This window comes from Chanos chanos, chromosome 3, assembly GCF_902362185.1.
Source record: "Chanos chanos chromosome 3, fChaCha1.1, whole genome shotgun sequence".
Taxonomy (NCBI): Eukaryota; Metazoa; Chordata; class Actinopteri; order Gonorynchiformes; family Chanidae; genus Chanos; species Chanos chanos.
In genome coordinates this window covers 12,143,475-12,287,653 of record NC_044497.1, presented here as the reverse complement: position 1 = coordinate 12,287,653, position 144,179 = coordinate 12,143,475, and the positions used below count along the sequence as shown (strand labels likewise).

General features: G+C 42.0%; 2 protein-coding genes across 2 annotated transcripts; one reads left to right on the top strand and one right to left on the bottom strand.

The window, feature by feature from the left end:
- Positions 1-1,401: 1,401 nt before the first annotated feature.
- hs6st1b (heparan sulfate 6-O-sulfotransferase 1b) lies at positions 1,402-45,601 on the top strand. The gene is made up of 2 exons (XM_030769441.1): positions 1,402-1,919; positions 44,826-45,601. The coding sequence occupies exons 1-2, from the start codon at positions 1,402-1,404 to the stop codon at positions 45,529-45,531; spliced, it is 1,224 nt and encodes a 407-aa protein (XP_030625301.1). The 3' UTR covers positions 45,532-45,601.
- A 44,546-nt stretch (positions 45,602-90,147) lies between these two features.
- Positions 90,148-140,646, bottom strand: ek1 (eph-like kinase 1). Its single transcript, XM_030770017.1, has 17 exons — positions 140,559-140,646; positions 131,551-131,615; positions 129,263-129,932; positions 114,080-114,235; positions 113,565-113,939; positions 111,556-111,668; positions 110,091-110,253; positions 108,877-108,985; positions 100,834-100,901; positions 100,142-100,267; positions 99,841-100,026; positions 95,189-95,250; positions 94,323-94,532; positions 93,177-93,326; positions 91,798-91,991; positions 90,473-90,610; positions 90,148-90,250 (listed from the first exon to the last, which is right to left on the bottom strand). Exons 1-17 carry the CDS (start codon positions 140,644-140,646, stop codon positions 90,148-90,150), a joined length of 2,976 nt encoding a protein of 991 aa, XP_030625877.1.
- Between the last annotated feature and the right edge of the window lie 3,533 nt (positions 140,647-144,179).

The following is a 144,179-nucleotide window of genomic DNA, read 5'->3' as shown; positions in this document are numbered from 1 at the left end:
CTGCAAGAGAGCAAATCGCATAAGTACGGCAGATAGCTAATGAACGGCCCAGGAACCTGTTCGGTTAGTATTGACATAGTTAGATTTAAATAGGAGCATTGTGGGGGTAGTTTTCGATTTGGACATACGTGAGGAGCACAGTTGTCAAATATAACAAAATGAAATACAGCCACGTATTGAAGCGCATCATCATTTCCATACTACCCACTCGTTCAGGTATCTTTCTGTGTCGCCCTCCTTCAGTCGCTTTAAGTACAGCACGTACCTGAAACCACTCAGTTTACTACACGTTTGATTTTTTGGTTCTCGGTCCTGGTCGTTCGTTAGGCTGAGCTACAGTATCAGCATGTTTGTTTTTACCTGGAGAGGCAAGGAATGACGCTTTCCATCAACGTATTAAGAAGATAATAATATCATTCGTCCGAATCACCGCTTACCGTATTCATGTGAAAATAATAGCTTTCGTTAAAGGTCAGTCAGACTGCATTAGTTTCATAGGTATTCACTTGGTGATGCCAATGTAGCTTTAAGTAATATCACAGAACTTGTAATTATAACGCTGTGTGCATAATTAAATAGTCGACAAAATCAAATCATTTTACATAGCTGTTGCAACGTACCACTAAAGTGAGCATGTGGTTACAGTTCTATGATACAGCACGTTTGTTATTACCAGTTAAATACACTAGCCTATTTGCGTTTCGTACAATAACTGAATTTAATAAATTAATTTAATTCAGTTTAATTAATTTTGATTTTAAAATGTCGCGTTTCCTTATATTAACTACACTTTGAGGCTGCAGAAAGTGGCATACGACGTAGGGTGGACATGGAAGAGAAGAGAGATTTCAAACAGTTTCACTGCGGACGTCGAATACCAACCAAAGAATTTAAATGTTTCAGTCATTAAACTCCCGATTCGTACGTGTGCGCTGTGTGTGTCTATGTGTTTCTGTATGTGTACGCGCGTGTGTGAGAGAGACGTAGAGTGAGTGAGAGAGAGAGAGAGAGAGAAAGAGAGAGAGAGAGAGCGTGTGGGGGAAAGTGGGTGTTGCTACATACTGGTTGTCGAGGTGTAGAATCGTCAGTCAAAACAGGGGGCAGTTTACGCTACGCCGTTCGTCTGAGAGTCAGCAGTTCAACACTGGGAGAGCCATTTGTGGCGAGGTTTGTAAACGTCCCACCACCACCTTTGATCCACGGGGCTGGATTTCCGCCAGATTGAACCGAAATTGCCGTTCGATCGCGTTTGGGATACAATGTATCCAAGTATAAACTCAGCTTGCTCCGCGGTCCTCTGACCGGGACAAGATTTGTACTGTCTATGGAGGGACCAGCAGCACAGAGCTCACCGCTCCGGTACGAAGTACCCCTAACCTGTTATCTGAGAGATGGTAGCAAATGAAGGACACGGGAAGGAACATGGTTGAGAGGACCAGTAAATTTCTGTTGATCATCGTCGGATCAGTCTTCTTCATGCTGATTTTGTACCAGTACGTGGCTCCCGGAGTGATCAACTTCGGGTCTCCACACGGGTACCTCGGCGAGGAGGACATGACAATCTTCCCCACTCCGGATCCCCATTATGTGAAAAAGTACTATTTCCCCATAAAAGACTTGGAACGCACAGTGGATTTCGAGATAAAAGGGGAGGATGTAATTGTATTTCTTCATATTCAGAAGACTGGTGGGACCACTTTTGGTAGGCATTTGGTTCAAAATGTAAGGCTCGAAGTCCCATGTGATTGTAGACCCGGCCAGAAGAAGTGTACTTGCTACCGCCCAAACAGAAAAGAAACCTGGCTGTTCTCAAGGTTCTCTACCGGCTGGAGTTGTGGCTTACATGCGGACTGGACCGAACTCACCAACTGCGTTCCAGGGGTTCTCAATAAAAAGGAAAACAAATTAAAGAAAAAGAGGTAGGTGTGATTTATTTGTTAGTATAATGCTAATTAATTTATTTTTTTTTTTCTATTTGCACTTTCGGCTTTAGGCCGCTTTGAACGACCTTTAAAAGTATTCAGGTACACCTACGTCCCCTTATCGATATGGTGTGTTTTGGATGTATCAGCCTCAGCCGAGATTCAACCTTGGTGCGTCTATGATCAATTGTTGGTGACTCTCATTTCAGTTTTAGTTACTATACCGAAACGTTCAATTACGCCTTGCTCTTAGTAGCAATTTATCACTCGTTTACCCTAGCTGGTCACCAGTTCTCTCGTGAACTGAAAGTGGAACGATCATTGCGGCTGCATCTAGTTCTTGTCAACATCGAAGGAATCCTTGTTTCACTTAAAGTGACAAGACCTGTGCAGAAACTGCACCGTTCTAAGTATTTCAGTCTCTAACGCAGCCTGTTCAGTCTGTAACGACCGCTGGTCTTGCACTAAACGAAACGACTCTGAAATATACGGTTTTCCAGGCTCAGACTGAGTCAGATTTTGTTTTCTGTTTTCATGGGCGCTCTCTATCGAAAATACTTTCTAGTCCCCTGCTATGATCAGTCTTTGCCAAAGAAGTTCATAAATCTCTCTCTCTTAATCTGCGGAAAGTACATTGTGCTCATGCTGTCTTTTACGTCAATCATCGTTTATTACTATGGCAGTTAAGCTGTTTATTTAGGTAAGGATGGGGTCTCCCTGTCCGACTGGTCACGGTCTTGGCTCCGGGATATGGCACCACAGCAAAACCCCCTGATTATTGGATGTATTTTTGATTCAGACACAAGCAAGTTGTACAGTGACATCATTCCTATTGTTATATCTGTGGTTCAACTTCTCATATAGGAGCTCCCAGTCTCTTTCAAAGCTGTTTAAATTATTCCGATTAGGTCCTTCCCATTTTTGATAGAGCTGTCTAATTTTCAGCAAAAAAAAAAAAAAAAAGTCATGAAATGTATGAGAATATTTAAAAGTTTATATGCCTTTTCTGTGGAGGTCTAACTGGTTCATATCATAATAGTAAAAGTAGTGGTGTCAGGCCTGTTACTGAGGTAGTAGTTGTCTTCTCTAAGAGGTGACCTATTATTTTTGTCCTGCTTTACTTTAAATGTAGATGTAATTGCTCTTTTGTTCAAGTGACAGAAATATCATGGGAAAAAAAACAAAGAAATGCATTGAGAGTGAATCAAAGAAAGACAGAGACAGAAAGAGAAAGACAGAGAGGAGCTGGAAGATGCTATTTTGAATTGAACAGAATGGGCACACTCTCCGGGTTGGTCGGCTGCAGGCTATGCTGATGGAAATTGGGCATTTCATGGATGGTTATGTCCAATCACTGATAGAGCAGGGGAGGGTATAAAAACCAGCTCAAGTGGCCTAATGCTATACACTGCTGGCTGAGCGCATCAATTATGTGCTGAAGTAGAGGCCTAATCTTGGATACACTAGCAGAGGAGCCTCCAGTTATTACCAACTTACATCACAGACCCAAGCTTCCACTGACGGCCGCACATCAACAAGTAGAACTCGGACCACAAGAACACGTCATGATACTGCAGTATTTTGCTATCTGTTGATTCCTTACCTTAATTCCTCCTACAGGTTTGGTAAAGGTCTGTCTTATGTGAAGAGCGACAGAGCTGAACCACTGACAATAAATGTTACTTTGCGCTTTTACCCAGTGCTTGAAGAACTGATCACTGTTTGCATGCAATTGGAAAAAAAACGAAAAAAAAAAGAAAGAAAAAGAAGAGAAAAGAAACAAAGAATTCTGTCTCGCATCCATTTTTATCCTCCTGAGGCGCTTTTTCACTCCGGACCATTGTTGTCGCTGGTCTCACTTTGTTTTTGGTTTTCATAATAGTTATGTCTTTATACATCCCGCATGTCTAAATTGTTATCGCTTTCATGGTTATAACATAGACATAATGGCTTTTGTCCATTTGAATCATTGTGTTATTTGTTATTCATTGTAAAAGGCATACGTTCTGTGTTAAAGATACCACAGTCTCTTTGGGTGTTTAATTTTTTACTGATTTTTTTTTTAAGGATTGTTTTAAAAGACCGGATGTTTCTATATCTGTTTATTAAGAATCATGTGAGAGACATATGCAAAATCTCTGCTTTACTTTCATTTTGTGCCAGATTAGATAAAGGACATTGATAAATCCCGAGGACGTTTCTCTCAAAATATTTCCATTTGTCAGAAAATATTATTATGATTTGCTTGTTCAACATAACTTTGTCCTATCTAATCCCCTGTGGGCAGAAGTTGAATGATTGATTTAATTCTGTTTGATTGGTTTGAAGTACGCTGTCCCGTTCGGTTTATTGATGGTCCTGTGACACTGGTGTAATTTAGCTCAGAGTTAGGATGGGTTTAATCTCCTGCTCTTTAATAGGTTTTATGGTGGAGGCAGTAGCTCATTATGATTATCATAAAGTCCACAGTAAAGACTTATTATCTGCATTTCCCCAGGGTAATCCCTCAGTGACAGAGACACGTACATACACACACACACACACATACGCGCACACACACATGAGCACACACACTCACGCACACACACACGTACACACACACACACACACACACACACAAACACACACACACACACACACAATCGCACATGCACACGCACACATGGACACAGGCACACACACACACATGCACGCACGCACATTCCTGTGCAAGAAGGGTTGGGGGCGTGACCCATAGCCTTACTGGCAATATTATGCATCATGGACTTGTCCAAGCTTGTTCACATCAGATTACCAGGAATATTTCAATAAAAAGCATTACAGTACACTTATTGCGCAACAGGAAGTAGCAGCCAAACATTTCTGGATAAATAAGTTCGACATTCTTGTTAGTTTAAGGGACAAACTTGCAGTATGTATTTTTTCCACACCCTCTTTTTTTAGATGTGACACCTCTTTTTTTATTATTTAAGAGCACATTTTTAGTTTCTCCTACAAACACAGCAGTTGACAAATGTACGAGTCATTGGTCCATATTTCCTGACAACATATTGTTTGTACACTCTGCTTAGAATGCTACTTGTCCTTGTAACTGTAAGAGCTTACATGGCAGTGACACACAATGGGATTTATCAACATCAGACCATTGTTATCTGTGAAACACATCATTCACCCTCATTTGGGTCGTATTCAGGTAAACAGACCCACATTTAGCATCCAAAGTCTTTCAGATAACCAAAGAAAGCACCTAATGTACATTTCACTTTGGCACAATGGTAAAACTTGTCTGCGACTACCGGCTCTCAGATATTAAAGTTATTTAAAGACCTTTTATGTCCACTGAACTATTAAGAAGACTTTTGAATGTTAATGGTTCAACATGTTAGCTTGTAATGCAATGTTTTAATTGACTGCAAAGTGGTGGGAGTTGAGAAAATTTCTACAGTGTTGTTCTCCTTTGGGGCATTACATCTTAGCATCTTAGCATCTGTACTGTTCTTCTTGTGTGTTTCTATACAATTCAAAAGTGACTCTAACTTCATTTAAAATGAATACATTTGAGTCCGAATATTGCATCCAAGCCATGTTGACCTGCAAAATTTTGTAGTGAATGACAGGATAACAGCTAAGAGACGACAGTATAGAGATGTATTGAGAGAGCAGTGTGTGTCGCCATAGCACAATGAATGCTGTACAGAAACTGCTGAAAAGCTATTGGATGCGTGTGAATAGCCAGCATGGAAAACTACAGTACATGGCTGTGTATATAATGGAAATGTGAAATATGTAAACTTGAGCGTTCGTATAAACAGATAAAGATCTTTTTAATGGCTTCCTCAGGCCCACTGGTTGAATGGAGGGAATATGAGTAAATGACAGAGACTGGGCTGGAGCTGTAGGTGTTTATCTCTAAAGCCATCCAGTTTAGAAATCACTGAAGGCGATAAAACTACTAAATACTCTAATAGCATTAACCCAGAGTTTATACAGAACTATAATCCTTACAGATAATGAAAACACATTCACTATATATATATATATATATATATATATGAAAATGATAAAACTACCACATGCAGAGATGACTGACTGATACTGAACTAAAATGGCTGACCTACTGACTGAAAGGTCAGATTACATGCCTATCTAAATGTCCACGGAGAGGAGCATGTTCAGTGACAGCGGCGGAGAAGAAACAGACAAATAGCAACAGATTTACATAAGTGAGAATTACTTTGCCTGCATCTTAGTCTTACTGAATGAACCATATTGTATGTTTAAATAGTAGAAGACTAAAAGCTTGGAGTTTGCCTCTGAAAAAGGGGGTTAGGAGAGCACTTGGATCAGGTTTATAAATAGCTTCTCAATGGGAGAATCCACTTTGGCACACTGGTGTAATCCTGTAGAAAGGTGCACCCTGGTGGTAATAATAGCACGGCTGGCTCCACGAGAGGATTTACAGCACAGCCCAGGGACAGGCCAGCCGGCGTGGGCACAGGCCCATCATAAGCCACTAACTGCCTGTCTGTGTGTGTGTTGATAAATGAAAACCAACTTCTCTCCCTGCCCGCTCTCCCCTTTACTGTCTCTCTTCCTCTTTGTCTTTTTCTGTCTCTTGGTGTGTGTGTGTGTGTATGTGAGTGTGTTCTGTTTCAGCTATGCAAGCATGTGAGTGGCTGTGTCATGGGTTTTAAAATACATACTCCATTCCGCCATAGTTGCTTTCTCTCTTCCAGGTGCATAGAGAGTTTCTCTATACCCTTCCCTTTTTTGCAGTGTCACAGTAATCTAATTATGGTGATGTGTGCCCTGTTTAGGCTTTTTCCATGTGTTTTCACTATGGCTTGGCTGACTACAACATTACGGCAGTGGGTTTTCATGAAGGATGAGTTTTGCTGCAGGTAGTCATTACCATAAAACCATTCGTTGGTTCCTCTTCTGATGTACTCATGTTACATTAGAGCAGACACTGTCAGCTGGCCAGTGGGAGTCTGTTCACTTTACTACTTGGGCTTATTTCATTTCCATGTTCCACCTGTCTTCTTTGACAATAGAGAGTGAGCTGCAACTGAAATAGAGCCTTACTGATATAATACCATTGTTGTACCTTTGAAATCACTGCCTAGAGTGCTTTAAAAAAGACATATAGGTTGGATAATGGCCTAATTTGAAAGTATTACACAGGCTTAACTTCGCTTTAGCCAATAAAAAAAGAAAATTGTAATACGGTTGGAAGCCTGGTCTCTCGACGTAATGTAACCACTCTTTGATCCTCTTTTCCTCCAGAAAGCACACTCGCAGGCCTGGCCACAGCATCCTGTGATTCTCTTAAACACTGTAGTCTGTGTGGTTCTGCAGCTTGTGTTACTATAGTTACTCGTCCAAGTTGTCTGTGCTTAGAACATTCAGTACTCAGGTGATTTTGGTTCACAGATATCTGGGTCAGGTGGTCAGGCTAAAGACCAAATCTCTAAGGTGTTTACTCTACCTGTACGCTTACAACGAAAAGTCTTTGGACGCGGCGCGTGCAAAGGCCGTGCTTGAATGAAGCAGGACAGCCTTTGCGTGTTAATCCAGTCAGATTCGCGGGGATTAAAAGGCCGTAGGCCTCAAAGAAGACTATGGGGTTATGCAGATCCGTTTAGTGAAATGTGTCATTTAGAGAACTGTGTCTAGCACCTCGTTCTCATGTGACAGAAGTGTCTTATGGAAGTTTGGGTGCAAGTATGACTAATATTGAGAGAAATATGTCGGAAGGAGGAAATGAATTGTTGTGTATTTTAATTTCATGACAAAAAAAAGGACATTTTCACAGTCAAGTTGGGGTTGCTCCTCCCACCCCACCCCCCAGAGGTAGTGTCCTGTATTTCATGTGCCTGGATTAGGCATTTTTATCAGACATCTATCAAACAAACATGAATCCTGCCCATTGAGTAAGCAGCAACACTGATGCTGTGATCTTGTTTGAGCAGACTGTGGTTTGTCTCAGCAACATGAAAACAACTAGCTAGTGAACACCACAGTAAAAAACAAAGACATTTCCTCTCTTAATTCAACGCTGCACGAAATAGTGAAAATATAGACCGAGAACAACTAAACCTGGGGATTAGAGTGGGCAGAATTACTGCCCACTGACATTTAACTAACACCAAATATTTAATGAGTCTGCTCTTCTCAGAGCAGGTTTAAGGAATGCGACATTGACATTTATCGACACTCTTACACACATCTTTGTGTTTGGCTTGCTGGTAAAGTTGTGTTCGATGAACGGAGCCCGTATACAGTGACTAATGTCTAACTTGTCACTTTGCTCAGACTGCCCTCGTGAACGTGTGAAATTGGTTGTTTTGCAGTCACACCAAATTGATCCCTTGCAAGGACAAATTACAGTGCAATGACTGATAAGCAAGTAGGGGAACTTTAATTAGAACTTGGTGGCATTATGTAAGAATGAAGGACAGCTTTGGATTTATAGTTGGCGTGTATGTGTGTATTCATGTTTATGTGTGTGTGTGTGTGTGTGTGTGTGTGCATGTTCAAATATCCTATATGATGTCATCTTATATCCTTCCCACTAAATACAAACACTATGGTTATCAAAGGTCACCCCCCACTCCAATGGAAGGACTCTTCAACCTATCAGCCAGAGAGCAGAAAAAACAGAACAAACAAAAGGTTAAACAAAAAAAACTGTTTTATTGGGTTTTTAGTGGGCCTATGTGTTTTGGTGGTATTTGGTAGGCGTAGGAATAAGAATCATATGATACATTCTACATGGACAGACTCTATGTTATCTGTGGCTGAGATGATCTGAGGAGGAGAGGAGGTACGGGAGAGGGAGGGAGAGACTGCTTGGCACGTGGTGATGTATTGCATCTGCAGTGGAAAAGAAAAAGAAAGGAGCGTGTGTGTGTGTGTGTGTGTGAGAGAGAGAGAGAGAGAGAGAGAGAGAGAGAGAGAGAGAGAGAGAGAGAGAGAGAGAGAGGGAGAGAGAGACTGACAGAGAGAGAAAGTGAGACGGAGTGATAATGAAAGTTGTTCACTGCTGTGTTTCAGAAAGGTTTCAAATGTTCCATGGATTTCCCTTCTGTCCGGTAGCGTGCCTTTTCTTACGCTTAAGTGACAGATTCCCGGCACGAGGTCACTCTCTTATCATTTCTTTCTTTTTTTTTTTTTTATTTTGGCCGACTTTCATGACGTCTCCATTTCTCAGCTTGTGTAAGGACGTGCTTGGCTGAAACGCTGTGTCTGATTCCAAGCCTCTCTTTGAATTACAGGGCAAGATGTTAGCTTGTCTCTTTGTCCTCCAACACATAACTCATTACATTTTATTCCGAGCTGAGCAAGATTTGCCTTGAGGTAACAGTGCTTTTCCTTGCCTACTATATAACCAGCCATCAGCAGCGTGTTTTAATGAGCCAATCCAACACATCCATCCACTGTAGCCAATCACCTCGCTCTTGGTGAATACTGACCTGCAGCAAGATTCCAGACAAATCTAAAATGCACGATTGCTGAGAGCTGTTAGAATGAGTCGGTAATGAAACGTAATGCCACCAATTTACTGGTGTTTCATAAAACGCTGTTCTCATTTTTTGACATTGTTGCTGTGCAGACGACAGTAGTCAGGGAGAATTTCTAAGCATGAAATGGAGTCTGATGTCATATTAGCAGACAGCTGAATACTCTTGTAATTTTAGCTTGAGGGCACTATACGCTTTGGGGAACCAAGAGTCTTTTAAGGTTGGGTACCTCCCCATAGTGAAATGAACCTCCTCCCAGTTGTCCCAGTTCTAGATTTAGGCACATTAGAAATCTGAACACCCTAAGTAACAAGACAGGAGATGAGACCTAGTTGGTGCTGGTGGGGGGCGGGGGGGGGGGGGGTGTGTGTGTATGAGCGTGTGCGTGTGTGTGTGTTAGTGTGTGTGTGTGGGGGGGGGGGGGGGGGGGGGGGATAGAAGGGAATATATGACGAGATGCAGTGTCGTGGATCTCCTCTATAAAGAGAAACAAGACACTAATGATCATGGAGAGTAAACAGATATTGATATATATATATATATATATATATTCCACAAGAGATATTATTATCTCTTTATGACACTATTTATACCACTGCTGCTGCAGTACACAGAGGGGAAGTGAGGTCACATATGTTGACAGTGCTGGAGGCTAAGTTACACTCCACTGAGTATGTTTTCATTAATGCCATGATAAGGGTCAGCAACAGGCTTATTTTCAGCATAGCTGCATAATACACGGCGGAGCCTGGGTAGAACAGGCCTGGAGCTACGTGTGGGATGTGGTAAACTTAGGTTTTTACCTGAGATCAGACCAGTAATGCAACAAACCCAAACCCTCTGTGTTCTATGGGAGTTTATACGTAATTCTGCAACTTTGCCAAGACCAGACTGTGGCTTGTTCTCTTGATGTGTTTGAGGATTTGGGGAGGATGTTTCACTGAGATAGCCAAACTTGCTCGTAGCAAACGAACGGCAGGTAAGTGCTTGCTTCGCTCTCAGTTAGCTAACCCTTGGAATCAGCAATCTGTGGGAATGATGTGAGTACTGTGGAAGGAGAGAAATTGAGGTCTTAGTTAGAACTGAGATGAGTGATGGAGAGATATATATACTGACAGCGATGGAAAGATAGTAGCTTCACACTGACCTCCAAAAGAGATTCTGAAGAGTAATCGCTGACAAAAGATTAATGGTTTCCTCTTTCTTTTCATCAAAATACACAAAGCCCTGCTCCAGAAATTATTTTAGCACTGAGTAGCTCATCTAGTTGATGAGTGTCACCAACAAATCATAATTTCCAAACTGGCCTGTCACCTCTGCCTAAGTTTATGACTTCCAGTAAATGAGCTGCCCATCAAAAGTGTTTTTTTTTTTGCCTTCTTTAATCCAATATCAAAACCAACAGCGTAAATCATGTTTCATTTTGTTCTCGCCCACATACGCGTCTGGGTGGCTCTCTAATTTTTACATCGTTATCAAATTTAGCCTCAGTTCCGCCAAAACACAAACTGTAAGATACTGAACGACTATGAAGATGCAATGTTGTGTAACTGTTAGGGAGAGGGCATTGGTCGTCTTTTAGTTTAAAACATTTTTCTGATAGAGTCAAAGGAGACCAAATTCTTTGTACCACTTCATTCATGTCTGTGAACCTGGACAATATATTATGTATTCAGACATTGTGTCTTACTTTCACATCCATCTGTCTGTCCTCCTACACAAACAGTTTCTTTATATATATATATATATATATATAAGGCCTTAAAGAGATTCACTGCGCTGTGTGTAAATTCTACACCAGTAATAAACATTTAGCTGTCAGTAGTTTTTGGGCTTGTTTGTTGTGATAGCGTGCACATGAATAAACGAACGCTGGAGGAGTCTGTCAGTCAGAGAAGGATGTCGCTTCTAAAAGTCTCCGAGATGACAAGATATTGCCTCAGCTCCTTCAACTTTCATCCAGACTGTAATTTCCTCCTGAACGCTGAAGGAGCGTCTCTCTCTCTCTCTCTCTCTCTCTCTCTCTCTCTCTCTCTCTCTCTCTCTCTCTCTCTCCCACTTCATCTCTTGCTGTCCTGCATTATTCAGACTTTTTGATTTAAATAACTTTGAACGCCAAACTATGGCGCGTGGCCAGTAGTCTCCAGAGCTGCAATTTGATTCAGTACTTTCTCTTAATGAAACTTTTTTTTTAATAGAATACCATATGGTGCACTCTTCTCACTCTCTCCTTGGCTAACTTCAGAGGGGGCTAGTGATTTTTTTCAACTTTAATGAGGTTGTAGAACAGATAAAGAAGAAAAAGGAGGGCACTATTTTAGCTATTTTATGTTCAGATTCATCTGTGTTGTTGAATCTATTAAGAGATGTTGTCTAGTTTGTTAGGTATTGTTTTTTTTGTTGTTGTTGTTTGTTTTTTTTTTTAAAATAAGCCTCTTTTGTTGAAAGATTGTTTATAGAGGCATATTCACATTGTAAAAGGTTTATTGAATTTGTTAACCCAAACTGAATTGGAGATGAAATGATGTCTAAATGTTTATACTTTTGGCACCCGAAGCAGTTCTCCAATCCGGTGGGCCCCCCGTTTTCTTTTCACACGGTCCGGACTGTTGTTAGCTTCAGGATGCATGGGGGGAAAATCTCTCTCCTTCCATTTGGATCACTTTCAGAACAGCTGTTTCACAGTGCAGAGAAGGCCGTAAACTGCAGTTTTTGTTTGAGATCAAGCTGCTACCAGATCTGCTACTGTGAAGAACAGGCATTGACAAGAGGAATATGTAGGTTGGAAAGTTGCTAATTTGCAGTGTAAAGCTTATGCTACTGGATAGAAGTGGTGATGTTGATTCTAGTTTTGTGCAACTGTGTTGCATAGGTATGCGTGTCCTGGTTTGATGCTGGGCATGTGGAAACAGAGAGAAACTGAGGGTCAGCGTGAGTGTTAAGTGTGTGTGTGTGTGTGTGTGTGTGTGTGTTAGCACAAAGTGTGTATAGCTGGGGAACAGAGATTTACAGGACTTGAGTCCCTGTGGAGAGGCATGTGAACTGCCTGGTCGTTTGACAGGCGTGATAATTGAATTGTGGGAAATGCAAATGCCAGATTGTTGCTATACGTGCTGAAGGATCCATTCTGTCTTCTGATGGGCCAGCATTCTTTCCCATTGATTTATTAATTCATTTTTCCACGGAGAGTACAGACGACAAGACATGCAAGTAAATGAAGATGTGTCCTGACCCCTGAACTGTGCGCAATCCCTCACAGACAAAAAAAAAAAAAAGAAGAAAAAAAATTGCACAGATTATGTGAGACCTCAGTGGTATCTAAACATGCAGTTTCAATAGAAATGGATGCGTCCCTTATTCCCATCTCTCTTTACTTCCTCCTCTCTCTGTCTCTCACTCTTTTTCAGTATCTCAGTCTCTTTTCCCATCGTGGTCCCTGACAGAGGTAACACACATAATGTAACGTGTAATAGAAATCACTATATCTCCATGAATGCCTGAGATGTTATGATTGCTCAGTAACTGCAGTGAACAGTGCGCAGGAAGTTCACTCTGAGGTAAGAGACCCCAACAATAGGGCTGAAACCTTCACCCCTCCCCGCTGCTGTGTTGTTTCGGAACGTTCTGCTTTGAAAGTGTACATGCGATAGGGTGACAGGAAGCTGAATGGAAAAGCCCCGCAGGCAGGGGTGTGATACACGTCTGTCAAAAAAAAAAAGAAGAAAACCTTGCCTCCGTTCTTCAGCACACCGGCTCTGCCTCTCTAATTAATGGCATGCTGAATGCTGAAGGAGCGGTTTGAGGGCATGTTTTTTTTCTTTAAATGATTTATTTATCGCTCTACAATCTCATCGGGGTGGGAATGTTCTGGAGAACAAAGGCGAACGCAGGTGGTTGATCGAGGCATTGTATCTGTTTACTTCTCATTCATAGCACTGAGATATCCTCTGCACAGGGTCACCAGCTCCCCAGACCTTTTCAATTCGCTTTTCACAATGAGCTTCAGTTGAGGAAGTGCTGAATATAGTTTTGTTTTTTTTTTCGTTCCTCTTCTAAAGGCTGTGTTCAAACAAAACGAACACAAGGTTCCAATAAATGGTAGACATGTAGGTCATTATACTGACCAAATGCCTGAAATTCTTCATCTGTGTTGTTGGTAGCTTTAGTGTGTGTGTGTGTGTGTGTTTAGATATGCGTCATGTACACTCTGTAGGTCATGGACTCTCTCTCTCTCTCTCTCTCTCTCTCTCTCTCTCTCTCCTGCTCTGTGTCTAACCCTGTATGTGGCATGTCGCAGGCCAAGCACATCAAAGAGCTGTCTGCTCATCTCTCCTCCAACAGCAGCTCTCTCTAACTGAACATGGCTGAAGGAAAGGAAAGCAGATATGGGTAGTGTTAAGGGGGACCCACCCTTCCCTCAACAAATGTTGTTTGAGTCATTCTAGAGGTCTCCTCACAGGAACTAAACGAGTTTCATATGCACACCCATGCTCTATGTTCTCTATCTTTGTTTTTTTTGGGGTTTTGTTTGTCTTCACCTTCTCCCTAGTTTTTTGTGTCTCTTTCTTTTGTTTTCTAATGCCATTATGCTGAGAGAAAGAGAGCATTTGCATGCCTCTTGTGGCAGTTTGTTCAGTGTAACCTAGTAATTGAGTGTCATGTGGTTCTGTGCTGTAGCTTTTACAATAGTCTTATGACTGATGTTATTTCTCAGACTGAAGGAAGTGCCAATGAATTCCATTAGGCACCGTGGACAGTTAAACAAAAGGCGTGAACAATGCATTAGAAAATATCTCATGTCAGCTTATTTCTCATCTCTCTTTTTCCTGGAGAGACGTACAAAGCGTGTGATCTTTGCAGACATATGGTATGTGTGTCTGGTGTAATGCTAATGTATTGTTTGTAGCAGGTGTTCTATGACCTGGTTGGAAATTTGTTGCTTTTCACACCACACATTCTTTCCCAGAATGACCATCTATCTAAATCTGGTCTCTGTCTGACAGGTGTGCTTTTTCCATACGAGTCTGTGTGTGTGTGTGTGTGTGTGTGTGTGTGTGTGTGTATACAAGCACATATTTCTGTTGGAGGTGTTAAGGTCTGTGACCCTTGTGGCAATGAAACAGCGGAAGAGATTAATGATTTACTGTGGCAGTAATCACCTTATGTGTCGGAGTGCTGTTACCCAGATGTTCCTGCTGCTAAATTACATGTTCTGAGTTCCTCAATGGTTATTTGTGCATGTGCTGGTGCATGTACACAGATGTAAGTGTGTGTGTGTGTGTGTGTGTGTGTGTGTGTGTTTTCGGAGGTGATAGGATTTTAAAAGGTGGGCTGTTTACAGAGAAGTAGGAAACAGGTTATATATGTCTCAGTGTTTGTGTGTGTTATGTGTGTGCACGCACATGTCTGTAAGTGCAAGTGTGCGTGTGTGTGTGTGCGCGCGCGTGTGTGTGTTTCCGCTTATCCAAAGGCGACAGGCAGCTGCACCTCATCGTTATTTACTGGGGTCAGTATACCCTAGTAGCCTTTGAATGATGCCTGTTAACCCTGCTCTGGTGGGTGGTTAATGGAAAGCCCCAGTAGCTACAAAACAAAGTCTTAAGCCAGAAATGCAGAGCCACAGTTCCGGGTAAAAAAGAAACCGCCCGAGTCTGAGTCTGTAAACTGGACTCAAGCTGAGAGAAATCAGTTTGGAGTTAAGAGTCCAGATGTCACATCAGACATGAGAGAGACTCCAGACTATTTTAAAGCGGAGGTTAGTGACACACTCACCTTCCTCATAAATGCCCCTATAGTAAGAGAATTTATGAAGGCCAGTCACTGCCCTTATTAACAGTTCTCTTTTACTTTCCTGTCCTGTACCAAAGGCATTGGTTGGTGGTGTTGGTGGTGGTTGGTTGTGGTTGGTGTGTGGGGGGGTGTGGTCAGGTATAAGTTGACTTTTCTAGGTTTCCTGTACACTGAATCCCATGCAGATCACTGTATTTTCAGCATTTCTAGACATTGTGTCACTGAAATGGCTTTCAAGATTTCTTACTGTCTTCAATACTCTTAGAGGCAATGAGCATTACATAGTTATGAATGGAAGGGACTTGACTTCTTGTTACTCTGTTTGGTACTTCTCTGCTCAGCTGAATTTTGAAAGGACTGCCTACTGCTAATAACAGAGCTCACAGCACTCCGCTTCTACCATTGACATGCTAATGCTGTTCACTCAAGTCCCAACAGTGGATACGAATGTGCTATTTGTGAACCGGAGTCTGGAGAGGATGCTGTATTGATTGTTAATGGCTACTATGTAAAGAAACAACAGGGGACAAACTGGTATGAGCTTATTTTTCAACAGAATTAAAACACAATACAGCCTAAGGGGATCTTCCCCATACTGCTGTGTCTTGTCAATAATAAAACGCCTTGGCTAAAAGCCCCTTTAAATGATAGAAAGTCAACAGAAATCAATTCTCCATCACATGTTAGAGGAAAGCAGTGCTAGGGCTTTGTTTTGGGGATTTTTTTTTTTTTTTTTTGGTTCTGAGGGAGAAGATTTTAGGCCCTGCCCAGCGGAAGACGATTTTTTTCTTTCTTTCTTTTTCTTTTTTTTGGGGGGGGGCGGGGGGGGGGGGGGGGGGGTGTAGGTGCTGTGATGTTTGGCGAGAAAGAGAGGATCTGCTGAGCTAATCTGATGTTTGTGAACAGCAAAGCTCCCACAGATTGGACAAACTAGCTGACTGCTTGCAGCTAGGCTACGCTAATCTGCCTCAGGACTGCTATGGCTGTGTTTCCACCCGCTTCACTTCCACGCAGTGTCAGCAGGATCACAGGCATACAGACAGAACAGCCCTCACCTTAAGTAACCCACATACACAGCTTGCCATGCAAAAGAAAAAAAAAAAAAAACAACCCAAAAAACAGCCATCTCTCTGTGTTAAATGTAAGCTTATTCAGTATGTTAAAGAGGAACTCACTGTTGGTCCTCTCTCTGTTTGCTTTCATGGTTTGTGGGACTGCTTTTCATAGTTGGTTTTTTTAATCATATGTATGGTTGTATGCTTTCCACACAAGAGGGTGTAGTTAACTCTAGCCTTTCGTAGAGCATCTGTTTTGAGGTTTGTGGCGTGTGTCGAGCAGGAAAAAAGATTACAGAGTCCCTAGATTAATAAATAACATAACTCTCTTCCAGATATCCAACATTTTGGTAAGGCAAACCTTAATTACACGTTGAAGAGCCTGGCTGTTTCATTGAGGCAGAACAGAGATGACGGTGACAGGTGGTATGGTAGAAACAGGCCAAAGAAGATCTCTTGAGCTTTATTGTGTTATTTCACTTGCTCTTTAGGACTTGGATTTGGTGCCATCTGCTCCCACTCACTTGAGCCCTTTCCTCCTGACCCCCCCCCCCCCCCTTCTCTTTGCTGGTTCCCTCATCAGTCCTAAAGGTCACAGGTCAGCAGGAACCTGAGTCTGCACGCCGTCCAAAGTGGTTGCCACCGACAACACTGGACTTTAAGATTAAAGGTCAGATGTATAGGGGAGGGGAGTTGCCCCCAGAGGGGAATTGAAAAAAAAAAAAACTCAGCCCACTTTATGGAGCATCAGCTCCTCTCTCATTAGTGTGATTAAATTACCTTTCCAGAAAAGCGAAACATGTGTGGAGCTGGGCATTGTGGTAACACGCTACGGAGCATTGCAGGACATCCAGTAGCGGAGAGAGCAGTTCAGCTTCCAGTAGGAGTAAGCTAAATCATTGATATCTGGTCCTCGGGCTCAGTCAGCTCCGCTTTGGTCTAGTTTCACTGTGGTAAAATATTCATAGTTCTAATTAATGTGCTGCATCTTGCCTGATTTTTTTTTTTTTTCTTGTAGCCAGCATTCAGTGAAGAGCCTTGCCATTTGAGCACCATTAGTTTGATTGATTGTGTCTATGCCTTTGTAAATGGCGTTGTTGGGTTTGTGCCCCTTTTCATAAGCTCTCTTTTTAATCTAGCAGAAAGGTTCAAGTGTTTGGCCATTATTTATCTTAGTGCTAGGTTTGTAGTCGCTATAATAGAGGGAAGCATATGGTCAAATTACTCAGCAACCACTAGTTCTCCACCTGTTTTAAGAATGTATGACTAAAGTGGAATGGCAGAAAGTGGATTAAAGTAAAGGTACTGGACAATGTAAATACATGCTCTGGAAAAAATTGTCTTTGTTTCGACATAGGTATGTAACTGTACTCAACAGAGTCTATGACCACATATCATTGCGTCTTATATTTGACTTGGCAGAACCTCTTAAGACGCCGACAACATTTGTTTCTGATGTGAAAACAGATGTAGGTTACAGTTTTATAATGCTTACAATGAAAATAATGATCATTCTGTCTAGGCTGTGTATAATCCAGCGTTTAGGTCAGGAAAAAAAAAAAAAAACACCAACAAAAAAAGTCTGTATTTGCTGCTTTCTGCTTTTTAGTTTATCCTCTGCAGAATCCCCTTACTGCTATGCTGCACTGCTAATCTGGCCTGGGCGCTTACAGCACAGCTTTAACAAAACTCACCTCCAGTTCCACATATCACCCACTGCTCTTAGCAAGTGCTTATTAGTGCGGTAATAGAGGAATGAAAATGCAGTGTTTGACCTTTATCTGCCTTGTGTATGTCTTCCCATGGCCCAATGTGAAGACAACAGATTGCTAGCTCGTTTCCTTCCGAACGCACAGGCTCGTGTGTCATTATCTGATACCGGATCAGTATGAATCAGCAGGATTATCTTCCTCACTAAATTAAGAAGACTATTCTTTTGCCATTAGTAATAGTGTTACGCTGATCCTGTTTCGGAATTAAGCTGTGGCGTCGATGTTTCCATGTGTTTCTCTTTTCTGTCTTTCTTTTTTTTTTTTTTTTTTGCTTTTGTATTTTAATATTAATAGATTTAAGGGCTCTGTTTTTTTTTCCCCATGCACAATAACCTTTTTTTTTTTTTTTTATGGAAGAAAGACTTCTGGTCAGGCAATGGAATCAGCAGTGACTGAATTGGCTGTTATATTGGGTTTGGGTGCTGAATGCGGGTGGTTGAGTGTATATTGACCGTGATGTGATGGATTTTGCTGTTGACTGTGGGTTTCAGGTGAAATGTAGGATGATCTATTCACCTTAATTGAGTAATGTTGGCAGCTCTCGTGCTTCACTATAGTTTTTTTTTTTTCTCCACTTTATCAGTGAACAAGTGTTTGCTCAAGGCTAAGGACGGTCTCTCCGCCCTTCCGAGAATAAGAGACTAGAGTACTATTCAGTGTTCCCTGTTCCACAGTCAGCCATGCATATTCTATTGGAGCCCTTAGGATTGTACAAAACCAGAAGAACATTTGAGAGAGATGCTGAGTACACACTGACTTACACGGCTCTGCATCAGCATCCTGGCCCAACATACAATCTGATGGGTGTTCAATCTTTAAAGTCCTGTCAACTGCAATGCCGAACGTCATTCAGACACAGAATACGGCTCTTACATTTATGCAATTATACGTGCAGAGGTGGACAAAGTACACAAGTCCATTACTTGAGTCAAAGTATAGATACTCATGGTCAAATATTACTTCAATACAAGTGAAAGTTGTTCAATCAAATTTTTATTCAGTTAAAGTACTGGAATACTTGCTTTTAAAAATACTTAAGTATTCAAAAGTACACTTTCTTTTAATGTCAACACATTGTTGTATTGTTGCCACAATGCATTTACAGAACCTGATGACTCTGAAACAACCCACTGAATGCATTGGCTTGCTTGTAGAACCTGTAGGATAAAAAGCTTGTGGAATATGCTACAAAGCCTATAGAAACACAGTTGAATCGACAAAAGGACAGCCATCGTCATTTTCATTTTTTTAATTTAACATCTCTACTCCCACCCCAACCCATATATTACATATATTTCTGAAAGGACTTGAGTCAGTAACGTTAACTCGGCATTTTCGCTAGCTATTAGTATGCGTCAACAGTGGATTCACACAGGTCCCGGTGTTACGTCCCAACTGGTTTCCAAGCTAACTGGTTCCCGTACGTGTTCACGCACTGTGTTAACAGCAGCAGTTGTGGTCTGCCTCTGTCACCAGATTCGTCACACATTCACAAACATATTACTCACAATTTTCAAGTCGCATCTCATATCTACTGCGGCTAATGTGATAGTATAAGTGAGCCGTGAGCACTACATCACAGCCACCTACGTTAAAAAAGGTAGGGGCGAACACAGCGCGTGAACGCGTAAAAGAACCGGTCAGCTTGAAACCAGTTGAGGAGTTGAAACATAATATCTGTCTCAATACGACATTTTGGTAGGCAAATCCATAAAAATCCAATGCAGCACGCACATTGAATTTGACTGACAGCGTAGGAGTAGTTTACTGTGATTGGTTTTTCTCCTGTGACGAGCACAATATGGCCTATCGCATTTTGGAAAAGAAAATTCGTCCGCTGATTCAAAGCTATGCTTCAAAGTAGTGAGTAACGAGAACCTTCACAGCAATGTAGTGGAGTCAAAAGTACAATATTTGTCTTTCAAATGTAGTGGAGCAAAAGCTATGTTTCCAGAAAAAATGATACTCAAGTAAAGTACAGATACTCGAAAAATGTACTTAAGTATAGTGCTCAAGTAAATTTACTTCGTTACTGTCCACCCCTGGATATGTGTTATTCTTTATTTAAAGAGACTGCCATAACTGTGTTGCTTTTAGCTTTTGCAGAGTTTTGAAAAGACTCTGGTAAACTTGGAGGTCGTTATTATACAAACTAACGTTTTCTCTGTTATCTTTCTTTCCTTTGTTTGCCCACCTTCCTGTCTCTGCTCAAGGTAAGGAACAAACATTTATCTTTTCATTCTACATTTGTAGGCTTAGTTAAGCACTGTTATGTTATGTTGTGGCGTCTGTGTTGACGTGAAGCGTTTGAGAAGCATCTCTGAACACGTTGCCAGTAAACACGGCCCTTGGGAGCCAAGGGCCCCTTCTGCTTCAGTGGGCCAGTCTTGTCACCATATGGGCTCTGAATCAGTGCCTGTTTGTCAGCTAGGCACGTGACTGTCACCAAGGCCTGAAATGAACCAGCGCTCTTTGATGTGGCAAATAGACAGGGAAGGACAAACAAATGGGATGTGTACTGTAGTGGGTGGGATATTAGGGTAAAAAAGGGGGTAACCACCATGGATCAAGATGCAGAGAAAGGATAGGAAGTTTGAAAGGGAGTACAAGGGCTCATGTTTGATTTGACACCGATATGTGATTTCTCTGAAGCTTTGTTACTGTGGTTTTTTTATTGTCTCGCGTATTAGTGCTCATCACCCCTGACGTCTTGTGTTTGCTTAGAATAAATAGAAATACACGCTGACGGTTATTATTTGGATGCTGAAGATAACGTATAAAACTTTGGAATTTTTTGAAGAACTTAACACAAAAAGAGCTTAGACAGACCTCTTCATCATTTGACAGCGAAGTCTTACCACCGTCTGAAAAAACGGTCTCGAGTTTCTGGAGGCAAACTTTTGAATTCTTTTCTAAGTTCACATCATTGACATCTCTTTTCCCCCCACTTTCACAGAAGGATTCAGCCTTTAGCAGAGCACCTGGGGAGCTAAATGTTTTCAATTCTGTGTGTTCCTTTTTTCTTTTTCATTTCTCCTTCCTCTTGAATGACAGGTGGTGGAGGGTTTTTTTTTTAACCTCCCATGGCTCTCTGTAAGTGTGTGCTGTTTACACCACAGCCTCTATGGCACATGTCATCATACATTATACAGCCCTCCTGCTGCGCTCCGCTTTCATCAGCTATTGATGATATTGCGGGTATAGATACAATAACTATGGGCAAAATATCTTTTCTTTTATCATCCCTCGCTGAATTTAAGACACATTAAAAAACCTCTATGTATTGCTCTCTTTGAGCTAGTCTTTTATCTCTGATGATGTTGATTTTACAAAGCACACAGCTAAGGGAAGGTACAGTTTTTCGACTAATGCATTTTTACATGTGGAAAGTATTCTTGGAGACCCGCACAGTGTGTGTGTGTGTACATGTGTGTGTGTACATGTGTGTGTGTACATGTGTGTGTGTGTACATGTGTGTGTGTGTGTGTGTGTGTGCGTGCGCGCGTGTGTATGTGTCTTCTGTATTTGTCATGGTTTGTCAATGTTGTTAAGTGTCTGCTATGAAAGGATTTGAGTTCAGCAGCCTGTAGAATTCCAGATTCCTACAGATGGTAACAAATTACTGACCTTTGTATGACCTTGAGAGGCTGTGTTAGCATGTTTTTGACCTCAGCCAGAGCTTTCCTCTTTGCCTTTTTTCAGTTTCTAGTTATTCTGATGTTTATGTGCTTTCTGTTTACATCTGAAATCCCACTGACAAATAACAATTTCACTGTGAGCTCTCAAGAGCGAGCAGATCCATGGTGACGGGAGGTGTGGAGGGATTTGGCAATGGATAAAGCAGCTGTCTCTATACAAACAAACGACGGCCTCTCCAGGACCAGGCCAAAGACAAGGTAGCCCTTCTTCTCACCAACTTAGGACATCGTCGTCGGCAACTGATGCCCACCAACAACGCCACCGCGGGACGGCTAAACAGGTTTCGCCGGAGTTACTTTTGCTAGTTAGCTTCCTAAACAGTCTCTTGATTTTATGGAGACTGATGCACAAGCCTGTGTCGAAAGAAGAGTGTGACTAACAGGATATTGCAGGAGCCCTGCATCTCACAGTGAAACCCCCAGGGGTAGGGAGCTGTGCACATACATACACACACACACACACACTCTGACATTTGCCTCCCAAACTGAGTGGATGCATTCAGTTGAGGAAAAGAGATTCTCTCTGAGGGGCTTGAGCAGTTTCTGAGAGCTCTCCTCACTCTTAGCATATTTTGGTTAAAGGCTAGTGTCACCTCTATTTAAGGGCTGCTAGACAACCCCTGGCGTCTTCCTTCATCTATAAAAGACTGAGAAGAAAAACAGACTAATGGTGAGTGAACAAGAATCCTGTAGAGAAAGAACAAGCGGGAATGCCGAAGATGAAATTAAGGCTGATACCGTCCGTCGTGTGTTTGATGGGTATGGAGTGTTTGTATGCCCAAAGTGAGGGTAATTCAAGAGAACTGTGGGCAAAGAGCTGTATGGGAAGGAGAGATGCTGTGGTACCTCCAGAATGAATGAAATATTCAGCGCTGGGAATGAAATAGTGATGAACATTGATGGAGAGGAACCCACAAATATTAAACCAGCCACCTTTTTTCTGCATTTTTTTCTTTCTTTCTTTCTTTTCATTTCTTTCTTTCCTCTTCTTCTTTTTTTTCTTTTTTTTTTTTACTGCACAAAAATACAGTCTGCTCTCAAAGCCATTTTTTCCCTCTGAATCCCTGTCTTGAGGTCCAATTATAATTATGTCATTTTGTACTTGTTTCCTGACATTTTTTCGCTCTCTTTCTGCTCTCTGTGCTGTCTATAGAGAGGTAATGCATAATTTGCCTTTCATTTTGACTTTGTTTTAAAGGTTGTACTTTTATCAGCATGGCAAATAGACTTCTTTGTTCCATATCTTTTACCGAGCTGCTGTTAGGTTGTAAGGTACAAACGCCTGAGCGTAGCGCCTGCAAAAAAAGAAAGATAAATAGTGATAAAATTGTCTGCAGCATAATGTAGAACAGTGCCCTGTTTATGGCGAGGGTTACAAAAGAGTAGTTCACCACATTCTGACTCATGTAAATGTGTTCAGAGGTCATTTACAGGAACGCTCTTGTTCAAGGACTCTGACAAATCCAAACGTATATTCTTCTTGTTTTTGTTTTTAAACAAAGATGGACAAAGTCTTATCAAAGGAACCCCAGCTTCCTTTTTTCGGTGCGTGAATATGCAAATTCTAAAAACATCTTTGCATTCCGTCGTTTTCTGTAGATAACCCAACCCACTCCTTCCTGAGATCCGTTCAACGCTCCAGACCCCCCCCCCCCTCTCCCTCTCTCTCTCTCTCTCCCCCTCTCTGTGTCGGTATAAAACTGTAGTCTATCCCACGCTCCCCCTGGCAAAGCTACACCACGGTATAATTATGCAGCGTTTATGTTAATGAGAGCGATGGGGTTTGGCGGAGATGTCCTTGATGGTAAAGCCCGTCTATTAGTTCATGTAACGGAGAGAGGGGAGGAGAGTGGGGCAGGGTGAAGAAGCACCAAGGGAGGGCAGGAACACATGTAAGTAGGGTCTTATTAGCGAATGGGATTTAGATCCACACGCCCAGGAGAGAGGGAAAGTGAGAGGGAGAGAAGGAGGGAGTGGCAGCCAATAGGGAGAAGTCATTACACTACAGGGTTCAGACCCTTTCCCTGCTAGGCCAGTCTCAGAGGAGTCCTTGTACTCTGCCCTGTATTTACAGTAATGGAGATTAGCTCCAGAGCACAGGCTCCATTCCACCCTTTTTGGTGTCCTCTGGCCTCAATTGAGCATTCATCTTGCTCTCGAACATTCACCGCTCAAATCCTCTGCCTCAGCACAGACAGCAGAGCAGAAAGCAGCTCTCCGCGGCTGATTTAAGAGACTACGTGTACTTTGTCACAACTCAATGCTTACCCTCAAAGACACGTTTAGAAGTAGGCCTGTGTTGACATTACTGTTGAAAAACTGTTTAGCTGTACTCCACATTGACCAGAGATAGACGAATGATAGCTCTTCAGACAGAATCGAAAAAAGAGCTGAGAGAAGCAAGAAACTGATGGGAGATTAAAAATGTGTCTCTTAATCTTATTTTTGTTCTCTTTGTCTTCTGTCTAACCACACCATTGATAGAGGTTATGTTAAGTCAAGTTTAAAAGTTTGAGTTTCCGTTGCGGCACAGAGATATGAATCTTCTTCTATCTTCCTGAGTTTTTTTTTTTTTTTTTCCTGTGTAGCTCACTTCAGACTGTCAAACTTTCTCAGTCTGGTTTTCACAGTACAGATGTGTGTCATTAGTACACCATAAAAAAAACCAAACAAACAAGCTAAACATACAAACAAACAAACTGAACACTAGGTTACCTTAAACTTTCAAGGTAATTTATTTGGTAAGTCTTTAGAATGAAGTCAAGCTTTTAAGTTTCTTTTTTTTTAAATGCCAAAAGAATCATCAGTTGCTTTATGATTTAAAGTTGACCATTTTTATTTGTTTGTTTGTTTTTAGACAGTGTTTGTGTGAGAGACTCGTTCTGATTCTGTATTGCTATAGGCTTGTCGGTGACTAGTGAGTGATCAGTGAAGCTGACAGGCGACTCTCACCCAGCCGTTTGCATGCTAGTTTATGAACGCTGCCCCTCCCCTTCTTATGAGCAGTAATCTGTATCACTTTTGAAGCGTAGCCCACTTCCAAACACTAATCAGTCATTTAATTAGATGGGACATCCGTCACTCTAATTGGGAGGCGATCACAGCTTGTCTGAACGGCCAATGTAATGGTTTCCTGCTGAAATCCCACTGAACTGAATGTGAATGCAGGAGCTTCCAACCGCAGGGAATGTTGCACCTCGCTCAGCCAACGAGACAACGGCAAACGCCCTTTTGAAGCTGCCGCCGACACAGGGGCTGAACCTCGTCTGACTCCGTGACCTCTGAGTGCGAGGAAACACTTGTCAATGAGAGTGTCTGGCAAGCCGCCCGCGCTGTAAACGATTCATAAATGTTTGAGTTGCAGCATGCCAAGTGTACACAATGCTGTCTCCTTTTTCTCGGCCTTTAGACCAATCCACACAGAAACACATTACGACTGACACCTACCATGTGCTAAAATACCCCGAAGCCGAAGATTTTGTCTCTTTTTATGATGTACGGCCCGTGGTTTGTCCGTTTTGTGATCAATAAAAAGCCGCGAGCTTGGCCGTCTCTTTACCTCTGCATGAGCTGAAAATGAAAGAGGCGAAGGAGATCTCCTTTAGCATTTTAATTATGAGTGGTGGAACGAAGGCAGAGCTCCCGCAAGACGCGCCTCTCCGGGGGGAACAAAGGCCCTTTATCTGGAGAGGCTATCTGCTCTGAAGCATGACTGTGTCTGCTTAGCCGTCTCCCCCCCCACCCCACCCCACCCCACCCTCACTTACCCTGCCTTACGTCTGTGACACCCCAGACAAACACTAGCTCTGTATCAAAGGCCTCTCTCCACACAGAGCAGACTGGGGTTTTTTTCCCCCTCCTTTTTTTTCTTTTTCTTTTCTTTTTTTTTTTTGCTTTTTTTATAAATCTACTCTAAAAGCTTTGGTGGAGTTTCTGTAGCTATGGAAATCATGTGATGTCTGTGGCGATGGATATCCATGCACAACCCCCCCCCCGGGCACAAATAGGGCAGTTTGGTAATGTGCTTTATGCTGATAGGTTGTGCGGACACGACGATGCAAGAGGGCGAGAGAGAGGGAAAAGGGGAGGTGAGGAGAGCGAGAAAATGTCAGAACAACTGCAGATGTGATTAGTTGAATCTGCTGGTGAAGTCGACGGTGTGAAAGGAGATGATGGGCTCGGCCCTGGCACGTGCCCCGCCCTGAACCGGCGACACGGCCCGGCACATAGCTCTCATTCCCAGCTGTCGTCCCTGCATACGTCTCTCCTCTGGCATGCCGGGAACCCGGTACTCCCAAAACAAGAGACTGGAATAGAGTCTAATCCATTACCGCCCTCGACCCGCCATAAAACCGGGCTTCCGGAGCAAGACCTCAACACAGTAAACATTCATCAGGGGGACTTTTCCTTCACAGGAATGTCACACACTTGACACTTGTGTGTCGCCACAGTGGCGCTACGCTTACCCTCTTAATCTTAGTTCATTGCCTTAGCAACAGCACTTCTTCTCCTTCCCCCCTCTTTACACTCTTTGTCTCCAGTGTCTGCCTCATTCAGTCTGATAGATTTGACACCTTTATTAAGTTACCTTCGTAGCACGGGTTACCGTGGCGCTAGACTCTTGGTGCTTGGGATTAAGCACGAGCTTCAGCTAAATTCCTCGCTAGTTGATTCTAATTATCTGTTAAAGAAGCAGAAAAGCCGTTTTGAGAATGTAAACACGCAAATCGCTTCCTTATAAGCCCCGGTGGAATTGGCAGACTGAAATAAACAGCGCACCATGCGTCTAAGTAAAGCGAGAAGCTCATTCAGCTGAATCTACTCACAATATTGATTTTGAAGATTTCTCCGAGCTGTTGGAATGTGGATAAATTGCTACCCGTCGCCTCTTGATATTGAGTTATTTGTATATAGACATGACTCAACATGCCCAGATGGAGTCAAGTTCTTTATCATCAGTCTAAGATATGCATCCTGGAAGATTATAGATACTTGGTGAAATGCTGGAGATACATGGAGATACTCCACAAAAGAAGGTTGTTTATTTTTTTTTACCAGTTGGCTAGATAACACCAGACAAAATGCAATCTAGAATGTTCCTTAAGTGTCCTCCTCTTAGTCAACCATGACTTTTGACTAAAAATGCCTGGCTAACTGAAAAATCCATGGAGTTCCCACCGCAGCTACCTAAAGGTTAAATGGACAGGTTGTTGACCTGATTTAGAAAAAAAAAAGTTGTTTAGGTCTTACAAACAAGCATACCAGAGGTCTCCTGTAAGTCAGAGTTACTTCTCCACACTCAGTATCACACGTTTGAACTATTCTGTGAGGACTGTGTAGTGTCCAGGTGTTGAACCGCAAAAGACTTGAATGGACTCAAAAGTGCACAACACTCTATTATTCGGCAATATTTACTACTGATCCTCTCATAGCTTCAGTCTCTGTTTACAAGGCTTTATTACAAGGCTTTAGTAATTTAGCATGTGAATGGAGTATGTCTGAGGATTTTAACTGCACTTCGCTTGGCTGAGTTTTCTTTCAATGTGAAGACACTTTGATTTGCATGTTAATATGGTCCCTGCTGTAGCTTCCTTGTGAGACCTGACAATAAGCAGATAGAGCGAAGGGACAGTCTCGCTCTTCTCCGTTACTCTTCTCTCATAGTCCCTTTTTGTTGTTCTCGCTTTCTCCTCTAGTTTCTCTTCCTCTCTTTTGGTCCATTTCTCTTTTTTGCCTCTTTTTTTTTCCTATCTCTCTCTTTTTTATTCTTGCAGAAGATCATGCTGGTGTGATTACTCATGTCCCCTCAGTGGCTGACGCTTTCATAAATTAAAAAAAAAGAAAAGAAAAAAAGACAGTTGGACCATAATTGGTTTGTTAAAGGCCAAAGCGGTCTCTTAGAGGATTGCTATTGAATCAATTTGCGAAAGTAGTCTTACAAATGAACGCCGGCATCTATCAGATCGATACAGAGTGTGGCACTTAGTCACCCCATCTCTCACGGAGGCCCGCACTAGCCCATGACGACCCTTTCTTCAGAACCCCCCCCTCGCGCCTTAACCCCCCTCCCCCCTCAGCCGCTAATCTCTCCCTCACCGCCCCGCTTTTGTTATGCTGTTTTAGCCAATTCTCTCCTTAGGTGGCTTTATCTGTGGCTTTATCTATGGAGTTTCCCTGAGACATTTCTCGCATTCTTGCCTCATTAGAGCCATTTTCATGCCTTATACCATGAGCTCACATGACACTGCTCCAGCCGGGCTGCTTTTCCTCTGAACAGACTCTCATTAAACACACATTAAGACTGCTTACATACTGTAGACAGCAAGTCTCTCTCTTTATTTTCCTCTCAGACTTATTTTGCTGAATTTCACCTGAATCATTTTTTCTTTTCTTTTTTTTCTTTTCTTTTTTTTCTTTTGCTTTCTCTTTCTCACAAACACCTACACACAAACAGTTGAATTAAACATAAGCTAGGGAAGGTAATTGTGTCAAAGCTTCGCAGGGAGGTAAAACTGAAAAAAAAAAAAAAAAGAAAGAAAGAAAGGTCCATTAACATACTAGACGGGGAGAGAGAAGGAGGGATTTTGAGTAAATATCAAAGTGAAGCCTCACATCATCTCATTAACTCACTTTAGCTGAGGTGGCCTGTCAGCCTTGGTTTGGTTTGAACCAGGGAATATGCTGGAACGAAGCTGAAACCAAATCACTTTTCCCTTTGCTACTTTGATCAGTGGGCCTCTTTTCTGTGACATGATGGATGAATAGCAGACGAAACAGACGACTGAAGCATGTGAATAGAGAGCAAATGACAGGTGAAGGACGGTCTCTGCTCAACGCTGGGGGCAGCGAGCGGCACTCTTTGAAGTTTGACTTTTTTTTTTTTCTTTTTTTTTTTAAGTTCAGACTCTGGCGGAGAAAGCATAGCTTCGTGAGTTATTAGAGTCAGATCACATACATGTGTCGAAATACGTCAGATTAGAAAACGTTAGGACGTGTTAATCCACCAAATTCTCCAGATTACAAAATACAATTGGAAGGCTGTAAGAGAAGGGATGGTGAAATCTTGAGGACAGGGGGGGAAGAATGTGTTTCTTTAAGATTGCTAGGCTCTTCAAAAGGAATGTACTCAAAGCCTGAGGCGTACAACGCTTTGACATAGACAGTGAGTTGTTTACACACTTTTTCCCCGATACTTTCATGCTTGTGCTCCAGCTGTGGTGTGTGTCCTCATTGGAAAGTGGGTTTCAGACAAGGGGCCAGGCGAGGATTAGGAAATGGAAGACATTTTTAGGAGACTGCCTTGTCAGAGACGGCTCTTCGTGTTCGTGCGTGCGTGGGTGCGTGTGTGCGCGTGTGTGTTGGAGGGATGTCGCAGACTCTGATGGTGCCATCTGTTTAATCACTAGCTCCATTAAGGGGCATGTCATCTCACCAGGCCTGAATCCCACTGTTTCCATCCTCACTGCTTTATGCCGCTGTGGCTATTTGTGCAGTGCAACAGTGTCAGCTTGGCTCTCTAATCCTTTGCTCTGTTCTTACACTCTGCTCTAATGATTCTGAGTGTCCTTGTCTCCATTCATTTTATGAACAGGCGGCTATGTCGTCTTACCCTTTTTTTTTTTTGCCGTCTATGGACTTAGTCTCTTCGTTTGTTTTAGCTAAAATAGTCCCTTTGTATGTTTCAGCTAAAATAACCTGGGTAATTCCACACATTTCTCTCTCTCTCTCTCTCTCTCTCTCTCTCTCTCTCTCTCTCTCTCCCTCTCTCCCTCTCTCTCCCTCTCCCTCTCTCCCTCTCTCTCCCTCTCTCTCTCTCTCTGGTTTGAGATGAATAATGGCTTGAGTATGGGCAGTAACTTTCAACTAGAGGAGGCCATGGGCTGGAAAGGTTATTACTGCCAGAGAGCAAGGGAAATGCCCTTCTCTGTGATCTGTTTGATTCATTGCTTTCTCTCTCTCTCTCTCTCTCTCTCTCTCTCTCTCTTTCTTTTCTCTCCCCCCCCCCCCCCCCGCCACCTTTTCTCTTTCTCTCTTTGTGTCTTCTGTGAGTGTTTTTTAAAATGAAAGAGTGTCATGTCCAGTGGAGACTCTATCCCTGCGCATTCCCTCACAGCGCACACAAGTCTCTAATGCCTAATGAATAGCTCAGTGCACAAAAAAAAAAAAGAGAGAGAGAGAAAGGAAAAAATAGAATGTGCATTAGTGACAGATGGGAAGGCAGTCATGATTCCGGGTAAATAAATAGATAACAGCTCATTTTAGATGACTAACCTAACGCATTAATCACCATCAAACTCTGATCATTATTTGCTATGAATTTCATTAGGCTAAATCTACTACCTCTGAAAAGGTGTTGTATTGCAGGCCTGCGATGATGTGGAATCAGTTAATGGACGCCCGCTTTATTGCCACCATTAAAAGGGCCGTGCAGATTACTTTTTATGATTATGTGTACAGGAAATTTGTCCTTGGTAACGGGTGTATTGGAAAACAGAGAAGTACATAACATTATTGCTGTTTATTGCTAAAAGCTGTGTATAACTGCGTATTTTGAGTCCTGTTTGCCTGGGGTTGAACCTCTCACTGAGACTGCGTATGCCAGACGCAGTAAAGCCTTTGGCGTAAGATAGCATTTATAGCGTTTGTTTGTTTACTGAGACGCGTGTTTAGATCATGTCCTTCGTCGGTTTGATGGGTAAATCATTTTTTACTCGCTAATTATCGGAGTGAATTTGACCACGTGGTGGGGTTCTCCGTGAAGAAGAAGAAGAGCTGTGTGCGCTTGGGCATCGTTCTTTCTCTTCCTTTTCATTCTTTCTTCTTCTTTTTTTTTTTCTTTTCTTTTACAACACACTCACTTATTTTGATGGATAACAGCGGATTCTGAAAACATCTTTCGGGGAGACAGTGGTCGGCTGCCGTTTCCAAGGTGACTTGATCGTGAAAAATAAGCAAAACGTGCGGCATCAGCCATCAGCCGTCATTCTGTCAGACAAAGGCCCAGTTTGGCTATTGGAGGTGTTCAAGCATGAAAAAGGTCTTTGCCTTTACCTGCATGAGACCGGGAAGCCAAGATCACTCCTCTCTCCGTGTGAGAGGAAGTGTGTTTAAAAAGATGACAACTCTCGCGCGCGTGTGTGTGTGTGTGTGTGTGTGTGTGTGTGTGTGTGTTGCATGTGTGTGTGCGTGTGCACACGCACACGTTATGTGTCGTGACAGTTAAACTGCGGATATTCGACAGGTGCATGCTGGGAGAGCAATGCTCCTGTTATATCGTCAGTCTCAGTACAGGCTGTTGTCAGACAAAGAGAAGTCTGACTGCAGACTTCCTTTGCGATCCATTTTCCAGTTGCGTGATTGTGTGTGAATGAGTGTTGCAGAGCTCCAGACACTAATGAAAAGACTTGGGGTGTTGGGACACTGCAGTGCTGTGGCACAGACTGATGCTCTTATCCCCTTTGCTGACTAACTGAGTGAGGGAAAGCTCCTCCCCACAGCAGCACAAACTGAACAGAGCTCCAGTCGGGTATTGGTGTGTTGATGACTCAACAGTCACTTTCTTTCCCCAATAAAAGTCACATTGCTCTCTCTCTCTCTCTCTCGCTCTCTCTCTCTCTCTCTCTCTCTCTCTCTCACATACCAGCACACGTGCTCACACGTGTAATTGGTGGTATTTAGGCCCACATGAGGTTCTGAGTTGTGGTAGGAGGGTTAAACACTGAGTGAGGCAGTTAAACAGAGAGGTGGTCTCAGTGATGCATGACCTGTTCCCATACACAGCGCTGACATTCTCAGAACTATAACATAACTGTTTTTTTTCCTGGAAATTTGCATGATATTTTTACACATGTAGGCTACGCACGTACACATAGACACACAGACACACACACAAACACACACTGATATACTCAGATACCTGTGCGTATGCACGTTTTTCATGGAATAAAATGAAAATGAAAACATACATATTCACAGGTAAGAGGCAGGGTGCCCTGTGCAAGTCCCTGCTTGATTTAAGCTTATCAGGAGTGTAAATATGTTTGCAGGATTACCTTATCTCACCCTGCCAAGTCAATAGGCAGCTTAATAGACACACAGCTGAGAAATGTGGGAGGCAAGGGAGACTGGCCATTTTAAAGGAGGTATAATGTGTGTGTGTGTGTGTGTGAGTGAGTATGTGTGTGTGTGTGTGTGTGTGTTTGTGTGTGTGTGTGTGTTTGTGTGTGTGTGTGCGTGTGTGTTTGTGTGTGTGCTTTGAGTGTTTTTTAACGTGTATTCATGTTTGTGCAATATGTGTCTCTGTGTATTTTGCAGTATGACATTTGTGCGTGTCACGCTAAATTCATTTGTGTTAATTAGTCATTGTCTGTATGTGCTGTTTGTGTGAGTGTTTGCTTGAGAGTATTTAGGGTTTGTGTTTAGGCATTAATAATGCTTACTTGACCGTAATTGACTCCTTAATTAAATGTGTTGTGATGTAGATTGTCTTTTGCCGGCAGGGCGTGAGAGTTGCCAGTGTTCTGTTTCTGACTCACGCTTGTGTAACTACAGGGTAAAAAACAAGGAGCATACTTCAGCAAATTTAATCTCAGCTGAAATGCCCTTGTTCTCAGCCAGAAGGAACCTTCAGGAACCCAGAGAGCAGTAATGCCAACACACGGGGAAAAGTGTGCGTGTTTGCGTACGAGTGTGTTATGGCATTACGCTGGTGAAAAAAGTGTGTGTCTGTGTGGGAAAATCTGCCCACAATATTACAGACAGAGGGTATATGAGGTCTTGTGTAGGCAATAATAGCTTTTTTTTTTTTTTTTTTTCAGCTTTGGATCAGATAAGACCAAGTGGTGATTTCAGTTTGTGTATCTATCTCCGTCCGTGGCACATGCATCTCTGGCTCCCTGCAGATACGCTCTTATTGATCCTCGGCCCGAAGCTGCCTACTCGTGGTTTGGGCCAAGCCGCTGTGTGCCTCAAGCGAGGACAAACCAACGCGCGGCTAACCAAAGCCAATTACTCTGGGCCTGAATCAACTGCTCTAATGGGCTTTGTTTCAGGCTGACTGAGGCACGGCTGAATGTGAAAATCAAGTTAATTTCCTGATTAGCAGATAACGATCTGAAAACCCAAGAGCTTTGCAGTGGGACAGCCTAATCAGTCCTGTTTTTTTGGCCGCGCTGGCTAGGACAAACACTTTCTCTTTGTACGCGGCCTCAGACCAACGCGTCAATACGCGAAAAATACTTTCATTTAAAGCGCCTCAACTTGTAGCATTTTAGTTTTAACATCTGGCATATTTTTTTGACACAGAAGTTTATGGGTATATCTCTACAGCTCCATTGCACCCACCTCTCCGTCCCTCCTGGCGGCTATGACAGAGATGTAGCGGGGTGTGCGTAACAGGCTGGTTAAGGCTGTGAGGTATGAATGCCCGGAAGACTTACTGTGAAATGTTTACATGCCATGTCACGAATCATTAGTTTAGCAGCGCGTGAAGGCCTTGTTTCTATCACCTGGACCTTTCTCCAAGGCCAGTGTTTTCTCCAAGGATACTTCACCAGCCTCTTATTGTTCCTCCAGAGGTCTGTCTGTCTGTCTTTCTTTCTTTCTTTCTTTCTTTCTTTCTTTCTTCCTTTCTTTTTTTTGTCTCTCGTTCCCTCTGTTTTTTTGTCTCTCTCTCCATCCTCCTGGCTAAATAAGCAAACCCACTCTAACTCTGCACATCTCTGCATCGCTGTGCTAGCGGTGAACGTTGTTTAGAGAGATAAAATGGGTGCCCACTGGTTCCATTAGCGTTTTCCTCACCTCAGTAGTGAGCAAGGAAACAAACAAAGCTCCGGTATAATGAGGAAAAGTCTGAAAGTGATGTCTCCAGTCAGCCTTGCAGCCTCCAATTATCACATGTATGCACAGCCAATGTGTGACAAGCTACCTGTGGTAGAAAAACACAACAATTTTCTCCCTCTCTCTCTCTTCCTCTCTGTTTCTGTCTTGAATGTGTGTGTGTGTGTGTGTGTGTGTGTGTATGTGTGAGGGGTGGGGGGTAAGGATGCAGGTATAAATCATATGCACTCTTTGTCACCTTAAAGTAAAACCTTTAAAAATGCCGTTTTACTTTGAAGGAAGTGAAGGTTTGTGAGAGACAGGGAGAAAGATGTTGCGTTTAGGAGAGCAAAGTGCAGATCGGCTCCCTGCTACGTGTGTCACTCAGCCCAGGAGCCTGAGCCGAACCCAAAAAACGGCCCCCAGTCCCACCCCCCCCCCCAGCCCGGCCCGGCCCTTCACAGCCTCCGGCAAGCAGAACTACGCTCTGACTTCTCTTCCTCTGTCTTCCTCTTGCCGTTCTCTCACTTTGTCTCTGCACAGCCCACCCACTCTCACAGCCATTCAGCCTGACAACACAGGAGCTAAGCCACTGATGGTCTGCCTCAGCCAGGAAAGAGAAACAACTGGCCCGCTTCCAAAAAGCCTGGAAAAAGCGAGAGTGAGAGAGGGGAACGAAAGACTAGGGGGGAAAGGAGGGGGGTGGGGAGGTGGGGGGAGCAGGGGAAATGGCATCTGCTTCTCGCTTCAGTAGTTCTAAAAAACGAGGATGAAGAAAGGCTGGCTGCTATTGACTGTTGCTACACCTGTCGGCACATCACCATGGAAACCTCATTATAGGGCCAATAGGATGAAGGCAGAGGTTGGTTAGAGATGCCAAATGCTAGGCTAAAGACAGTTCAGTCGGGTTTACCAGATAAATCGGGCAGAGTTTCGAAGACACATTGGAATGGAGCCTTTGATTTTGGTGCAACACAATCATTCATTTCAACTCTTCTCCTATAGAAAGCCAAGAGAAGTTTAAATAATAACTCTTCTCAAATTTGATACAAAACTCAAGCCTCTACTTTCCCCAGCATTTAATAATTCAAGTGACTCTATTTATACATAAATGGATTTGATACATAATGGAGCTGGTACAGACCTTTTATCCAGATTAGAGAAATGTTACATTTTGCTGAATATAATACAGAAAGGATGGACCACCAAGGCCCACCGTTGTTTCCCATGCGCTATAATTCCATATGCCACTGGTAGCAGTCTGCCGAGAGCAGGAGTGTATATCAGCACCTTATGAATGTGAAATATCTCCAAAAGGTATTACTGTGCTTAAAACATGCCAATAAAAGTGGGAAGAAAAAGCCTAAAGGGAAAAGAAAGGGACAAGCTATTGTTGTCATTCTCAACCAAGCCTTCATTCTCCAAACATTCCTAACATTCCAGCTCCTAATCGGATCAAAACTTTAAGTGTTTGGATGGTCGGCTCATTTATTATAGTATTATAGTCTTCCAAAACACAGCGTGCATGGTGGTCCGAAGTTTAACACGCGCGCACGCACACACACACACACACACACACACACACACACACATTAGGCTGTGAGGAGAAGGGAGGAATAACGAAAGCTGTGTGTAATCTTTTGGCATTTCTCAAACGCAAGTCTGAAAACCTAACCTTGACTTAAATCAAATTACCTCCTGTGTCCGTCTTCTGTTTCTACACTCTTATCTCCTGCGTGCTAAAATAGAGCCACTGCCAGGTAATTCTTTAAGGTCAGAGGTCAAAATGCCAAGGTCAACAGAGAGAACCTCAGGGGGAGTATTCATATCCTTTATATAAGCCCTTTATTATTGTAGCTCATACTTCTCTCCAGACAGTTTCCACCTGGAGAAGCTTAGTCACAAATAAGCATGAATTTAACCATGAAGCAGTGGACATATGTCAATGATGTCTGTAAGCTTTCTCTACTGAAACAGACAGGAGCACTATGCAGTCCGTCCTGCAGCAGTAAAAACGCTTTAGGAAAACCTGCTTTCTCTCTCCACTCGAGATTCTATCTCTCTCTCTCTCTCTCTCCTTGTGTATATATATATGTGTGTGTGTGTGTGTGTGTGTGTGTGTGTATGTATTAGTCTCTCTGTAGGGAAGCTATGACTCTGGGGGGGAAATTGACAAATCTTTAGGACTGGAAATGATTCTTCAGATAATGACATAGTTTCTATTGCCTAAGGCTGCGTTTGAGCAGGTCACGTCCGTGTAGTGTACTTGCCGGAAGATGTGTCATACTCCAGTTCTCCAGCCCCTGCAGTTATTGGAACACACTGGAAGACAAAAAGGAAAAAAAAAAAAAAAAGCAGAGTGAGTGCAATTGCAGGTAAATGGCTGGTAAGTAGGAGGGAATTGCCTATTGGCAAAGAGGGACTTCGAGCCCGCGGCAGTGTCATCCGCTGAAAGGTTGAAGCTGAAGCACATAAGGACGAATTCAAGCTCTATTCTTGCTGATTGGCAGCTCTTCTGAAGTTAAGAGGGGTTTTAGATTTTGAGCCAGTCCTGGCAGATTGTAGGGTTCCCTGTGTGTAGCACTCAGCTCCCTACCGCGCTTCGCTACGCCCCGCATGGAGCCCGACACCTGCCATAATTAAACACGGCCGCCCACTTTATGACACCGCAGAGACCGGCACCGAATGCCATCGGTGGCTTGATTTAGTGCTCGACGCACACTGGCACACCTGCCGACACTAAAAATGACAGAAACTTCCAGAAACTTATCCCGCTGCATCCTGTGTTGTTATTTATCACTCGCGCTGATGTGGAACACCTGCCAGTATTAAAGATGGCTGCTTTACGAGCCCCTCGGCGGGCCAGTGGGAGGCAAAAAACTTCCTGTCTGGGTTATTTACCACTGCTCCAGCTGTGAGTCCCTTGCCAGATCTAAACATGATTCTGGAAGGTTCTCTCACTCCCTCGTGCAGTCGTATTAACTTGTTTGACAGGTTATGGTGATCTGTTAAGGAAGTCTGTGATGCTGACTGCTCAGATATGATAGTAGAAGTTTCTTTCTTTCTTTCTTTCTTTCTTTCTTTCTTTCTCTCTCTCTCTCTCCCTCTCTCTCTCTCTCTCTGCCTAGTGAGTTTTCTGTATTGGTCCAAATGCAGCACCCTGATTCATTTTTTGAGGGAGAAATTGTACTTTGATGGTACAATAGCGGTTAGATGAAGCCAGACAAATGATGGCTATCTCTCCTCTCAGCTGTGGAATGGATCAGCCATATCATTTAGTCGACTGGGAAACACCAATCCCCTGGGTGTCAAATGTCGCTTTTCCACTACGTGGTACCGGCCCGACTCGACTCAACTCTACTCACCCTTTTCGGTTTTCCATTTGGCACATGTAGTACCTAGTAACTGGTACCCGTTACTATTTTTCATACCTAACCTCCGTCGTGGTTCCAAGTGAGCTGAGGAGGTACCAAAATTTGAAAACACTGCAGACTACTGAGTGGTCAGAGAGAATCGTGCCTTTACACACACACACACACACACATACACACGCACACCTATACATACATACACACACAAAAAGACAGAAGAAAAGCCATCTCTGTTAGTCATTCTCCTCCTCTTTCAGCAGTGTATTCAGTGCCAGGAGAAGAGACCCAGTTGAAATGATTCCTAGCTGAAACAGTCATGGCACCTTTGATAGTTGGCGAAACCTAATTGAAATTCTCTCCCCTATCTCGCTCATGCCTTTTTTCTTTTTTTTCTCTCTCTCTCTTTCTTTTTTTTTTTTTTTTAACTCACTTTTACTGCCTTGGTGCTGACACGGTGAAATTTCCGCCCACCACTATGCTAAGCTACACGCTCGGCACCCACTCGAGACCTGGAGCCATGGAGCAGTGAGGAGAATGTCCCAGTCTGCTCTGTGGGGCTGCGATAAAGGGGTGGTATCGAATAGCCTCAGAACTTTCTCACTCCTGTTCCCAGTTCTCTGACAAGACCCTCACCTAGACGCATGCTATCACATGCTAATGCTAAGTACTGAGATATAAAAACGCTAAGGAATCAGTTCGGTCTGTAAGGGACGTGACTGGTTTTTTTTTTCAGTTTTCATTTTATCAGGTACCTTACTGGCCCTCTGAACTATATTTATTTACCGTTTCCCAAGAGAAGACTGGGTAGGATAGCAGTGTTAACGCAGGGGCATCTGCTCACAGACAGACCTGAGGGATCAATTGTCTCCTGACTGGAGCATTAATTACTCTTGACTTTACCCTGACTCAGTCCTGCAATTTAGAATAATTGTTAGTCCCTGAAAAAGAAACTTCAGAAACTGCAAAGTCGTTAAGTTAACTTTATAGAAACAAATAAAGATTTAGAGGAAGAAGGAGAGAAAGAGAGAGAAGAAGAAGAAATTGAGATCTCAGATGGCAGATTCCAGGCTGCTGAGTTGTTCTCTGCGTGCGTAGGTTGTTAAATGGTCTGCTCTTAATCTGAGGAACGATGTTAAATCTGACGCTTTCCGTTCTGGTAATGTTTTTCCAGAAGAGATGACAGTGCGAACGTTAAGCCTGCTGCTTCTGTAAACAGACACAATAAAACCACATACTTAAAAGATATTTTCCCCTTCTCTCTCTCCTTTTTTCTTTCTTTCTTTCTTTCTTTCTTTCTTTCTCTCTTTCTTTTTTTTTTTTTTTTTTTTTGCATCGCATGCAGAATATCCCTGCTGCGTTCAGCTAAATTCCAGTCATACAATCGCTGGCGCAGCATAGCACTTCAAAATGTCATCGGTTGAGTGGCGATATGATACTGTTGCTCAATGAATCACGAATGGCTTAAGTGTCCACAATCATAGCGTTCCCACTGTGATTATTGCGCGAGGGAGATTGTTGCATGAGAGGTAACAACATGTCGCATTTCCCATTTAAAAAAAAACAAAAACAAAAAAAACACAGGTGAAACATTATGGTGTTCCGTTTTCTGGGTATTGAGTGCGTCGGTACATGAGTATGAGTTTATGCGGATGGCCATATCTCTGGGAACAGCTTCAAGGTGATACACTTGATGATTTCTTTCTTTCTTTCTTCTTCTTCTTTTTTTTTCTTTTGTTTGGGGGGGAAAATGTAAGGTTGTTTGCTAAAGAATAGATTTTCGGGGGTTCCAGCAGCGTAAGCGAGTAGGTTGAGCTGGACCCATTTAGTGTTGGCCGCCTGGTCCTGCAGACAAAAGGCCTCCTTTTCACAGGCTTGCAGCTCCTCGCGGCTAAATGAGGAGCTATAGAAAATGCCTAGCCGGACTCCTCTGTGCGCCTCCCTCAGCCATGAAGCTTCACACTTACTTAACAGGCCCCAGCATCCAGCAGAGAGTGGTGTGTGTGTGTGTGTGTGTGTGTGTGTGTGTGTGTGTGTGTGTGTGTGTGTGAGATAGGAGGAAGCCAGTCGGAGTCTTTTTGTGTCGATCGTTGTGCAGATGAACGAGCTGCAGTGGATTCACATGCGCTTCTTTGAAATGTGACTCTCTTGTGATGTTCAAAGCCAGTTGGGCTGCATTAATATGATTGGGTCATGTGATGTAGCTGCTCTGGCAGGTCTAGGTAAGTCTGTGGAGCTTGGCGGAGTCACTCTGTGGCAGTATAAATAATGCACATTCGCTCCACTTCCCCAGTCTGAACACACCACTGGGAGCAATGGAAAGGAACGTACAAATGACTGGACTAATAGAGATGAATACTGTTCTTGTGTGTTCCTGTATGTGTGTTTGTGTGTGTGTGTGTGTGTGTGTGTGTGTGTGTGCGCGTGCATGTGTGGTTGTGTGTGTGTGTGTTTGTTTTTGCAAGTGTATCTGCTGCTTATAGTGTGGTTATACAGGGAAAAATATAATATTGCTGAAAACACCAAACAGTTTCTGAGTATTTATTAAATGATAGGAATTTGGGAAATGCTTTGCTTTCAGAACAGCTTCACTCCTTCTTTGAATACCGTTATGCCAATCTGAAACCATTTATAGCAGGCAAATTCTCTCCAGAACATTCCATGAAGGCTGAGTGATCTTTAGATTTGGTGACTGAATAGCTGTGGAAGGTGTGTGTTCTTGATGATGAGTTCCTTTTCGACTCAGTGTGTCAACGTGTGTAGACTTGTTATCCGCTGGGAACATAGGAAAGCCTGGGCAACTACCACAAAATGGCTGCTCATACCACCCAGAACCAGAACCTTCTATAACACTTAGGAGGCAGAGTGGGTTAAAGACCCTTTGTCTTTATGGCTGTGTAAAGACTACACATAAACGTGTGTAGGCAAAGGAGAAAGAGCAAAAGCAGATTGTTTTCCTCCACTGACCAGAGGGGCTCCTTTGTACAAATTACAACAGGTTGTGCATTGAATTGGCTTTGGTTACAAGTGATTTTGGACTGGCCTTGGCTGCAAGTGCTTTGTGTGTATCCTTAGTTACGTTTGGCTTCAAAATGATGTCCTAGCAGATGTGACTGTTTTGAGAAGCTCCGAAGGTCCAGTTGCTGTTGAGGATGGATCATGGAGTCCAGTTTTGTGGTCATCTTTTGTGGCCATTGTTTGTTTAAATAAACAATGCTGTCAAATATATGTGTACACCTATCAGTGTACGTGACCTTGTAAATGCCCCTCCTCTCTTAGTCCTCACACTCTTACTCCTCATCCTTTCTTTTCTCTTTGTGTAGAGTATAATGTCATGAGGACATGTCTGTCCTTGGCACAGTGGATTTTAATTTACATATATATATATGTGTGTGTGTGTGTGTGTGTGTGTGTGTGTGTGTGTAAACATTTTGATACATCAGCTGTTAGACTGCAAAATTTGTCAGGGTTCTTTTGTTGCTTCAGAAACAAAAAAGGTGGATTTTTAAAGCTATTTTTTAACCAGAAACATTTTGAAAATTAGTGTTAAAATTAATTTGAAATGTGCAGAATCATCTCTAACTGTGTATCTGTGGTGTGTGTGTGTGTGTGTGTGTGTGTGTGTGTGTGTGTGTATGTGTGTATGTACATGTGTGTGCATGTATGCATGTGTCTCTGAAAGAGAGAGAGAGAGAGAGAGGGGGGTGAGTAACTGAAGGACAGATAGATTCTGTGTGTGTGCTTGCCTGTGTGCCTATACAGCCGTTACATGCATGTGTGAGAGAGAGAGGGAGAGAGAGAGAGAGGGGGGTGAGTAACTGAAGGACAGACAGATTCTGTGTGTGTGCTTGCCTGTGTGCCTATACAGCCGTTACATGCATGTGTGAGAGAGAGGGGGGGGGGGGGGGTGAGTAACTGAAGGACAGACAGATTCTGTGTGTGCGCTTGCCTGCATGCGTACACAGCCGTTACATGCCAGAACTGTCATGGTCTGTAAGTTGTCACAAGCACCACGGTCCCACAGCATTGAGGTGCTGCTGTTTTCTCATCCCTTGTCCCTTTTTTTTCTTGGTGGGTGAAGGGGGCGGGGAGTCGGGGGGTGAATTTGCATTGTGAGCAGGACAGTGTGGCGCTGTGATGGACAGCTTCTCTCTGGGCTGTCAAGCTGAGGCCCAGTCTCTCCCAGTGTGCTGTCTCATGTTCCACTCTGACCCTCTGCTGCAGGTCTACCTCTGCCCAAGCCTCCAGGTCCCTCAAAGGACCCATACCTTAACCTTTAAAAGGTGAAACTTCCTTCTGGGAGAAGCCAAAAAAAAAAGAGAGAGAGAGAGAGACTTACGTCAAGCTTTGAATTTTGGGTTTTTTACTTATTTTCCATGCGTTGAAAACTCACATTTCAGACAGAGTCCAGACGCTTTCGGCAGTCACACAAATACAGTCGCACAGCCGACTCCACAATACACCTGAGTCATTTTTTTTTTTTTCCATTTTCTTTCCTCCCTGTTTTAACTGTTTGCCTGTAATATAAATTGACGTATGAACTGAATTGAACTGTGAACTCAGTAGTGCGACTGCTTCTCGTCAGCTGCGAGCGGGAGAGCTGGCAGTGCGGAGGAGTGCTGGAGCCCTGGAGTGAGGGATCCCAGACGTGCAGTGTGCTTCCAGTCACCTGGACACAGTCGGAGGTTCCTGCCTGGTCCGGCTCTATTAATAAGGCTATAGTCCTGCGCGTTATTGCTATTGACTGACTATGCAGAGAGTGGGCAGGCGGGTAATTACCTGGTTATTGGCTCGAGCAGGATTCTCTAATCTGTTAAGGCGTGTGCATGGTCTTGGAGTTTAATCACCGTGGAAACAGGGGAGTTGGGTTATTAAAAAAAAGAGCCCTTGGAACTGATGAGATGGAAAAAAAAAAGCCCTCAGCACAGAGAGAGAGAGAGAGAGAGAGAGAGAGAGAGAGAGAGAGAGAGAGAGAGAGCGAGAGAGTCAGAGAGTCAGAAATGACCAGATGATCTGTGCGGTGGATGGGTGAAGATACATTTGCAAATTAAATTAGTTGCTAATGAAGTTTAAGCTCATGTCTCTGTGAAGTTCTCGCTTGCTTCTGACGCTTAATCTTGGTTCCAGCTCTCTCTCTCTCTCCGTCTCTGATCAGTACAGCGAGTGTGTGGCCCTCCATCTGCTTCTTTCCTTTTTGTTCAGCACTCTTTACTGCACCTCCTCTCTTCCTTTCTCTGTCATCTTTCACTCCTCACCCTCACTTTCCCCTCTCACTCTTTCTCTCTCTCTCTCTTTCTATTCTCAACCGTCTTTCTCTTCTCAACCATCTTTTTCACAAATAACCTTCACCTTCCAATTTCAGGTTATTGAAATAGTCATGAGTGTGTTATCTAGCCTGAGTCCATGTATGTCAGCTCTGTTTCCGTGCCAACACTGCTGCAATAACAAAAGGGGTCCTCATCACCCCTGTAATTTCCCTCTTTTTCACAGCATCTCTGCCTTTTTGTTTGTTTTGGGCACAGTGCCATCATGTGTTTGCATTTAGTATTGCATTTGCCATTTGAGAGCCTTTAAGTTCAGTTTTGACTTTTGGCTATCCTCACACACTGTGAATAAGCCTGCATGCAGCACCTTAACAACATTTCGTCCGTAATGTACTAGTCAGTACGGACCTGATATGACAGTAGCGATCCAAACTGTGTTTGTACACAAATGTCCGTTCATTGTAAATGCACAAAAGCGTAATTTGAGTTTTGTACACTCAGCTGTGATGGATAGAAGCCAGGCAGGTAGAGAGAGAGAGAGAGAGAGAGAGAGAGAGAGAGACAGAGCTTTGCGACGTGTGGGTTGTCGTTGGGAACGTAGATGGAGACGGTGCGGTATTACACAGCTGTGTGTGTGTGTGTGTGTGTGTGTGTGTGTGTGTGTGTGTGTGCGCGTGCGTGTGTGTTTGCTACCTAGTCTACATCCATCTTTTTGGGTTTGTAAAAGAGCTGGCATGAGGCGGACTCCTGGCAGCCGCTGCGCCCAGTTCCAGAGGCTCATATCTCACCCTGCCAGCTGCTCTAGGGGTGAGCAAACTCTACAGGGAAAGACTTTGGGTTAGAAATCTCCCCACCTGTCGCTCACGGGAACCGGCTCAGTACCTCCACAAACACACACACACACACACACACACACACACACACAAACAGCCCCAATCCTGCTCCGCTGGGTACCCAGCTCAACTTAGCCCAACCCTGTTCTGCCATTCATCAAAAATTCCCCTTTTATCCCTCTGTCCCACTCCGCGTGTCTTTGTTCTGTCCCTCCTCTTTGGTGGAATCACGGGGGTGGGTGGATGGGTGGTAGTGGGGAGGGGGGGGGGGGGTGCTTGACAGGTGGGCCGGCTGATGTATTGGGGTTGTGTTGCTAGGGCGGAGTAGTGAAAACCGAGGAGGAAGTCCCCTCTGAAATAAACACCATCCAAAAGCAGATGCTTTTCCTCCGCCAGACTGACTGGATGGGATGTGACAGAAGACCCCCACTGACATTCCACATCTTGTTGGGTTTTTTTGTTTTGTTTTTTTTGGTCTAGAATTCTCTTCAGGCAGTGCTTGAACTGTAGCCCCTCTGCTTTGAATAGCAAGAGACTGTCTCATGTGTACGATCACCTGACTCCTTATGGTGATAATTTGAGTGGAGCACGGTGGTCCTGTGAGCTAGCCTCTGGAGTTAAGATAGTCCATAGCAGAGACTGTTAATGCATAGTGAAGAATAGCTCTTTGTCTAGGTTAAGATCCACTCTCATGGACTTGGACTTACACTGAATGCTGATATTGAAGATGGCTCTCTCTTTCTTTCCATCCTTGTCTTTATCAGACTGTTTTACCGCCCATTTATACCCCATAAACGCATTTTGTCTCTCCAGGGAGACCTGGAAAGTCCTAGAGCTGTTTTCACACTTGGGAAGAATGCCAATATTTTATTGTGTTACAAAGCCTAGACACAGGCAATTTAATGTGCTGAATGCTCAAACTTTTTGCAAGAATAAGTAAGGGTTTGTGTGTGTGTGTGTGTGTGTGATGAACTAAGATACTCAAGCTCTCCCCTAGAGAAGGAATGTGCTTCATTCGTGTGTGTGTGTGTGTGTGTGTGTGTGTGTGTGCACGCGTGTCTGTCTGGCTCCTGCTCTAACATTCCATGAAGAGGTCAAAGCCCTCAACTCCACTGCAGGACAGGTATATCTAATTACACTCAGACCCAAGAATGTTCCAGCAATTTTGTTTTTTTTTCTTCAGAGATGATGTTTCAAGATGTGCCTCATTCAGACAGTCAAGAGCAGGGTGTGTGAACTGCCTGCTGCTTAACTAGTTATGTGTGCTATCTCCAGGACTAGCAGACCCTCAGCATCAAACAAACAAACAAATGGAAATTTGCTGGTGACAGGCTACATGAGTCTTCTTTTTTGGGGTTGGGTATTTTTTAAATGAAATAAAGTTAATGACTGCATGCTCTGTTGCTCCTTTTTTTATTTAGGAATGACAGATAACTAGTGTTTTTTTTATTTAGGAATGACAGATAACTAGTGTTTTGCTAATTAGTGTCTTCGCCAAGGCTGTGTGTGTTTTTAATTGTCACATGTAGTGCAGAAGTCATTTCTCCAAAGACAAGACTATATAAGCTTTGTGCTCCTTTGTTATTGCCCAAGGGGTTTATCTGCAGAAGCAACTTGGGTGTCATTTCTTTACCCGATCAGTAGTTCTGTTGTCTGGTCGCATCTAAATGAGATGTCTTTTTGTTTTTGTCACAGTTTGTTTTTTGAAGATGACTCTTGTTCTCCGTGTGTGTCCACATCAGTCAATGACAATGTGATTGTGTTTTTTTTCCCTCTCTCATAGGAAATTTTACTACATCACGCTGCTGAGAGACCCGGTGTCCCGTTACTTGAGCGAGTGGAGACACGTCCAGCGCGGTGCAACATGGAAGACGTCGCTCCACATGTGCGACGGGCGTACGCCCACCCCGGAGGAGTTACCGTCCTGCTACGAAGGCAGCGACTGGTCGGGCTGCACTCTGCAGCAGTTCATGGAATGCCCTTATAACCTGGCCAATAACAGACAGGTACGCATGTTGGCTGACCTCAGCCTGGTGGGTTGCTACAACCTCTCCACTTTGCCGGAGAAACGCCGGTCGCAGCTCCTGCTGGAGTCGGCCAAGAAGAACCTGCGCGACATGGCGTTCTTCGGCCTGACGGAGTTCCAGCGCAAGACGCAGTATCTGTTCGAGCGCACTTTCCGACTTCGTTTCATCAGGCCGTTCATGCAGTACAACAGCACGCGGGCAGCCGGCGTGGACCTGGACAACGACACCATCCAACGCATCGAGGAGCTCAACGATCTCGACATGCAGCTTTACGATTACGCGAAAGACCTGTTCCAGCAGCGATACCAGTACACACACATGCTGGACCGCCGTGAACAGAGGCTCCTGCTCAGGGCCAGTGGTCACTTCCACAGCCCACTCAGAGAGGAGGGAGCTGGGGGAGAGGGCACCGCCCGCCTGCCCACTGAGGACTATATAAACCATATTATTAATGGCTGGTAGCCCCTACCATGACTCCAGAGAGAGAGAGAGAAAGAGAGAGAGAGACAGACAGAGAATGAAACAGACTTGTTGAAGAGAGGGAACGGATGAGATGCAGTCTCATTTTGCCACACACTCTCTCAACATTGCGTTGAGGTGGTTGCGAATGTGGAAACCTTATGTGCTTATGACTAAGACAAAAAGGTTGACAGGACTCTAAGTTAAGCAAACCCTCACGATACATCAAGGCATTTCCACCTTCTCCAAAGCCCAGAGAGATGCAAGAATGAAAACTAGAAATGTCTTTAAAAACAATTTGTTTAAAAAAGAAAAAAAGCTATTTGCTTACTTCGCCAAATGTTTTGATGAGTTGTAATGTATTGTTACAATGCTTAGTTTAAAAAAAAATGGCTGATGAAATCAACTAACATATATCAATTCAGGAAGATCAAACAAGTCTCTGAAAAGCTATTAATTCAAAGGCTTTCACGACAAACGGAAGCAGAGTGTTTTATATGTGTACAAATCCTCGATTGTCTTTATTTTATTTTATTTTTAAATAATGTGAAGCTCAGACCGTCACGGTAAACGGAACTTTCCGCATCAAATTCCTGAGAGATTACTAACAGGTGTCGTGAGTACATTTTAGAGATATATCCTAATATATAACACGGACAAACCCTTTTTTTTTTCCATGTGTGCTTTTACCATTTGGTGTGGTGAGTGTGTGAGATAGTCGGTCCCTCTGGATTTGATGTTTCCGTCCCTCGGTTCAGCTGCGGCTTACTTGGCAAACAGCGGTCACACTAATACGCCCTAACACATAATACGTTTGACAAAGATTTATGAAATGGCTGATAAAGAAAGGAAAGGCGCTGACTGTCATTCTTATATCTTTAAGGACTGCTTTGTACTGCCTGTCTGCGTGGAGGTTTGATCTGGGAAGATATGGCAGAAATAAAAGAGCATGAACTGTTTTAAGTTTAAAAGACAAGGAGGATGAGTATGCATGTGGTATGCGTACGTGTGTGTGTGTGTGTGTGTGTATGAGAGAGAGAGAAACAGTTTTAGAGTGTGCGTCTCATGCAATCTGCTGTGTTCCAAACATTTCACATGTTATGATGTGAAGTATATTTTAATTATTCATATGAATTTTCTAGATTTAATGTTTCATTCTGCATTCCAGAGTAACTTTGGGGATACCTAATTCTTGATCAGCAGTTGATAGTTTAAGAAGATACATAAGCTTCATGTGCTCTTAGGTTGTTTTTAATGAAATTGTGCTGAATGTGGATCTCAGCCCAGCACACTGAATTTGTCAAAACGAGCTAAAATAAACTGGCCCTCTTCACTCTCGCAGATAATGAAGGCCTTTCTGTTTGTTGTTCGTGGACATTTCATTGCCCAATTTTTTATGTTTAGTTCTGCCACCAAAATTTGCTAATTTAAAAACAACAACAACTTCTACCACTCCTCCACGAGCCATAATGGGAAAATAGAGCCCTGTTTGAAATCGTATTTACAAATCTGTTTGTGTGAGTTGGAGGAAAGACACACACATGCACACACACACACACACACACACACATATATACAGAGGAATGCAGACATAGTGTATGTTGTCCAGTTAACCTCCATATGAAGGATTTGGTACCACTGTTCATTTGGCCTCTCTGATTGAAGAAAATTCAGAAATGTTGGGAAAGTTGGAATTTGTGGAAAAGTGTGCAATGTGTGTGTGTGTAGGTATGTGTGTGCATACATGCATTTGGGTGTACATTTGTGTGAGAGAGCAGCGTGGAACTTTTTTTTAAGCATCTCCATTTTGTGTTTTTCCCATACTGTACATTGCTGTGAGTATTTCTGTTAAACATGCCCATGGGGAATTAAAATGACCAATAAATAATATTTCTTTTTTATGAAACAGGCTTCATTATTTATTTCACTTCGAAATACGGTTCATGCAATGGAAGATGTGACTGTAAAATTGTGGTTTTTAATTAACTACAAATACACAATTCATATCAAAAGGCAAATTAAATGAATAAGTGATAAAAAGGGGTCTTGCTGAAATACACAATTATAAGAAACAAAGACACACCATGAGACTCATAAAACACACACACTCTTTTATATTCCATATTAAAATGCTTCTGAAAGATAGCAGGATATCTCCAAGGAATGAATGAAAATTTAAATCATGAGTTTTCACCATTACTATCTCAACTACTGTATCCTATTAATGTAACAAGACACAAGTAGTTACAAGGAATAAATTGTTTATATTAGTAGAAAGCAGCCATATGTTGTGTGTCTGGCCTTCTTGTTCTGACTGCTGATTTTCAGCCTCAATTTATATTAATTTCTGATAGAAAGCGGTCAGTATGGTGCAATATCGCTCAAAATAGATTGTTGCTGTGTAATTGCCACAATTTTTGAGTGCCTAGAATGTATTTCCTCAGTATGAAAATGTGGATCTCAGCACTCAGGTACGTGTATACGTAAGCCATGCATTTCAATGATGAATACAGGAGTCATGAATGATTGCACTGAGCTGGTCACCTATCCACTGCCATCGCGATGTCCTTTTGAATTTCCCAAGACTTTGCATACACTTGTTGAGTATAGACTGGGCCCACAAGCCCAATGAAGTCAGGATCCCAAGTTAATGGGAGAGAATGGAACATCAGCTCCTACACTTTGAGGTAGAAAGCAGACAGATGTGACCACTGAGCAGATTTACCTAGACACGTTCACGTTCACGCACAGGGAGTCATCAAGCTTCCCCTCGGTCGTCTGTTTGGGAAAAACAATCATTCCAAGGAGAGGGGAAAATCTGATGAAACTCAGCAGTCACGTCAGGTTTGAGAGTCCAAGAGGTGGAAAGACAGAGAGCGGAGATGACTTTGGCTTCTCCCTGTAGACAGAGCGTGAGAGTGAGAGAGAAAGAAGCAAGGATGGAGAGAGAAACAAACAGATGGCAACAGCTGTGAGGAGGAAACCCCTGACTGAATGCTCTCCCACTTTCCCTCCACATGGGACCAAACGCACCAAGGTCACACTCAGTTAGCCGTCGTCCAATCAGACGCCGCGCAGCTAGCTCGGTCGCTGGAGAAGAGCTGTCATTAGAGCTCAAATGAAGCCTCTTCTGTCGTAGCCAAAGACTTCCCTTTGTCGGTCTTTACGATGTATCTCACAGCTGCCTCAAGCCCTCCATACGAATTTGTCCTTTCTCCGTTTTTGCGTCTACTGGAAAAGATAAATCGGTGAAATTTCTCAGCGAAAACAGTTGTTTTAGGTGTATTGTTTTCACTTTCTCTAACACCTGCTTTTGTATGTCTGAGTGGAAGTGTGTGTCCATAAGGACAGTGCTTCCGTCACTTAGAAATCACCTGTTGTCTCCAGAGTGTTAATTATCTTGCCAGGGGTGTGTTTGAGAGCAGGTTACACTCCCGGGGCTTGGTGCTGTGTCATGACTTGTGTGTTTCCTGTGGATGGCATGTCTGAGACTTTTCCCTTAGTCTCTTGGTACATCATTAATGGCAGGTACTTTGAGAAACTTGACAAAGCTTGATTCTATATTGCTTGTGGTTGCCCTCAGTGAACCCGCGCCATCCGTTTGACCTTTTCCGGCCAGCCTGTGACATTTTGCTGTGAAATGGATAAGCAAAAGATAACTGCGGATGGTACTCTGCTCCTGTTTAGGACCTCACAGCTCCCTGAAGCCCTGAGCGCATCTCTACTCCCCGCATGGAGATAGAAACGTGAGCCTATCCCTACAGGAGCCCCCCCCCCCCCCCCCCCCCCCCACCACCACCACCCCATGCTAGGCCCAACCTCTGAGGGAGTAGAACTCTCCAGTTTCCATAGTGACACAACTGAACAACTGAAGCCCAGTCTTGCTCCGTGTGGAGACCAGCCTGATGAAAAATGAAGAATGATGAGGTTCTGTGCTGATAGTGCTTCACATTGGGACCATACAGTAATCCTTACACTAATCACTGCTTACACCACTGCCAACCAATGCCACTCTCATCAGGAGAATATGGAAAATAGAAGTCTATGTTCATGTTTATAGATCATTTCATTATTTTCAAATGCTTCACAGGGTGTATTCTAGAGTTCTTGTGTAAGCCATTGTTTGCTTTTGCATTGTTCCAAACACAATGGTAAGAGCCCTTTGAATATGTTACCAACATTTCATCCTCAAGAAATTTGGACATTATTTCTGATATAGAAATTGGAATCTAGACAGCAATGCTGTGTATTTCATTTTTAATCTGTTTGATTCATATTCATTTTAAACAGTGATATATAGCAGTTCTGATTAGGTGGTAAGTGTTTTTTGAAGTCTGCCAGAGATCAACAAACATACTTCAATCTTCAGATGTCACCGTTGGTGGAAGAACACAGACACACTCAGCACAAAGACAAAATTTCAGCAGAGAGATCATGTGAAGACTTTTACATATGTGTGTGTGGGTGGGTGTGTATGTGTGGGTGTATGGGTGTGTGTGTGTGTGTGCACTTGCACGCCTCATCCCAAAATCACATTTTCTCCCTCCTGTTTATCAGCCATAGATGTGTATGTATCTCAGGCTAGACATGCCAGCTTGTTCCTCCAGATTCCACTGCCGCGCCTCACAGATTAGATTTCTGAGAGACAAGAATGTGAGACTGCTTTGTTTCCCATTCTGGAGTCCCTGAGAAACATGCATCATCTCACCTCTTTCCCAGACAATGTGACTGAGCAAGCTGTCTCACTCAAACCATTATTTTAATTGAATCACAGTGAATGTGATAGACTGAATGACTCTAACTGTTCATTAGGCTCTCTGTGATTCTGTCTTTGGTAATGTACCCAAGGCATTCAGCTTGAATAGAAACCTTTTACACAACACACTTGAGTTGAAAGACACTTTTTTGGGGGGGTCTCAAACTGATAAGACTTTGCTGAGTCACATATTTTTATGGTTCTTAGAGGGTTAGGAGGACATTACTAAAAGTAGACTGACTTGATTTGTGTCACTCATTAAAAGGGATTTAGCACTGTACATTAGTAACTTCTTTCACATAAATATCCTGCACCTGCAAGCTAATGTAGTGTTAGCATCAGCAGTTAGTCCCATTTGGAGCTTATGCCTGATCTTTACCTTGCCTGTTAACTTTTACTGACAGTATAGAACTACAGTTTTTCTCAATTGCTTAGACACAATTCCTGGAACAATTCACCATTTTCTCAAATCTTCACACACAATTCTGATGCACACCCAATGGTACAAACTTCTATCTTCTGGCCCCAATTCAAACTTTGCCCTCAGACAACACAAACAAGCTGTCAAAAATAGAGATTACATGACTGTTTGCTACACACTGGAGGGATTAATTCAAAACACTGCGACCAAAATGTTTAGAATAGGTTTTCAGAGAAATAATTTGGAACTTTTGTAAAATCACAGTTCTGACTATCCAGATAACCCTTTCAGGAACACCCTGGTGAGAGAAATTCAAACCGGTACTCTAATAACTACCTCTTATATTAGTGGATACGTGAATACAACTGTATATGCTGTTTGGGTCAAAAACCTGAACTTTGAAATGTCACACTGTTACAGTAAAACATGTAAGGAAGAGTCCATGCACAGTAAAATACCCAATTTCCAAAAGCTTCATTTCCAAATGCAGCAAATGTACAGGTTACTCAGCATCAGCATTCTCATCACCTCATCTCAGGTCTGGGCCATGCCATAATATCTCATCAACATCACACATTGTGGTTGCTCTTGCCAGGCAGCATGGGAAAATGCCCTTGTGTGCCTTAGAAAACCCTGGATAGACTCCACAGACACACCACCACAAGCGTCCACCATTGCCTCCAGGAGGTATTGCTGTGTGTAGGGGTTGCGGTCATACACCCCCCACCACCGTGGTGAGAAAAATTCCCCAATTGGATTCAGAAACAGGGAATATGCTGGCAAAAACAGAATGGTGAAACTGGGTTGGTCATTGAACCAGGCGAGAACCAGAGCAACCCGATGGAAACTCACGTTATCCCAAATGACAACATATTGGGCTTGCTGTGATTGCCCTGGCTCCCCTTCCTGTTGAGGAACATTATCACATAGAGTGATGTTGCCCCCCCTCAGGCCAGAGACTTGTGTAGTGGCATGGTGACCAATGATGTTACACCCCCTTTTGTGCCTTTTTGTTAGGTTGAACCCTGCCTTGTCAGTGAAGATGTTCTCATGTGGGTCAGCCCTGGCATCCAGCTCAAAGATTCTCTACAGAGGTTAAAAAACAATTTAGTGACCCCGCAGCTCTGACTGGTGTGTTAACAAATTTGAGTCTTAGTGTTTGCACCTGGAGAACGGTGTGCTCTTTGAATTTACATTGTGATGACTTGAGTTAATTATATTGAGAGCATGTGTTTGCTAAATCAGCATATAGTGCAATAAATGATTTATTTGGCCACTTTTATGTAAAGTTATGGGAAATGTGTGTGTGTTTTTGGGAATGACCTAAGGGTATGGTTTTTTTTTTTTTGCTAAAGGAGCTAGTTTTTGTGTTTAGGCAATTGAGAAAAACTGTAACACAACGCTGGTAGATGAAATTCAGTTTAGCAAACTTTGTAATGTAGCACCACCTACTGCCCAAAAATGTACTGCAAAAAAAAAAAAATCAAAGACAGATTTTCCAAGCAGTAGGGCAATAAAGCACCACTTCTGTATCATAGTAGAATCTTAAGTGAAATGCCTCTACTGCTTAACTGGAATAATCTATTACTTGTTTAACTAAGCAGTTCATCTAATGATATTTGTGGTTGTATTTCATATAATGACTCTCCCTCCGTCTGTCTTTCCCCCTCTCTCTCTCTCTCTCTCTCTCTCTCTCTCTCTCTGTTACACACACACACACACACACACAATATTTCTCTTTTCCTCTCACTTTCTCACTTTCTCTTTCTCTCTCTTTCTCCCATTCAGTGGTATGCATATCTGTGCCTGTGTATATGTGTGTGTGTGTGTGTGTGTGTGTGTGAAGTATTCATATATTGTGTTAGCGTGTGTGTGTGTAAATCTGTTTGCACACATGTTCTTGTCCTTCACACAGGAGTCTTAACTGGTATTAGCCCGAGGCAGTTGTTTGCTGTGATGCACTATACCATGCAGACACTGTGACATCACTGTGTTTACTCTGCTTAGAAAGATATCTTAGATTGGTATAAAACCCGTCTGTCCTGTTTTCCTTTAAAATCATGTTCAAATACTGAACTGAAGTCTGAGAAAGATGACATAATTAAAATTCCATCAGGCAGTCAGGGGGATATGACTGTCTATAATGGTGGACAATGATAAGGGTATATTAGGTCAAAGCTGCACCCGTGTGACTCCACCCTGTGATTCTGTTCATTTCTACTGAAGAAGAACAATAGAATAATGCAAAGACAGAGAAAAGAATTCCACACTATGCCCTCCAGATGGCGCCTTCTGTCCATGCAACAGTCAACAACCTCTGTTCATTCATCCACTCACACACTCACCCACTCTCTCTCTCTCTTTCTCTCTCTCTCTCTCTCTCTCTCTCTCTCTCTCTCTTTCTGTCTCTCATTAGCATTGTTCAGTCAGTAGATAATCACACCTCCTTATTGTCTCTGAGTGGGTTTTAGCTAACACCACACACTGCCTATTGAGGTGCGTGTTTGTGCATTTTTTGATACAAACGCATGTCCACGTTGAAGAAGCAAAAACTTTATTTATCCATAACTTCTAAATATTTAACTAAAATTTATTTCAGTTTTGTTTTGAATTCTTTTCTTGTATGAGCTGCAAACACACCCACACTGTTTCTATTCTCTGAGAAAAGAGCAGCCTTGCTTTGTGTTTTGTGTTGTATGCTCTTTTCAAGTATAACACCTAAGTGGCTCCAGAGACGAGGAGAAGCTCTCTGCATATTAGCTTCCAAGAGGTAAGGTGTGACTTTCCCTGTTATCTGCCTATTACTGTGAGGCAGTGAGTAGGTTACAGGGTGATACATTAAGTTAATAGACAAGAGTGGCTAAATTAAATCAGCACTGATGTAACCCAAACAGCTGTAGTGCCAGACCGTGTTCAAGAGTGACCAAGAGAGTATGTACGTGTGTGTGTTCGTGCGGGGGGGGGGGGGGGGGGGGGGGGGGGTGTATATCTGTGTGTGTGTGTAAGTGTGTCTGTGTGCATGTTTGTGTTTGTGTCTGACTGCTAAGTGCATATGCATTTTGTACCATCTGCACGTGTTTTTTGACTGCACATTTCACACAAAGCACCACAGAAAAAACTGAACTAATCAGCAGTATTATGAGACCAGAAGTTGCTCATTGACCATGAAATGATTTTCAGTCATTGTAAGTCATTGACACCTCATTCAGTAAAAGGCCAAGGTCAAATAATGACAGAAACCAGGTCCTGGGCAAAGCCACCACAGTGGACTCAGGGGAGACGCTCCATCAGCCCTCTGGCCAACAGAGACTCCTCCTCCTCCTGCCACAGGGCCAAGCAACTGCTGCTCCTGCTGACACACAGGTGAAGGGCACCTCCCAAATCATTCATTTGCATTTAAAGAATAGCTGCTGTCATTTCTCAAGGGGTTTAAAAGCTGCAACCAAAGCTGTGTAGCCGACGTGTGCCTTTCTCTCTGGGTAGAAGAGGTTAAAGGGGAATCATGTGAGTAGGCAAAAAAAAAAAAAAAAGAAAAGTGGTCACATGATCTGAAAATCAACCAAATCTTTCATTAGTTTCAAAGTTCATCCAGTGGTTTGACTCTGAATGCTTGGCTTTTCCCTAAAGTGGAGAACAGTCTTATTTCAAATGTCTTTGCCAAGTCATCTACTCTTTCAGGATCGTTGGAGGAATCAATGATGCTTTTTAATCCAGTAGCTCTCGCTGATCTCTTTGAGCTGCTTAAGATGAAATATTATTATAGTCTCCTCAGTCAGATTTACAATGTATTCATACAGGCAGAATGCATAATTCATTCATGATTCATGTAATCTAGATGGTGAATATTTATGAGATATAAATGTGTGAAGTCATCTCTCCAGAGACACTTATCATGTAAATTATGAGGACAGAAGATTTAGATACACACAAATTCAGCCCGGTGAAATGAACTTAAGGAGTGTTTATATGGCTCAGATTCTTCCAATATAAGACAATATAAACACTCCCAGAGTTCACTTAATTATGAAGCTTTGTCTTTATGCAGGTGGCTACGCTGGTTTGGAAGATTGTTTCTGTTTATGAACAGTGTTGATTGAATAGAGTGGGGTCCCTGAGATGTACTGTAGATCTGAAAGACATCAACAATACACAGTCATTTCACAATGGTTATGTCTACTGATTGTGAGTTTTCTCTATAAATGTGTGATTTTCTGTTTGAGAAAGTTAGTGAGTTATTCCTGTCTGTGAGGATCACATAAACATGGAAATTTACGCTCCTTAGGTGAGATATAAGACGAATATGCTCATATTTGTAACTCAGAATTTAATCTCTAATTAAATCGGATTACACGCAGTGAACCTTGCCTCTCTAATTTTAAGGTAGAATTGGTCGTAATTGGTAAGTGTGTGTGCGTGCGTGTGTGTGTGTGTGTGTGTGTGTGTGTGTGTGTGTGTGTGTGTGTGTGTGTGTGCACCCAATATAAAATGCAGTTCTTCAAAGACCTGCTATATCTGCACGATTCACGTCCTTACCAGACCTATCCTTTTTGCTCCTGTGTGTCACAGTCTTCTGTGCCTATAACTTTACACTTATCTGTCATTAAATTCCTGTCTGCAGCTTAATAATGACATAATGACAGAGTGTGTGTGACAGGGGTTAGAGCAGGGTTACACAGAGGTCAACGGGTCACTCTGAGGGGAGTGATAAGCCTGTGAGATTTGCCCTGTCACTAGAACCTGTACTCAATACAGCCTTACCAGAAACAGTATGAACTCCAACTGTAGCTCCACACCATCATTGTGTTGGAGGTTCGCTCTGCTCCTGGTGCTCTGTAATGTTAGGTCTTGAGGGAAAACAGTTTAGCTGATAAAAAAGCTGGCAGAGTTACGGTGTATCAGCCGTAATTACTGCTACAGCGTTCTCTATGACACAACCATTTATTAAGAGCAGTGACCAGGTCAACGCTGAAGAGAAACACAGTCGAAGCACAGGATCCTGAGGTGATGGATGACAGAGATGTTTTTCAGACCCTTTGTGACTCATTAACCACGTACTAATGTGTAAATACTGTCTCGCTTTCTGTAACACCACAAATTGTTCGGTTTACACACACATGCTGCTACCTATATATCATTTTTAATAATGATCTTATGCTCTTAGTTCTCAGTCAGTTACATTTAACTACACATCTGCCTTGACCAGAAACTGTACTTTACCATAACCTAATAGTTTCATAGAATTTTGCTGATCGCTCAGCCGTAACAGACATATCAAGTTAAATAAGCTTTTGTCTTCAGCTCTCTGTTTTATGATACACAATTCTTAAATCCCTTGTTGAGATGAGGGTGTCTCAAGTCTGCGGTATGGAGAATAATTATAGCCTCTTAAAACAGCTGCTGAGGGTAATATAAGAAATGTGTTTTAATTGTTTCCTGCCTCTTGAAGGATGTAAATGAGATATATGTGCCTGGCATTTTATCTGACCTTTTGTGTCTGGCACAGTTAAGGTCACTCTGTCACGCCTGATTTTTACGACAGAGAAGGACAGTCCAGCCTGCTCCATGTGGTGACACAAGTCAATACAGTCATTTTACCATCCAATAATCCTGTGGGCTTGATAAATAAAATAAGAGGAAAGGGAGAACTTTCTCTCTTTCTCTTTCTCTTTCTTTCTTTCTTTCTTTCTTTCTTTCTTTCTTTCTGCGGGCCTCTAATCAGTCTGTGCATATTGATATTGTGAAGCGCTGTCATTTCTATATGACTTTCTCATACTCTACATGTGCAAAACCAGAGCAGAATCTTTGTCTAAGGACAAAATATAATATCCATTTCCCCCAACATGTTATATCGACTATTTCTGCAAGAGATATTTCTAACAACCTCTACCGTCCTGTGGGTGGGCGAGAGAGAGATCATATCTTAGCTCCAGTACCTGAGGCCCAATGTCGATAGTTTAAAGTGAGTTCAAAGTGTGTAGCATTTTAAGAGTGAATGGGGATTCCAAGGCTAATTTATTTCTGTTATCTCAGTGGGCCAGGCTGGATAGAGCCCCTCTGCTCTCACCTCTTGGCCTGACTGATCACAGGAGGATAATCAAATAAAGTTACTGTGCGTTTATCTCAAACTAAACAACGAGCTAAGACATCACAGGGGAAACTAGTATATTTGTCTCTTAAGCAGACTGGCTATGTGATCGCACAGATATGATAAGAATGACCTAGTGCTCTTTCCTAGCTCAGTTTTGTTTTAATCATATATAGTATAATATAGCACAGTGGTAAAGTTTGTATGGACCAAATTTAATAATCTATGTCTAGCTTACTTTTATCACAAGAGAATCCAGTTACTCTTGCTTCATGTGAGCTTTTGTCTGGTAATGCTTTCCTGATGCTTAAGATAAAGTGCACACATGGACAGAAACACCTTGAAACAATTTACAATATGGTCACCATCCTAGTGTTGGAGATTTAAGATGAGTGTAGGAGTAATTCCTGCACGGTGTTAAAAACTAGGTCTGGAAATTACTTTAAAATTCAAAGCAATTATTTGGGTTTGTCTTTCTGTGGTGCAATAACTTTGTTTAAATAGGTAATCTGGATTCTGTAATAGTGTGGAAATCTAACCAGGATAGCTTTGCTTAGTGTTTTGGCTAAACATAATTTGATTTCTCTTCTACTCAACATGTCCAACACAATTAAGCTTAAACTTCAATTCAATTAAAAGATTGTTCTACATCCACTATGAACGGACTTTTTTCGATGAAATGTGTTTTTGCTTTGTAATTCAAAGCTCATAGAAGTTACATTAAGGGGTTTTTAGAGCAGTTAGAGCATCATGTTTTTCACTATTGTTAGCACATGTGCTAATGCACATTTTCTTTCTCAACAAGGCCCCATATCATACTAAAAAATTACTTATATCACACTAAACTGATTATTATCAACTTACATCAAACTAACAAAATCTGGGTTCTCATTGTAGCGACAATATTTTTCTTGTTATTGTGAAATAATTCTGATGTGCAGAAATACTGGGGTATTGGCTAAAAATTAGTTTTTCCAACTCAGTATGTTTCTGCTGTTGAATGGAAGAACAAATATGCTTTGAAATTGTGCGCAATATTACGCTTAAATTATATTTTAAATTTCCTGTTGGTTTCATGTCGAAGGAAGTAGGTCACTTAAAAAACTCATCCAAATATAGAGATTTACGTGTTTCATGGTGAAACCGCATGATCTGACATCATCCGACATTATTTTTGGGGCAAAATAGATTACTTGAACAATTCTCAGGTAAACCTAAGAATTGAATTTTTTCCTGCTGAAATTGCATGTAGCATTAACCACTGACCCACTGAAAGTCTTTCTTTTTTTTATGTGTAAAGGGCAGAAAAACAATTTTTCATCTTCGAATTGCTCTGTCAGTCTCTGACAGACATCACCAAAGGACTAACTTGTGAATGAATGCTTTTGTATATCTGGGATTCAGATTAACTGTTTACACTCAATGGGTGCACACTGAAAGTGAAGCTAAAATGAATACCCTGTATGCTGGAACAGTTCATAAGAAAGTCACTGGTGTGAAGTTGACCACTGATAGCTTATCCTATACATCACATTTTTCAACCATGTTCTTTAATGCAGCACATGTAGAGACAGTTCATTAAGAACAACAGCTTGTTCATGTCTTCGGCGCTTTCACAAACTGGTCTGTCTCTGGTTTGTCAGGGACCTTGATGGGAATAGCTGTCATCTGGTATGATGAATTCTTCTTTTAAGTGAGTTAATATCCAGTTCATCTACTGGAATCAACCAAGCTGCTCAACTAATGCACTCTGACTCATGTTTTCAGGTGCAGTGGGACCATGACTTTTTTAGAGTGGAAATGTATTCATGAAGCAGCAGCCATGGATAGATGGTGCTTAAAGAGGTGTATGTGGAGTGGGGGGGGGGGGGGGTTGGTTAAGAGGGTGATGGATAGACAATGAAAATAGGCAGAGTGAATGAGAGAGAGAGAGAGAGAGAGAGAGAAAGATGGCAAATGGATGGTGACAACCTGAGCTTAGTATTCAATTCTTGTCCACACTTTTGTCACATTTCTCTCCTTCAAGAACACAGTCAGGTAGCACTTGGGCAGATGAGTTCAGAAGCACTTAATGGAGAATGAGCGCAACCTTTTAGAGATTAATCATCTCTGATTGTGCTTATCTGCACACTATTGGATTAACATCTCCCACCCTCCAGCCAGGCCTACATGTGTCTCTGGCCCTGCTTATTTACAGGCCAATTTCATTTTACTGCCATGAGTTATAACACATTTTAACGAGACCAGTCTGCCTCTGCATGCATTTTTAACTAGCCTGCTGTCTACTATCACAAACAAAACAAGCCAAGTCCTGTCTGTTTCTGTTGAACAGCTAATGGTGTTAAAACCATCTTTTTCTTAAAGACCTTGATGTTATTCCAATAATCAACATAGTTCATTTAAGAGCAGATTGAGTGAGAGAGAGAGAGAGAGAGAGAGAGAGCGAGCAGTCTCTAATCATAACTGAGGCACTTTTTTGATCCTCTAGTCTGAAATGCAAGCGTGTGTGTTTTAGAGGGTGTGGCTGTAATGTGGTGCGGTGGTGTGCTAGCATTTTTTGGACTGATGGAAAGCATGTCTAGGACCCAGGGCGGTGGTTATCGCTTAGCAGAATCTCTCACAGAGGATTCTCAAACCAGACGTGTCTGGGAAAACCTCTATCATAATGAGAGACACACACACAAGTTTCAAATACTTCCAGCAATCATAACAACGCTAGCAGTTGGTTAAAACCCCAACCCAAAGCCTATTGATGTGGTCAGAAACAGGCTCCTTCAAAAAGTAAATATTGTCATATGTTTCTCATTGGCACTATTCAAAGACAGGAAAACCATTTAAGGGGATAAAAATGAGTGACACATACAGACAGAGAAGATATACTAGATGTGTTTTGTCCATTTGGGATCTTTTTTTTTTTTTTGCTGCCCTAGATTGACAGTATTAGTCATTAATTTGAAATAGTTGTAAAAATTTGCTTTGCTGAAATTTTCCTGCTCCTTTTACGAGTAGTCATATCCTGAGAACAAATGGATCTAACAGGTCCATAAAACCCAATGAATCAAATTATTTTTAAATAATTCTTTTGGTCTGCTATGGGTATTCTGCTTTCTTCTTTTTCACTGGCGGTGACACCACACAACTGAACAAGACTGCCTATCTCCTTTTTCCTCTCTCTTTCTCTCTCTCTCTCTCTCTCTCTCTCTCTCTTACACTCACTCCCCTCACACTCACTCTCCTCACTCTTTTCACATCTGGATAACCTGCCTCTGGCCTCACATAGCCCTTACTCAGTTATTTGTCCTATCAAAAGCCACCTAGGAGCCAGACTCATTTATTTGCCTGTTACCAGAGTAACAAACATGCTGTTTTCTTCCTCATATGGGCTACATTTGTCAGCTTATGCAGAGAGAGTATCTCCTTTGGCTAGCACTTTCTAAAAACCCATTGCAAGGGCAAAGTTTACAGGTGTACAGTCAAGTTCTCATCAGCGGTGTTTCATCCATCACTCTCTATCTGTTTCTTCCTCCCTCACGTACATGCCCTCTTCACACCCACCCCCCCCCCCTTTTCTTGACTCTTTCCAATCTTAGCCGTCCTACTGTTCTTTTGATCCTTCTTCTCCGTTGCAATTCCTTCCTCCGCTTGCCTCTCACCATCCATTAGAGAGTGTCAGCTCGGAGTGACAGTGGAGGAATACAGCTGTCAGTCGGACCCTCGGTAATTCCTTTCACCGCGGCCCACGTTCACCTGGCCTCTGATCCAGCCCTGCATGCCAACATCGCGGCCAGCAAATTGAGCGCCGTTTCTCCCTGACACAGATCTTTCTCTTCATCGTGTTTGCTTGACTGACAGAATGACTGCTTCTCTGCTTTCTTCCTCGCGTTGAGATAGAGAGGGGCCAGAGAGATATAACGCAGCCGTCGTTTCAGCAGTTTGTCAGATCTTCAGCCGCAATCGACGATCAGATAGGAATGATTTTCAGTCCAGCCCCCTCCTGAACATATACTCAAAGTGGATTGTTTTTCCCCTTTGTTTGAGCTGAGAGTATTGATCAGTGTGGATATTGCTCACGGTGTGTGGTGATGCAGTTCAAATTGGTATTCATGGTCACGATGGGCGCTGACTCCAGAGAGAATATCTTGTGCTGATGTGTCATTAGGATTGTCAAGGTGAAAGACAGAGTGCCCAAGTGCTAATGTAATACCATTAGTGAGATATGGCAGGAGCATAACGCAGATTGTTTGTATAATTTGATGAATGTGGAGAATGTAAAGTGTAGCATAAATTGGGAACAGTGTCTTTGCCATAATTCCTTACTAGTTGTCACACAGACACACACACAGACACCACACACACCACACACCACACACCACACACACGCACACACACAGACACACACACACACACACACACACACACACAGGCACAGGCACACGCTCACCTGAGGTGAAGTGTTCATCTTTAATTGGTTGATAGGTCCAGGACAGACACGCCTCTCTGCCAATTTAGTTGCTGTCGGTGTGGAGACAGAGCTGGCAGCCAACTTCTCAATTACCAGTCAACGTGACAATCAGCCTGACACCACTGGCAGCAGTGTGTGTGTGTGTGTGTGTGTGTGTGTGTGTGTATGTGTGTGTGTGGGGGGGGGGGTGTTCTGGTTTGTGCTTGTGTCTCACAGCTTTATTAAAGCATTAATTTTACTCTTATAATAAGATGCATTCACCATTTCATCAGTCAGGGCAAAAGGAAAAATATAAAATATAAACCTAGAATCTCAGAGATTCCACCAAACCAAATCTTACTGCTCAACGATGTGAGAGATGGAAAAAATGGTCCAAAGGCTGTCAAATCAAAGATAGTAATTAATATTCAGATGTAATCAGATACAGTGCAGGTATACTTTAATCTTGAAACAGCTCCAAAGCCACATGTGGACTGGTGATGAGTAAGTTATGACAGAAAATGCATCCTAACAAGGCAATACATCTGACTTGAACTTCTTATGGCCTATTCTGTTTTGTTTGTTTGTTTATGTGTGTGTGAGAGTTGAACTCGTTGTTTCAGAGGTTTGTCACTGGTGGGCAGTTTGACGCTGCATTGGCACCGCGTTTGTATTAGACTCAGTACACACTACAACCTCTTTTCAAAAAAAAAAAAGAAAAAAACAGGCGGACTGAATGAAACCTTCCACTCCGAGCAGCGGGATAATTCAAGCGCATGCCAATTTCCAGAGAGTGGCAGTGAGCTGGAATAATGGCCATAATGATTCACAGGCTGAGGGAGGTGGGGATACCTCATGCTGGAATATATGCAATGCCTCTCGCCTTCTGACCGGGAGTTGACCCAAGAGCCGGGGGAAACCATGACTGTGTAAATTGTGCTGGAGTATAACATGGCAATGCCCTGAGGTTATGATATAGACAGATGGCCCTGTGTTGACTGATGCATTCCTGGGGAACATTTCTAAAAGATCTGGTTGATTTTCTCAATGATTTAAGTGGCTGTACTCCGCTGCGTAGAGAGAATGTTTTTGTGAGAAGTATGCTTTTGTTTTCTCTCTCTCTTTCTCTCTCTCACTCACGTGTGTGTGTGTGTGTGTGTGTGTGTGAGAGAGAGAGAGTGTGTATATGTATATATATATATATCTTGTTGTATGTAGGTTTATGTTGAAATTCATTTTGAATGTACACGTTTAATTCTGATTGTGCATGTGACATTCCTCACACTGACAGTGTTTCATGTAACAGATGTGTGTAGCACGCTGACCAGGTCTATTGTACAGTTCTGAATTCAGCTAATTCTGCATTCTTTTCAAAAGCTATGGTAAGAATTTGTATTCAGATTAAAGCATGAAGCTGTCAAAAGAACAATAATCCCGTTACATACATTGCTACCATATTACATCTATTGCTGGCATATTATATACACACACACACAGACAAACACACACACACACAAGCTCCACTTGCGCACAGTGCAATTAGTACTTTTATTTATCAAACTGAATGTGCTGATGTGGCCATGCAATTAATTGTTGTCATATTGAAATTAGTGAATTGAAAGAAAATCATTCATTAAGTTCATTAAGGTAATGGGTGTCTTTTAAATGCTGGTGTCAAGGGCATCCCACAGGCGGAGAAACTCGTATAAAACCCAGTCTAAGGTCCAAACACTATTGCAAATGCATTTTTATAAAGACATGATGATACAGGGGGGGAAAAAACAAGGTCTTTCTAATAACTGGACTGTTGATTTCAATATTGCTCTAAGGGGATGAGCAATTTCAGTTTAGATTTAGTACCATTGTAAGCCTCAGGTACATGGTAACATACCATGTTCCTGTAACAAGAGAACCAGTGTCTCTGTCAGATGGATTCTCTGCTTCTCACATTATGCCCTCATTAACACTTACCCACAAGTAGTTTGTGTTTACACTTACTTAAAAATATGTGGAGAGCTGTCATGTTTGGATCAGAATTCGATTAAAGACTAAAAAAAGTTTCTGCCAAGGAATCAATACAACCTCAGGAGCCCATCTGCACACACACACACACACACACACACACACACACACACACACACACACACACACACACACACACACGCAGAGGCAGAGAGAGAGAGAGAGAGAGAGAGAGAGAGAAAGAAAGAAAGAAAGAAAGAAAGAAAGAAAGAAAGAAAGAACGAAAGAAAGAGAGTTTCCTCTAAACAATTAAAATGCTTCTCAATCATTATCCAACTCAGTGAGCAAGAAATGAGATTGTGGGATGAATTTTGATTGAAAACATGTTTTTTTTTTTAACTCTTCTTCTTTTTTCCATTTACTCTACTCCAAATAGAACTGCATGTTCTTTCCATCACAGTTCTTTGTTACATGTCTTACAAAGAACGTCGATTTTTGAGCTGGAGACGTATTTTTTCTTTCATTTCTGCTTGTATTGTTCTTTGTTCAACTCTTGAAATATGTTATTCTCCCAGTTCTGTATGTTATCTTGACTTCAGCTGACAAAAAAGGATTTGTCTTCAAAAAAAAAAAAAAAAATGACTCAGGACCTGTGCTGGCCCATCTCCTCCGTAGACACACATACAGACCTCTTTTCCTCCTGAATGCGACTCGGTTGTGTCTTTTACATATACTTGCGATTCCAGGTTCTCGCACTCTCTCCCAGGCAAGCTTGGCTGCCTCTATTCCCATGTTTCTCACTCATACATCATAGTGTAGTGCTGCATCTCCATGCTGGCTTACAAACTACAATGTGGCAACATATTTCCAGCCAGAGGGACTTGATGCTTAGCCAAGTGTATTATTAATATGGCACTGATCATGGCTATGCTGTTTGTTTGACAGTTTCCCCTTGAAACAGGATCTCAGTGTCTCTGTAAGACTGGTATATGGAGTAGGAGGTCCTGCAGTCACGGTTACCATACTCTGTTGGGAGGTATTGTACAACTGTGCCTGCCCTTTGCCTCATCAGTAAAAAAAAAGGAAGAGATTTATGCTTTCCAGGGCTTAATGGCAAATAACCCATGCTCTGCTGTGGTTTATGCCATTCTTCATTCATATTTTATCATGGGTATACTGTAGTTTCTTTCTAGAACTGTGTAAAATAGGGGAGAGAGAAAGATGATGATAAAATTCCTCTACGGTTTCATAGATGTTCTCATAGCACTCATATAACAAAAACCCTGCGTGTAACAGTCAGTGGTATAATTATTTTATTATTTTGATGGTAGATAATAAAGCAGTGAAACTCTAAATGGAATATATCAGTGGGAGAGAACCAGTTACAGAATCCATGAAACTTTCACCAGATTTTACATGCAACCATAAAGAGGAAGGATTGAATGGCATTCTGGACAATGGATGCCAGTCCTCAAGCAGTCTTCAAGCTTAGAAGTGTCTTAATGGTAAGCATCAATCTGTCGCCTCAAGCAATCGAGTCCTGTGAGTGCCGTGATCAAAGACGCTCGCTCCAAATGAGGGCAAAATGTGTCACAGGAAACAGTTAAGAGCTTCTCATGACAGTTATCTACTCTTTTCTCTCAGCAGGTTTTTGTTGAAACGGTGATATAATCCTTTTTGGAGATTAAACAAGTGACTAGAAACAAGTCTCTGGATTTCACTAATGCATATGTATTGCATGAGGTTTATGTTTTTTAGATTATAGTGACATGGCTAACTGTCTTTTGGGTTTCATTAGTAGTTAGGGAGCACTGGTTGTGGAGCATTGGTTGAAGAGTTCATTGGCTGGTTGATTTTGGAAGGAACTGGAAGCTTTGTTCTGTTTTGGCTAGAATTCAAGCCAGATTGCTATATGTCTAGCCTTATAATACAGACTGGTTTAGAATATTTCCTTGGTATGAATCTTTTCATCATTTGATTTAAAATAAAACTGTCAAAAATTTTGAGGTCTACAATTTGAGATTTACCCTACTGCCATCGTGAAGAAATGTACATTACCTTAAAATTCTGTTTGCCATCCTCCAAAACAAGCTGAAGACTCTGATCCTTTTCAGTGAACTGAAATGAATATGTAAAACTCAACACAAATAAGAATATATTTAATTCAGTTTTCCTTAATATGAGGGGTTACCTTGAGAGCATGCCTAGTGTTTTTTCACCATAAAATATTAATATTACCTTAAAACACCTGCTGAGTCTTGGCCATTTTTTATTAAATTTACCTGTTCAATATCCCTCTAATTAGACCTCAGTGGGAGAAGAAAGAATGTTCATTATGAGACAATCCGTGGTGACAGACTTATTATTCCATAATAATGCTGCAATTTAAAATGATATAACCTTAGATTAGATTAACTAAAGCCTGGTTATAATTATCTGTCTTCGTTGTAACTGGTGTTATCATACTGTTTGGTGTTTATAAAGCGTATTTTCAGCAGAGATAAATGTAAACTGATGTATTTGGGAAGAAATGTACACGTATGTCATTGGTTTAGCTGATAGAAGAGAGCTTACCTGCTGCACAGGCAGCTGATAGCGCTCACATTTAGAACATGGCAAATTCATCTCTTCGTTGAATACTAACATAACCATGATGCAATCTACAGATATGTGTGTGTGTGTGTGTGTGTGGGTGTGTGGGGGTGTGTGTCCAGTAAGATAACATAATCTGGAAAAATTGCCTTGTGGGGACTAAAATCCTGGTCCCCGCTAGGAGAAGGTTTTTTTAAACTATACTGTTGTTACTTATAAAACAAAAAGTGTCAAAACATTTCTTTGGTTAAGGTTAGGGTTAGGATTAGGGTTAGGGTTAGGGATAGGTTATAATGAGAGTCAGTGGGAAGTCCCCACTAGGATATGAATAAAGGCTTGTGTGTGTGTGTGTGTGTTCTGTATGCATGCCTAAAAATATGTGTGAAAGTGCGTGTGAGTTCTTGTATTACGTCCAACAGCAACATTTCAAGGAGCTTTAAAAGTCTGAGATTCCCTTTCTCTTGGCGTTAATGGCGGTTATTTCTTCATGATTTAGCACTCTGCAAATTATGACATTTTCAGAGCTATGTTGTTATATTTAAGAGCCTTAAGTGAAACAAGGACACTCCGGTGAGTATGACGATCTTTCAGCGCTTTTCCTTTTATGTGAGAATATGGGTAAACCATTTTTGACTGACATTTTTTTCATCAAGATGAATCCTAACTGACATACTAATTTCATTGGTCACAATCTATAACACTAAAGTTTCTTTCTTTCTTTCTCTTTTTTTTTTTTACCAAATAATATCCTTGTGAATTTGATGTTGGTGCGCATCTCGATTACAGCTCATGTTCTTCTATCCCTTTGTTTTATGCAAAAGAAATACCATTTGTTGAAGCTATTAACGTTTGTCCCCCACAATCATCGATCAGAGATTGTCGAGACCTCAGCTTAAGCAGTTTGTGGTGCCAATTTTCCCCAGAGAAATGTTCTGCTTTAGCATTTAGATAGTAGCACTGAATTAAATGAGCTTGAAAGGAGAGAAGAAAACTGTGGATGAACACTGTTCTCTGTTTTTTAAGTTTATCTGAAAATAAAAGCGTTTATTTGACTTCATTCCAATTCAGTTTGAATTCATTACTAACTGCAGAATGTTCAGTACTTCAACAAAGTTAAAATTACATGATAAAACCAAACTCACTGTTTTCTTACAGTGCATCAAATGTAACTTACAATTGGCTTGATTTTATCCTGATCTGTCATATTAAAATTTGGTCCCAAAAATACAGGTCAGGCAGAATGCGACACATAAATCTTTTACGAACTTGACAGAAAACAGACAAAAAAAAAATGAAAGCTTTTCAATTCAGCCACTGTGCTGAGATTCCACTGAACTGTTTAATATTAATGAGGTGAAATACCTTCAGATGACAACATAATTTTTCTTAAGTGGTTTTTCTCCGTTATCCATCCACAGAGAATAGAAAGAGAGAGGGTCCGTCTCCCAGCGCCACCCCCCCCCCCCCAAAAAAAAAGAAAAGAAAGCAAAATAAAGAGAAAACCTGATTTTCTCATCTGCTCCCTGTCCAATCACGTAAAACGTCCTACTTAAAGACACAGGCACAACGCTATGTGTTTGTTCACCGTAGTACTTAAAAGGATTTTGTCTGTGCATGTCTCTTTTTTTATCTATTTATAAATTTATGTATTTGAAAAAAAATCAGTAATTGTACAACGATTAATTGCTAAAAACTTCCCCTAGCCCATTGCGAAACATCTGCTTTGGAAAATGAATGTGCTGCATTGGAGATGAAGTGATATAATTGTACAATTTGAAGGTTAACAGAGGAACATCCCACATCAGACTGCCACATACAGTTTGCCTGTTGTTCTGCTCCGTTGGTCGTGGCGAATTCCATTCCAACCGTCTCTCTCCAGTGCATTACCCGACACTGTAGAGGAGCTCTATGATGCTATTGTATGGCATGTGTGACATTGTCAATTGCAGAAGAGGGAGACAGTCACCAGTAGACCATATGACAGGTGCTTTTGTGGGGTGAGAACAGATATGCAAAAAGCAGGAGAAACAAACTAAAAAAATAACTGAGGCATGAAGAGATAAGAGAAGATGTGGAGATAAAGGGAGAGTGTTAGACAGTGAAAAGAGAGAGAGCGAGAATGAAGAAAGGGGGAGGTAGTGGGATGCATATTGTGGGGAAAGGTGGGTAGGGACGGGGGTGGGGTGTGTGTGTGTGTGTGTGTGAGGGTGTGGCTGATTGATGGAAAAGAGGATAACAGAGAAGGAAAGCTGATGTTGACTAAGGCGACAGGATGGAAGACAGCCGTTTGGAGGGTCTGTACGGAGGCGACGGGTTCACGCTGAGTTCACGGTCAGCTCAGCGTCTGCGCGAACTGCGTATGCCTGTCGGGCAGGAGCCATGCCCCAAACCTGTCCCGCCACATGTTATATAACATATTCATAATGACAGGGAACACCAGACTCCCCAGACACTGATAACAGATGACATGTGGTCTTAAGTCAAATGCTGTCAACGTTCAGCTTTTGTTTTTATTTGTATTTATAATTTATTCACTCAGGTCTTGGTCATTTCTTTCACAAAAACAAACATGGTTAATTAAAAATAAATTCTGTAGTAAACATAGCACAGATAATAATGGTGATGATAATCCTCTGGCACATAAACAAGAGGATCTCCAGAGATCTGTGCACTATGTCTCAACGTTGGTCATTTTAAGCATCACTGGTTTCTTAAATTAACATGAAAAAAAGCCCTGAAATGTTAATTTATCCAGATTATCCTGGTTTAATAATCTGTGAATCGTAGCAGTTGGCTATTCTATTTGTGTACTATATTTGGGCTTTTACTGCATGGCCTGTCTGTTTGTTTGTACTGGATTTCAGCACACATTACTTTTTCACTGTTTTCACACTGTTTTGACATATACAGTACTTTGTGTCCTTGGAGAATGTTTTGACCATAATCTCACCTCTGTGTTTAATTATTTAGCTGCATGTGATGGTGTGTGATTTTTCATGGGCGCATGGTTTGCATCGCTGATTTTATTTGTCTTAGCTTGGAGTGGGTAAAGGTTGAGGGTTTAATTCTGTTGGAGGTTAATCTGAAGATCTTTAATCATGTATGCTGAGTAGGACAGGAGCAGAAGAAATTGAATTTCTTCTCTATGTTCAACATCACCATTTACCCTTGGTCTGTGCTAGAATACTAACATGCAATTCAGTTTGAAGCACTTAAATGTCACACACACAAACACACACACACACACACACACACACCTTTTGATACAAACCAACCATATGTTACCCAACATGCTTGGCAGACACCAATGTCATTGTCATGGCAACCTACACTGCTAAAGACAGAAGTCCTGTTCAAAATATGCTTTCAACATCCATCCACCCTCCGATTTGTGATTATGAAACCAAAACATTAATACAACTGATATAATATTGCACAGAGGACATGAGTAACCTTATAACCATGAACTCTTGATCATCCTCCTTTAAACTACAAGTGATTTGTAAAGCAGAGTGACAAAAAATCACCTGATCCGCCTCCTTCTGAGCGTATGTAAATAAAAGAACACACACACACCTCTCTCTGTCTCTGTCTTTCTCTCTCTCTCTCTCTGTCTCTCAGTCACACACACACACACACACACATACACACACACTCCAGGTTCTGAAACTATGTTTTGGCACATGTAGCTTTCACGCCACACCAACAAACTTCATCTTTGGGTTTGTCACCTTATGGTTCACCTCAGTTACATATTCCCCACACATAGCCTCCAACTTCATACAGCATGTCTTTCTAACTATACAACCTTACAGGACACCCAATAAAAAAGTTGCATGCAGGCTCTTTACAAAGCTATCCATCTGGACTATTGTATGTTCGTTTTATTGTTAGCCTCTGAGGTCTAATCCTGAGTAGTGTGAGGCAGAGATGCCTTCCAGTAATATTCAAGGCAGTGACAGCAAATGACTTCCAGATGTCTTTATTCTTTATGCTTTCATTGTTCTCCTGTTTTACATGAGGGACATCTACTCTCCCGTGTGTGTAGCCGTCTCATATGCAGTAATTAGCTCATATACAGTAATATTTTATGAAACGACAAAAATGATACATTAGTATGTTTTGCAGGTATTTTTAAAGAGCATGTCTATGAAATGAAACACGAGCGTGGAATAGAAATGAGAAAAGAGGTTGCAAGGCAAAAAAAAGACTAGCTTATACATTATCTGGGATTTACTATTACATGCTGTTTTCCCTGGTCGATTGATAAAACTTCAGTGATTCTGTCTTTCTATTTGAAAACCATCTGATTTTCCCAAAGCGGGAGGACTTGTAAAACTTTCCCTAAATTATTTATATTTCTTTTCACATATAAAAGGATAAATATTTCTGAGACACCAACAGTGAATTCACACTCTGGGGTATGTAGCTTTTACTGTTTTACTTTCTTGTTCAGTTTTTGGTCCGATTGCATACTAAAAGAATCTTTCACTTTTTCTTTTGTCATATATGTAAGGTTCATGAGGGTTTGGGCAGAGGCTCCATATTTTTTGGGGTGGGGATTGAAATGATTTCGGATTTTGTGTGGTTTTAAATTTGTGTAAAACTGGATTTAGAAAGTATTTTTCCTCTACTGTAATGTTTCAAAGCATACAGATATCAAGGCCCTCGTTGAAGATTTTCTTGTGTGGAAATTTCTAGTATTTTTCAAGTACAAAGCTGTGTTAAAGGTTCTCAAGGAGATGATTGTTTGCAGATGATGTCCCTGTTTAATCTGTCCTTGAGGCAACTTGACCTAATATCTGCGACATTTACCATTAAAAAAAAAAAAAAAAAAAGCCAACATGGATTTTCACTTCTGTCATCTCTTCCCTGAGGAAATGAAACGGGCTCATTGGTGCTCAGCGCCTAATAGATGAAAACATACTGTAGGTGTGTGAGCTCCAGAGGGGAATGTGAATCTGTGGATGACTCAGAGGCTGTAGAAAGCTGCGGTACCATCCACTTCGTATGGTTGTGTAGTCTGGCCTCAAGAACCGGAGGAGAGAACCTCAGATTGGAGAGAGCTGGAGGCTGGAGGGTGTCTTAGAAAAATAAATGACTAAATTGTCCTGCAATTGCAAATAAACATTACAATGACCAAACTGGCTGTGACTTTGCCTGGCAACTAAAATTGTCATAGAAAAGAGGGAGGAAAAGTGCATTAACTATGTCTACCATAAAATCCGATCGCGGAGAGGCATGGTGCGGCACAGTGCTTTACACGTAAGTTCTGTTAAAATAATTGCAAAATTACGCCATTCAAAAGAAGGCAATGAAACACAGGAAACATGCTGGATGGTCTCATAGTCTGTCATTATATCAGCATGCTATTTCTCTCATAGGATCCATCACTGCAGCCCTAATGCAAAGCAGAACATCTGGCCGAGAGACATGCCACGGCAGGAAGCGCCATCGGAGGAGAAGGGGAAGGTTACAAATGCATCTCCGCTGTGGAAATGCAATGGGAGTGCCGTAGATTTAGAGCTGAAACGTAGCAGGTAGCGGCCTCATCGTAATGCAGTCACGTCAATTACCTACAATGGTTTCAACTACCTGCTGTCTGCTAGTTGCCAATTGGATGTAATTAATGCAGTTTGGCTCAGAGAGCACAATGAGGGGTGAAGAGAGATAGCTTTATGTCATTAGTACATGTGAATAGCACAGGCAAATTAGAGTTGGGAAATATATGCAGCTTGTCCTTTTTGACTTCATTTGGTATTCTACCCTGCTGGGAAGTTTGTGGCCTGAATGAGGGAAATACAATAAACCACAATATCAATGTTAACATCGTTTTCCTTTTTTTGTTTTTTGGGGTTTTTTGGGTTTTTTTTTTTGTTCTGTTGTCTGAATGAACATGCAGCATAAATTGATTCAGAGGCAACTGAGCTTATGTTTACCACATCAGCTGAATAGTAAATAGCAACCACAGCTGGTTAGTGTTCGTTGAGTGATTCCCTGGAGTTTCGGCATGCCATGCACAACTTATTGATCAAAAGCTTATTGATCACCCCTTGTTTAGCCTGCTCACTAAGGCAGAACATCACCTGCTGTTATGGTAAGTTTGGTTGAATTTACTTAAACACAAGCTTTTAGGTCACTTTAATTTGCACAGTAGCACTTGATGTAAAAGAAAGAAAGAAAGAAAGAAAGAAAGAAAGAAAGAATGAAAGAAAGAAGGGAAAAGAAAGCTGCTCTCATATTGTGACATTATGAGTTTAGCTCTGCTGTCATTTCTATGCTGATGCAATTTAACATATTCCACTTTTTTTAGACTTTAAAACTACCTAAAACATCATTTACAATTTTGCTAGACATTCTATTTATCAGTCGAGTTATACTGTTTAAATCATTTAGACATTACTGTCTAGACTGTCTAAAAGCTTTCATGTTTTTCTCCAGTCTCATACTGATAAAAATGTGCGGATTACCACAGCAACAAACAGAGAGGGATGGTTCCATTTCTTTTCATTCTCAGCTATGACACACACAAACAGATGGAAAACTGTGCTAATTGCTATAATTGTGAGGCAGCGTTCAGCAAGACACAGTCAATGGAGGCCAATCGCACATGCACGCAGTTCCACATAAAAAGAAACAATAGAGCAATTAGCATTAAACAGCCTGAGCAGGACGTGTTGAAACTGGGCTTGTTTCGGAGATGATATAGAGAGTAAATCAAGTCCAATGTTCATTTTTCCTCAGCGCTTCACAAGATATTTTAAAATAAAGCGCTATGGAATCAAAATGAAAACACCACAAAACAGCACGCGCACACGTCAGAAATAAACAGATTTCGTCAGCTATTTTCTGTATGAGCTCCTAAATGACATTGTTTGTTTCATTCAGCAAATGTCCTTGTGACTGTTTGAGTAAAATATGTGAACGGATGTCAATAATATGCTGATATTTTTATACACAATGTCTGAAAATATTGGAGAGATATAGAAAAACGAGGTCATTTGGATCTGCAGTATAGTACACTATATTCCTGTGTGGTTCAATGTCACCCACTTCTTTAAGTGTTTCATCAATGTGTTTGGTCTAACTAGTAACATTATGGTTTGGGTTCATCCCATTTCTCTCTCTCTCCCTCTCTCTCTCACTTTCCCTTACCCTTACCCTCTCTCATATCCAATCATGACCACATGTAAGAAACAGATCATCAACAAGTCATCTGTGGCAGTGTTATAGTGAGAGTTAATGTTTTTTTCTTCTTGTCATCCCAGTAACACAGTTGATATCCACACGCATTTATGAAATAGGAAAGATCGCATGTTCAGACAAATCAAGGATATCAGGGATAAAAAATGCAATTTCAGAAGAAGGTAAATGTCACACATAATCCAGGTCTACATACAGGGTTCTGTTTAAAAGCAATTAATGCACTCTAAGCAGTACAACAACCAGCAAACAAATAAATATATGATTTCTGTTCTCAAATATTGACACTTTAAAAGGTACGCTTTGCTTGCAGTCTGGGTATTTGATCTCCACTGGATTTACTACTGATAAATATTAAATGCCCCTAGAGCCTCTGCATTTTCATTAGATTTTCAATAACTCAAAGTTCAGTGCAAAGTTCAGCAAATATTTAATGCATACATCCGTCTGTGTGTGCGTCCGGGTGTTCCGTCATCTTTATCTCCCACTAATTTGATTTAAAATTGTTTAGTGCAATTACACTAGATGTGTATTCGGTGCAGATGTGCAGGTTGAACTACCAGAGTCAATATCTTCACGATGTAGACGGATTGTGTTTTTAAGCATTTGAACTGCTATGTATCAGTGAAGGCCACATATTCAGTGAAGCTTGCTGAAGGTCAGTTTCCCCTCAGGTTGTACTGCGAGAATCCAGCAGTGTGGAGACTGATTCTCCATCCTCTCCAACTCAGCCCTCTGCCCATGTATGTATTCATTGGCTTTTAATGATTAGCCAAGGACTTTCCTCTACTATATCACCTGAGAGTTGAAGTCTTGCCTCCCAGCCAAAGGTTGGCCAGTAACTGCGCTGAATAAACACAGCCACGGCAATTCAGGACAGTGAGACTCTGATTAATACCCTGCCTCAGGTCTCAACTGACTCCTCCAAAAAACACTCCATCATGCTGAGATACAGTGGCTTGGCAGGGACAGACACAGCCTCAGCAGCAGGGCCTTGGAGGATGATGAAGTGGTATGTGAGGTGACAGACGCGATGGAGAGCGGCAGGTTGACGGCGGACGCTCCATCACTGTGACGACAGGCGGCTCTGACTGCTGGTGAGACTCCAGGCAGATTTTCAGCAAATGAGGCCCAGCCAAGAGGAAAACAGCTCCACAAAATGGCCTGCAGACAGCACTAGGACAAACCCATGAGGTGCCACAGGCATTTTGCTGACAACTCTGTTATCCCTGCACATGCCAACTCACTGGATAACTGTGAGCATCTTTTCCCCCAGTGAAATGTCATCCAATACTAAATGAGCATAAATATTGACTGAGTAATTAAGTCAATACCTCAGATGGGTCTCTGAAGTCAACGTTAGCGCAGAGAATTTCAATGTTTTGTTAAATAGTGTGGTTAAAGAATTACACGTGGCCACGTTCATCCGTTTAAAAGAAGCTAAACGGCAAGAAATCAAGCATCTCTAACCTATGGACGTAGCCACAATGAGGAGCTTGGGAATGTAGTCAGTCCCTGCTTGTCTGAGGAGTGCCTTTGGATGAGCAAAACAGTTCGGTTCCAAATGGACACAATGGCCATGAAATAGACCTGCCAACTCAATTATCAGTAAATCTGGAGTGAGAACACGAGTTTATGACTGTGTGTTTAGACTTGAATACATGCAGATGGGATAGTTATGCACCTGGGAGAAAAATTGAAAGTGGACTGACAATAATGATCCAATAATGACCCAATCCACCGTCCAGCTGAGGTAGAGAAGCTACATGTAGCACTGCCGCTTAGCAATTTATGCTTTATGCTCAGCGGGCAGTTAGCAAGGATCCAAAATAGAAGTTTGCTACTTCTTTTGTAATTTCTTTGCCCTTACTGTTCAAGATCAAGTCTGTAAATGAACCGGTTTAGTAAATTAAATCCACATCTCTAAGAGCATATTTTTTTCCTGAATCCCTTATTGGGTGCAACTTACATAGCTAGTTAATTAGTCAAGGTACTAGCAAGACAGATGGGCGGACAGACGCAGTTGCCTTGTAGCTTCAAAACAAACATCAAGGTTGTGCATCTATTTATCTTTTCATTAAGGCCTTGTCCTAGCTTCATGATTGATCCCCCCCCCCCCCCTTTTTTTTTTAGGTTTAAAACAAGAATTCATGTCCTTGCCCAAACAAAGCCATCCTATGACGTCCACAAGAAAATGTAAAACTTGCAGGTTGGATAGTGTTTCGCATGTACTTCGAATCCAGTAGTCTTTGTGGTATACTTCCGCTAGAAGAGAATTAGACATGAAAGAAAGGGAGATTTCAGGATTAACTTTGTCCCTTTGCTGTGCTGGGTTGGCCATCATCCCAGTTTGCCCCTGTAATTGCTGTCAGCCTTTTTATAATCAGGACTAATGGGCTGGAAAGAGAGTCCTGTTGCTGACCCCTCCCCAGACCTCCCTCCCCTTGTTAAAGCCATAAAGAACACTTTTATCTGGACCATAGTCCACATACTGCTGCTATAGGCTCCTGGGAATTTTTACCTTCCCCAGCATCTAATAAGAGATTATTAGGGCATGTCAACTCATCTGACAGCTTTCATAAATAAAAAAAACACCTTAATGATGATGAATTAGCAATAAAATAAAAAGAGAGACCTTCAGTGAAGAAAAAGAATGTGAATTAAGAAAAGAATTGCATGAAATGGATCCCTTTTCAGGTTTCATGTAGCGTCTTATAAAGAACGTAGAATATGGTGTTCGGCTGTGAGGTAGCATAATTCTGATATAACCTGGTTCAATTTAGCAGCACGTGGTAGTCATAAGAGTGTTGTATGCATAACCTTGGCTCTTGTGTAATTCTTTGAAGCCTAACAGTATGGACATGTTGAACTTTGCTACTTATTATGTGTGCTCACGTATTGAATCAGAGACGAAGTAGATTCCTAATTTTAAGCGCCGTGGTCGATTGCCAAACCACATCTGTGAGATTAGAAAACTAGAACACACATCTTCGGTAAATCGTTTCTTTTAATTATTTTTCTTCAATGAACATATTGTTTTTTATGGCAGGAATAGACTTGGCAATACTCGAAAAGTAAAACATAACTCATACATTATTACATATATATCTCGTTGTAATGACTGCTTTCTAAGAATGTGATTTTTATAGTTCATCATTTCTTTTCATTCTCTGTCTTACCTTACTGGTACCCTATAAAAACTCTCAAAATGCTATTCTGCCACATCTAATTTGGGAGACTGATTACACCCTATGGAGTTTTTCCTGTGTAATCGCTCTCTGGTGACCCTCCGGTTCTTCCACTAAATACCTGCATGTTCTCATCCAGTCTGTAATCACCTCTCTCTCTCTCTGTGCCCATATATCTCATCTCCCAATCTCTCCATCTCTGTTCTCCCATTTCCCCAGCACCTCAGGGGTTAATCTATCCCTGCAGCCTAAATGAAATCCTCAATTATACAGCAGTCCACATATGAACTCCTGCTCTGTTCAAGGAACCTTTTTTTTTTTTTTTTTTTTTTCAAGGTGACCGTTGATTATTTTTCTCTCTTCCCCCAAGCTTTGTTCTTTACTGTGTACGTCAGTGAAAAGAGAGAGAGAGAGAGAGAGAGAGAGAGAGAGAAATATTGTGTCATGCAGTGTCTGTCTTTCTCCCTCAGATTGTAGAGGTCAGAGAAATCTCAGAGGAAAAGAGCGTATCACCTTGAACAACTTAGAATGAAAGTAGAATGCAAACAAATGTTTGCTCACTCCATCCCTAACCGTGATTCCTAACCAGGAGTGTGTCACCGTTCTCTCTGACACAATCGCTGCTTTACGACGACTGAAAAGAGAGAGAGAGAAAGACAAAAGGGAATGAGTGGAAGAAAGGATGAAATTTACAGATGTGTTCACTCACAGGCAACAGGAGAAACTTGAACCGTTTGCAGTATTTTTGGAAATATCAAAATAAATCAAAATGGCCACCAGAGATTTCTGGAGAGAGGCTTGGAAATCCCTCTGACCTTCACCATACGACTCTAATGGATAGCCTCCGACATTAACGTGCAAAAACATCACTTAAACAAACACCTTGATTAGTTCAGTTGATAGGTAGTTCTTTGTTCAACATTTAATAAGTTAAATTTTGGGTTCTGAAATATAGATACATCCTTGCTTTATTATGCTACAGTGTCTAAGTCAAAGAATTTTACAAAACAAGAGAACACACCGACATTAATCAACCATGAGTGGGAATAAACAGCTCTATCTTTTATACAAAATGAGACATTAGACACAGCACAGGAAAAAGATCCCTAGACAACACTTTGTACCATAACGGGTACATTTTGCATTTTCTAACATTTTGAACTAGAATCTTCCATGCATATCAGAAGCTAAGTAAAACCAGATGGCCTCATAAAAGAACAAGCTTATTAAGAGGTTTTACTTCCCAGAGTCTATTGTGAGTCCATAGTAATCAGCCAAGGTTCTCCAAGTTGACTGTAGATGGAAGGCAGTGTATTCACAGTGATCTATCTGTTAATACAGACAGGTTCTCTCACACACACACACACATCTCTTACTTTTCTTTTTCAAGAGATGTGGATCTGAACAATGGTGAGACTAGGGCCAGAATGTAATTAGAGAACACATTTATGATATATGGCTATTCTAGCAGCTGTGTATTATTGCTGGAATTATCATGTCATAAATCTACAAACACAAGCTAATATGCAAATACAAAGTGAACCTTAGCAGGGGCAATAATATTGTTAAAAGGGGCTGTTTAGGTCCCCGGTGCCTTCGTGTGTTTCTGATAATGAAATTTGGGCAGTTCTCTCCTAAAATGAGAAGACAAAAGATATTACACTCCTTTTTATTGTGTATACATAACACAACAGGATGGTTCTGTTTATGATTTTCAGAAACATGAATATGGACTGTTGTAATAATGCTATACCATCAAATCCCGCATACTTGCTGAAGAGGTGAAGAATCTTTTTCCCCTTGGCTCTGCATAATAAAATTGAAGACTGTTTTGTATCCATAGTGTGGAGAGTGTGAGGTTATCTAGGGTCTACGGTGTCTGATGCTTCAGGGTAAACACAATAAGAAAGGTGTTTTTTGAGGAGAAAAAAAAAAAAGCTCTATATGTCCCGAATACACTGGCTGGTGAGGGGGCCTTTTCTGCGTCTCCTTTGAGGTACCGGGGTCTGTCCGTTATTGAGGGAGTCCCAATGGAAGGGCACCCTTCTGAAAAGGACAGACTGTCCTCAGGCACATACCCTGGGGAATTTTTCTTTTTACCTGTGTCTCTGGGGGTCCTAATGCCTGGAGCTAAACCACATGAAGCCCACCTTTCTCCAAATGGAACAGATAATGGACTTTCCCACAGCCTGTCAATCAGAAACTTTTCACATCCTGCAACCTCTCTCACAGATGTGGGTTTTTTTTTTTTTTTTTTGAAGCTCTTTCCTTGTGCTGCCAAGGCTATCCTATCTGGTGCAACAAAGCCTCATAACAGCTAACCAAAAAGAATGCACTGATAAAACATATTATGGACTTTTGTTGTAGAGGAGTATGTTAAGCAGAGTAAGTAATACATGCATGTCTGAGTCATGCTAATTTTGAATGTGTAAACTGTCATTGCTTAGACAGGTCTGAAGAATGGCAGATAGAAGATTCATGAAACTTGGCCTGGTTACAAAAATCATAATATTTCATATGACACAGCAACTAGTATAATGTCTGCGATGACAGACTCACCTAACTCTTACATACAGACCATGAAGAACAAGATGTTTTGTATTTTGTATTTGATATTTCTCCATTATTCTTAACGTCTCAAAAAAGCACCTCAAAACAATTAGACAACTAAAATGGATTGTTTGTAATATTACCCCCTGTCTAGTGCTTAAATAGAAATGATTAACTCTACAAGCCTTGGAGTTTTAATTCACCTGTTGCCACAGTGTACAAAAGAATTGTGAAATCTGTCATTTCTGCTATGTGAAGTGAGTTTTGTATCACACTGAGTTGACTGTAGTGATTTGTAATGATCCATTACTGGTCACCCATGCAACACTTGTAAGTCCACTGTATGTAAAGTCTGCTTTTCTTCATCCCTTCTACAGGGCAACAGGAGTGTAGAGTCAGTGAAAGTTTACAGAAGGAGACACATGTTTAATCAGTGTTGAAATCCACATTTACAACCTGTTTTGAAAGCCCAACATGATTTTTTTTCTGTGTGTTTTGGTTTGTTTTGAGCTCTGTCACTTTCTGCTCATTTGACTCCCTCATGTAAGAACACGGTGTGAATGAATAAGTCTCTAGAGATAAGGTTATCTATGTAAACCGATGTGTTTTTGCCGTTCAAGCGTACATCTCTATGTGAATCTGAGTATGCGTGAGCGTGCCCGCGTCTGCATGCTCGATTCCGACAGCGTGGACACGCATAATCTGTTATCATTGCATTATGATGAGAAGTAAACAGGTTTGATATTTACTCAGGAATCCCATGTCAAATTCTATCAAAAGAGAAGACAAGTGGCTGCGAAGCGCGGCTGTCCGTTCTGATACATCCTTACTTCTCCAGAAAGGGCTGGAGTCGAGATGAAGCGTGCAGCAGCATCTCCAGAGCAGAGAGGTCAGGAGGCTTCAGCACACCTCAGTGCAAGCTAAGAGGGGTATTTAAATGCATACTTCCAAAAGGGCAGTATGGTAAATTTTCTTCTCCAGGGTGCTAATAAGGTCAACTGTCAGTCTTTTTTCGAGCGCAAGGATTAGAATATAAAAAAAAGGGGGGGGGGGGGCGATTCATATGCTCTCTTTAAGCTGTCATTGAGGTGCTTGTCATGCATGCTATTACACGGGCTCGGGTCTGATGTGTAACAAGCGCGCTGGGATGTGGAAAGATATGCACATAATAAAGAGAGCCTTCACCAAGCTGCTGATGATTTACTGTGTGTGGAGCCATAGGCGACACAGGTCTGTGCCCTTGCAGAAGTGGGGAATATTTTTTCTACTTATAAAGATATTGCTCCTGCCGCTTTATGGCAGTGTAGTGTGAATGAGATGTGAATTTGGGGCAGGACAGCTGAGAAAGACATTGAGAAGCCCTCCAGGAGGCTTAGAGAGGAGAGTCACCAGAGACCAGATCTGAAGAAAAAAAAAAGTCTCGGAGTTTGAGAGTACTCCATCATGCAATCTGAATACACTAAAGTTTTACTCAGATGCTCTGAAATAGTTGTAAACACAAAATTCACACAGTCAGACACATGTAAAGAGATACATAGATATTGTTTGGTTTGAGGTTGTACTGACAGCCTTCTGTTGTAGGTTCTACTTTCAGTCAGATCCAATTGCTTGCTGTTTCCATCTCCTGGCCATTTAGGTCAGTTTGCCAACTCTGTCTCTAAACTAAGGCAACTTAACATGCAGTTAGTAACCACTGCAGTCTGTCAAATTCTTCAGTCAGCTGCTCACAGGAGTATGATGGGACCACAACTTTACACACTTACACACATGCCTATACACTACACACAAGTGCACACATACACACTCGGAATACGTTCACACACACACACACACACACACACATACAGATATATGCACCGACATACCCTCACACACACACACACATGCTCTCACACACATAGACGTAGACGCACACAAAGCTTGTCAGAAGGGAACATGCATGAAAAACGTGAACAGAGCCATTCCTCTTATGAGATGTTGGTATGCCATGTTTGCGTTGGCTTGTTTACTTTAATAAGGGAGATGAAACATGACACTACACTGAAACTCCCTGGCCCTGGGGCCTCATCACGAGTACCAAGGGCAGCCCCATCACTGTGCGTGTGTGCGTGTGCGTGTGCGTGTGCATGTGTGTGTGTGTGTGTGTCTGTGTGTCTGTGTACATGCACATGCATACGTGTGTGTGTGTTTCAGTACGTATGCGTGTGTGATCTCGCCAGCTGTGTTTCTGAGCAGAGACTTGATCTGTTAATTCCTCTGTAATGTGAAAACAGCTCCTGAATGGAATCAGGCCTGATGTATTTCATTAAAGTGTCATTAAGAGTTGGAAACACAAGCCCCTCTCGTCTACCTCCCCCCTCGTGCAATCTGTCCTGTCTCCGCCCTGCCACAGATATTAACTAAATATTTTTGCTGAGGTGCAGGGAAATTTATCATGGTCTGGGCAAACTCAATAAGGTTTTGTGTGGGACGAAGAAAGCCAAAAAAACAGGGAAATGAGCTTTTAGGAGTAAAAACAAGACAGAATGTGCCAGCTCCCCAGGAACAATGTTTTATTATATTATTGCTATCTTTTATTACCTGTTTCGCAAGAGGACATGATTCTTGCATCAGTGCTGGGAAATAGTCACTCGTTCTCTCTTCAGGAAAGACAAGACAGATCTTTGTCCTTATTTCTGTCTCCAGTACAGCACACTAAACAATATACAGGTCTGAGCAACACTGCATAAATATTGATATGGCAATAAGAATGCTCCTATAGTACCTCCTTTAAAGCCTCTCAAACAGTCCTCACAGATAGACCATGCATCACAAGTGGACATTTGTTGGTGTCTCTTTGTTTTTCATTTAACTTGGATAATATATTCTCAGATGGGAGAGTCACAAATGATGATAAATCTCAGCCTTTGGCTTCACGGTAATGTTGTATTTACCAGAAGTCGATCAATTTGCCGGAGCAGGGGCTTCTCGTGGAGCAGGGTGCTGTGAGGAGGTGCAGAGACAGGGCCGGGGAATGGAGATTGATTCTTAAAGGGTGCCGTGTTCTCCATCACGCAGCTGTGGGTGAGCCCGGCTAAAGGATGATGGATGGAACCGACTGATTGGTCCTTCTCCATGTCCAATCCTGGCGTAAAAAGCACACCTGCTCTAATTTCACTCCTTCCTGTTGATGAAAATTGCTCCAGAGCTCTCAATTGATTAAGAGAAACCATGAAAACAAGTGGACTTGAGCTTCAAAACCACAGGAACCGAAGTCAGCTTTCATCTCCAATATCTCTTTACAGGCAATCAAAGGCACAAAGCATTCACTTATAACAAAAATCCGTTTTCCACCCTCTGCTATGCGCCTGTCCCTTGATGCTTCTATGTTTTCTCCACAGCTTGTGAACTTTACCCCGTTTTAAGGATAACTTCAAATGTTCGTATATTTATTCAAATTACACAGATATTTACACATAACTGAAAATGCAGACTGCAAATTATATTCTGGAAAATGATTTCTTACGCAATTTCCTTTACGCAAGAAGAAACGGGAGAGAAAAAAAGTTGGATCCCTTGACAAGTCTCCTTGAAATGAACATTCTGTCTTCCAGTTATAATCTGACAAATCTAATGAGGACGAATATGAGTAGGGATCAATAAAGTTGACCTCTTAGCCTCTTAAAATTTCTGACGGGTCAAAGGTTAAGTAAGTTGAGTAGTCTCGTTAAGATGTCATTAACACATGAAGTGAGGTCTCATTGTCTCCTTCTCTCCATTTCTTTAAGGTTAATTGAGTGAGAGCATTATGTGTTGTCAGTTAACTCAGCAGTAATGTATTCCATTCTTAATACCACAGATCTCTCTGAGGAAAAGGAAAAATCCCTCCTGCACAAATTCTCATTTACAATGGAATAAGTGAGATTGATGTGTTTTAGAAATAACACGGAGGAGGTCTTAACCTAACGCATTAAAGTAAATAATTTAGGAAAATATTGACATTAATAATAGAAACATTCACTTAATGCGGCCCTAACTGAATATCTGCTGGAGACATATGAAAGAAGGGTGTATCTCCTTCAATACCGCTCCTACTCCTTCTACCACCATAACTTCTTCTAATAGCACTGCAACTCCTACTGTCACTGCATACTCATTCTACTACTGCTACTATTGCTAATACTACCAATACAACTAATATGACTTATACTAATAAAACTGCTCCTACTATTACTAATACTATTGCAAAGATAATGCCAGAAAATGCTTAGACAATTTTCTCGTAGCTGGTTAAGAGAACAAAGACTGTGGAGAGGTTTTCTTTGATCCCCCTGTGTCCATTGTTCTGTTACTGGTACTGATGTGGTACGCCGTCCCTGCGGTTGTCAGACTCTCCCTCTCAGCTAGAGCAGCGAGCTGTTTTGAGTGACAGCTCCTCCTGGCAGGCTCTGGTTCCAGCTGCAGATCTCTGTGGGTTAAATCTGTACCTGCAGGCTAGGTGGTACATGACAGCAACTTCTCCAGTCTCCCATCTCTCAGGCTTAGAGACCAGCTGGGCATTCTGCATGTCCCGCCTCAAGCATCCCCACATTCAGTCTATGCTGCTACGTGAAGTGGAAGCAGCAAAAGCTGAAATTATTCAACCAAAAATCTAGAGGTGTAAGGACGACAACATAACAATCATCATCATCATCATCATCATCATCATCAGCGTCGCTGTCATCATCGCCATCGTCATCATCAACGCTGTCTTCTTCTTCTTCTTCTTCTTCTTCTTCTTCTTCTTCTTCTTCTTCCTGTTCTTACCAGCAGATGCAGCAGAGACAGAATCTATTGCTGCAGGGGTATGCTATCGGGTTTGCTACAGGGGAAAGACATTGAACTCTGTTGAAGCTTTAACCAGTGTTTGACATTGGCAAAGGTAGAATGGAGAATTTTTTTTTCCCCCGAATATGTGGAGGAGGAGTCATCTTGGCTCGTAGACAAAGAGAAAATAGTGAAGTCATGTGTCTTGAACCGAGATCCAACAAACAAAAGAACATCATATGCATTGAATTGATGAAACATATGAGCATATATCATAGATTTGTCTTCTGAAGACATGAGCTTTGTTTCAAATCCTTCGTCTTTGTTTGTGCTCGTGTGGGAGATAATATTGCCTATATGTGCAAAAAGCAGTGTAATCATGGACAGGATTTGCTTAATGTGGTTCGCTGTGTTTGGTCTGGTTTTATGGATCACAAGCGAAAAGAATAAAGAGAGAGAGAGAGAGAGAGTGAGTGAGTGAAAGAGAGAGAGAGAGACCCCTTGCTGTAACCATGGTAACTCATGCATTGACAGTCTAGCCCATATTTTGTTCATGTGTTGCTTCTTGTTGTGTAGGTATCTGCTCATGCAGATGTTTTTGTCGCATAAAAACACACAGCGTGGATCTAACAATTTCAACCATTTCACATATTTCTCATTCACACATTCTGAAGAAATGCATAATCCCTCAGGGAGCATATGACACATATTCAGCTTGAACTCCTTTTTCTTTGTTTGCCTTCAGTTTGAATCTCCTTACTCCTAAGCAAAGGAAAAGCATGTAATATTTATTAAAGAACATAAATACACTCAGAAACATGTTTCTGTGCTTTGTGACAATATATTTTGCACTTTTTGGTTTTTTTTTCTCATTTGGTTCAGATAATGGATAATCCACCTGGAGACTCCCTAATAACCCATAATAAATACATATATATACACACACACAGCATAATATATTTGTAACAGTATGTTACATCTTGAGGCATTTGCTCCATCTGTGTTGTTCCATGTTGAAGTTCTTGAACATGTGCGAGCAGATGTGAGTTACTCGCAAATTGCATCTAATTGACAAATTATCACAATTGGTGGCTTGATTGGTTACTGCCATTTGGTTTGCCCTGAGATTCACAACGAAAACCAGATACATCTAAATTCCCCCAGGGTTGCGTTGGCCTGATTCTCACCTGAGAAACCACATCAGCTTAGAAGCAATTCAGCGTTCTCACAAGTTCTCTTCAAGTTTTTACATTCGCACCCGGTAGTGCGTGGTATAGGTAAGCTGGTAATGATAAAAGTTGGGGTTTTTTTCACAATTAACGTGAGTTGCAGACACAGAGTGAAAAGTGTTGCCTTTATTTCACACTTCTCCACGCTAAATGGCTCCCATCTGACCCAGTGGTTTTCATTCCACAGCACAACACGTTGATTTTAATTAGGCCTGCTTCCTTAATTAAAACAATAGGGGGAGAGGGATCGAGCCCCATGTTCCACTGCACCATGTCACTGTTGGGTAGCCCTCGTAATAGTGAGGACCTCTGCACATCTCGCAAAATGCATTAATTCAGTTCAATTGAATGTCGGCGGGACCCAGATGTTTGGATAATTGGATAATAATCAACAGGAGGGAGCTGATGTTTTTTTAAGGGTCAATCATGAGGAAAAAAAAAACAACACAGAGAGTTTATATTCTCCAGAAATAATTTGGCACACGCTTAATTGCTTTTCTGATTCGGAATCCTCTCAGTCTCTTGAAGGACTGACTGCTTTTTGGTTGAAGTCATAAATCTTTTGATTAGCTTGTGTCATGCTTGGAGTCACATACGCAGACACGCGCGCGCGCGAGCACGCGCGTGCACACACACACGCACACACGCACACGCACACACACACACAGTTCAATCAAACAGTGGATTTCTGTGTAATTTAACATGAAAAGGAAAGAGTTCACAAAAGAAGCTTTCCAAACCACAAGTTCAGCACAGTGAGTATCTGAACACAATCTTCCTCTTAAGAAGGGCCGCTCTTGTTTTTTTCGTGGTGGGCGAGAGTGTTGTTGACTGTCCTCCTCCATCTACATACAAACTGATTTGAATGTGAATGATGAAGCAGGAGTGTAGAGGCCCATATTGAGAAGTGTGTGGAGAATGTGATAGAGAAAGCGCTCAGCCTGAGAGTGAAGCCCTTCCAGATGGTGTCCGTGTCTCAGAACAGAGCATGATGGGAATAGTAAAGAGCCTGTCACTGTTTGTGTGCTTTTAATATGGATCTCACGAGTATCTCTTGGAAGAAGAACAAGGGACTGGAAGTGGAGTAGTGTCTGTTGCCATGTTTTTATGGGTGTGTTTGGAGTCAGAATTGTATGGTTTTAATGAAGGCCATATTAAATTTCTATACTTAAAGTCTAATGTATATTGCACTTGTCTGGTAAGATGTTTATGCACACATTATTTTGATTGATTGATTGATTGATTGATTGGCTCTGTCTGATTGATCAGTTGTCTGACTATCACCAATAGTAATCATATTGTGAATATGCAAAAAAAGCATGCAAATGGGAAATGAAAAATATTAGCATATTTATTGGACACAATGTTCAAAATGCATACAATTCATCAAGAGCTTTAATGAATATGTAACAGGTAAATCATCAAGAGCCTATGTGGACATGAGACAGGTAAATAAATGGTCACAATATACAAAATGAAGGCAAAAGCAAAACAGTAAAAAGAATGAAATAACTGTACCACTTTCTAACAGAGAGCCAGATTTGCTAAAGCCGACAGATCATGTTCCAAACTGCACTGTCACATTAGTACACGCTACAGGCTTTATTCAACGGGGCCCTAAGACTCTAAGACTGCGGTAAACAGACACTGGATCAATTGTCTCAACAGAACATTTCATATACAATAAAACAAACAAAAAAAACAATGTGGAGTGTTAATTGATCTTGGAGAAGATAAACAACACATACATTGTGTGACTTGTGACAGTTGACTCCTTAGCTTCACTCTGAATTTACATTGAGTGACAACTGAAGAAATGACAGTTCTTTACATTAGACTGTCTCCTGTCCTCCGAGAGTCCTCTCACAGCTTTTGGTTGCATGTGGAAAACTTTAAGATCTAATAAAAAGTCAATGAAATTTCACATAGAGCACTGTACTTTGTAACAGTCAGTGCACTAATTCATTGTGAGGCAATAAGGGGGAATAATGGCAGAAACTAATATCATCTATAATCTAATCTAAGTGAACATGTCAGCTCAGAAAAGTGTACTCTGAAGAATGAGTCCATTAACTTAATCACTTCATTTTTATTTCTGCTGAAGGATAAACTTAGAGGATTTTACTTTTGAAAATCTGATGCCCTTTTCATCATCATGTTGAGTGTATAATTAATTAAGGAGCTGATATACTGATAATTTACAGAAGCAACTTTTTAGCTCTGAAAACATGAATGATGTGTGTGTGTGTGTGTGTCTGTGTGTGTTTGCTTTTATGATTGTTCTTGTGTGTGTGCGTGAGAGAGAGAGTGTGTTTTACTGTTTCCTAAATAATCTGAAAATGACTGTTTTGTAATTCATGGTAAGAATGGCCTCTGGAGACGGACTTTTCTATGGACCATGTATTATTCACTGTTTCATGTATTTTGGGTTGATTCAACAGTCATGATTTTGGACCATGAAATACATTTGCATTTCCCCATTGCATTATTCAGTATTGTTGTTGTTGCTGCATGGGGGATGATGAATCTGAGTAGGCACATATGCTCCAGTAATTTGGCAATTAAGAAAAGCTCACATTATATTAACAGACAACAGAGCAGACGTGCCAAGTATTTCGATGGCAACAAAGACTCTTTATTAAATAAATATTCCTGAAAAAATAATCACATTACTGTATTAAACAAGCTTTCCCTGTCTCACTTTAGAAATGGAACAAATAAATAACCGTGTCTAACATTACTTTTAAGTTCTGACCATCTGATAGTGTCGGGCTAATTTAATATTTCCCCAGCTGTCATTTCATGTTGTTAATAAATCTTTCTCAAACATAGCTTTTTTTTCCCCCCTTGTATATATCCACATGCATTATCACTCAACAGCGGGCTCATGACCTCCATAATAGACTCCAAATCAATGGTTCAGTCAGGACCATACCATTGTTCTTTTTCCTCACAAAGAAGTTTGAACATTCAGATAGATCACTGGTTGTACTCTAGTGTTATGCTTGGTGATGAACGAGTGGGCAGTAATAGAAGGTTAAAGGCATTGGGAAAGTAAAGGTCTAGGTTCTAAAGATTACAACAAGGATGTTGAAGAGGTCCACAAAACCAGCTGTATACCGTTGCAATCTTATGACGCGTACACCAGAGAGACATCCTGAGAATGTTAGCTTTCCAGACCTCGCTAAAGCTAATATATATCCATTACATTCCATAGCTTCACAATCCTCTAGAGTCCAAAGCAAGAGCTGTAGTTTGAAAACATGAAATAGCCTTGTCTGAATGCACAGCCAACAAAAGCAAAACTATTGTACAAAACACTTGATACATTAACCAACACTGTACAATTTTACACTGTAGTACAATCTTTCCTCATCCTTGATTTCTGCATTAAGCTCTGTAAAGTTGCAGTATTTCTGAGTGCAAAATGATAACGCTTCTCTGGTCAGATAGAGACATAGTCAGAGAAGTAAGAGATTCGTTGTGACCTGGAATGAACAGGAGCAAAAAAAAAAAGTCCCTTTGTTTTTGCTGCCTTTGATAAACTCTATAGAAGATTCTGTACATGGTCATTTTGAGATAATGGAAGAGGTTCTTGACAATGTACAAAGTGTCTAGGTTGCTTCAATGAAAAAAAAAGAAAGAAAAAAAAAAGGTTTCAAACCATAGAAATAAACAAGACAGTATGTGAAACAAAGTAGAAATTCGGAGAATACAAAGGTACACTGGCAGAGAGGTGAGATGCAAATGACAGCTCGCATGGACCACTTGAAAAGTCCCTTTGATCATTGAGATCTCCAGTTACAGGGGAGCTTATTTGTCACAGTTATTTGTTTGTTACAATACACAACCTCATCATTTGACATCTCTATACTTTCAAACCCACTTACATCAGGTCAGAAAGTAATACAAATAAACTAAAAAACAAACAAACAAACAAACAAAAAAAAAAGGAGTGTCAACCACTCAGAGAGTAACCTGCTACACTAGACATTATTCCAGACAAATATACATTCTAAACAGTGTAGCCCCACCAATGACAACACAATCCGAAATGGAAGGAAAAGATCCCTCTGATATGACAGCCTGAAGAATAAGGATATTCATACTATTTGACAACCATTTACATATCAATATACAGCCATACTGACTCCTTCAGAAACACTGAATGTGATGCTTCGAAACAAAGAGAGAAACAGAGAGAGAGAGAGAGAGAGAGACAGAGAGAGAGAGAGAGAGACAGAGAGAGGGAGAGAGAGCACTAAAGAAAGACGTAGCAAAAGACTATTAATCTCTTAGCAAAAGGGGGGAACATTAATCAGAGTCAAAGTGAAGGTTGTCGTTCCCTTTATGACATCATTGGTCTTCTTCCTGTGTTTTTGAAAAGTCGAATCTGAGAATTTCTCTTTTTCTTTTTTTTTTTTTTTTATCCTTCACGGTTTCTTGTCTCCTCCCAGAAGCCTTTGATGGAAGGAAGCCACAATCTGTGGGGCTGAGAACTGAGATGTGGGTCCCATCATTACACCCAAGACTGCAGTCAAATGTTCCACCACAAGCCTGCCCAGCGCACTGATAACAGTCTGCCCGCATGACATGTGCAGTAAGAGAAAGGCAAAGCCTTTCTGTGTGTGTGTTTGTGTGTGTGTGTGTGTGTGTGTGTGTTGAGCATGAAAGTGGTTAGGCACACAGTACTTGGGCTTCTGGTAACAGTCAGCCTTTCACAAGCTGAACAAAAAAAACAAAAAAGAAACCCCTAAAATACTATCACATACATGTAGATTCACGAAAGCTTCTTTTTGAACCCTTTACACGTGTTTTCCATCTCTATTTTCCTTTTGTGTCCACCGATCAGTGGTCCTTATACAACATTGACAAAACACTGTAACTAACAGCATTGCGTACAAAAACACCACAACACTGTTAGGGAAAAAAAGCCTTCTAACTTTTACCACGAGACATTTTCATCAGATCTTCTCAAAGTCTTTCTATACAAACGAAGAACACAGAGTGAGGGGTCACAGTGCACTTGAGTCTTGGTAGTGTTGTGTTTTTTCCTTTTTCTTTTTCTTTTTTTTTTTTTCAATAGCTCATCTCTCCTTAGGAGTGAATTTCCACTTCATATGGTGCAAACGTCCAGTGGATCAGAAACATCCACAGAGTGATTGAGTGTTCCTGTAACCAGTCCCTGGACGACGATCAGAAGATGCAGATCTCCGTGTTCACCTGGAGCTGCTGTGATCCTCAGTGCTCAAAAAAAAAAAAAGAGGGGGGAGCAGGGGGGGGCGCGGGGGCGGATTGGACTGATGGAGTGCTCTGCTGACAGACACATCCACATGTGCGGGATGAGTCCCAGGCTCCCTCCGCATGGGCTCGGTGCTAGGCTGAGAGGGGGAAGAAACGGTGAGGGTTATACCTGGACGTGTGTTCCCTGCTGCGCCTGCAGGTCCTGTATGCTGGAGAGAATCTTCTTTTGATGGCCTGCCAATGCGACGCCCATTTTCCCCAGTTCGCTGCGTGAGCCGCAAAGAGAACAATGGAGCAACGAGAGCGCAGGTGAGTTTAATTTAGTTCAGCTGTGGTCGAGTTTAGTTTCTATTTCATTTGAAGTGAGTTTGAGATTTTGAGGCAGTTGTGTTTAAATTAAATGTGTCGAGTCATTTGAATACAGAGTCAAATGAATGTAGAGTCTGAATTGTGAAACCAGAGTTTTTGTAAGTGAAAGTGGAGATTACCTGACACTAACGTAGAGGACAGAGTCTAGTGTCACATAGCCAGCACTGGTGAAGTGCTCCTTATATTGGCCCATTTTAATGGAATCAAGCCAGTCCTCCACTGTGCTGACCCCTGGCTCTGGAGTGGGAGGGTCCTTCCTGTGGTTGGAGAGGGGAACACCAATCAAACTCAGGGTCTTACTCTTATTTGTCTTTTAAGAAATGAAAGAAAGCAGGTAATAAAAGGTTTAAAATGTTCTGACTGCTTTAAGGTCATGTATTTGTGTTAGGACACTAAACTAAACTATATTACAGGACACATCTTGGGAATTTTTACAGATCTTTTTACAGAAGTTATTCTTTAAGGGTTCAGACGAATGATTCCAATTCTCTGCAAATTTCCAAATTAACTGGTTTTAAGATATTGACACTCTTCGATACAATGTGAAATATTCAGAGATGGAGCTTCCATCAAAGAGCAAAAGAGGTCTCTCACGAGGGGCGAGTTTGAAGAGGGCTCCCTCTGAGAATGGGGGAAAAGGGAGAATGGGGCGAGGGGGACCTCACTGACACAGAGCAGTGAAAGGCCTTGTCAGAGCTAATCAGCAGCTAGAACTTGTTCCAGCTGACGCCAGGCTTCCCAGATCTGCCAGGGTGCCTGATTACAATACAAACCCTGTCTCTATGTTACACACAAACACACACACACACACACACACACACACACACACACACACATAATTTCAGGCCTTTGGTCTATACTTTGCCAAGCTGTGGATCGGAGAGCTGGGACTTCCCGGTATCGGCCTGAGAGAAAAAACAGACTTGCGCTGCTTTGATGGTGGTGAGCGGCTGGCTAAACAAACCAGCTTCCATATGCTTCCTATTCGGCCGCAGCAGAGGAACCGAACGCCATACAGGGCCAGACAAGCAATCAGCTCCCCTCCCAGAGCTCCACCCTGCCCCTGTGTCACTCACTGAAGGGAAACATCCAAAAGGCCCAGTGCTGGAGCTCCGGCGGGTGGGGGGGGGGTGTAAATCTGACACGTGTCTGGTTCCAATCAGCTGTGCCATGACTTACTATGTGATCGGAAGTGAATGTTACCCCTACGTTTTATCATGCAACTTACAAAAATCAATACAGGAAATATTTTTCAATCCTGATGATTACATGTGTACAGGATCTTTTTTTTGATTCTCTCTCTTCTTTTTTTTTTCAACTTTGCAGGACCGGTATCCTATAGAGCGAGCATAAAGGACATACTACATATAAGTGAGAAAACGTCCTGAATCAGCACCAAACCCAGTTTAGCTGCAAAGAGAGCAGGGATGCGGGAAATACTCACCACATGGAACTGTTAGCCAGCTGCTTAAGGCTGCTGGGGTTACGTATCAGTCGGTCCAGCGTGTTGACAATCTGACTGAACTTTGGCCTCTCGCTGCGCCCCTTCTCCCAGCAGTCCAGCATCAGCTGGTGCAGCACTACGGGACAGTCCATTGGAGCAGGGAGCCTGTAGCCTTCATCTATGGCCTTTATCACCTGATGAAAGAGAGGAAGAGGAGAAGCATCACCGTTCACGAACGTAACAGCGCGAACGTGAGGCTGCGTGTCTTTGATTTATTTATTCCATGGGATGCGTCTCACGTCAACATCAGCTTTATTTCATCCATTTTTTTTTTCTGAGTCCGTGCAACTGCAGTGATATTTCCAAAAGGACTTGGCGTCTGCTGAGCCGAGAGACATGCCCGAAGGAACACGGTCTTAATCTCTTTTGCGTTTAACGACCGACGGTGCCATAAGCAGATGGAGAAAATAAACAAGTAATACAAAAACATAAGAATTATCCTAACTCTGCCTTGAAGGTCAGTCTTTTTTTTTGGAGATGCATGACTGCCAGTAACCATGGTAAAAGGAACAGATGGGATCCCGTTTTAAAATGTGAACGGAACTACAGAATTCCTTTCCACGGATCCAATAAAACGTGCATCTCTTAACCAGAACACAGGCTCTTTCGTGCTTCAATTTTAATGCGACTGGTTTGCCATCCTGTATCAATTTACAATCTCTTTCCTTTAGTGGCACACAAAAATTCTGGCAAAGCACACTTCCCAAGGTGCAAATAAATAAATGAGAAAGCTTCTGATGCGGAAAATCTGCGGAGAGCGCCACCGCAGCGGATTCAAATTCCCCGTCTCACAAAACTTGCCAGTGAATAGAAACCTGGAAATGTTCACCCTCCAGATGCATCTAATCTTTTTTACCTTTGTGAACGTCAAAGTGTGTTTTTTTTATGTCTCCCAGCCCTGACACCTCCACCCGCCCGCCCCAAAGTGCTTTAGCAGAATTCTTCTGTTACAAACCGATGGCAGTCGGCACATGTAAAACCTTGTGACATTTCTATTCTATAAGAAATGCGTTGGACCTCTGGGTGGTCTAGCAATACAGAAGTGTGTGTGAGTGTGTGAGAGTGTGTGTGTGTGTGCGTGTGTGCGTGTGTGTGTGTGTGTGGGTGGGTGTGCGTGTGTGTGCGCATGCATCTGCATCTGTGGGAGGGGAGGGACATGATGCGGGGGTGGGGGGGGTGGGTTGTTGTTTAACAATCTATTTTTTGTCTTATTGATCATAAAATCATCACCTGTAGATACAGCTAAGGACCGAATCCCTTTTGCACCATTAGACATCAATTAATGCTTATCAATCAAAATGACATCTAAATCCACTCACATCCTGATTGGACATCTCCCAGTATGGCCTCTCCCCATAGGATATCACCTCCCACATGACAATGCCATAACTCCAAACGTCACTGGCTGATGTAAACTTCCTGTAGGCGATGGCCTCTGGTGCTGTCCATCTGATTGGGATCTTTCCACCCTGAGTATGACAACACAACAGTATAGATCATATGTTAACACATTCTTTCTCAAATCTGTGGTGCCAACATTTACAAAATACAGAAATGTTACTTGGAAATTTTTAATTGGGAATAGGAGGTAGAAAAGTGTGCTTTTTTGCCATTGCTGAGCGAACAGTATGCTTATGAGAAACTAGTCTTTGCAGTGATATTTCAGCATGGCAGTAGGTGTCAAAGCCTGACGATAAACTGCTTAAGCCCCACAGGGTGCCACTTTTCATTGCGCCCGCTGTAGACATGTCACTCTGTGATTGGCCCTTCCTCCCTCTCGCAGTTGGCTATCTCTGCTGCATCAAGTATACTGATTGGTGGAAGAACCTTGCAACTGTAATTCAGCTTGTTTGTTATTTGTGTATATTGTCAGAAAGAAACAGTGGATTTCATTAGCTCAGATGTGTCCATGCTGACAACCAGAGCTTCCTACTGTGGTCTGATTGTCAGTCCCTGACCCAGAATGCAATATTCTCTCATCAGGGGGCATGTTTGAAAAGTTAGCAACTGGTACCTCGGGCCTCAGAACCTTACCACCGTAATTAAATCTCTCTGAGCAGTGGGTTATAACCAAAGAGACCATCCATCTCATAGTGAGAAGGAAGGAGAAACAAGAGAGAACAGTTGTGCCATAGCTCTGATTCTGCAGGGTGTACAACACGTGCACCATTTCCTGCTGATGAGAGGTCCAGATAAATCATCAAAACACCATCTTCTTCCTAAGGTGGTTTTTCTACCCTGTTCTGCAGGTACTGTATCTCTAAGACTCATTTCCTGAGAAAAATGACCAGTGATGACCTAGATGATAGATTCAGTCCTCTCTTCCCTGAAAGCACTTTTTTTTTCCAAATTCAAAAGCAATTTTCATCAACAGCATCATCAAATAAACCTTTCTATTAGATGTCAGAGGCTGTTCTCAGTAGGTACATCAAGAAGAGGGGAAAAAAAAAAAAGCAATGACCAACCCTGGTGGTATAAGCTGCGTCTGGATCATCCTCCAACACTCGTGACAGCCCAAAATCAGACACCTTACACACCAAGTTCCCGTTGACTAGAATATTGCGTGCCGCCAAGTCACGGTGGACGTAGTTCATCTCGGAAAGATACTGCATCCCGGCAGCAATTCCACGCATCATTCCAACCAGCTGGATCACAGTGAACTGGCCATCGTGTTTCTGTCCACGGCACAAACGCGGAAAAAAGAAAATATGAGCATCATCATGCAAAATGGTTTCATAGCATCTCTTCCATGATTATATAAAAATGTACTGTTCGTTTCTGTCACCCAACAAACCCGACGTGAAGCATCCTCATAGCTTCTGAGTGATTTGTCTCCCTTAGTTGATGAGCAGTTCTTAATTCATTGGCTAGCTGATTAAATATGTGTTTCACGTAATTAGAGATCATGAGTTATTAGCAGCACGGATTCTGTAATCAAACTGGCTTTTTATGTGAGCAATGGGAAATATTTATGATGTCTCTTTAGGCTCTCCACTCAGAAACCAAAAAGTTTAAAGCAAGATCATCTTCTTGTCATTCATCGTACCAATCTATCTATCTATCTATCTATCTATCTATCTATCTATCTATCTATCTATCTATCTATCTATCTATCTATCTATCTAATTTTACATTCCTATAGACATTTATCAGTTTCTATCAGTTCTAGGATAGGTTTGAACTACAAGCAGAATGTTACGTATTAATAAGAGACAAACTGCATCAGTATATCATCTTGCATGACTCAAGAAGGAACTGTAATATGCTTTGCTCATTGTCTTTTAAGCACAATTTGGATTTTCCCCCTATAAAATATGAAAGTCAACCTTACCTTTAAGAACGTATCTAAAGATCCATTCTCCATGTACTCTGTTATTATCATCACCGGCTTGCCTAGAAAACAGAGGAGAAAAAGAAATGGCTTTAAAAATAAGACAGGGAGAAATAATGACAGGGAAAAAACATGAGGGGAACATGGAGAGAGGCATTGTTATATTTTTTTTTCCGAGCAAAGTGGAAAAGAGGCAGAAAAGGGCTGTCTCTTTATGTCCCATATTTAATTCATTTCAGACTCGACAGAGAAAAACGGGCAGACAAGGGGTGCACCCACTAACCACCACCTCCCCCCCCTTCCCTTCCACAGACCTTCATCCTCACTTCCTCTCCTCTACCTGCTGCCTGTTACTCATAGTGACAGCCCCTAATCAAAGCTCTCAATAACCGTCAGGCAGATAATTAGAGCGAGCCGTCCGCAGAGAATATCTTTGTCCAGAAATACCATGAATGGTAATGAGTTCCTAGAGGGAGGGGGAAAGAAAGAGGGGGGTTGGGTTGGGGTGGTTCCTGAGGGGATGCGGTGATGAATTGGAGTAGGAAAGAGAGGTAGGGGGTGCTAGAATAGGCAGGAGGGGATGTAAAAATCTGCTAATGGGAAAAATGTTCACCTCCACAGCGCGTGTTGCACTGGCAGCTGCTGGTGTTGCATATGGAGCTGAAAACGAAGGGGGTTGGAATATTGGGCTTCACACCTGCGTGGCTCAAAGTGATTAAAAATGCTCCCCCGATACTGGCAAAATAACACGCTGTCAATCAGGGTACAGCCCCTCCCCTTTTTTTTGCCTGCACCACGCAGCGTTGACAGGGCCGACAGTGGCGTTAATCCGTACTGATTATTGGGAGCAGCCCTGATGGGACCATCTCTCTCTCTGTCTCTCTCTCTCCACGTGCCCTCTGTGTTCTGGACCCTCCTCCTCGCTATTATCACACATCGCTGCTCACACCGTCAACTCATCTACGGCTCTGTAACCCCCGAAGCACGACTAGTCTCTCTAACACGCACCCCGCCTCGCTTAACCAGGCCCTACAGCCACCTCCAAACACCCAGGACACTGAAGGTCAGAGGTAATAATAGCTCCCAAACTAGGTGTTTACGGTCCAATAGTTTTTTTAAAGACAATCATTGTCAGTAGAAGACATAACTATGGATGAGATGAAGCAAAAGACCAAGACAATTTAATAGAAGATCTTGTTACAGTTCTCCTCATGTGTCGAGGACAATGACCCGAGAACCATTTTTAGCTCATCAAGGTCCAGTTCACCTTATCAAACTATTTATGGGTTCCAGATCTGTCACTTCGGTCTGTGTCTGAACTGAATGAGGTCTTTCCTTTAGTCTCCATGCTGTCACTGTAAGTAAATCATAGGAGCATTCGTCACAGCACCTCTTACTGTAAATCGCATGGCAGGCGTGGAGAGGTCAGAGAGATAGAAAAAAAAAAATCACATGTTAACAAAGCAGTGTGGGACGAATCACTTTGACAGTGAGTCGGCCACTTCTGACCCGTACCCATACAAACACACACACAAATGCACACAAATGCACACACACACACACACACATGCACACACACACACACACACACACACACACACACACACACCACTGATAGAATTCTCCACACATCCTGTTAGGGCTGTCTGATAGTAGGAAAGAACACATTTCTATTTCATAGGAAATAGAAAGGAAATGTCATTTCTTAAGGAAAGGTGAAAGACTCTCTATTAAGTTCATTATGGAAATTAATCCTAAGCTTTTCATTTATGACATCAGGTTATCACCTATGATTGATGCCCTCACAATGTGTTGGCCATGACTCCTGTGTGTCATATAATTACTCTGACTCTCATCACACTGGGGGGAGTGTGATTAAGACAGTCCAATGACCAGGTTGTCTCTCACTGACTGACCTGTCTGCTGTAAATCTACCCAGCCTACATGTCACTATCGTTTTTAATCAGCCTTTCTGTAATTAATATAGCCGTCTCATAAAGGTGCAAAAGACCAGAAATCAGTGGCTTACAGTAGATCGTTATGAACAGAGATTCCATGGAGAATTCCGTTACGGACCACGACATTCCGAAAAGACAAAGAGCTGCAAAGCAAACCTTAGACAATTAAACTCCGAACGACAAATAAGAGGCAAACATTGATTTCCACTTCAGAAGTGTTGCCAACATAAGTTAAACTTGTTAAGTTTTACACCCAGTCAATGGGAAAACTCTGTAAAGCTATTGTGCCTGAATGACGCGGGTTAATTTGTTGTCACGTCAAAGCTGGAGTTTCTTGACAAAACAAGATTGAAGGTTGCTTTTTTTTTTCCATTTAACGGTCAGCTCTCCGGAATAACACTCAGAGACGTTCGATGCATAAGCTCAAAAATAGTACTCAGCATGTTTCTTTTTCTCCGTCTCGTTCACGACACAAAGAAAGTCATCGTGTCAAGTCTGAGGAGCCAACTGGAAAACACCTAAGTTTTCAATAGAGGCAAAAAAAAAAAAAAAAAGGGACAGGGACAGCAAAATGCACGTTATCAGATTGTAGATAGCCTGCTAATCTGACGCTTAGCCACACAATAGGTCTATAATGGAGACAATGACAGCTCACTGTTTCTGTAAAGATGTGAAGGATAAAGGGAGCGATGGCAGATGAAGGTCTTTTTTTTCTGCTTCCATTCTTTCTGCTACTCCCCCTATTTGCATTACAATAGACTCAATCATAGTCTCATTTTTCTGTCTACCACCGCAATGATGCACGACTTTTTCCTCTTTCTTTCTTTCTCTCTCTCTTTTTTTTTTTTTTTAAACCCTACACTTTGTGACAGACCTGTCTTATATACAGACGCTGTTATTCACATTTACACGCTCTTTTCCGACCTCTTTTGTCTTTCATTCAACGTACATAAATCGTTTTTTTTTTTCTTTCTTTCTTTAAACTTTGTTCATTTCCTCTCTGGTGTCTTTCTCACTTGCTGTATGGATTTGTGAGGTGATTCCTCTCACTCTACTCAGATAGGGAGCGAATTGACAGCTGGCTTCATAATGTGGGGCTTAGAGGTCACTGACCTCGCTTCTTTTTCTCCCCTTCTGTCATCAGGAGGATCTGTGACCTGTGAAATTACTCTGACACTCATCTTATTATTCGGGCTATCATATCACTGACAACCGATACGGGGCTGGAGGCTGGACACACACACACACACACACACACACATACAGGCGTGGGTGCTTGTGCTCTCATGTGCACTCACACATATTAAAGGATGTACAGATCCAAACACCAACATGTGCACTTACATAGACATACACACGCGCACACACACACAACAGTGGACACGTTGTCGACCACTCAGAAATGCGAGTATCTTTTGTGTATCGTGGAGAGTCCACAAGGATACGTTGCATATGGAAAATGCTGTTCTCTGGGCTACAGCTGCTTTTCTGTCTGATATGTACCTGTGGAAATTGAATTCTGCCCTCATAATGAATTCTGAAAACCCACATGTTTATTTATTGAATTTATACACCTCTCCCTAATGAAGCTCCTAACAGCACCGACTAATGAATCAGAGAAAGCACGCCAACTCTCCTAATGAAAAAGACAACGCTGTTCTTCCACTGGTAACATTGCTATACAGTATTTGAAGGAAAGGGAGCTAAAGGCCAAGATTTGAATTTAACATTTGTCGGAGGAAATGGCGGAAAACGGAAAGGGGATTAACGTTTTGTTAATAAGTGTGAGATTGAATATTCATGACATCAAAAAAACCCCACATCCAATTACATGTTTGTGCTATTAATATGTATGGACTTTTCATGAATATGCATTGGCCATTTTGTTAATGGCCCTGTCATTCTGAGTCTAGGTGACGGTAAGCACAACACACTGAAAGCCGAACTGGGAATTAGCCAACAACCGAATAGCGACCTCAATCAAACCTGTTGCATAACACTGCTTCTTTTAATCTCCTCTTTGCCAGCTCCATGTACAATAGTAACATCAAATTTGGTAGGCTGGAAAATGGAGCCAAGGTTCACTGGATCAATAATGGACGCCATCATCATTACCAAAACCTATTATATTCACTGAGTAATGGTATCAATTTTGGTGCATGAGTGTGGCATTCATTAAAAAACTGAATTGCTGCTAAATGCTCAATTTATCTTATTATAATGCAAATTGTAGTTCTGGTGAGATAATGGGTCAGAGGTAGTCTTTTTTCCCCTCCCTTTGTCCCTGACTCTCTCTCTTTCTATTCTACTGAAAAGACTGGTCTTATCTGTGATGTATTCTGCTGAGCTGATCTTGAAATAAGCCGATCACACTATCAAGCAGCTTTTCAGACTCCGTTTGCTTTTGGTCTAAAACAGAGCTGTTCATTACTGATATTACAATGTGCATTATTTGCACTCAGAGACATGAATATTCATGTTTTCATGCTGTTGCTTAATATAGAGTGGTAAAATTGTCCCTCTGAGAAAAAACAAAGAGAGGAGAGACCACTGAGTATTCTCAACATATTGCTTTTGTTTTCTTGATTTGCTGTGTGCAAATGTTGAGTGTTATTGTTGTTGTGTGTGTGTGTGTCTGTTGAGAATATTTGACAAATACAAATGTTAACGAGCAGAGACAAAGCTGTCACTCACATCTTGTGACCACTCCTTCCAGGCGGATGATGTTTGGATGGTCAAACTGGCCCATGATACTGGCCTCACTCAGGAAGTCCCGCCTTTGCTGCTCAGAGTAGCCTGCTTTCAGACTCTTGATTGCCACGTGGATCTCTCTCTTACTGGGCAATCTCAGATGTCCACTGCACACTTCTCCAAACTCACCTGAAAGATTAACCCCAGCGTATCACTCAGAGAGACCAACCAACTCTTATTCATTATTCCACTCGTCATCAACGGTTAAATGAGGAACCTCACAGTCTGTTGCTCAAAGACCCACCTGCTCCAATCACTCTCTCTATCCGGATATTGGAGACATCGATCTCTTTGGCAAAGTCACGGACGGCCTGGTTCGGGTCTTCGTACGTGTGAGGATGAATGTAGGTTCGACTCCCTGGTAGTTTGACTATAGAGCACATACAAACAACAGCACTAAGGATAATGGCATGGTTTTTGTAGTCAGTTTGCTCATTCATTAGCGAACCATCCATTTCCCCTAAAGGAGCATACAGACACATTTTCAACCTCATTAAGCATTGTCTTTGGCAGGCAGGAAAAGTGTCATTAGAGAAAACACACATTAAGCAACTCAAGTCATCAGTAACATCATTTATCACGAGACACTACTGAGAGAAACCCCGGCATGGATCCCTGTTCACTCAGTGATAAATGACACGGTACACTAGAGTAGCGTGTACTCTTCCATGCAAGATACCAAGTTCAGGCTTCCTGAACACTTACACTCCAGCTGGTATGAAACTATTTGTAATCTTTTTTTTTTTTTACATTTAAAATTAATTTTACTACATTTTTCTAATGATGGTCTCACAACATGCACACAACATGTAGTATTTGTAAAATGAGACATCCAGCTCTCTCGACTGGTATCCACGTTTACGCTATTCAACAATGCTCAATTTCTAGTTGGGCATGTTTGGTGTTTGTGCAATTTTCCAGTGGTTACCCTCCTACCTCTGCCATGCTGAAACTGCATCTTTTCTTCCTCCGGGTCTTGCTTAGCTTTAATGTAGCCGCAATGCCTAAGGGGGTGAAACGGTAGAATGTTTGTCATATGCAAAGAGCACAGTAAAAACAAAACAAAAGACGGATAAAAACTCACCAACCACATCCCCCAGCCCTGTCTGAATCCTCTTTAACATATGATTAGGCTCTATGTGCTAACGGGGCTGATGTACTGACTGTAGAAAGTAGCTGTTCCGCTAGTTAAACTCTGCTGGCTTTTTGAGAGAGAGAAACTCTAATTGGTTTTTAGTGGTGTGCTCTCATCTGATCCAGAAATCACATCCCTCAGCATTATCTCCCTCTCGACGCCCAGCGAGCACGGCCGAACGAAAGGACGGACTGAACTCTCACCTCCGAGTCTGGGCTCTGACTTTATCATCCACCACAGCACGTTTCATAAAAAAAAAGAAAGGATGGTGAATAGGGTAACGTCTCAGATAATGAATATGTGAATACACAGGGGAGGACAAGTGCACAGATTAAGACTGATAATTGTGTTCATTATTCTTTTAATCCTCCTTGCGACACAGACACAGTTTCTCTCTCACTTTCTCTCTCTCTCTCTCTTTCTCTCTTTTTTCGTGATAGATCTTGACTCATTTCAGAAAACATGATTATGGAATCAGACTGGCCATAATGATGGGATGACTGCCAAACGTGATGTCTGGAAATGAAAAGCTTGTCAGGACTATGTGATCAATTGCGTTTGAATCACGAACCTTAAAGTTCTTAGACGCCAGCGCAGAGCTCTGTAGGAGCAGCTGCTTTTAAAAAAAAAGTAACCTTTCTAAGCCCCAGTGGGGTTTGGCTCAATCTCTCTCTCTCTCTCTCTACGCGAAGTAAATATTCACTGTTGAATATTTATGTCTATGATGATCCCTTGGCAAGATGGTCCCCAGCCGATGACACAAATGAGCCGCTTATTGTCCACCTGCAGGTAGGAAATGCAAAATTTGCTCTTTTTTGAGTAATTTTAGTCAAGTAGAGTGTGTGGCTGTTTGCCAAAACTCTCAACGCCATCTGAGAGGGGAGGGAAAACCTGTAGAGAACATGAAGCATTCAGAGTCTTTGGAAACCGCTGTCATAATCAAAAGCGCTTGTGTTTCCTGCCTCTCTGATGAGGGTTTTGAGGGTCTGTGAATCTGCAATTTGGCAATCAAGTGGGCAAACTGGATGACTAAACCAGCCACAGGGAAACGTCCCTCCACAAAAGTCTAATTGTGTTTTGTTTAGATATTGACTTGGTTCATTGGTACTGCTAACAACACTGATCAATAGAGGGTAGAGCCTGTGAGTCTGTGCAGCTGGACTCCAGCAGTATGCACACACACACACACACACACACACACACACACACACACACACACACACACACACATTGGTGTTAGAGGCCTGAGGCCAGGGCTGACACAAGACCAAACCTGAGGCTCTATTACATAATGAAGAGACTGCTGGGCTGTGGCTAACCTTCCATTCATCCTACCTCTAATCCGCCCTGTTGCTTCTCCACGCACAGCTGGGTGGGCAAATCATTCTCTTTTAAAGAGGTCTGGGTGGATAAGTGACTGACCACGGGGGGTTTAGGGGTACATGTGCGTGGTTTCCCCTCCACTGATTTTAATGAGAGGAGGGGATCTGTTTTGAGGGGGTCCCCAGAGAAAGACCCCACCTGTTTATCTGTCATTGTAGCCCTCCTAATGTGCCTGGGGGGCAGTATACATCTGTGTTCATCACACACACACACACACACACACACACACACACACACACACACATACACAAACCAGTCTTCCCCCTTCTGTCTCCCATGTGTAAAATGTGGTCCACTAAGCAGAACATGCTCACATGAGGTACAGCTTTTGGGAATGAGGGGGACCTGATTGAAGCATGTGCTAATCAGGCAGAGTAAATCGACCCTCCTGCTATACACCAGCGTTCTCCAACCTGCCCTCCCACACCCCCGAGGTGCAGAGTACAAAATCCTCCCCTTGCACCTGCTACACCCCAGCCCCTGCAAGTTGATGAAACACTTCCCTCCGACACAACGGGGAACCCCAGAGGTTCTGAGACAGGGGTGTGAACACACACTCCGCTCTCTTGCCAGTAACTACCGGAAAGAGGTGCATCAAACATTTGAATCCCAAGCATAAAAAGTGCCGCCATCGACATATTTTTCGACACATTTTAGAAATCTGCCCTCACAGACCCTCAGTCGGTACAACAAATAAAATTTAAGACATTCGTGAATCACAATTAACACCTAGAAATCTCTCTCTGGCACTCAGAGAAAAGACAAAGACACACACACACACACACACATACACACACCCATTCTGTTGACCTAAATTCTCTTCTTCTTTTCTCACTCATGTCCTCTTTTGTCTAAGCCAGCTGTGCAGCTCTCTTTGTTAGTGAAGAAGGTATCTGCAGGTGAAAATATCTGTGTCAGGCAAGCTGTGTTTCTGCTGACACTATATCTCAACCTTTTTTCCCCCCATGTAAATGTGATGTGAAACAGCATAGCTTCTTGCCCCACACTGGGATCCAAAGCTCATTTTAAAAGAACTCCATCACGATGGAGCAGCGAGAGAGTGTTGTCACTCAGAGTTGTTGCTGACTCAGTTGAGTCTGTCCACAACACTAACCCATCTACAACAGTCTCCTTCATGACACCCGGCAGAGAAGGAACTCCAAGGGGGAAGGCTGAAAAGGCTATTTTAACTTAATATGCCTCAGCAAACTGGTCTATCTGGAGCCAGTGGAAAATAATACAGGGCTTAAATGGACCAGTTTACATTACAGATTTGATTTTACGGTTCATAATTTAATATAAGGATATGATGATAATCCATAGAACTGTCTTTGAAATGTTTCCAAACGCGTAGAAGACACTCGACGCAACCAGACGCAGGTAAATACAATGAAAGGAACGTTCTAGAAGGTTTGACTCTTTCGATGAGTTCTTTCTCTGCTCTGAGGTCTGTTTTTCTATTGATATAATGACATGGCTCCGAGCAGGGCCGACAAGTCTGATAAATACACAGCTGAGCATTGTTCTGGTATGAGTTCAATCCAACACAGGGACATGGTCAGCATGACCCATTGCTTTAACACATCCACCAGCCCAAAGATAACATCCCAGCCTGAAGCCCGTAATGGTTTTCCTTAAGAACAGAAATTTTATTTCACAAATGATTGACTAAACCAAAGCTCTTAGAGGGAATGAGAACATCATGTACCCTTTATCAAGAAACTTGTGCTTATTGATCAGTGTCTCGGAACAGTACTGGAACAGAGTTCAGCTTCTCTGTGGATTTGTTTCGTCTAGTGAAGCTTCGGTGTTCCAAAGTACTGCAGTTATTTTTTTTAGAATCAAAAGATGAGCTGACTCACCCTCCGAACCTCCCCCCAAAAAAGAGATGAAATTCAATTAACATAATCATGAAACCACTCAAAGAGAATGAAAGCTAATCAAAGAAGCTGTTTCACTTCCCTGAAATTCAAAATTTCACCTCTTCCCAAAGGAGGTCTTGTGAAAACACAAAACAGAGAGCTCATTTGCACACATGAAGGTTTTCAGAGTGACTGTGCAGTGTCAGTGTTGGCAAACGCAACCAAGGCCACTGAGAATCCAAACATTAATAAACTGAATAATCAAACAATTAGAAAAAAAATTTGATTGCCTTCATTTCCATAGTGATGAGAGATGTAATAACAACAGCAACAACAACAATAATAATGATGATAATAATAATAATAACTTTTAAAAGAAACTTCCAAACAGTGTGACTTAGTAAACAGTGATAAATGCTGTTTACTCCAAATGGCTGAATTTGTTGGCTTTTTATTGACAGCTTGGCATGAGCCTTAATAAGAGGGTGCGGGGAGAGTATCTGCTGACCAAATGAACGACCAGTTAAGGATTACCAAAGAGCAAATTGTTGGGTTTTTTTGTCGTTTTTGCTTTTGTTTTTTTGAAAAGCACCATTCAATTCCGCTGCCCGTCTGTTCTGCATGGAGAATGAGCGCCTTTTCTCCAGAGGGGCATCTTTAACCCCTTCCCTCTGACCGAGCAATGGGAAATATACTTCTTACAGCTCCCTTCACAATAAAAGGAGGAAATGATGATGCCTTTAGACCTAATACACAGTCATAAATCGCGGCCTCCTCCGAGAGGCGTCTAAAAACACTGACTTGAGTGCTCAGACAGCATTCATTAGGCTAATTGAAGTGGTTGGAAAATGGGGGCTAAGGCTCACCCCACTGGCAGGTTTAGTATCCTAATCCAACGTTCCAGGCGGCTTTTAATTCAGAGGAATGTTACATTAACGCCTCTGGCCTGGGCAGAAATCAGCCCTGCGGCAAACAAACGAAAATAAAATTCTAATCGACTCGACTTGGCACGCTAAGCGAACGTGACAGCGAGGGCGCAGTGCACAGTGGTAAAAATCCACAGAGTTAGATTCAGAGCCAAACATTAAGATTAATTCCCCACTAAATTATATTTTGAAAGAAATTTCTCCTTCCAGAGAGAAATCCAGTTCCCACTTCCATTTCATCGTCTGAGAAACCTGCCCACAAAAAAAAAACACTAAGCAAAGTAACAGTGTGTATGATTACTTATTTTATATGATGTACATAATGCTTGGTCAGTACTCTTACAGATTATATAGAGGTAATATCTCACTGGTATAAGTGTAGGTGTGGAAGAGTGTGATATGTAATTCTGTGTGTGGCAATAGCCTGTATAGTGGTCCCAGTTAATACAACACACACATTTTTATATAGTGACTGCGCAGTCACGGCCTGCGTGAGTGCTGGTTGTATGACATCTAAACTGCGAGGAGATGACAGGTTATACATGTATAAATCAAAGACAAAAGTCATCAAGTATTCCACACTGACCCCCTTTCCACGCATAGCACACAGCACTTGAAAATGAGCATACAGAGCAGGGTAGCAAAGCACATTCAACACCCACTTCTCGTTCAGAGAACGGACACGTTTATGCCATTTAAAGCCGTTACATCCGCAAGCCGCTCATTCACAATTACACTGCGCTAAGGGGTCCCTGACAAAGTGGCTATATCACAGAAAAATACCTGTGGTATTACACTGAAATGTGTCGTCAGTCAGACGTTTCTTTAATATTCCGCTTTCCATTATTTCTGGTCGTTGATGTAAACATAGAATGGTCTCGCGAAGAGTCTCGATGCAGCAAAAAAAAAAAAAAAATCTTTCAGCAGCTGGTGTTTGGCTGTTTTCATAACGACGCGTAAAGCGACTGAAACCACGCGACTGAGACATCCGCTACTCGGTGGAACTGCCTTAAGGCTGCGTCTTCTTCCGTCTCGTTTTAATTCTTACACTTTCCTGTCACACTGTTTGCAGTCTGCACCAGAACATTTTAGGCGCAATTTCCCTTACACTAAAACACTTACACAGTCATTAACTTTTAAAAGAGCCCCACAGCCTCCAACAGATGTACCTTCATCAAGACCAGAGTGGAGAAATACAACAGATAACTGGATTCAGGGGAGAGTGAATGTCACATGCAACATGTTTCATATTTGCAGATTAAATCTCCACCGGTTTCTTGAGCTACTTTGATGCATAGCAAATATAACATCTTTCTCTTTATTGTGTTCAAGCGCATCATATGTGGAAATATGTACAAAAGCACAAGAAAAGAACGTAGTCTTAAATTACCAGGTTTTGTGTAGCGACCAAAACAAAACCAAAAATAAATGAGCAGCAAATGAATAACAAATGTTTCCATTCCCAGTTGGTTTTCAAAGTCCACTTTTTCCCTTACAGCGTGATAATTGCATTCTGTCTTACCATAAGCAAGAAGCCAGGCTGAAATCCAACAGAAAGAATGAAAAATTACTTCATTAGCGAGAGCTGAAATTCTTTTGGCTACCGTCCTTTTTTTAGGACCTTCAAATGATACAAAAAATGAGGCTCGCAAATGATGCATGGCAATGGGACAGTTTAAAAGTACCTATGAGTAGAAAAGAAGCATTTGGCGAGCTTACTGGAACATTCTAGAAAAAATAACCAAGAGTATCTGAAATCATTAGTGCACAACTCATATTTTAATTGTTTTTTTTTTGGGGGGTGGGGGGCAAGAGGAAAGAAACACTTTGATGAACATGCACCATCTGCCAACATTATCACTTGCCAGTCAGTGATGTTTTTGGTACACTACCTGCGCATAAGCTGAGACTCCCCCCAGGCCAATACAAGTCAGCTCATTCCTTAATAATGCTGCATTCCTCAATGCTAAAGTATACATGACTGCGTCTGCCTCCCTCAGTGTGGAAAAACTGAACAAAACAAGCATGAATCCAAACACACAATCTTGCAGACATGTCCATTACAATTCAAGCTAAAAGTAAGGAGATATATGCTTACAACATTACCCAAAATTACAACTGTTTAGTTGTGAATATCTGTTACGGTGTAAATGCATTCTGTGTAGGAGCACTGTGATGATAGCGGCTGCTATTTTAAAATCAGTTCAGCCGCGGTGTGCGTATCACATTTCATATTTTAGCATTTCATTTGCCGAAAATGATCACTTTTAGTTTTATACACTTGCATTAAGATCATCAAGATGAGACGCGCTACAGGAAAAGCTGTGCTCTTAAATTCCACGAGGCTTTAATCATCTCTTTCCAAATTAAAACATCTGGAACGGAGGACCGAGAGCCGTCATTTCTGTCAGTTTTTGGAAGCAGATTGGGAATAGTATTTCGTAAATCAGATACCCTGTAAAACGTAGACGGTGCCACTTTCGTGAATGCCAAGCGGCCGTTAAACGCAATCGCACCGTTTAAGTTAACTCCCCCATCACAATGCCTCGGCTTCACGGTTACACTCAGGGAACGTCACACAAAATTACTGTCAGAGCTGTAATTGCCAGCATACCGTTCCAGAGGTCAGCCAATCAAACTTTAAGCTTATTGCTTTCATGAGGGAGTTACCACAAACATTTAAACATACACAAAGGAGGCAGTACTTGGTTATGGAACTTTCGTTTAAAAGAGTGAGACTTGGCTCGTGTACTATACACAACGTTAGGGACCTTTCAGTAACAATTACACTGAAGAGTAGAGTTACGATGCTGTTGTTCAAAAGAAACAGCATGGCACCGTAAGACCCTACTAATGGTTCAAGGACTGAAAAAAAAAAAAAAAAAAAGAAAGAAAGGTACAGTGTATTTTTTGGTAAGGTAAAGGCAACAAGATAATGAGAAGAGCAGAGAAAGGGAACAACAGGTGTCTTTTGTAATCAGTAGATGAATCATCCAGCTGTACACTAGGGAAGAAATGGTCTCTCTGGCTTTGTGCCTCTAGATATTCCTCCTTTTCCCTGAGCAGCCATTCCTTTTCATTTCCATTTCATGATCCCCCCGCCCCTCATTCTTGGTCCAGTAACACCGCTGTAACCACCCTGCTCTCTTTCCCCTCTTTCTCTCTGTCGGTTTTTAGAACTGCTCTCTCAATACTCTTACACACACACACACACACCCTGAGTTTATTGGGGCAAGTCAGATGTCTTATAAACCCTAGTTAGCACCTAGTTAGTCTGGATTTTCCCATGTACAGAGTAATTACTTTTCCTCCTCATCTAGCCTCAGGTTTTCCACTGTCTCGGAAATTAAATTACATTAAATTAAGGGAAATAGTTTCACTGGTGACGGTACAAAATCCATCTAGACTAGGATAGAAGGTGATTAACATACCATCGGCAATGTATCTAAACTGATACCTTTTTAATATTTTGCATCGATATTTATTAACAAAACACACGTCGAAAAAAGTAACTACACCGAGTAAGTTACCAAAGATTATCATGATGAATGCGTTCATACTGTGGGTTTAGCCTTCCTCCCAAACACCCCTTAAAAAATCTTAAGCCATCCCCTGACCAGAGCTGATCAATTCACTTGGCAGCACTGAAAAAAAGCAACAGTTTAACCCTTACCTTCCACTCACAACAAAACATGCCACCAGCAGTACCAGCAAAACCACTCCGCCAGCGATGGACACAGCCAGGATGGTGGGTTGGTTGGGATCTCCCATTGCCAACATGTCTGTCAAAAGAGAGGAATTCAACAAAGGGATGTGAGCTGTCATCTTAAAAAATAACTTTGATGGATAGGAACAGATCCAACGGTGGACATACCAGATTTCGTTTTGTCTGTGAATACGGGAACAGTAACTGAGGTTACATCAGTCACATTAGAATTCCACGAGGAAAGAGGGATGACCTAAAACTAAAATTATAGTCTGTGGAGATGTCTCCATCTCATTATGTGCATGGTAAAATTTGCCATATGGTATGTCTGACAGATTGGAGGCTCCAGCATTGTTTTGTCACAGCAGGGTACCTGCCTACTAAAAGAGCAACACACACTTTTATGAAGTGAAAGCAGAAAAATCCACATGTTCAAACTTCAAACACAGCGGGGAAAAAAAAAAGAAAAAAAGAACAAACTGCAGTTTGTGACAACACGCGCAAGGATGTGCCCGTCGGACTGTCTGTCTCTGGGGACTAATTGAGCGCGCTCAAAAGATAAAGGGTATATGCATAAACATTTCACAGCCCCTTCCTATACGTGCAATGGCTCAGAGATTAAATCAGCTGTCATTTTTTACAGAAATAAACAGATTTAATAAGGGAAGTGCTAACACTAAAGCAAGCTCAGTTCTGGTGGGCACCTCCAAATCTATGCAAATTACGACGGGATGGAAATCCTCTACTGAATTTATTGTGCCTTGAGCATGAGAAAGAAGCCAGTAATTCCAAGCGTTGACTGTGTAGTTGGAAATTCTTTTGAAGCCATCTCAAAACCGGGAGTCAATCTCCCAGTCTGTTTTTCAGAGAAGATGTAATGATTTCAGAGCACCAATTCTTTTAAGAGAATACCTTGAGATACAATGGGGAGAGAATGGGGTTTGCAGCTAATAGTCATTCTACAGATTAAAGGATTTCAAAAAAAAAAAAACAAGGGTAGGGACGAAGGCGGTGAAAAAGAGAAGTTACACAAAGAGATCAGAAGACGGCGAGAGTATTTCAGACATGCGCAAACAAAAGAATAAATACGAAAAACACGGGGACAGAAACCGTAACGGCGCCGCAGAAGCGAGGGAAGGAGAAAACAAAAGGTTGAATGAAGGACGAGGATATGCTCTTACCTTCGTGGCTCGTCTCGAGCTCAATCTCCCCGCCGTAGTTGCCATAGCCACCGTCAGTGCGAGCTCTCACCCGGAACACGTACGTCGTGCCTGGTTTAAGTCCATCTACTGTCATAACGTTGGATTTAGTCTTCAAAACGGTGTAGTTCTGATCCCTCTGATTCTAATGCGAAGGTTAAAAAAAAAAAAAGAAAGGAAAATGGCATATTATAAAACGCACGAATAGGTTTTGTCCTTTAGATCTTTCCCACTGCGATAAAAAAAAGATGTTTAATCTGAAACAGTTTAATACATAATTAGGGCTGACTTAAAGCAAATGCACTGAATCAAATGACAGTGCTTAGCATTAGTATGGCTGGTTCATCCACCACTGATCTATTCGCACTCAATCAAACACAGTGGTTTAGTACAAAGTGTGCAGATTGGATTCAAATCAGTCAATTGGCAATTAACAATTAGCTTGGATGGGTTTAGCTGAGATTTTGTGCTCGTTCAAGCATCTCTTGCCAATCACTAATACAACAGTCCTCTCCCAGATTGATAGGATTAAAAAAAAAAGCATATCACAGCATTTTTAGAATTCTACCAATTTCCAATTACTACAATTCATTTGAATACATGCTCAGGGAGACATTGATCCTATTGACTTTCAGGTAGGGTGCTACAAATCACTTCATTACGTTACTGGCTTACTCTCAGCAGAATTACTCTGCGCATCACAGTCTGGCTACAGTCATATTTCCTATTAATATCCATTCATGGTCCTTCACCACAGTTTTGCTCTCTAGCCTGTGGCATCTCATTTTGGGAGTCCTGTCTGCTCATGCCCAGAAGCCCCCAACACCCCCCCCCCCCACCCACCACCACCCCTTCACCTCACCCCACCCCCCACCCTAAGAGTGAAAAATGGCAGTATTTACTGAGGCTCTGCTAAAGCCAGGGTGGGCCAAATGGCCGACATCAAACAGAGCGAGCTCCCAGCAACAGCTGCCAAGCTCTCCCATCTGTGAGCTTCATCTCAAAGCCATATATCTCATCATCACCTGCATAAATCACTGTAATCATTACACCCCTCTGTCCCCTGCAGCACAGGCAAAGCAGTAAGATACAAGCATCACCTCAGTGAATATCACAGGAGGTAAGAGTAGCCTATTCATTTAAATGACATTGACCCGCAGCTATAGATGCGAATGAGATATTGTTACCATAACAAGTTTGATCAACTTCACAGGGTCATTGTGGCGCATTTGGGGTAGTTGGGCATGCACTGAATATTCAAGAAGATAGATTGAATGGAAAGAGGTTCTTGCAAACTGACATTACAGTGACTCCCAAGTGTGTGATAAAATGTTATGGCTCAGCAGTTACCATATGTCCAATCAGAACACGCTTAACACACGGGGTGAAAGGTCATTGAGAAGGTCAGGAAGTTAGCCTGGTTTGGCCAGCGACCAGAATGACTAACCTTTTCATAATAGGTGACCTCATATTCCACCACAATCCCGTCAGAAGGTTCCGGGCCCTGCCAAGCCAGAGTGATGCTGTCCCGGCTTCGTCTTTCCTTAAGGATCACGTTCACTGAAAAGAAAGAAGAAGAGCAAGTAAGTGTGTGTGTGTGTGTGTGTGTGTGTGTGTGTGTGTGTGTGTTTGGGGGGGGGCGGTGGGCAGACAGAGAGAGAGAGACAGAGAGAGAGAGATGGGGAGGAAAAGAGGGATGGATCGAGATTGATCCCCACTGTTGAAGAAAGAGGATTAATTGCACTTCTAATTAAAGAACACGGAGGCCAGCGATGGAGGGAGGGAAGGAGGTGGAGTGGCGTGTCTCTTTTTAAATGATGAATTATGCAGTGTGTATAGTAACGTAATGGCACTCTGTACATCTCCACTCAAAACAGCACTACATTCTGCTGTTTTCCACAGCAGACCAGGCAGTGTCAGCATGCATCAGTGCAGCTCAGCATGCACACCGTGAACGCGCTCTCTCAGAGAGCACACGACAGCAGAAAGAGGAGAGGGGGAAGAGCAAGAAAGACAAAGAGAGATATAGAGAGAGAGAGTGAGAGGGAGAGAGAGAGAGAAAGAGAGAGAGAGAGGGAGAGAGATAGAGGGGGAGAGAGAGAGGGGGAGAGAGAGAGAGAGAGAGAGAGAGAGAGAGAGACTGATGCAAGGAGAAGTGCTAATGAAGGTGTCAGGGAGTGAGGATGGGTACAAACGAGACACCCCTGTTTGGGGCCTGGGCAGAAGGTGACGAACGGGAGTAATGATGTTCCTCTCTTTAATGAGCCTGGCTCTTAGAAACTGCCAGCAGAACCCGCAGCATCTTCCTCTGATCCCCAATACACGCAGAAACACACACTACTCCTGACACTACCTGCACTGACGCCCTTACACAAATTAAAAAAAAGCAAAACAAAACAAAAAAACATACAGCCGCACAGCCAATTCACGTACTTACAACAACAAAATATACAGTCACACACAGGACAAAGGAAAGGAATTGTTCTCAAAGAATAGAATATATTAAAGGATAAAATGTAGGAGCTGGGAGTAGTACTGTGTAAATACATTGAATGGGTACAGAAAAAATACACAAAGGATGGAAAAAAACACACTGATAAACAGCAACACGTGAATACGGCCGTTATTCCTCAAATGCGCAGTAGCTCCAACATTTATGGAGTGAGGCAGCTCTCTAATATTTTAACCTCAAATAGCGACGACCAATCCCTCTACAACAGCCAATCATTCTCTCTTATCTTTCTGTGATCACACCTACGGCACGTTACCAAGGTTACGTCAGCGCCGGGTCTCATTAGAGCAGCGTTGTTGATTTGCGCATTCTGATCTGATCCTCTCACGGGTATCTCATCTGGCTATGTTCTCTCAGAGGTGTTGTTGGGGGGGGGGGGGGGTGGGGGGGGATGGGCAAATCAGAAGCCAGAGCACAAGTGTACTTCTCTTCAACTCATCCAGCGGCACGCCTTCCAGCTCACTACAAACAGGGTTAAAGGTTGAGCAAGAGATAAGAGGCCTCTTTCAGAATGTAGCGTGCTGGGGAGAGTTTGAATGAGACGCGAGAGAAGCAGTGGAATTTGAGGATTACACATGGCCAATGTCACTGGAGAGAGGCTGTTCAACTGACTGAAGAGTGCTGCAGCAATCAGAGGTTCTGAATAGAGATGTGACAGAGAAAACTTGAAAAGATGACTCATTTCCGCTCTCCACATAAAAAAAAAAACCAAAAAAAAAACCATGACCCTCTCAGAATGCAATACACACAGCAATCTGCCGGGTCGAGGACAAATTTCGGTGACTTTTTTTTCTTTAACCGCTAAACTGTACACTCTTTGTGATGTCATAGAAATTTTGTGCCTCACAAAAATGGAATATTTGCCTCACTGGTTTTCACTCTCCGCAACTCAAGAGAAGGGGAGAACGCAACAAGGTGTTTATATAACCGAGTATGTCGGCCACAGGGTTTAAACCCACCTGTCTGACTCGTGGTGACGTTCACAGAGACCAGGGGCCGCGGGCTGGGGCTGAGGTCAGACACTCCGTTGAGGGCCTCTATGCTGAAGGTGTAGTTGGTGTGCGGCTGAAGCTCGGTGACCAGGACTCTGGGGAGAGCCAGGCCAAACTGTCGGGGGCTGAAATGTGGGCCGCTGCCACAGGGCACGCACCTCTCGCCCGCGCCCGCGCCGCCGGCGTCCACCTCGCCAGAGCACTTCCTGCAGTGGACGCTGTACGTCACGTCTCCCCGACCCCCGCTGTCACGAGGGGGGCTCCACTCCAATGTCACTGCTGTCTCGTTGACCGTGGAGATAGGATTCCCTGGGGCCGAGGGAGGCCCTAACACACGCACACAAACACACACACACACACTTAATAAGTGCATCCAAATAAACAATGGAAGAGCAGTTAGAAAACGAAAGAAAACGACTGGGTTCTCCAGGGAAACATTAATGACGCCAAAGTGAAGTCTAGATTACTTGTGCAGGCCATGGAGCGTGGGTCTGTCTCTGCTCGGTAGTAGCCCCTCTCGCACACACACTCGGAGGCCTTGTCCTGGTGGGAGTAACTGTGTGGAGGGCACTTAACACAGTACGCATCCATGGCTGAGGCCTTGTAGAAGCCAGACCTGCACGCTGTTAAAAAAAAAAAAAAGGAACAGTAAAAGTTAAATAGCCATTTAAAAAAAAAAAAGACAGAAAAACACAAATAAAGAGACTAATGAGGTGCCTGAAATGTCAGACCGTGACGTGGTCACACAGAAAGAAGGACGAGAGATTGAGACGGTATTATAAATGTAATCCGAGCGAGATTTCCACTCGACTCTCATCAGCTTCTCCACTGAGGCATAAATAACGTCCCCCAGCAGGGGTGCAATGAGGTGGGGAGGTTGGGGGGAAAGGGGGGGTGTTGGGGAGGGAGGGGGGGGGGGGGGTTCTGCGCGCTTGTGCAAGTGGGGTCTGGGTTAAGTGAGTCGGTGATCGGCCCGAGTGTGCATTAGAGCAAGACTCCGCTGGGACGCCCGGCCAGACTCCCATCCTGCCCGTGAACTAAAAGCAAACCCTTTATTTTTGCAAACACATCTCAAACATGTCACTTCTCATCAGCTCCAGCAGACTGGCTGCACCATCGGTCCTTCACAGGTGGAGCGAGGGTAGAGGTTTTTTTTTTTTTTCAAGGGAATGGATCTGAACTCTGAACCGTGTTAATGGAGGACAGAGAACTCCACGGAGCCGTTCGCTGGGCTTTGAAGCAGCGTGAAGTGACTCTGAAGAGATGTAGTAGACTGGTTGGTTTTTGGGCAAGCTCTCTGAAAAAGGCTGACGCATTGACTGCTCGTGCACATTTGGCCAAGGCTGCTATCAATCAGGGCAGCAGTTAATAACATAAGCACAGAATATGCCTGAGGCTAACATTCACTTAATCATTCATTGGGGATAATGAAGTCATCATACTAATTATATACAGGGCTGTGTGTGAAAGACTGAGAAATGAACCTTAGATCTGAGCAGTAACACTTTAAACAGACTATGTCCATAGTCTGAACCGTCACTAATGTAATACCACAAGCTCCCATTGTATAACTAATAACTCCAGACCACTTCTACCGAGGGAATCAAAGCTGTAAGGGCACACAGACCTCGGTTCAGTCTGATTTTACCGATGCTTCGCTATAAATCAGACATACGGCATGAGAAATGTTTCAGTTACATTAATACTTGTTGCATATGGACTATACTGTGACTAAACATTTACTCAGAATAAAACCTTATTCCTTCCGGTTCCTTAAGCAGATGAAGACCGCTTACTATTAGTCAAAATCTCACACTTCTTCTGTTCATTCAGCAGCTTTGAGCATAATAATGTTATTCTATAAAGTAATCACCAAGACGAGCAAAATGTCAATCAAGTACACTAAAAGTTCACCATGTTATTTTAATGAACAAGGAAACTGGCTCCCACTGTTTATGGATGGGAATGCAACAGCAGGCAGGCAGTCGCTCACATTCAAAAGGCTGTGCTGTCAGAGATAGAGTTCATTCAAATAAAACACTCCATTGAGCTGCATGTCACTCAAACCAACTTCATTCCATGGCTCTCACACCGCACAAACAGCGCCCGCTCTATCCAAAACCACAAACCCATGGAATACCAGCCAAAGCAGACAACATTTCATCTTAGTTACACAGAGAGAGAGAGATATACCAGAGCACACAATAAATTCTAACGGTCGCTAAAAGAGACAGTCTGCTTTGAGAGCATTCAAATAGAGCTCCTTCTGAACCAGAGATTCAATGAAGAGATTTAAAAAAGACATTTATTTTAGATGGCTTTTTTTAAAAAAGAAAAAAAAAAAAAGACTGTACTTCAGTCTGCTCAGATGAAAAACAGACCAGCATGGCTATAAGCACAGTTATTGAACTGAGGTCCTCTTTTTATCGTTCCAGGGTGTGAAGTTACAAAATTCATCTCTTCACAGGGCAAAACTCACTGACTGCATTTTTCCACCATGCACATTCTACAGTTATTTCTGTAGAAACCGCAGCCGACTGTGATGCAAAACCACAGCAAGCGCTCATGCCATCAATTCTACTGCTCCACTTGTTGTGGAATCAATTATACCCAGAGCCAATGTAACTTAACTGACACACTCATTCATGGTCCTAGTTTTTATATACACGCCCACACCCACAGCCACAGCCACACCCACACACCCATCCACCAACATACACACACACACACACACACAGCCATGTAGACGCAGCCATAATAATCTTCACTTCTCTGCTCAAGCTCAGGTTTTGCATTAACATCTGGGGGAAAGCATGAATGCTCCACTAATAATATCAAATGAGAATCCTCTGATGATGTCACACCACTTTATGAATGTTATTTGTAAAGTTGTGCTGACTGGGAAAGGTCATGATCTAAGGCACACGCTCTACTGGAGAAGCTGCTTGCTGTGACCCTGTCTGTGCTCCCTGAGGTTTGGGGCTCTAATTGTCCACATCTAGGCTGAAGCCAGCTCTGATGACCTGTGTGTGTTTGTATATGTGTTTGGTTTGTGCTTGTGTGTGTGTGTGTGTGTGTGTGTGTGTGTGTGTGTGTGTGTGTGTGTGCGCGTGTGCGTGCGCGTGCGTGTGTGTGTGCATGCGTGCATGCGTGTGTGTGTGTGTGTGTGTGTGTGTGTGTGTGTCTGTGTAACCTGTGACCTAGTGATTTTTATCACCATGGTTCTGTCTTTTGCCGAATCAGAGGAGTTTATACAGCTTGGCCTCAAATGGGACACATGCAGACAAAATCACTGAAAACAAGTATCTGAGAAACAAGGTCAGCACTGTATGGGGGAGGTAGAAACTACAGATAAAACAGAAAAGCAAAAGAAATCAGCATGTGTAAGAGATGTTTCCTCCATCAAGTGAACTGCACAGGGATTCTTGACTAATTAGAATGGATTTCAGCATGGGGCAACCCCAAAAACCTCTGTGTATAAAGAGCCCAGCAAGGTTTTCACAGCTTTGACAAGACAGGTTTGGATAACATGCACAGCTCAAATATCCACAATCACAACAGTTCCTTTTACAATCCCTGTATAATTTTCAGTTTAAAAATGTCTTTTTCTTGTAAAATTGCTAATTGCCCCAAGCTGAGAATTTGACCAACGTCATCCATACCAGGAGATAAAACGTTGACACTGTCTCCGTTGAACATAGAGAAACGGAATCAATCAAGAAGACCGACATTGCGAGACGTTTCCTCGCTTAAGAGTGCTGCATCGATCCATTACCAGGGATTAAATCAAAAGACTGGAAGAACAATGAAAGCAACACATCAGCACGCTTTCTTATCAAATATTTACATGCCTGTGACTGCAGCCCCTTTGCTCGAGGTAATCAATAGCTTTTATATATGATATCTTGCCAGAGTAAAGTGCAGAGGCATCATGGGAATATAGAGAGAGACATAAAGAGAGAAAAATGAAGAGTAGAACAGGCTTTTCCCTGAGTTTAGTCAGGATAAGACATGAGCTACGTTGTAAGAGCCTATGTTTAATGCCACGTACGGCTGGGACAAATGACTGTAGAGCTGCTAGTGTAATTCACATGCAGTCTGCAGCGCCTGGTTCCATAATGAATGAAAGAGATCAATAGACATCAACCTGGCATCCCAACAGCCTGTCCGCTCACAGGCTTCTTCTTCTGACAAGTGAACCATAAAATTTTTTTTTTAAAAAAGACAACCTGTGTGATATTGAATATATCACCAAGTAAAAAAAGTGTCATTTGATGATAGAAAAAGCAAACTGGCATCTGTTATATCAGAGTATTACAGAAAGAGTTCTTTTAAAACAGAGTCTCCTTAAATTCCATTATAATGGGACAGTAAATTAAGGTTAACCTGTAGTAATTACTCTCTGTCTTTCTGAAGAGATAAAGGGGTTTTATATATATATGTATATATATGTGTGTGTGTGTATGTATATTCTTCAGACGTGAGAGACTGTCTCCTAGGTTGCTCTCTGGAGGGGATGAGGGTGGAGGGGTGGGGGGTGGGTGGGGGTGGATGACAGGAGCATCAGCTATGCTTTTAGTGCTTTACACTGCTGAAGTTAACGACATCACAGACCTATTCAAAATGGGCAGTGCTGAGATCCAGGCTGAGACTGAGGGTGAGGAGTTAGGAATGGAGGCTGGAGTGTCCCCACAAATACAGAGCATTCAATTACCCCCTGAGAGAGAGAGAGAGAGAGAGAGAGAGAGAGAGCCTTACGTAATTGTCTCCATGGCAACATAATTCCAAAATGCACCCTCTTTGTTGAATGTGAATTTGGATTTGAATAGCAAAGCTCTGTTGGGATTAGAACATGAAATGCTTTCTTTTTTAGTCTAGTCTAAATAGAAATGAATTCAAATGAGTTGGGGATTTGTTTATAGTTTAAATAATGGTCAGTGAAACCAAGAAACAAAAGCGAAATAAAATACAGTTAAACTCATACCGATTCACCTTTCCACTCCACTCTGCCCTATCTCGATTTGTATGTACGCTTAACTGTAGCCCCTTTGCAAACTATTCAGCGTCTACCTTTCAAATCTATTCACATCTGTGACTTCATCTCAAAACATTTTTATTCAACTTTTGCATTCAGTCTTGACTCTTTGTTTCTTGTGCTCTCATAAAACTGTTAATTACGTTCAGAGTTCAAATAGCTTTAGATGTCCTTGTTCAAAAATGAAAACTGCACCCAACATTTCAGATAGGCTACATTTAATCTTGTGCAACTATGAACTTAAGTTTTATCCAAAACGCATTTGTTTTATATGAATCACATTTAATCCATTTACAGCATGTGAATCAAAGATCCAAAGCTTTCACACAAAATGCCCCAATACATTTTATGGGCTGTAGCAGAGAGAGGGAATGGACGAACTGTTAAAACATTTTCTCATGTTAAAGCCTCTGTTCCCATTACTCTTTAAATTCTTCATTATGTTTGCTTATACATTTCACTGTTTGTGTTTTTGTTAGTAAATGTGTTAGTAATAACCTAGTGACCTTTTTGACCTACATATACATATGCGTACACGTGTGTGCATTAGGGAAACTCTATCCCACCTGGAGGGTGGTAGGTATTCCAGTGACTACAGCACTTTATTGATTTGGTGTCAGGAAATATTGGGACGGCTTTTTAAAGTATTTTAAGGCATTTTCCCCTGGCCATTAGACAGCAAATAATAGATTTTTCTAAAGGGAAAAAAGCATTTCTCCTATGGAAGCTACTGGCCATAAAGACCAAGCAATGTGCATAGCAAGCTTCTCCTTCATTGAGTCTCAAAGGGACCAATGGGGAGAGGGCAAATGCAACACAAGACACATTCACACTGAAAAATTCAGCAGTAAAAGGCATTAGAATAATTCTTTGGCTATTTTTCTCACTAGATAAAATTTATGCAAAAAAACAGGCAAGCAAGGCTTAATATTTCCTGTTGAAAACATCCTTTATAATCAATCATCCCTCTTCTAAGACCACTTGTAGCCAACCCAGGCAGTAAATCAAAAAAAGCATTTCCTAGGTCTCCACAGGGACAACAAATCCCTGCAAACTCCTGCCCAGAGGTCAAACCTTTCACCTTCACAAACCCTGACAACAACAATGCTCTCTTTCTCTCTCTCTCTCTCTCTCTCTCACACACACACACACACACACACACACAGCCCTCAACCTCCTACACCTTAACTAGACCAAAATCCAGTCCAATTACTTAGAGCTGTTGCGAGAGAAACATTGGGCTGGAAGGTTTAAGCCTTTCTTCAGTGGGATTTCTCTGTTCTGTCTCAATCTGCTCTCAATCTCCCTGGAGAACACTTTCCTTCCGAAGGCCATTTCCCCTTTCCCATCCATCACGCAGTGGGTGACAGTGCCAATCTCCTAGGCTTTGTAGCACGCCTAGCTGGACTGACTGATAAACCTCCAGAAATCCCCCCCCTAGTGGGACATAATGTGTGTCTGCTTGAGCCTGAGACAAAATGTCCAGCAGAAACTCCACGTCCGCTGAAAGAAACAAAGTAGACGTCTTTATCGTGATGTGTAACTGCAGCTCTTTTTTTTTTTCGTGTTCCTTTCTTTTTTTTTCACATCATTTTCGTCTAACTGCAGATTTTGCACCTTAAGGAGTTAGGTCTTGCATGGTAAAGTCATTTATAATTATTCTGCTGCTCTGACTTTAACAGCTTTGCACTAAGTGTGAAGTAAAACAAATACAAGCACAGATGGTTTGGCAAAGGTCAACCAGAGTATCTCACAAACAGAACACACACAGACACAGGACAACACACACACACAGGTTGCGTTGGAAAAGGTCAAATGAAATGTCTCACGTCCATTGGGAATAAGGTGGAAGCTAAAACACCTGTCAGCCTATTGATGCGCGTGTTGTTGCTATTCTTCACCAATACCATGGCTGATAATACTAGTGCACAACATATCCGAATCCAGATACTATTCTCTCAAATCAAAAACTAATGCTTTAGAAGTTCAGCGGGTCACACATATTAACGTGCTTGGCAAAAGCTTGGCTTTGTATCCCTACTGAAGCCGGAGATCAATATCCTGAACTGAATGACTCGAAATAAAAACAAAAAAAAAAACGAAATTAAACAAAAAGATTTTTTTTTTCTTTTTTGCGTCGCAGAGGTCTCTTTTAAACTTGTTTTCCTCCTTATCCGCTCATTTATGCGCATTCGACTGCAACTTAATCCTGTGGATTTCCTATCCTCTAGATCTCCTTATATCCTGTAGAATATTTACTTAAGATTGAAATGAATAGCAGGTGTGTTTTTAATCTGTCTGAGCTGCTGCTGTTTCACACGCGCGAGGGAGGGTGGAAAAGTGGAGCGTCGTCTTGGTCTGGTGCTCTTAGGTGAATTACTCTACTAGGATCTGTTAAAAAGAAATTATCCATATAAGCAATAAAACAACCCTTCCCACTTCCTTTGGCTTCACTCCTTCCGCGTTATCGTTGTTTATATTAAATTATCTGTAAGGCGACTTTGACTTTAAGTACAAGGATTTAGTCGAACTAGAGCGTAGCCTTATCTTCAAGTATCCTTAATGCGCAATAAATTCTTGTTTCTTCCGCTCTCTCCGGCAACAGAGAGTGTTCTGATCCAAAACCCGTCTTATCCCCATGTCGGATCTCCTCTCTCCAGACACACCTCAGAAGAGAATTAGTCAACAGAAGGATATCAGAACACCGTAGGTACTGTATGCTCTAGTCTATACCTCTGCAGAGACCTGAGCTTGGCTCTAATCCTACATGTCTATAGTCCCCCCATGGAAAACCTGGGTGAGTATAAGAGGAGTTAGGCTTTTGGTGGTCTGTAATCACTGGCTCCAGATGGTACCGTAAGAAGGGGCCTATCACTGTACTCTGACAGACTTGGCTCATTAAAAACACACTGTTTTATGTTAAGATGGCTTGTCTATTTTCACAGATACAAAGGAGCTTCATCTCATTACCTATAAAGCCCTCAGCCAGTAACTCTTAACCACATCACACTGGATCCAGATCAGCTGTAAGTAATCTGAGTGCTAAGACCAGGAGTGTTTATACTGTCTGTTTATTGTGTTTACGTCTGTCTGATGGTGTTGGCAGAGAGGAAGGCGGATGTGTGTCCCTGTAAAAGCGCGCTGAAGGGACTGAACCCGTGAGCGGGCTGCTTCTCCCGGTCACAAGGCCCTCTCCTCTCCTACAGCCCAGAGGATGAATTATTGAAAGATGACTGAAAATAAAAACTGAGACGACAGCAGAATGACACACGTGGTGTAGCAAACACGTGCACCTTTCTCCAGCACACACACACACACACACACACACACACACACACAGTGAACAAAAACATATCGGAAACACATCAGATGATGTTGTGTGCTCATGATGATAGGTAGAAAAAGAGACAAGAGAGGTTACAGTGTCATTTTAGTGTAATAAGAGTGTTATTGTATAAAAACAGGAAAAGTATAGTATTTTTCTATAGAGTATTAGGGTATTTTGGAGCTCTGATCAGCCCTTAATTCTCCAAGTTTTAAAACATCTTTTACCTGACAAAATATTTAAAAAGCACTTGAAGTTAAATTGCTGGCACGTGTGGAATGCATGTGGAATGACTTTGAAAAAGGGCAGAGCTCCTCAGCATTTAAGATGTCATTCTGGTCTGTACCATAAACGTGAAATAAACTCTCAAATATTGCATAAATATTTGTGCAATAATAGTTAAAAAAAAAAAGAAAGATAACCCCTGCTGTTAATCTTTTTAAAAACGTTCACCTTAATCAAAACTTTTGCTCATAACATTTCCAAAAAAACCCTCATAAAACATGGAAAATGGCGAGACAGAGAAGTGAGAGTGGAAGGAAAGGATAAAGGAAAGACAAGCTGGAGAGAGGAGAGCAAAGAGATTTTTAAGGAGAGCAAAAAAAATTTCCAAAAAGGTGTGGTGCATGTCAAAGAATTTAAGGCAAAAGCAGAAAGTTTGTGTCTAAAACCGAAAAGCACTTCACTCGCCAATCACATCAAAAAAAAAATATTACTAATTTACACTCCCAACAAGAAGGAAAAACTCAAAGGTGCAAATGATGTGCTAAACTCTGGGGATTAGAATTAGAAAGCTCTGTTAGCTGTCAGCACCCTGTATAATTAATGAGTCTGGCTGTCTTTGTTCCATTGGCTAACAATTTCCCTTCAATATTTGAAGTGTACTCTCTTTCTCAGGTCAATACCGCAGACCTGAAAACTTGGAGAGAAAAAAAAACTGTCAACATCTGGAATCCATCTGATGAGGTACTGAGCAGTTTCCACCTAGTGCACTTTTCATTGCTTTTTGTGTTGCCAAGATATTATGGCTCCATTCCTAAGACCCCTCTTACAGATACTGTGGACATAAGTTCAAAGTGGAGACGCAGTCCGTCTGACATGTCGCAATCATAATCAGCTGCAGTCACACAAGAGCATTGAAACACATTCCATTATCTGCACTCCTTGCTATTAAGATTCACTGCTGAGTTTGACATTTAACTCCTTTTTAAATAATCTGTTTAAATGATTGCTTCTATGATTATCTTCAGGAAAGATCAAAACCCGACTGTGAGAGGGGATTTGGCTAGTTGAAAGACACACACACACACAAAGGTCCACGTTTGCCACATAGGCGCTAAGCGATGGTTTCTATAAGCAATTCATTGTACCCCACATTTTATTTGGTTTGCTTTTCACAGACGTGCAACTGTGTCACCATTGTTCCAAACGGTGACAGAACTTTGGCAAACAGAAGCTGTTTTAGTGGGTAGTCGACAGGAGAACTTCAGTTGTTAGAGAAACAGTTTAGGAGGAATAGAAGTGAAAAAAGTAAAAAAAAAAAAAAAAAAAACAGTCGTGAAGGAAACAAAACGATTTTCATAAACCAAAAAGGGATAACAGGAAAAGCAGCGTGAGAAACAAAAGCGCTCGGGTGAGAGAGCTGAATGAGAGAGAGCATGATAAAGAGAGAGAAACGTAATAACATATCAATGTAAACACATGCTGGTGAGATAACGCCCGCATCTTCAAGTATTCTCTCCACTTCGAAATCTGTTTCAGAAATGACATTACTATCAAGGGTGAAAGAAAAAAAAAAAAGAACAGAATAAATGGGCATTACAGATGTCTAACGCTTTAAAACTCACTGCTATTTCCCATAAAGCCGCTTAGCTGAAAGGACAGCACACACTCACACAGATACACACTTCCAAATTGGCAGGGAGCAGCTCGCAGATAAAAGAATGTGAGACTCTGTAACATGTTAAAAGAAACCCAAGACCCATTTGCTGAATGCTGAATGCTGAGCAGAGAGCCTCATGTCATTTAAGGCTGTGAAAGCTTTCAACAGGTAAAACCTAACTGATTCAACAAACGCATTCACAGCTATAACATTACAGACATGTGAAAGCGTCCATTTGAATATCAATGTAAACATTACTCTGTGATTACGTTCTTCCCCCTTCTGGTAATGAATAAAAAAAAAAGGTACAGTAACAAATATATGCAAATGCATCTTTTATTTGTCATGTGGAGGATATCTTTATTCGGTGAATAATGTTCGATATTATCGTAGCCACGGCAGCACAGATGGGATCCATTTGATGTGTGACAGATAAGGCAGGATCTCTATTCAACCGTGGACACTGAAAATTAACACAGAAGCCTGAGAAACTGCAAACTCACTTCACCATTCGAATCAACTCGACCTCACATCTCATTACTGATAAAAACTATTTCCGTCAAAGCGCATTAAGTCAAACGCCAAACTGCGTTTCTCTCGATGTTAACCTGCAACACAACTAAGAAAACATACTGTTATTTTTGGCGCACGATCTAGGTATTAATATTACCCGCCACAGTAAAAATCCAAATGTTTCTCTTTCTGTAGCCTGGATAAAACATAATTTTGACAAACTGAAGCCAACGAGGGACAAAAAAGATAGATCCCTCATTAAATAATATATTTAAAAGCACACATACACTTTGGCAGTTGCCCAATGAATATGAATTTTTCACTCCCATAAAAACAGACAAGCATTCTTTCAACTAAAAGAGCATAGAGTGGAGCACAGGAGCCCTGTGCATAGTTCTGATGCTTTTAACAGAACCAGTGGGTAAAAAAAATCAACTCTACTAGAGTCATGCTGTTACACAGCGGGCTAACATTACAAGCTGAGGATAACAGATGTGGAAAGTGAACTAAAGGCCCATTTGAAGAAAGGCTCACTACAAAAAAGTGATTAAAACAGTCCCCCAGTAGAGACAACAGTACAGAGTGTTTGGAAAGCTGATGTTTCCCAGATGGGTTAACCTCAATGACCCATGTTGCCTAAAATAAAAGCAAATAAGCGCACACACATTTCAGTCTCTCTCTCTCTCTCTCTCTCTCCCTCTCTCTCACTCACTCTCCACACAACATCTTAAAGAACATCACTCTTATCCTTATTGTAGTCTAATCTTGACCCATGATGAACCTGTAGTACCTCCAAAGCTATTCACATAATGGTTTTCCTGCCACATGGGTGAGTGTATGTAAAACAAGGCTATCAATACCAGACGCAGAAAAACGTTTTACATCCAGTTTAAGGTACGAGAGACCAGGAGCATTTGTAGCACTGCACTCCCATAGATTAAAGTTCCCTACTGTGGCTTGCAGTCAAAGGGAATAGCAATCCTGCATGACCCAGTTTTTTTTTTTTTTTTTTTTTCCCGCTAAAACCCTGTGAAGGAAGACATTCTGGGGCTCCTCGCAGGATGGCGCTGAGATTACTGTCACAAAAGGCTCATCTCAAGCTCTTTAGCCCCAGCCAAACACACTCCATTCAGCCACAGCTGCATGAGGCCAGCCCTTTAAAATGGGAGCCAAAGGAATAGATGGAGGGAGGACCTATCAGCAGCAGGCACGAGCACTGTGGGAGGCCATTGGGTCAAACCGCATGTCTGTCTCAAATTCAATGAACTGAGGTACTCACCCAGCATACCCAAACAGTGTTTGACATCCCACAAGAGAACAGTGATTATATAACAGAACATTCAGTAAAGACAGATAGTGAGTGAGTTATGTGAAGCCCTCGTGAAAGATTTTTAATACAAGTAGTTCTAAACATGCTGTAGAATAATGAAGAGCCTTTGGTTAAAAATGTGTACAAAATGAGCTCTGGATGTGAATGAAAGATTCAGCAGTTTTAAAGAAAATCCTGCTGAACTAGGGTAGAGCACTAAAGGACTGCTGTATGATGTACAATTGAAAGAGAAAAAGATGTGAATTTTTGGAACGGGGGGGGGGAAAAAAAGGGGTGGGTGGGGTGGGGAGGGGCGGGTGAATATGTGACAGTGATATAAAGGGGATTTCACTGGGCACTAGTGATATAGAGACAGTAGATCAGCAGCACCCTCTCTCTCTCTCTCTCTCTCTCTCTCTCTCGCTCACTCTTAGAGGTCAGACCCTACGGGGCTTCAGTGTTTCATACAGTTTTTCCTGCTCTGTCACTCTCCATTAATGTGACCACAGCGAGCCGGGAGGAAGGGGTTATATCCAGAATATTCAGTACAGATACGAGGCAAACAGAAAGGAAATTGAGACAGGGGGGCTAGCATGACACAGTGAGGGAGCTTTTTGAACACAAGCCTAAATTTAGCTGTTATATAATTCCTCTGACACTCCTAATCGTGTTATTCTACTCAGAATATAGGAAATATATACGATTTCACGGCATGAAAGGAGAGCGCCAAAGCCAGGACACACTTTTAGAACAAACAGTGAAAGCACCAGAGTGAAAATAGCATACACAGCTTTGCACAATATTTCTGACTCATTTCTAAAAGCAACACAATGTTTCTTACAGAACTGTAGGAGCGAAAGACAAATTACTGTTTCCACAGCTGGCTAAGTTAAAAACGCGCTCACGTGTTCTCAGCATTCTTTAAATGTTGAACAGAGCTCTCTTATGTAAATCTTTCAGATGTACGATTATTTTCAAGGAGTGATCTCAATCCTTTACTCTCTCATCTGTTTCACTGTCGCAATTTGCCATCAGCGCACATCGTAATTTTACAGATGTGGCCTTAACATGTTCTCCCATATCCTCTACCTCGACACAGAGGGAGTCAACATGAGGTAGTCAAGTCAGGTTATCAAACCTGCCCTAGCCTAATCTTCAACAACCCAATTAACAGATAGCATCACTAACACAACCAAGCAAGCTTTATTAGCCATGGGTCAGGACGGAGCGAGAGAAGAAACAGGAGAGACGCCACTGAGTTAAGCAATGATGGCAGCATTTTCCCCCTACATCCCTCTCTAACCCTCTTTCACTTTCCACTACCAGCTCTGTCGCTCAAATCCCTCTCCCCCACCTCTCTCTCTCTCTCTCTCCTCTCTCTCTCTCTCTCTCGCTCTCTCTCCTCTCTTCTGCTGTCCACATGTCCACCCACAAGGCAACAGTCCAGGAAGAAGGCATGAATATTTAAAGCTGCAGTCTCCTCGGTGGAAGGGTCTTAAGGTGGCAGCCGTGAGGAACAGTTAGTATTGCAAAGACGGGGAAATAAAGGCCAAAAGAGACAAAGGCAAAATAATAATAACGGAATAATTACAAGCAGCTCTTGTCTTTGGCTGAAAGCAAAGCACGTTAATGAATCCATTAACACCTTGCTAGATGAAAAGAACAGAGACGCGTGAAGACCTGCATTTTTAAGCCCATTATTGCATGCAAAACATCATAGTGCAAATTAGATGAGCTGTCCACCTTTCTCTGAGGGGCATGACCCAAAATGCGTCATTTTCCTTCTTTTTTTTTTTCATTTAGGAATGGATTAGATAAAAGACATGGGGTTGTCCTTTACCAGGGAAACCAAAGACCAACAATCCCATCAGAAACATTCTTGTTACATTCGTTTGGTATGGTAGCATATTTAACCAGATCATTCATACCATCTGATTAAGGGTAAATTCACATCTGATCAAACAGAGCAACAGACAGCCGTTTTTAAGACTGCCCAGACATTGCTTCTGGGAAGCCCCTGTGCTATTTTTTTGTCTTTATATCATTACCTTCTCTGAAATAAGCAAGATTCCTTTGGTTTTTCAATTAACATTTTTTTTTTTCAAAACTGTGTTGCTGCAATCAGTACGAGGTGGGCTGATTACTTTCTCTTGCTTCCAGTCATGTTTGGAAATGTTGATTTGCAGGTAACTCTTGTGGTTGTTCCATACCACAGCAGTAGGGCTTGAAGTAACTGCAAACATAGCCTAGAGGCCTCATTCACATTGCCTAATGAATCTACCAATTAGCCCGTTTCAACTTAAGGTGCTAACAGAGGTTAGACAACGGTGTTCATGTTTATTCAATAAACAAACAAACAAAAAAAAAAAACCTCATTACTCAGAACAGAACTCAGACAGGATCTAAGAATTTCTAATTAGCAAACGGTGATGTAAAACATGATTGCTTTGTGTGAAAGAACAATGCAGTAACAGTGAGAGAAAAATTCAATCCTTGCCAAGCAACAGCTCTGATATTTCACAGACAGACAGTACAGAGCAGACAACTGAGTCTGTTTCTTATTCTATTAGAAAGCCGGATTACAAAGAGCTAGGGGGAAAAAAAATCTACAGAGAAATGTCACATCTTAATAATCTAGCATGAGCACTGCCTTCCAGACACCCTAGCACTCGACAAAGCCAAAGTACTTATTCCTGCAGAGAATTGAGTCATCAGAAATCTCGGAGCTTTCGCTTACTCACTGCATTTACAAACCCTGGAACATTCAGCGTGAATGAATACGTTTTCCAGTGTAATCATTAGCTAGTTTGTCTCACTAACCAACAGTGCTGTAACAATGCAAAGCAATCGTGTTTCATGCTGGGGGGCTTACCACTGGTACTGTTAACTCCCTCGATATCTCATTATGTTTTTCAACGGCCAGTTCTCGACATCTTAACATGCAGCAGTATGGTGTTAGAAAAATAACATACATATAATAATGATAGGCCTATATGAGATCTTGTATATGTATTGTAATAATAGACCATACGCTAAAATGACATGAAAATGGACCCTTTCATATGTGTCAAATGTGAATATGTATCATTATATTACATCAGTGTCAATGAATATATTTCTTACATCTTTCAACAGTGCCGGTCTGCTTAAGGTGTACAGTATACAGCTTAAACACATGCTCTAATCATACCTTTTATATTGGACACATGTCATATATGAAAGAGGAATTGAAAATATCATAAAACATCTTACAATGTCCTACAACACCTGAACACGAAAACATTATGTTATACACATGTATAACTTTAGATATGTTTTTAATAGCTTTTGTTTAACCACACCCTTTAATAACTGTAGAGAGTAGAGAGGTTTTTTTTAGACAGGACATCACAGCCTTTTGTAAGCATTGAGTTGGTTTTGTACATGGACTGTATGACAATTCACAGAATCCCTTCCAAGCTCTATGACTGTGTTTACTGTGCCCAGTTCTGCATCAACCATGCTGGCTGTATCACTCGACAAATCTAATGCATCATTGGACAGAAACTACCTAATGTATCATTGGACAAGACAAATGGACACTTACGTTGGCAGTGCCCATCAACCTCCTCGAAACCAGGACGGCACACGCAGCGACCAATGGGCACCAACCAGCCTCCGTCAGCACTGCAGAACATGCGTGGTGCCTCCAACTCCTCAGCGTCCTCCACACACGAACCCCGAACCTCCACAAGAGCCGAATCTCCGCCCGTCACCGTGTCAGCGAAGCGAGCTAGATTTAGCACGGCCAGAGGGCACCGTTTGTAGAAGACCCGCACCGAGACCAGCGCAATGCAGGCACCCAAGTCCTGGAAAGCCAAGTACAGGCCGCGTTTGGTCAGGCCGCTAATGTCCCGCACCTCAGTGTTGAGCTTCATCACCCGATCACCTACGTCGGTCTGCGTGAAACTTTCATCCGCAGCGATGGTGTCTATCTTGATGTATTGGCTTTCGCGAATGTGACGCAAAGGGGCAGCCACTGCACTGTTGGACTCGTGGTAGTAGACGTTGAAGGTTTCTTTGCACGTGCCGGGGACACCAGGCAGACTGTTGCAATCGCGAAGCGTGAATTTGATCTCCACGTAGACTCGCTGGGCACCCTCACGAGGTATGAGGCTGGTCCGTAGCCAGTTGTTTTGATTGGCCTCCATCACATTACACACCTGATATGTCCTCATGGGTGTGTTTCTCTCATCCATCACACTAATCTCCTCCCACTGCACAGAGCAGGAAGAAAACCCCTGGTCAATAACTGGTCACAATACATAGATTCACTTTAATCAATTAAAAACAGACCAATTCATTCAGAACTTGTTATTTTGAAGTAAACAAGTGTTATGAAATTATGGTGGTGATATCAGATGTATAGATATACAGAAATATAAGAATGCAAGCACTAGGTTCTTTTGTCTTTCCCGCCCCATACACAGCACGTCATTTACTGTATATTACATTACATCCCATTCAGCATCTCTGAAGCAAAAGAGTGGCTCTCTTGAAACGCTCTTTTCTACGGGTTTCCCAAGGGTGAGACGCTGACAGACACTGGCATAAAGCATAGTGCCCATTACTACAGGAGGCATCACTAAATGCAGCTATCATCATCATTTAGAGTACGCCTAACATGGGAAAAGCTAAAAGTAATTTAATGAATTGAAACGCATTTCATGCCCTTATCAGTCTGAGTTGATCTGTCTGTCATGCTTTTTGAGTGTATCTTTTGGCGACTTAATATTTTGTTATTTCTTCAGTAGTTTCACCCGGTCATAAAGTAGATGCTTCCCTGTCATGATTAGGAGCCAAGGTTGCATCGCTCTGAGAGCCCGCACGTTGTCGAATCAGCACTGACATATAGATTTGGAATTACAGTATGTTCTTCACCAGAACTGAGCAGAAGAAAAGCAAAAAGCCTAAATGAGAGCTTAGCGGCAGGGAAGGCAACAGAGAGAGAGAGGGCAACTTCCCAGATATAACTGGGTCAAGACAAGTAATAAGAGATCATGTTTTTTTCTTCTACATTTATGTAAATGGAACACAGCTGTAAGCTACGCCCAAACTTCAGTAACTCCTTATTTAATTAACATCAAAAACATATACAAAATCTTGAGCATTCAATGCGTTTCTCCCAAACAGTGAAAATGAAAAATGGGAAAATCAAGGCTCTTGGGTATTTAAAAAAAAAAAAAAAGTGGAAATTTTCATTCAAGAGTTCTTTTTCATGCCAAGACAGCCATTATAATCCATCATCATTTTGCGAGGGATTTGTCTGACTGTAACAAAAGCGTTTGATGATGGAGAGGGACCCCGCTGCGGTGGCAAGAGGATTGCTTCCCCGTGGGTTAGTGAGGTCGTTTGAAAATGAGCTACTCTCTTCAGACCCCCTGTGGCGATCTGTATGGAGCCCAAACTCCAGGCTTACAGCTCAAAGAGGAGTACGCTGCCTCGGGTTGGCTGGGGGTCGGAGACAGGTGAGTAGGAAGGAAATCAGACACTCTTCTCCCTCAGAGCTAGAATGATCTCACCCACAGAGACACAGAAGAGAAGTACTGTTCTAAGGGCTAAAGTTTAGAAGGGGTCTTCACAAGTGGAGAAATTGGTTCTTTTCTTTTGTTAAAAAATAATGACAATGAAGTTGAAATACGATCCTGCAACTAACATTCAAGAGTACTTCACATCTCCCTGTTCCTAAAAAGTCTCCTTAAGAAATGGTGAGGGTGCGGCAGTTGTACAGCCAACTACATTTCCACAACAGCTGTAAATACCCCACATTTCCACAGCAGTAAGCAATGCAAGAGCTTTATGTCTTAATAGTTCACATATTCGAATTTTACTCACCCCTTCTGGTGGGTAGGCCTCCCATCCCAGGTCCCCCTGAGCTGATACAGAGTCTAGCAGAGTGACTGTAAATCAGAGAGATGAAAACAGAACTGTATTATATATTTATATCACAAGACTGACAAAATCACCGTATGAATATGCTTATATACAGAATTACCAGATTCCTGAAGGAAGTGAGCTTCCTCTATCCAGTTTTGGGGTTTGCAGATACATTTCAGATTTCCACACAAATGCCAAAATTCTGAATAAACTAAACAACAAAATCAACTCTGAGTACAAATGATAACCAGTGACTTATCGTGGTGTAACATATAGTGCTATTTTTATTGTATAGATTCACAAAATCTATACTTGGTGTAATATTTTCCAAGGAGCAAAAAGGTTAAAATAGCAGCTTCAATGCTATTTATATCGCTGTGGCAGTCTCCCTCAAGTCTCAGCACTGAACTTCCCACTTTGAGCTCCATTCCAAACCAATTACAGCCCTGGCAACCAGGGTGATTAATTTTTAATCACATCCAAACCTCAGATGTTCCTCCTTTTTCACGCTGCATATCAACCTCTCATTCGTCAGCCGCAAACCCATGCCCTTTCTAGTCAAATTAAAAAAAAATAAATAAAATGCACTAAATCAAAAACCAAAATCAATCCAAATTCCAAACTGAAGATGAGCGTGTCGTGATGCTTGGGTGACACGCAAACATTTCACATAATTAAATTATGCTTCAACGGATAATTTGCGTCCAAACAAAAAGAAAAAGATTACGCTTTGTGGTACTTGGCCTAGCCTGATGAGTTGAAATTTAAATGCTGGATGTTGATGCTTAACCTAACATAAACTATGATGTCATTATCCCAGTGCGTGTGCAGCCAGGATTGCTGAAGCAGGCTTACAGAGGCCACTGAGTCGTTTGGCTAAGCTACAAGTCATCTTCTCCAGTCCTAGAATGGAACATTTAATAAAACAAACAAATGAATTAGGCCGTCAAGCTGCAGGTTTCCCACAGGCCATTGATAGTAGCAGCAGGTAATGTTTAACTTGTGGGGTAACACTTTGCCTAACACTTCACCTTTTTTTTTTTTTTTTAATTTGTTCAGAGAGCACCCTCGAAGCATCCATCTTACAGGAAACGCATCAACATCCTCTCTCACATCTTGGCCCTTGGAGATCTGACGCCAGGAAAAAAAAAAAAAAAAACTCAAACAGGGTTTGAGGAGGGGAGAAACAAGGGAAGACTTTCTCTTTCATTCTCTCTTTCTCTCATACACTGAACAAACCAGAGGATCACACAATACCCTTTTCTCTAATCCCCTTCCTTTTCAGGACAAAATGCCCCCCTTTAATCTACCTGCCAAAAGGCCACAAACCTGATCCAAACCACCAGAAAGAGAGAGAGAGAGAGAGAGAGACTGATGCAACAGTAATCACATCAAGCGCAAAAGGTGACACAATAGTATCACAAAAATTGAATTATTTCTATAAAGAGTTTGATGAGACCAACGGAGGACCGCAGAGCTCCAAATGAGATTCATCGATCACAACTATTGTCACACCGAGGGACCAAAACAGATTTTTCACTACAATTTTTGAAAGTGTACAACACACGTCACAATGATGGGGTCAAGGGACACGTCTGTGTTATTCTTCTTTAGCCCTAAGCGAGGATGTGGAGAGCATTTTAAAACCCCCTGAGGCTGGCAAAGATAGTCTTTCCCCCTCCTAGCAAGAGATCAGATTAACCATTAACACACACAAAGGGCAGCGGTCAGAGAGCAAGTTCTCACACAGCAAAGACCACCAGGAATAAAAGCACAGATAGAGCAGAAGAGGGAAGAAATTATGGAATGAGAAGAATATTATGAAAAAAAAAAAAGCATAATGACAAAAACTTTATTCTTGTTGCTGTTGATTGGACAAGGTATTTGAGTGTGCACTGAAGCTGAGCTGAAGTTGTAAAATGAAGATCTTTTTGAAAGTTTTAAGCACATGCCATGGCTCCAAGCCACCATTAACCTATAAGAATTAAGTTCACATTAAATACCACTTGAGCTTCTCTACAAAGTGCTCTTTTGCCTTTTCTGTATTTTACATTATCTCTTGAGTTTCAAGTTGTTAAAACATAAAGACGTGAAATAAATACATAGCGCAAAGTAAGTATTATCTTAAGGTCAATTTAATTAAAAACAAATCTCAGCAACTACCTTAAGGATCTATTTTAATAAACACGTCTAAGAGTAACTGCACTTCAAAAAAAAAAATGTAATAAAAGGAAATGAATATTTAAATATCAGCCAGTCAGCTGAATGACGTGTGTGTTAAAACACATGACAACACAGAACACTCTGCGTAGCAATGACAGGATTAACGTTTCAGAAAAACGAAATTAACATTAAGTCACTCTTTGACATCTCTTTTAAAACAGTTAATAAAAGCAAGCGTTATATCTACATACTCAAATGTCATATTTTCATACTTGTATATTTTCAAATATTCATATGCCATTGAATTATGTCTAGTCCAAACTAAATTCACTATTTTCCTATGCGCTGCTTTACATTCCCATTTGGTTTGGGAGAAATCTGTTCTTTTACACTATTCTGAGCTTATTTAAACCATTTTTATTTTATTTGGATCTTATTTTAATCCAGATCAGGTCACATGTAAAATATTTAGCAGCATTTCAGCTCCTGAGCACTCTCTGGATCTCGCACAGAAAGGAATGTAATATGTAATGCGATGATTTTTAGACTGCCTGTACTCTAAATTTTTGTCAAATATGAAATACCTAAGTCTTATCAGTTTAATGAATTAAACTATTACTAGTTGCTTGAGGTTTACTTTAATTCAATTACAATCACAGCTCACATAGCTCTATTTTCACAGTACATTTTGACATGGCTATTCCAACAAATCATGTACAGGTTTAACTGGCGGCCTACTCAAGCATGGAAGCGCATAAACATTCTCAAAAGATGAATATGCTGGTTACCATAGTATCCTTAGAAAGTACAAGTTAAAGCAGCAAAAGAATTAAGAGCAAATACAGGAGAAAGCTTGCATATTACTGAAAGCCTTAAGGCACACTGTATATAATACATCTGATACATTGTGAGTCAGAGGCTTGCTTTGTGTCAGCAGCTTCTGCCAGTCAAAATGAGAGTGAAGTCAGAGGAGCAGTCTTTTGGGAGAGTGTAACACACACTGCAAGGGGGGAAAGCAGGCTTCCGCAAGGGATCAACTGTCGGTTAAAATCCACCAGGGAGATCCAGCCTGTCCTACACAAGCCAAGTCTGTCTCCAGGACTCCCAAAACGCCAGTCAACTAAGCCTAAAATCAGGCTTCTCAGCTCCTAGTTTTCACTAACGGAGGCCCCCCCCCCCATTCTTCCTATCACTTTGTCATTTTTGGCAATAGGTCCTGCTCAATGCTCAAGGACACAAGAAGACTCAGTGGACTTACAGAAGTGTATTATCTCGTTAAGAAAAGGCTAGAGACTAATTAGCTCCAACAGTCTGTTGACAGGAAATGATGATCCACTGTAGTTTATCATACTGTAAGGAACATCTGCAGAGCTAATCCATGGAGATACTGGGGAGCAACAGATACTGAGAAGATATGCATATATCAGCCTGCACAGCAGCCACCAGATTATCAGTGGGAAAGACCACCAGACTACCATTGGTATCAGATAAATAGCAGCAAGCAGATCAGATGACCTGTGCTATCCCCATCCAAGAAAAAAAAAAAGAAGAAAAGAAAAAAATGGAAAAGAATGAAGGAGCCGGAAGCATGTTGCAACAGACTGATGGTGGCATGGCTGATGAGACACTGTATATGTGTTCCACCTGAAGCTCTAGGTTTGCGAGGAGGATGACCAAAAGTTAAGAAAACAGATCAAAACACACTGAACACTTGGTTGACAAGGCTGCACCAGAGTGACAATCCTTCAAAGTTTCCCTACGCCCCCCCTTTTTTTTTCTTTTTTTTAGCAGAGACTCTGCTTAATATAGTCGCCTTTTCAGCTTTTTGGCAGATGCGACGCACGTGACAGAGCTTCAACAAGTGTAGGCCTATCCAGCAGAGGCTTATCAGAGACCTGTGAGTTGCATGGCTTTGTTAAAAAGCAGCGAGTCCCCCAGGGATGTCTCATTATAAACACAGACATATCTCACGCCACAGCTGCCACATGGCCCTGTGTGACTGTGTGTGTAGGCACACATGTGACTCTCACCAAGGATTTTCGACACTGGGTATCTGTCACAGAAAGAAAAAAAAAAAAAAACAGCCATCCTATCAAATGCTGAACCCCAAGAGAGAATCCAAACAGGATGAAAACCCGGAGAACGACACGAGACGCAATTAGATCTGGATGATACGGGCCGCAGACGATCTCTGTGGAGGTGACATCATCATTCATGGGCGAGACCAGATTTATAATTAGGCCCCAGTTTTTATTTTTGTTTGTCGAGAAAATTCAAAATGCTAATTCAAAACGGATTCTCCAGTTCGTTTGCTCCTACATACAACACGCTGTTGTTTAGCTTAGGGGTATTCTAGGGTGGTCCTTCTCAACAAAAGAGGGGGGAGGGGGAAAAAAATTGACTGCCGGGTATGAGATTCTTAAATACTGACTGACTCATTCCATGAATACATTGCTTCTGTAATGATATATACAGCACACTGAAGAAAAAAACCACCCACAAGCCACAGCAATTGGCCTCAAGACCACAAGAGAACAGATCACCAATGATAAAAGTGGTGATGTTAAAGAATAATCTACAATGAGGGTCCCACAGTTTCGGTCATTAGAGAACATTACGGCAGCACATTAGACCAGAGGCAGAATAGAGTGGAGAGGGCACTAATGAAGGTAAAGGACTGGGCCGGGAGGACGGATCAAAGCAGCTGTCAGCAGAAAGGTCTCATACCCAGAGCCACGGATCTGTTTTAATTATGTCTGATTGCCACGCCAAGCATGTGTCTGCCAATATGTACAACCATAATACATCACGGTAGTTAGAAAACACTAGAACCTCTGACCCCAGAAGCGTGTCCTGACATTACATGATGAACACAAATGAGGAGGGCGGAGCTTGGAATACAGAGTATGGGGGGAAATCAACATAATGCGTGAAGACATATAGTGAAAATAATGGGTGTTTTTTTCCCTGTCAAGTGGGACTCTGCAGACATGAGGAGATACCAAGTCACAGTTCAAAAGGAACTACTATAAAAAGGCAGGTACAGCGTCTGTGCCATTCTCTGAGAAAGACATCAAACCTGCGTGCATTCTCTATGTCACATCGATCACAGAGCACTTTTCATATAGCAAGTACACGTATATGGGCTGAATTCATTGTTAAGTCAATTCAGCTGCTTAAGTAAACAAGGTTAATAGATTTTGTTGTAAAGAATACTTCAAGTGGAAATGTCTCTTTTTTTTTATGAGGAAGTAGCACAAGGCTACTTCACAACAGCAGTGCGAAACCTGCCCGTTTCTCGTTCTTCCTCCTTCTCAAGCATCACAGGCCATGGTGTGTTGTCCTACTGAAGAAGCTGTTTGATCTTTGAGGGCTTGGATTAGGTTTCAGTGCGATAAGGCACGGAGCATTGAGTTTGGAGAGCAGCAGGGGTTGCCAGGGACTATAGCAATGCTGTCTCTCACGTCAAGAGCTTTACCTTCGAGTTAAAGATAAATAAAATCATTAAATCAAGGATAAAATCATCTGTAGGAGCTGAAAGAGCAACAGACAAAACCTACATGAAGCCAAATCAATATGGCTCTCTCTACACTTTATATTAATCCTCTGCCACAAATATAGCTGTGATGTGTCTAATCCGCACATTTAAGCTTCTACTGTGCGGAGTAGTTGGTTATGGAGCCCTGCAGGGCCTGTGAATTGAGGATGGCCTCCTACATGATTAAATCATTTTTAGTGGTTTAGTAACTTATCTCATTTAGAGCCTCTGCACTTTAGGAGGACTAAACTATGGCTAAGAACACAATACACCACAATCTTGGCCGCTTCAGAAAAAGCGTTTGGCCACTGCCTGCTGACCCGATGTCAGCTTGAAGGTATCTGAATGGTTTTGGCCATGGATAAACACTGAAAGTCCAATACGCTGGCACGAGTAAGTGCCTCTTAATTTGAACAAAACCAAGACCATGGAGCAAGCCAATCAAGAGACTTCATTACCACCCTCAAACAAAAGGGATTCAAGTTCACTGTGTGCTGAGCTCTCAGTCAGTCCTCCATACAGAGAGGGAGCCAGACGTTCACCATGGCCTCCAAGCACGGCTGAACAGAGCATAAAGAGAGCTTTTTCTCATGCTAATTTTCCTGCCAAAGTCCCGAAGAGGGAAAACAAAGCGGGTGAAGAAGCCCTCTTCAGCAGACACAGCGGGCATGCTCACAAAGAAGGAGCTAATGAGGAAAACCACTACACATACCATCAGAATACAGAGGGCACCAGAAGGGTCTTATAGAGATGGTAAATCTCCACATGAACAGTACTTTATCCCTCATGTAAAATGCAGTTCTTCCACTGCATCTGCAATCTGTTGATGAAACAAAATACTACCTGAAAAATATAATATACTACAAATTGTTACTGACGGGGTATCATTATCAAATACTCGTTGTCAGTTTCTGGACATATGTGGGGCTGTACTATCGTACATTAGGAAACATTACTGACACTTTCACAGAAATGATCAAAGGGAAGCATTGACACATTTCATGCCAACACCTCTTTCTTTGTGGTAGCACACATATCTGTGAGCATTTATTTTGTGCAAGGCAGTGCTGTCTCTCTCTCTTAACAAACCAGAGTAGTGCCATCAGGCACACCACTACATTAAGCAACTGCAGTCTTTAAAAGCTACAGAATAGAATAGAATAGAATCGAATCAACAGTAGTGCGTAATTAAGGAATATTGCTCTAAAAGCAGTTCTGTGGCAAGGGAACAATCAAACATCATTTGGTTTAGATGTGACATGGAGCAGATGTATGTAACTGTCCAAAACCCCTAATGTTTAGGGATGAGCTTCTCACACTGTCTACAAAGAGACAGAAGAACACACACACACACACACACAAAAGTCTCTTATTGAAAATTACCTCATGGATACCACCTACTGTTTATAACAGGAATAACAAGAACTGTGAAAACTGCTTATCGCTGAGGCTTACCAACGAAAGACAAAAAGAGCAGTTCAGGGTAATTTCATCTCACCCTGCACATGACTGGTCTAGTTTTCTGTCATGTGTCAAGATGACTGATGTTGACTAACCTGAATTTGTTGGGGGAAAAAAGATGATGTCACATATCCATAACCCTTCTTCCCATCACCAGTGAAAAGAATCATAGTTTATGTTGAAGAGTGATGTATGGTTACAGCCGTTATTTCGTTTATAGACTAAACCAAGCAGTTATTCCTGAACCAATGTATTTAGTGGCAGAAAAGGAATGCGTTATTCATCATGACCATTACAATCCTGTTAAAATATGAGAACATAATCTCTATTAATCCTCTTTTTCAAAAGGCCTTTGTTGTAAGGAACAGGTTTGACTCTGAGTCTTAAAATGGTAAAGTAAAAAGATAACTTTGTGTTCACTTAGCAAAGTAACCTCATTGCCAACTGAAATAAGGCCCACAGAGTAACACCATACCCAAGGTCTTTGCGTGTAGATTCTACACTGAAAGTTTATGTTCTGTGACATCATACAATATACTGAAAGTCTTATTCAGCTATTCATCTAAGCATCATCTACGTTAAGTGTGCCAGTTTTGTAATATTCACGTAGGGCCACGTAGTGTCTCTTGCTTCTACGCACCGCTTGTGGATACAGAATAGTTGTCCTAATGAACATCGGAATTGGTGCTGTTTTTAAAGACAGGAATTAATGAAATAATGATTCTTTAAATGACTCAAGTATGGCTGAGTTTTGTATCATAACAGTACTGTTGTTCGTGTCAAATCTGAATTGGTGGCAAAACTCGAAACTAGGAGAATTACTGGTTCTGCACTTCTACCGAGTTTTTGTTTTGGTCCACAAACTGTAATACTGTATTAAGTCTTAAGCGTTGAGCACGCAGATTACGAAGAACTATGATGGACAGTCCAGGACACATCATACCCATCCAGCGCACCAACTAGAGAGCCGAACAGAAGGCAAACTGTTGTGTAAGGCAAGCGTGGGATATGAATATGGCTCCAATCAAATCCCAAGAAACTGGTCTCAAACTTTCACTGCAAGCAGCCTGTACCTCCAGCAAATTTTCACATTTTTGGCGACAAATGCTACAGCGTCGACGAACAGCCAAAAGCCTCAAACATGGACAAACGACCTATAACTACTGTGAACCTTATCTCGCCTTGCAACGAACAATCTCCTGCAACTAAATCAAAGAGCAGTAACTGGGAGACCCCGATTTTTAGAAGCTCGAAAAATCACTTCTTGCCAACACACGCGATGGTTTTCACAATAGCCCACTTGCGAATGTTCGAGTTAAGTGTCTTACATTTTCGCACATTTCGTAATTGCGTTGCAATTAAGCCTAACTGACTCTCTTTCTTTTTTCAATTCAAACGACCAAACTAGCTATTAACTTACTTAATTGTAGTCGTTCATGTATTCATAGAACTACTGTAGTATCAGTGATTAGTCCTAGATTTTTTAATTTACCGCAATATTTCCAAAATAAATTACTGTCATGAAACTGAAATGTCCTCTGAAATCTCAAGTTTTCTAGATTCAAGAGCGATGTTTGTTTTCCAACGCCAAAGGAAAATTCTATTTGTAGTACATGAAACTTTAATGTGAGTGCCGGTGAAGAAAGTGTCTGTGCTTCATAACGTTCGACTTGATCCATGCATGATTCATACCCAACTAGACATGTAAACGTAGATACTACTCCAATTTGAACGGGAATCCAAGGTGTTTCCGACGACACATCCATAAACCTCACCGATATACTGTAACATTTATGTAGCCTACCTTCATTTTCCGGATAATTCCTCACTGCTTGACACCGTAATAACACGTGAAAAACAATAAGGGATGAGTAAATCCAGTAGAGAGCCATTTTCAGGCTGCTCCGTGCGCCCGCATCCCTGTGCACAAACTTGGCTACTGAATCTGGAGTGGGAGGCGAGCTACGGCGAGGAGTGGGAGGGAGGATCCATCACGAGCCAGTCCTGTCAATCACCTTGGGGTGGCCGCGAGCGAGAGAGAGTGAGTGTGTGTGTGTGTGTGTGTGTGTGTGTGTGTGTGAGAGAGAGAGAGAGAGAGTGTGTGTTTGCAAACGTCTGTGTACATACGTGTTTGTATATAAATTCGTGTGTATGTGAATTGTAGTGAAATTATTAATTCTAAGATTCCATTTCAGTTTGACTTTACTTTAGAATTAAACAGAAAACAGACCAAACAAAAGAAATGTACATCCAGCAGGGCTAGCGGCACATTCATCATCTCTTCAGCTTCACAGTTGTCATTACACCCAAACATGGCTTAGATTTGTTCAAACATCTCCTTTAGACCCTCGTTTAGACTTTGAGGACCGGATTCATTCTGAAATGCTGTCTCCTGGAAAAGCAGCATATGAGCAAGGAGCATAGGGACAAAGCAAAACAGCAATAATTTGAGAGGTGTTTTGGACAAGGAAGCAATCTATGTGTTTTGTCACTTGGGCTGTTTTGATGTGTTTAGAGGGAAACTGTCTGTAAGTCAACAAGTCCAAATCTCCCTGAAAGTGTTTCATTCTCTGTAATTCATGACATTACAGTGATTAAGACATCATCAGTGAAGATGTAGGTCTATGGCTAGCATGTTGTCCACATCCATCCATTGGGAGATCTCGGATCACTGGAATGTTCGCCTAGAGTTTGCTTTGCTTATATAAATAATGCACAATGTTTCTGCACCGATGATGGCCACGCGTTACGTCACTCGTTGTCGGGGGCGATCATTTATGCACAGATAACCCTGAGTGTGTTTGGGCTGAAGTTAGCTCTGCTACTTTGCAAGCCTGGTGCCATGTTGAAAGAACGAGTCCCAGGAAACCATCCCTCAGGCCAGATGAGGAAACAAAATAAACACAATACAACATCCATCCATCAGGCAAAATCCTATCGACTGGTATTTAAAGATGAAGGTCAAATCAATACCCTTTCTGCTCTTGGAAAAAGAACACTATTTCTCCCCTGCCACCAGGCAATCCCTCCTACACAGGGACCTTATAAGCCCTGTCACCGAATAAAAAATCACTTCACATTTTATGTGTCAGAATCCACTGGATGGAGGCATGAATGAGATGTCTCTACTGTATAATCCCCCTCGAACAATGCCTGACAGACAATCAGGCAGTGTGCCCGGGGTGTATGGGGGTAAAGGGTGGGGGGTGGGGGGGAGGAGGAGGAGGAGGAGGAGGGAGGTATTTTATGATATCTCGGGCTGCTTTGCGCTCCCCCGTTAAAAAAAAAAAAATGGATGCAGTTTAGAGTTACTCTCCATCTCCTCAGCCAGCCAGCTGGAGTAACAGGGAGGGCAGCAAGAGACAGAGTGAATGACATACCAGCCTGCCTGCTCCTGCAAACCGGCAGATTTCAATGAGGAGTAATGAACCATTGAAAACTGCATTTCCATGGAGGTTAAGGAGCGTGTGCCTCCCTTAAACAAAGAGTGGGGGAAAGGTCTGACACACACCCTATATAAGCCCAGTTGTGTATGTTTGTTTGTGTGTATACATGTGTGTTGTGTTTGCAGTAAGCTGTGCATGTTAAACAACCCATCCAGATATACTTATGGGCTCTTGCATTTTTAAATGATCTTTTTAACCTCCATTCAACTGTATGCTCCAGTGAATCTGTCATCTCAACCTTTCACTATAAGGGAGATGAGGTCCCATACAATATGTTGCCTGTCTGGTGTTTTGCCTGGAATTGCATCACCCAGATAAACCTATTTAGTGTCAGGGACAGGTAATCTACAGGCACATCTTACTCAACCACAGGACATTTCAACCATGCCAAGTGTTATTCATGCTGGCCTTCATTTTATTGGCTATAAAGGGCTGGCATAGACCTCCGTCCTTTGACTGAGTGCCTCCTCATTTGATACTGTAGTCAGCTTGTCTCTAAGAGGGTGTTCCTGATTCCAGTCACTGCTCTTAGGATCATGTCAACTCCTGTTATGAACCACACACTATCGTAACTGACCACTTTAGATCTGTTACCATAGTGAGGAGGAGAAAAGGAGATACAGTGTGGGTTGGAGTGAGGAGCTCACTTTAGATCCATCTGAAGTCTTTCTGGATTGCTGTGACAATCATGCTGATTATAAACGTCTGAATTCGACAAAGAGCGTTCTTATGAAAAAGCGCTCTACTGATAAAGGCAGTTTCCTGCAAGTCCCTAAGTTATTCGCATCATTGGCCGTCGATCTCTGCTTCTCAGTTTAATGTGTCTCTGGCAGAGGGACAAAGTTATGTCTCTTAAACATTTCCCATTAACAATGTGCATTTTTGTACAGAAAACACAAAACAGCATTTTGTTTGTTATTACTATTTTTTTACCATCACGTGAATGTCTGAGATTTTGAGTTGAACACACTCAGCATAATATTCATTCTCTTACTAGTAGAAATACTTTAGCTGCTGCTGAAAAAAGCTTGAATCTTCTGGAAGTATGCCTCACTAGTTTGCCTCTCTCTCATTCATCCCTGTTTCAGTCTCAGTCTATAATGGTTTAGCAGAGTGGGCAGGAGTAGTGTGCCACTCCAGCAGGCAAGCAGGCAGACAACAATTCAGCAATACCCATTAGTCAAATTACAACTGTACATTAACAGACAGTTAAAATAAAAAGTCATGTGAGAGGAGAAAAAACATCACTGTCTAGATAGTTCTCATTAATTTTCTCTCTCATTCACTCACTCACTCACTCGCTCAGTCATTTCACTCACTCTTCGACTAACTGACTCACTCACTCACTCACTCACTCACTCACACACTATCTCGCTTGTTCACTCCTTCAGTCACTCACTCACTTGCCCACTAACTCCTACATGTGTATTACTCCTGCAACAGGCTAAACGGTAGGAGAACGATAGGCTCTATGCGTTTCACATTCATCTGTAACCAAATGGGGTTGCAGCAGTGAGCTTAGTGCATGTTCTCAATGTCTTTACCACATAAAACACTTGCCTGTGTCTGGTAAGCTGCAGAAGACTGGTAGAAACCCCCTTTTTCTTTTTCACTGCCAGACACTTTTGAGGAATGGCACAAAGCAAAAACAAAGACAGGAGAGCTCTTTTGTGCTGGCTTCCAGTCCATCAAGGACCGCACGCTGGCGGATTGACGGGAGAGAAGGCCCCACCCACCAGAGGTGAACGGGAGTGTGGGAAGAGCTCTGTGCACAATGCCTGTCCCCTAAGGGGCGGGGGGGTACCTCTGAGTCAGTCCCTGTTCAGTGGCAGACAGGGCAAGGCACTCATTCTCCAGACTGAGCCCCAGGGTCAGAGCCAGGGGCCCTGCACCACTAGCTTCCCTCAAAGTGGCAGAGCCCTCACTTAACCTTGCCCAGATGGCTCTGTTCTGCCCCCTCAACAACATACATACAAACT

Bases quoted from the DNA above. Each gene is read 5' to 3' on its own strand.
- hs6st1b (XM_030769441.1), top strand. From the start codon at position 1,402: ATGAAGGACACGGGAAGGAACATGGTTGAGAGGACCAGTAAATTTCTG. The intron at 1,920-44,825 runs GTAGGTGTGATT...CCTCTCTCATAG, and splicing joins AACAAATTAAAGAAAAAGAG to GAAATTTTACTACATCACGC.
- ek1 (XM_030770017.1), bottom strand. From the start codon at position 140,646: ATGGCTCTCTACTGGATTTACTCATCCCTTATTGTTTTTCACGTGTTA. The intron at 114,236-129,262 runs GTAAGTGTCCAT...TTTTTTTAACAG, and splicing joins GGTTGATGGGCACTGCCAAC to CGTGCAGGTCTGGCTTCTAC. The intron at 100,902-108,876 runs GTAAGGGTTAAA...TCACCCCCTTAG, and splicing joins TGTTTTGTTGTGAGTGGAAG to GCATTGCGGCTACATTAAAG.